The sequence below is a fragment of the Haemaphysalis longicornis genome, unplaced genomic scaffold (assembly GCF_048455015.1).
Source record: "Haemaphysalis longicornis isolate Haplotype H1 unplaced genomic scaffold, Haemaphysalis longicornis Haplotype H1 scaffold_14, whole genome shotgun sequence".
Classification (NCBI taxonomy): Eukaryota; Metazoa; Arthropoda; class Arachnida; order Ixodida; family Ixodidae; genus Haemaphysalis; species Haemaphysalis longicornis.
This window is the reverse complement of record NW_027526245.1, coordinates 43,118,113-43,262,291: the sequence shown is the minus strand read 5'-3', so window position 1 is coordinate 43,262,291 and position 144,179 is coordinate 43,118,113.

Genomic DNA, 144,179 nt, shown 5'->3' with positions numbered 1-144,179 from the left:
CCCAAGGTTCTGACGTTGTCATTCTTGGCTTTTGGAACAATGCTAGCAGAAACACGCAGTTCCGGAAGTGTCTGCAACCATGAATACTCAGCCGTCGAATCCGCCAGATCGCAGAATTGCCGGCATTTCCTGCTATGTCGGGGCTGTGCAGACGGTCCGCGAAGACGCAGACACAAGCACTAACGGCAGAGCCGTGCTTGCCTATCCCACTCTGACTGAAAAATTTTTCAAATTCTTGCTCTGTGCCCTTGTGATGCGCAAAAGCCCCCAAAAAGCAGCATGACCTCACGAGGAAGCCACCTCGTCCTCAATTAGAAGGAAGTGGTACGTGCTCGGCACACAGCGATAGTGATGAGATTGATGAGAAGGTAGGGGCCCACAAGGAAACATTTAAAAGGGCAAATTGTACTACAAATAACGCTTGCAAGGGTTAAGGCTTGGGTGAGTTGGTGCATGATTACAATTTAGTGAAAAGCGCAACACAAACGAAACACGAGAAGAAGAACTTCACAATCACGAGCGCTGACTTACAACTGACTGCATTTTTCGGCTTGTCACATACATTAGCTGACAGTCAGAAATACAAGAAAAGCAGAAATAACACTAAAGTTGGAGATAACCAAATCAATCTGGCGGATTCGACGGCTGAGTGTCTGTGGTTGCAGAATCTTTCAGAACTGCGTCCTTCTGCGCGAGGGGTTCTAACAGCCAAGAAGGACAACTTTAGAACCTTGGAATGCGTGACCCTTCCGGACCGCACCAACCGTGTCTGGCTAGAGGACCCAAATTTGCCATGGAATCTGAAAATACAGCGCCTGAGCTGCTGAGCTTGGTGAGCCAAGTGTCTGGGCTGGCTCTCGATGCTGATGCGGACAGGGGCGTGTATAAAGGAGGGGACGTTTTTTTCAAGTGCAGACACAATACGTGCGATGTACCAGTTATGCAGACGGAGTCATTTTTGAGAACCAACGCGCTAGCCTTGCTACCCTTAGACAAAGAATGGGGCTTTATTGTTTTAATGGAAAGCCTGTTTAAAGCAAAAGCTGAGCAATCAATTTTATCAGCATTCACATTCCGAGATAATATTTGCCTGAAAAAGTAAGAGCAGAGGCCAAAAAGTTCTGTAAAAATGTAAAGCTGTACCGTCTGGAAAAATCCATTCAATAAACCAGTCGTATGAGCACGCATACAATTTTCAGGGCGAAAACACATAAAGTAGATATACATCTAAGGGTAATTGTATCCGAGAAAGGTACTTGGCATAAGTGTATTGCGTTGTTTTTGTAGAAACATTTGAACCTCTTCAGAGTCTAAGACCCGTTCATTTTGTGGAAATCAGATGAAGTCATTGAGTCGTTAGAGGAGTGTGGAGTGAAGTTAAGGTTATTTTCTTTTCACAGAAATGAGGGCACCGAGGCAAAAGGTGGTTAAGCCTGACGAGGCATCGGTACCCTAAGTCTGTGCGCAGTACAGATACAACGACAAAAACTATATGGCATGCTCTTTTGACGTAAAAGATTTATATTACTCTTTAACACTTCGTGAACTGTTGCTCTGTGTTGAGGACTGCATCGACAAGTACAGTTCTGTTGCGTTTGAAAATATTACAGGCGTGTGAGTAGAAGGACTTTAAGAGCTGTGGTCGGTGTACCTCCTCAACTTTCCAAACTTTGGATGATAAGCTTTATATTCAGAGTAAAAGAATCTGTATCGAATCTTGCATTGCACCAATTTTAAGCGATCTCTTTTTAGCGCACCTTGACCGAGCCGTCATGACCAGACGAAGATCCCACAAGTAACCAAAATTTTCCGTTACGTCGACGACTTTTTAGTAGTTTTTAACACCAACGAAACCATTATTGAATCAATAATGTTTCAGGTTTTATGTCATTTTCGTCAACGTTTTAAACCTTTGGTTATACCTTTTGAAATTCCCGTATACAGAACTATCCAGTTTTCAGATCTGAAGCTTCATTTTTCCAAAATCACATCTGCTGGCCGTATAAACTACAAGCCAGCAAACCGCTTCTCCCTTTTCACTCATCCTATTCTAAACTCGTGAAAAGGTATATTATAATAATGTGCTTTTAGAATGTCCTTAACAAGTCTTGCCTTCGCTCGATACAAGAAGGATTTCGTAAACAGATTGATCGGCTTGTGATAGCGGGTTACCCAAAGAAGCTGTTAGCGTCGGTAGCAGAATCAATAATGCGCGACTGAATAGAGAGGAGAGGAACGGGACCGCCAAATAGCTGTAGAAGGCAACAAAGGTGATAAACGTGCTGTTATTCCTTACATGCACCGGATAGAGCACAAGTTGAAATGGATAGGAAAAAGAGCAAGAGTAAAAGTTGTATTTTCTCCTCCCAAGAAGCTTTACTCCATGTGTTCGAGAGTAAACAAAATCAAAAGAACAATGCAGTCTTGCTCTTGAAAACACGATGACCGGTTTGTACGATGCGTTAAAGGCGTTGTCTATTCAGTTCCGCTGTCCTGTGGAAAAACATGCGTGGGCCTAACGGGACGACGCCTCAATGAAAGATTTAAGAAACTTAACAATAACGTAGACAAGCTGATTAGTGGCGACTTGGGTGACCATTGTCGGGATTGTGGCGTGTGCGTCTTAATCTTTCAAAAAACACAGGTCATTGCAAAACACAAAGATAAAATAACTAGAGATATATTTGAAGCAAAAGAAATAGAGCGCCAAAAATAAAAATGTGTTAGCGTACCCTTCTTGTTCCTTTCGTGGAGGCATTAATTTCCTTTCCCAGATTAGTTAAGTACGGGTTTGTGGGGCATAGCGTCGGTGAAGAGTGATGACCGGTTTGGTTATCTGGAACTTTCGTGCTATTTCTGCTGTTCTTGTATATTTTACAGTGAGCGTATATATGTGACAAGCCGAAAAATAAAGTCTGTTGTAAGTCAGCGCTCGTGGTTGTCGCTTTGTTCTTGTGTTTGGTCTGTGTTGCGCTGTTCCACTAAATGGGAATTAAATGGGACAAAGAAAAACTGCTTCCTGGTTATGATCATGAAATGTTTATGGTGGATCATTTCAAATTGGGCTGGTAGGGCGAGCGGAGTATCAGATTGAAGGCGTCAATAATGGGAATAATGTCGGATGAATAACCAATGGTTCCTGGTATTAATCAATGCGAAGCCATGGTCAGTCATATTTTGGGCTACAGTTAACATTGATGCTGCTAGGGCGTGTGGCGTATCAAATTTAAGGTCGCCAAGAGAGGAATCAGTTGGGGCAAATAAAAAAATGGTCCTTGGGTATAACGACGACGTATCCATAATAACCCATAGGTTAGCTGAAAGCAGCCATTTATAGAAAATACAACTTATTTAATTTCAAAGAACTAGGATGCAGCATTTCACTCAGCTCCATTACAGCCACAAAATATGTTTTTTAAGGAAGAAAAGCAAGGCGTACTTAAAAACTTTAATATTTTGCGCCACAGTGACGGGTTATGAGCAAGAATGATGTTATACGGGGCGATACTAAAACATTTTGTCGGTGCGTTATCTGCCCGTTAGGGTTCAAGTGATGCGGTCAAATGGAACTAGAGGCCCTATTACAGACGTCGAGTCATGTGTCGTCATGACAGGTCAGTTAGGCGGCCACCAATCGCACAAACAAGGTTCCGTGACGTCATAGAAAAATTGCGGGAAATTGGCTAGGGGGTCGCGACTGCTTCACACGCCTTCTGTAATATCTCCGTTATTTGTTCGAAGATTTCGATGAAATTGGTTATCATTATTATCGGGACTAAGCAGTTTTTCTAACCAACGCAACTTGTATTTTGTCTTCATGGCTCCTTTATTATTCAAATTGTTGCTGATAGTTCATGGGGGTGTCAAATTGACAGTCTGGATGAAGGGAATCACGTAAAAAAATCATCCCTGTTTTATTCACGTACTAGTCATGGTTAGTTATCGATTGGGATATAATTGAAAATGATGGCGCTAGGAAGTGAGGGTATCAAATTGAAGGTCTCATTGAGGGGAATCCCGTTACATTCGTCCTCGTTTTAGCCCCGTCATGGTCCTGGTGAGTCATAGATTGTCTTATTTATTTTATTTATTTATTTATTTAGAAATACTGCAGGCAGCATCGCTGCCCAAGCAGGAGAGGGTTACAAAATGTGATTATACAATGCATGTTCAAATGCACCAACACTTGTACATTCCACAATCGAGAGGGGCAAACAGTTCCATTGTTCTATGTTGTTAGGAAAAAAAGACTTCTGAAATATTTTAGTGCGGGCGAAGTACGGGCGTATGGTCTTGCTGTGATTGATCCTCGATGACCTTTGTAGTGCGGGAAGCAAATAATCTTCGCGTAACAGGCCGGTTTTATTGTCGTACAGTAGATAAAGAAATTTGAGGCGCGCGACCTGGCGGCGGAGTTGAAGTGACGGCAAGGCGAGTTTCTTTATCATATTTGTTACTGATGACGATGTTCTGTAGTCGGACAAAATGAACCGTGCAGCAAGACGCTGGATACGTTCAATCTTTGTAATATTCTTGGCATGAAACGGATCCCAAACTATTGATGAGTACTCGAGGACTGGGCGAACCAAGGTGCGATAAGCTTCTAATTTAATATTAGAAGGACATCCTTTCAGTTTTCTTCTCAAGAAGCATAGCTTCTGAAAGGCTTTGTTGCAAATATTATCAACATGCGCATTCCATTTCAGATTATTAGTAATTGTTAAGCCCAAGTATTTCACAGACGTTACAACTTCGAGATCACGGTTTTTAATAACATAAGTGTGAATAAACGGATTCTTTTTTGTTGTAAATACCATCGAAACTGATTTTGAAAAATTAATTTCTATTCCCCTCTTATCGCACCAGGTTTTAATGATGACAAAGTTATGATGAGCCATAGATTAGGCTAAACTTCTAATTGATGCCGCAAGGGCGTGAGGGTATCAAATCTAAGGCCTTGATGAGGGGAATCACGTAAAATGTTGCCCTCGTTTGAAAAGTGTCATAGTTGTAATGCGTCATTGGTTGGGTTAAAAGTCATATCGCTAGACTGTGTCGAGTGTCAAATAATGAACGCGATGAAGGGAATCGCATGGGTTCAATAAAGAGAGCTGTCCGGTCAGAATTATAACGGTGTCATGGTGAATCATAAATGGGATTAAAGCTCAATATGATGCCGCTGGGGCATTTGGGGGGAAGACATTACAGGTCTCGAGGAGAGGAATGAGGGGGACAAATAACATGGGTATCGTGCTGATCATTTCTAATTAGGTGTCAGGAAACTGCGAAGTCACTGCAGGTTATATGGTCACACAAAAAAAATTTTGGTGTGAAACAAAATGTTCAAAGGGCGCTCTTTATCCAGCAAATGACCGAATCGCAAATCATTGTGTACTGCCATTTCATTAGCAAAAATCCCGAGTGTCTCGAAAGCTCGTCGTGGCTGCAAATAGATAGGTTTTTGTGTAGGGAGCCGAGCGTAGCTCAAGTAACGGCCTGCCATGCTGAAGCGAAGGCATGCCATGCTGAACCGAAGGTATGCCATGTCAAAGGCATGCTTTAAGGATCAGCAATATCGAAAAACACTCATGCGGTGCTTCGCGGGTGATCAATCGCGCCGGTCGCTTTTAGGCAGGACATGTTTAAAACGTGGTTGGTTCGACACATTTCCGCTCGCAATGTGTAAAAAATTGGATGCTTAGCCACCAGGAACAACGCTGGTGCACAGGCACAGGGGAAAGATGAGATATAGATTACTTAAAATTTTACTTAAGGGTCACAAAGGGTTAACACGCTCAGCCACACAACGCTCTTTCTACTGCGCTTGCAGAATTTTTATACATATATTATTTCTTGTGACAAACAGTTGTATATATCGTTGTTGACTGCACTATATATTACCGTTTTCTGAACAAAATTCCCATTTGGCAATAGCGCATCTTTGAGTGTTTTTGTATGCGGAGTCTGGTTTTTTCTCCCCATTTTCAAAAGATACGCAACTGGAGAGCTTCACGGTACGAGGTGTTTTTCACAGCCCCCAATGTCGGTAGGGCAAATAAATAAGTGGTTGGAATATTGAGGGTGCCCACTTACTCACAGACAATGTCCATGCAGTCGCATATTCTGTCGTTGATGTGGGACTTTTAGGGATTAGTAATTAGGGACTTTAGGTGGATCTGCTATCTGTTAGTACTTTCTGCAAGCGGTATGGCTTGTGCACCGAATATGCACAAGCTGAGGCATAAAAAACACAACGCTTCAAGGAAAGGAAGCCCGTAGCTTTCAAACGGCAAACGATGTTGGGTTTGTTTATTATCGCTACAGGTATCTCCCCAAAGAGGAATATTCAAAAATCAAGAACTATACTGCAACGGGAGAACCATTAGCTTCCCCAGAACTCTTCATTAATGCGGCCCATGCTGAGCCCAGAAGCAAAAAGGTACGACTGGCTAAAGCCGATTTCTCTTCTTTGTTTCTGCCCTCTTCCCACGTCTCGCCCTTCGGTCATTTTTCCTTTTCATTCGTTTAAGCAATACCCTATCCTTGAGTTGGGTACGTGGCTCATAGCTGGTTCCTTCTAGGAATTTCCCAGCGGAAGTGGTGGTGAAGCTCAATTGAGCCATGGGTAGTGCCATTGCCCCCCTCCTAGACGGCATTGGCCGGATGCCGCTGGGTTTGAAAATATCAATTGCGATGCAGCAAAGATGTAGCCGCGGCGGCAGCAAGTTGTGAGCAGGGAGAATGAGAGCGCACAACCACACTCAGTGGTGCATCACCGGGCATGACATGGTTTGAGCCGTACACGTGTATGACTGCTCAATGAAGTTGTCTCCGAGAGCTGGACACGTTGGTGTCTTGTACGACGACGTAGCTAACATCAGACAGACGAGAGAGAATCTTGTAGAGTCCGAAGTAAGGTTGAGTCAATTTTTTGAGAGCCCAGTGCTACGAACACGTTCCCAGACCCGAACGAGAAAGCCAGGCTGGTATTTTATGTTCCACCGTCCAATGTTGCACCGAGCACGTCGGTTGCTTGCTATCTACGAATTGTAGAGCTTGCGTGCTGGCGAGCTTGTTTTGCCGTCTTAGTCAGGTCTTGAATGTCGTTGTTGTTTATTGCGCCGTTCACGACAGTTGGTATTGTTACCCGTGGTGTCGTGACCTGGCGGCCGTAACCAAGTTCAAATGGAATTAATCGAATTGTTTCCTGCATAGCTGTATTGTGAAAAAAGGTCGGGTGCAGGAGTGTTTCGTCTTAATTCTTGTGGTTGAGGTCGATGTACACTGTCAAACATTTTTAAGCCATACCTAACCCTTCCGCAATACAAGGAATTGAAAGAATATACTTATCCTATAAATTGGACGGAATTTTTTTAAAATAGGGAGAAAGAAAGGTGTTGTCTTTGGCTCCCAGCATAAACCGTTTTACCGTCGCTCGAGACATAAGCTTGTACACTGAACTTTGAGCAGCCTGCGCACTTTTGTGTTGGCGTAGAAACTAAAAGAAATCGAATTTCGCTTGATTAGCGTTTATGGTGGTGTGCGCATGGATGGACGCGGACGGAAAAAACACAAGTACTTATGCCAGGGTTTATTTTAAACCGTTAAGGTCCTCCCAGCCAGCAAGCTTTTTAACACCGAGGTGTACTTTACGTTCGCAAATTTACAGTTTACAGGATTCAAAAGCTATCTGTACATTGTCTGCATAGATGGAACAGGAAATGGATGGTGGCAGTGCCATTCGGAGGGAGTTCACTTTAACTTTAAACAATGTGCAGCTTATAACTCCGCCTTGCAGCACACCATTTTCCTGCCCATGTATCCCTGACAGGGATCGCCCAACCTTAACACGAAATGTCCTCGTAGACATGTAACTAGAAATTGTGTTTAACATGTTACCTGGTACTGCAAAGGACTTGAGGTCGCAAAGGATGCCGTATCGCTAGACTGTATCGTAAGCCCTTTTAAGATTAAAAAATACCGTAAGGCCGAACTGGTTATGTACAAATGGATCATTTATGAAAGATTCCAACGCAAAAAGTTGATCCTTGGTAGATCGCCCTACCTTGATGCCTACCTGGCAGCTCTCGAGAAGACCATTGTACTCCAGAAAGTACACGAGCCTCTGGTGTATCAACTTCTCGAGACGCCTGCGCAGGCAGCTGGTCTGGGCAATGGGTCGATAGCTAGCGGGAGAGGAAGGGTCCTTCTCCTTTTTCAAAAAAAGCTACAACTATAGCCTCCCTCCAAAAGTATTGAATATGCCCCCAAAGCCATATCTTGTTATATAGGTGCAGGACTGTTAGAATAGTGTCGGAGTGTAGTTGCTGTATTATTATATAGGTGATACGGTCTGGGCCTGGAGCTGAGGGTTTACAAGAGTTCAGAGCGACCCTCAGCTCACGAAGTGAAACTAGTTTTAAGAGGACGCTGACTTGTATTTATAACGTAAAGACCTCTTTTCGGCCGATTGTTTGTGTTTCATGAAAGTGTTAGTGTAGTGTGCTAACTGGACACATATTGGAACTGTTGTGTGAGCGTGTTAGCCTGTGCGAGCGTGTTACCTGGGGCAGGCTGTGTGTTGGTTGCCCTTTTTGTTAGCGTATTTGTGTCCAGACATTGTGAGTGTCGGGACATTAGTTTATGGATGTTATGAATAGGCGCAATCTGTCTCGTTTTGGATCACGCCACGTACGTTTCCCATCGCCCTGGCCCTTTTGAACAATGAAAGTTTACCCGAAGTGGGTACAGACGAAGGATACCCCCCGCCTTGTTCTGGGCCTTTCGCGCCCACCTTCACTCCTCATTCCAGCGCGGCCTCCTCTGGTTTGGCGGGGGACCAGAGGCGTGGGGAATGGGCTTTTCGGAAGCGTCGAAGATGCACGCCGTGAGGAGCTGCGGAGCTTTTTCAACGTGTCGGTGTCCTATGAATTTGTGTGTATTTTGGATGTCTCTGTAAATATATTTCACTTACCCCTTGCTTCATTAAACCTGTTTTGGAAAGATGGACTGCATGGGCATTTACCTATATATGTTAGTGAGGTGGGGAAATGGTCACTACCGTATGGGCCTGTGCCCAATTTTCACTCAAGACAAGGAAAGAGAACTGTGGAGCTAATTCCCAAGTGAAGATATGAGTATGTGTTGTGTCCTATATTATGGTATGTATTCTGTTTCTTGTGGAAAAGCCATGCTCCCTAGTATGTTAAAATCTTCTCGATCAGGTGACCTCGGGAAACCTGCGAGAAAACCCCCAAAGAGAATTGTGAGCTATAAGGTTGCCTGTTAGGATTTATAGTTCTTCCCGCTGGCCGACCAGCGCCTCGAAGTCGGGAATGTAAATCAGGACGAAATCAGGACGAATGTAAATGGAGCATACCGTTATCAACCTATTAAATATTATTGTGCGGATTGCTACAGTCTCAAGGACAGTGTTCAAAGTGATAGGGTGGCATTCTAAGGATTTCCAGGCTGTTATGGCCACACCGCCAGAAGAGTGAGTGCAGCCGTCCCTGTCCTTTCTGTATACCAGGTAATTAATTAAGAAATTTGTGTGTTTGGAATTAACATGCGTTTCTTTGACACACATTACACTCGTCCGATAAGCATGCAGAATCTCGTACACGTCGTCAAGATTATTCAGAAGGCCTCTGCATTTCCACTGAACAATATGCTCTCTTCCCATTATTATGTGTTCAGAGCTACTGGAGTGTGAATGTATATGTAAGGTCTTTCCGGGCTTGTACACTTAGAAGGGGTTTTGTACCTTCTCTGGTGGTTTGGATGAAGGGACCCGCTCCTTCCGCTGCAAAGCAGACAGTAAAAGTCCCACATCCATCTCGTCATCAAATTTGTGGGGAGTAGCCGGCGGACCGGACCCCTTGGACATGGCACCCTTCCAGGTGCCCTTCGTTGGAGCCGCTACCGCCGAGGGTGTCAGGAGCGCCCCGGGTGGCACAGGCGGTGCTGCGGGGGAAGGAACTGCCGCTAATGCCACCGTCTCCATATCCTCCGTGCCCTTGCATGTGCTTCGGGCTGGTAGGGAGGAAGGAGTGGATGCAGCGGCATCCGTAACAGACGTGGTTGCGACTACAGCTGCTGCTGGCTGAGCAAGCGGTGCAGAGGGGGGTCGGGCTGCCCGGGGCAACCCGTGGGGGGGGGGAGGGGTGAGTTAGGGGGCGAGCACAGGTGACGGCGGCGGGACTAAGTTTGACTCGCGCTGCTTGGTCCCTATGAAAACCAGACGCCACTTCGCCCCCCGGCGAGCCCCGTCGGCGTACCTCCCCAAGGGAAAAGAGGCGAACCTCTTTCGCGGCTCTGGGAAGGTGATGTTCTCGTTGACTTTTAGGGCAATGATTTGTTTTTCCTGCTTTCTCAACTCATCGAATATGCAGCTTGCAGTCTCTGGCAGTTCGCACATATGAAGCTGTCGGATGCACAATAGTCGGTTAGGTGATAACGAAATGCACATTCTTCGCACGTGAGTTTACCATGGCAGGAGGTTGTGCCGTGCCCAAATCGCTGACACTTGAAGCAGCGGCGTGGGTTCGGCACGTAGGGTCGGGTCGGACATAAAACCTGCGTTGACCTACTCAGGAAGTGTTGAGTTGTCAAACGCTAGGATAATGTGCTTTGTTGGTATTATTTGATCATTTCGGAGTATGGGTATTCGCCTAACTGCTGTCACGCACTGATCTCGCAGACCCTCGAACAGATCTGCTTCAGTCTCATAATTACATCCTGAGCAAATATCACGCCCTGACAGCTATTGAGCCCGCAATGGGGCGTGATCTTGATGTCAACATCGACCATGCGCATTTGTTTGATGAGGTTAGAGGACTGTTCTTTGCTTTCTACTTGAATAAAAACTTCTCCTGTTGTGAGTTTCTTCGCCTTGTACGACTTTTCGACAAGGCATTTGAGAAACGTGGAAATCGGAAAGCCAGACTGGTAGCCGGTGAGTTTTGACTCTTCCACGGATTCTATTATCAAAAGGGTGAGAAATTATCAGGATGTGGAAAAGCGATTGAAGGCGGCAAATAAAAAAAAGAACTTCAGTGCGGCTCCTTGTCAGGGACCGATCACATTTGGGGGGGGGGGCAGGGTTGAAAATGCCATATGCTCTAGTATACAAGCAGGGGACGGGGGTACTTCCTTCGCTCGGGTTATCCTCATACCGAGAGAGATCCCGGAGGTTCCTGCCTGATAAACAGATAGGGAGCCGATCCGCCGGATTTTGGCCTGGGCTCCGACGGCCACCGTACGTGGTTTTTCACACCCCCCTCCCTATGAACGCATTGCCACGGTTGGACACAGCCAGCTTATGTTTTTGGGGCTCGGGATACGCGGTGTCGTCCATGCCATGACCAAGATTACTCAAGGTGACCCGTGCGGGGCAGAAAGGACAGGAATGACTGCACGCAATCTTCGGCCGGTGTGGCAATAATCGCCCGGAAATCCTCACCATGCCTCCCTAGCACTTTGAACACTTTCATTCAGGCTTCATCAATTCACACAATATTGTTTTATTGGTTGATAACGGTGTGCACCCTTTACATTCCTTCCAACCTTGTACTTTCGAGCTCTGATTTTGAGGAGCTGGTTTACCAGCTGCCCGAACCATACATCCTCACAGGCAACCTTAACGCGCCTAGTTCTGCTTGCGGCTCTTTTCGCAGAGACGCCCGAGGTTGCCGGATAGCGAAGTTCCTACATCCTCGGGATCACGCCTTATCAACAAAAAACAGCCTAGATACTATAACTTAAGACACAATACATACTCATATCTTGACTTTGGTATTGCTTCTGCAGTTTTCTTTCCATGTCTGAAGTGCGGAGTGGGCACGAACCCATATGGTAGTGACCACTTCCCCACCTCACTAACAAATATAGGTAAAACCCCTTGCAGTCCATCACCCCAGAACTGGTGCAATGAAGCAAGGGAAAACTGGAATACTAATACACAAACATCAAAACTAAACTACACCATGTGAAGACACCTACACATTGAAAGTTACCCAACTCCCTAAGCCCACATCATCGATGCCACTGAGAAGTCTTTTCCCCACGCCTATGGTGCCCAGCGCAACCAGAGGAGTCCGTGGTGAAATGAGGAATCTAGCCGGGCACGAGAGGCCCAGAACAAGGCGGGGGGTATCCTTCGTCGGTACCCCACGTCGGGTAACCTCCTCTTGTTTAAACGGGAAAAGGCGTGTGGAAAACGGTTGTTCCGTGACGCAAAACGAGATAGCGCTCATTCAAACCATCAATGAACTCATACCCAGACACACGCAAGGGTACGGGCACGAATACGACAACTCAAAGGACAACAAAACACAGCCTGCTTCTGGTCAGCACCACAGGGGACACACTCGAAGACCAGGCTGACACGCTTTCACAACACTTCGCGCACGTGTCCAGTTGAGCACACTACGCAAACCTTTTCGTGAAACACCAACTCTCGGCTGAAAGGAAGCCTTTCCACCACAATGACAGATGAGCCACGTCCTATGACTCCGAGGTTTCGCTTCAGGAGCTGAGGGGTGCTCTGCGTACCTCTAAACCCAAAGCTCCTGGCCCATGCAACATCACATATATAATTATAGACCACTCACACGCAGACACTCTTGTAACACTCATCACCTTTAGAACAAGATATGGCTTTCGGGGCACATTTCAAAGTCTTGGAGGGAGGCCATAGTTGCAGCATTCTTGAAAAAGGGAAGGACCTTCCTCTCCCGCAAGCTATTCACCCATCACCCTCACAAGCTGCCTGTGCGAGCTCCTCGAGAACATGATCAACAGTACACTCGTGTAATTTGTTAAGTACCACGGTCTTTTCGAGAGCTGACAGGCAGGCTTCCGGGTTGGGCGATCGCAAATGACCAACTTTTTGTCGCTCTTGAATCACATATGAAGGATGCCTTCGTGCATAAACCGTTTTGCCTTAGTGTTTTTCGACATCGAGGAAGCCTATGACACCACTTAGCGTTACGGCATTCGTAGTGACCTGAATTGAATCGGTGTTTTGGGTAACTTGTAGAACATTCTTTGTACTTATATGTCGGAGAGAGCCTTTCGTGTGAAAGTTGGTAATGCACTCTCCAAGGTTCATGTTCAAGAAAATGGCGTGCGTCAATTTTGCATTTCGTGTTGCACACTCTTTGTACTCCAGATGAACTCCCTTGGGAAGACACTGCCACCTACAATCACTTATTCTGTGTATATAAAAGACGTCCAAATATATTTTATATCTTGTAATATGTCAATCTACCTATGTCAAGTTCAGCCTGGTTTCAAAAAGCTTTACAGCTCGGCAGACAAGAATGGTCTTAAACTGAGTCCTGGAAAAAGTTCTTGTGTTGTGTTGTACAGGAAGCACGGAGTCCACCCAAACTCGGACATTCCTCTTGTTGGGTACCACGGGGTTGCAGCGCAGCGCAGGAGAGAAAGTACCAGCGTGGCAGGCTTTCGGAATCGAACTCACCATGCCGTGCTGGCGCACCAAGCACGCGCCGCTCGTTTCTTTATTCTCGTCTTCCATAGCCGGAGCCAAGGCACCGGCTAAGAGCGCCAACCAGAGGGTGGTACAGGGCGGTCCAATGAGACGAATTTTTCGCGGCCATTCAAGAGGATGGTGGCGGACTTCTGGATCTTGTCTACGTCATACCCCTTCGGCTTCCTGGCGATTTGTTCGTCCCTACGGCCTCCTCGCCCCAGCCGCTTGAGTACCTCCATGCCTGCAGGACTGCATGCAGGACCGGGGACCGGTCCCACCTCGGTCTTCTGACCACCGCAGCTTTGTGCATCCCGACCTGGCGTCTTCGACACACGTTTGCCTCAGGCGGGACGCTGTAAAGGCGCCTCTTACCCCCTCCTACGATGGGCCGTACCGTGTCCTTAACAAGACCCAGAGGTCCGCCACCATCCTCTTGAATGGCCGCGAAGTTGTCTCGCTTGACCGCCTCAAACCAGCCCCCTACCTCGAGACGCCACCCAACGAACTCTGCACAGACATCGCAGGACTAAACACTCTACTGCTCGCCACCAAAAGCAACGCCCACCTGCCTCGCCGTCACGTCACGTTCGACATTCCGTCTGGGCGGGGGGCCCTGTAGCGCCCTCTGGTTAGCGCTCTTAGCCGGCGCCAAGGCGCCGGCTATGAAAGACGACAATAAAGAAACGAGCGGCGCGTGCTTGGTGCGCCAGCCTGACACGGGCAGCTTGATTCCGAAAGCCTGCCACGCTGGTACTTTCTCGCTGTGCTGCGCAAGAGGTGGAGGCTTTGTGGTGCTGAAGTTTGATCGCTATCGCGTGGTTGCTTTACAGACGAAAGGAAAAACCGCACGCCGTGCATATTTATCCATAGCCTTAAAGAGCGCCTGATCGCCCAGTGCCAGCTTCGGCGCGTTGAAACCTTAAATCTCAATTTTATATGGTTTTGTGCCTTATATACAAGTGTTAACTTTGATATGCGAGCGCTACTAAACAAAAAAAACAGGTCATGTCGCTGAGGAATAACGGACTCTATATGAAAAGTGAGCCCAGATACACACACAAACAATCTCCGGGTGGCGAAAGGTTGCGGCTAGGGATTATGACATTGTTCTGCGCAGACATCTGTTTAACACTCTGAAAAACCCTCGGACTGGTGCATTGTGACGCCCCATAAACATCGATTGCAAAATGGCTTCGGCAATTTCGCGCCGGAGCTCGTTGTTCTTTTTATCGATCACGGCAGTGTCACGCACGGTACCTTCGCACGTGCAATCACGACAATGACGACGGGGTGCAGGTAGGTGGTCCTGGGGAATAGGGGATCGGAGAGACTCCGCGGGGTCACGACCTCTGTCGTTAGTCATCTGGCGGTTTCGCCAATATAAACGCACCCACAATTGAAAAGAATTAATTAAACAGCATTCCTGTAGGAATCAGAGCGCCTTGTGCGGGGTTTCTTGCCTCAAATTAGAAATTCAGCACGATTGTTAAATTGTCGGCGCAGGCCGCTTTGGGCGCTGAAACACAGCCGTGAGGCCATGTTTGCCCTTCGCCCCTCCTTTTTGTTAAAGGGTGGGACAACCAAGGCACGGACGGCCACACTGCGAAGCGCTTTCTTCTCCCTTCGGGATGTTCGCATGGTTTTTTTCGCCCTTTTCTTTGGATTGTCTGCAGTAGTGTTACGCAAACAGCCCTAAGCAGCATATTTGCGTACCCAGTACGCCTTGGTAGTCCAGCTTCGAAAAGCAGGCGGACTTCGAAATCGCCATATTTAAAAGCAGGCGTACCACCAAAGGAATTCTGAGTTTCCGCCGAGCGTACTGAGGCCTCTGTGCATAACACTGCTGCACAAAATCAAAGGAAAGGGGCAAAGAGAACCGCGTGAACATCCCGAACAAAGGAGAGAGCCGTTAGCAGGGTCGCCGTACGTGCATGGGTTTTCCCACCCTTGGAAATAAATGGGGAAAAAACACGGTGTCGCGTTCGTGTTTTCCGCGCGCAACAAGGCCTAAGCCATGTGCCGACGAGTTAAAAATCGTGCTTAAGTTCCCATTTGCTGCAACAAACACCGCACAGGGTACGCTAATTGCGGCAGAAATCTCATTTATCGAATTCCTTTGAAAAGTGAGGGCGTTTACATATCCACCAAATCAGCCGATGCATAAACGACCGAGCTCGTGCGCACGCTGCGTCTCTTCAGGCCATGGCCACCTCCCTACACACCGTCGTGATTCTCGCAATTGTATTTGCGGAGCTACCATGCAATGCATTACCGTGATCGACAAAACGAACAGCAAACTTCGTGATCGGCGTTGCTGCGGAGTCATGCATCAGCGGTCAGTCTGTGATTTTTCTTAATGTAAAAATCAGTATCCGCGCAGAACGATGCCTCAATTTTTATCAGTAGCCTTACACTACTGGAACATCGTTTACCTATATAGCTGTGTATTTTTCTCGTAAAAGTTCAGGTGTTATCGGCGTGTCTAGTGCTTTCTTGTAGTTTGTTTTGTTTCAAGTTCAAGCTGCTTTTGCCCAAGAATATGCAAATTAAAACTCATCAGAGCCATGCTACTAAACAAACCTCGCAATCCTGGCACACATCATCCACATCCGCATGGATTTCCATTTATCTATATGCTGGCGCTTCTTTGCGTAGATAGTGTGTGTTGTGCGCTTTTCAACAGCTATCTCAAACCAGATGGGGCTTGAAAACTTGGTTAGCATTTCTAGTAATCACACGAGTGCACCATCTTGATTATAAAAAAATAGCCGAATTAAAAATAAGAATAAATATCACAACGTCTTTCCCGTGGTACTTACCTTCCTTTTTTTCTTTTCCACCTAATATCGTTTTATTACACAGCACATGCATACCTATAAAAGTGGGATCAGCTCGATCAAGTTTACGTAACGCACCAGACAATCACAGATCAGTATCGAATATACCGTGAAACTTAGTGGTACAACTGGCGCCGACACAGGACGCTGAGCCACATTTGAACGCAAAGCTTCATAAGGAAGTCACTCAAAGGCGTAACCGACGCCTTATGAACTGCAAAATATATCACCCCTTTAGTTCCTACGCTGTTTCATGAAAACGCACGATTGTTGGCGGAATTTGAGAGCCGCACTTTGTCGATCAAACCAAGATTGCGTGACAACAATCCAAGAGCCCAAGGCACCGGATGAGTGTGTTTTGCTCGACTGCTCACTGTTCAATGTGACGCTTCGAATGGTTGCATTCGATCCACCTCAGTTCACTGAGACCTCTATCTTAACATCCCCAATTTTACCCCAACGTAAGACTAGCCATGAACGAATTTTTATTTGTCCGCTTAGACTGGCCTTATGGAAACCTTCTATTTGATACCTCACACGCGTTAGCTGCCGCACTTTGAATTTTACCACACTCTGTGGCTCGCCATTACTATGTCATGAATATTACGAGACAGATTTTTATTCGTTCCTTATAATTCCCCTCATCGGGTTCTTGAATTTATTACACCGCACATCCTGCTGACATGATTTTGAGTTTTAACTCAATCAATCACTCCCCATAACCATGTGATTAAAACCAGGAAGCAATATTTATTTGTCAGAAATGAATCTCCTGATTGAGACCTTTAATTTGGTGTCACACACATTCTGGCAGCGTCATTTTGAATTTGAGCGCGATATATGACAATGAATGTGCCAGGATTAAAACCAGGAAGCATTTTTATTTGTCCCACGCGATTCCCCTTATTACGCCCAGTAATTTGATGCCCACACGCCCTTGCGAGAATAATTTAAATGTCTCAGTCTAATATTAATCACCATTACTCTCTCATGGTGCAATGTAGCTGGTGCAGGTGCGGCCATTACTCGGGCTAAACAGGCGCTACCGTTAAAATTTGTTGACTCCTCATTTGCCTGTCTATGACCATTATGTGCGTAGTGAGTTCGCGAAGTTTAACTTGTCTTACTAGTGTGACTAATTTGTCCTATGTGATTCCGCTTGCACAGGCCTATAACTTGATACCCAACTCAACCTAACGACCTTACTTGAAGGTTTCACTCAAACTATGACTAACCTAACCAATTTGTCAGAGGGTCATCTGCTGAGCTGCTGAGCTGCAGTGCATTTGCACTGCCCGTAAGAATGTTGGAATAGTGGTTACCGGGTATGTGGTCGCTTTAAATACTGTTAGTGGTAGGAGCCGGTTTGCCGCGGAAGTTCAGTGTTGGGGGTAGAACAAAGCATAAGCTATGGCATAGAAATTCACTTTGATTTGGCCTACACTGACCCGGAAAGGCGTTCTTCTTTTTAATAAAACGTTTGTTTTAGCCGCTATTGCGAACAATATTCTTCTTGCATGTTTCAATTTCAAAGCTTTAAGCACCTATTGCTCTTTACAAATTGTTGTTGCGTGGCCGCCCGCCCAACAAAGTTTGATTCCCTTAAAAATATTTATTTACAGTTACTCACTTTGGATGTCTTAATAAGAGAAATTCAGCATCTTAAATTGTTGTCGTTGCTATGTCACCCGTGACACATGTGAGGATAACGATGCTGATCAACGGCTGTGTGTTACGCATCATAGAAAGTTAAGACGGCTACAAATGAATCGAAAAGAAGCTTCACTACTAATGACAAAAAGTAAAGAGCAACCACCATCAACCTTAAAGAAACCTTACACCAATTATGCTCATATAAACTAGTGTGGCTATGGTCAACAAGCCTGCAAATAAGTTACAATATTTTTGGGAGTGATAGCTGGTCACTTAAGTACTGTTCTAGCGTGGGGGGTTGAATATAAAGGGCTATTCCAGCATAAAAATAGGATTCTAAATATTTCTGCTCCGCTAGGTGTGCGTGCAAGTAGTGGCGTGTGACAGAAAATCAAAGAGGTTCCTTGAGGCGGCTGTAGTATATTGTGCCTTCAGTTTAGTATGTGCGGAACACTTAAGGCGTCCAGATGGTCGTCGTAGATTGTATCGGGTGAAGGCATCACGAACTCAAAGAGAAAAATTGAAAAGAAAACCTGTGTGCTTCAATAATGGTCAGGATCAAACAGAGTCCCTCGTGTTACAAAGCTGATGTTTATTCTGATTGCGCCACAGAGGCACACGTTACTCATAAGCAAACTCTTAGGGGATATATTTGCTTTGCGCCGTTGCCACGGTGGCTGGTGTTGTAAGTCAGAAGTAAGTACTCATGATTACAAAATGAGTAAAACATAATTTCTTAGCTCCTTATTTACACAAAAACATATAAAACTCCATCCAGTATCTCTCCAGAGGCCTTTTGAAGCCTCTGAAAAGACACGGCGTCACTCCTACACTCCTAATATTGTTGTCAGAGTAGGAACAACCCCGCCTATATCAGGCAATGTTGTACAGGCGGCGTTGCACAAAACAACACAAGCGCAAGGCATTCACAACACACTAGGAAAACACTAGAGAAAAGTCACACTTCTAATCGCTGAGTGGAACTGTTTGATGTCTTTTGTAATATAGCGTGTACGAGAGCCATGAGTAGCCAATACCACGTAGCAGTTTGTGTTTGTGGAGCGAAAGAAACTCTTCAGGCATGTGACTAATTTTTCACAGAATGGAGAAGTACGTGAGCGAGTGCTGCGGTTTTGTATGGCTTCTGAGTAAGTGGTAAAGGCAGTTTGCAAGAAATTACAGCTTGACGAAGCGCATCCGAGCCTTTCTCCAAAAAGAAGTTTAGTAAAGATATGTACATTATTTCTATGTCCTCGAACTTCAGCTTGTGCCATAAGTATCCATGACCCATGATTTTTTATACAAAATAGTCTAGACCCCCAACACCGACGACAATATCGTAAGGGTATAAACAATACTACTACTAGAAACGTTTACTAGAAACTACTACTACTACTAGTCTGCAGAGAACGTGTACTACTAGAAACAACGTAGAAACACCAGTGAACTTGTGTCCACAAGCGATCTGCAACATCTAGTCTTGGCCAAATTCTTCAGCTCTTCGACCTTCTCTTCTTCTTGGGCTCACTTTCTTTGTCTTCCTATGTTATTAGCTACTATACCCCCATGAGAATGTTGAAAAACAAGAGCACCGGGCCCACACATGGCCAGAGGCATGGCGTTAAAGTGTAGGTACATTACGAGCCATGGCATTGCTTCCCTCACCCCTCCTGGGTGGCTTCGACGCAACGCCACTCGTTGGAAAATAGGAAGCTACCTCATAACTAAGACGTCTCTGCGACGTCAGCATGCACATGGCGCGTATAACCCTAGCTCACAAATCGTCAGTGCCGTGTCACCTGGCGAGATCCCGATTAGGCGTGCCATATGAACAACTTTTGGGAGAGGTTGTAGCCTCTGAGAGCAAACACAATTCCCCGCGGGAACACGACGCAGCCAACTCCGATAGACGAGACAGAGCATTACAGATCCCGAAGTAACTACGTAGTAGCTTCTCTAAAAGTTCGCTGCGTTGGACAGAAGTCCATACCCAACAGAGATCGCTGGGTCTTTACTCCGAATCGCGATGCGCGAGATTATATCTTCGGGCATCGACTTATTTCGGCAGGTTCATTTTAAAGGGTCACAGCTGGCTAGCTTCTTCGCTATCTGAGTCAGATTTCGAATTCTTTCGTCCGTGATCGCACCGTTGTCAACAGGTAGCATTGACCTGGCATTGACCTGACAGGTAGTGACCTGGCATCGTACATAGGTTCAATTGGAGTAAAGTGGGTAGTTTCCTGCCAAGCCATATTGTAAGGGTAGGTGGCGTAGGGAAGTTTTTTTGGGTCCTACAGTTAAGGTCAATGTACCTACACCGCACACCTGCTATTGTTAATTCAGGCGTCTGGTCAAACCGTTTATACGGTGGTAAGAGGATATTTTTCGATAAGTGGTGTTCGTCAACCGGAGGACGTCTTCAAAAAACGGCGGTTGGGCCATCGCGGAGTACGATGTTGTAGAGAAAACATTTGGCCACGTCTGCAGATGTTGCTCGGGGAAGCGCCGCCGTTTCAGTCTACCGGGTCAAGTAATCGGTAGCCACAACAATGCACTTGTTTTCTGATGACGACGTGGGGAAGTGGCTAGGTAGGTAATCCCAATAGGGCGATATGGTGCGTCCGGTGGATCCAGCGGGTTTACGAGCCCTGCGGATTTCACGGGTGGTGTCTTGTGTCGCAGCGATTCATGGCAGGTCCTTACGTACTGCTTGCTGTGCGCGTATTTTAGTAATTTCGGCCAGTAGTGTTTATTACGGATTGTGGCAAACGTGCGACTGACTCCTACGTGCCCAGTGTTTGGCTCATCAATACAGGTCTGTGCAATTTCAGTTCCTAATGCTGACGGAATGACGAGAAGAAATTTGTTATTGTTATGGTCGTCATTCCTTTTGTAAAGGACGTCGTTGCCTAGACAGTACGAATTTAGCCCCCAAGAAAGAAGGCTGGAGCCGCGGCATCGTTTCCACATAGACACGATGTGTGGTAGCAGTTCCGCGTCGAAGAATTGATGTGCTGCCAAATCCACACTATGAATGACTCCGATAAACGGATAAGTTCTCGTCGACGTCGCACCAACCGTCCCACCAATACAAGCCTGATGTACTCTTTCAGCCCCAAGCTACATCGAGCAAATCTCCCGGAAAGGTTATTGCGCTTTGCGAGCCAGCTGTGTGGATTGGGGTAGCGAAATTCACGGAACGGCCTACCCTACAAGCACAGCAGAAATTTGGTGATAGCCCATACGACTCCTAACCATTCTTTCTCAGTCGCTAAATACTTACTTTCAGCTCTCGAAAGAGTGCGAATAGCGTAGGCAATTACTTTCTCTACATCGTTCTACCACTGGCCATGGTTAGCACCAATGATTAGGTTGGTGGTGTCAGTACGAATTTCGTTGTCAGAGGCGTTGTCGATGTAGACCAGTACTAGTGCAGTTTGCAAACTCACATGCACTACGCCAAACGCTTTTTGCTGTTCCTTTCTTCATTCGAAGGCTACGCTATCTTTCGTACATCGCGAGAGAGGTGTCGCTATCTTAGAAAAGCCTGCCACAAAGCGCGTTTAACATTGCTGCGGAGAAAGCTTTCCCACAAGGCGCCTCCCACTTCACTGGGAGCACGCTCTCCTGGCGCCGTTCCACGAAGTCACGTGGAATGGGGGTCGTGCAGCTGGGCCAGTTTTGGTAGAGACGCTCGTGGGGGGACGTTTGAAACGGTGGGTGGTTTACGTTGTGGCCACAAGTTTGCCTCAATAAACTATTTGTAATCCAGCCGTGCAACGTCTTTTGTTTTGTAGGCAGCCGTTGTTCAAAAGTTGTTTTGGAAACCTACGTTATCTGGTCCGCTTGTGAATCTGCACGCTCCTGTCGCTACAAAACTGGTGAAGCTGCTGGGTACAATCAATCGAGTTATACATTCTCTTCGGTGTATGCCTGGCAACAAACTCAGCCACGGAGATGATACCCGTCGAGGAGCAAACAAGCCAGCGACTGCGAGGTTTGCCTATAGAATTCCAGCCCCTGACCAGCAGACCCACCGAGATAACCACGCGGGGCGCCAGCACTCTGACCTCCGGTGCCGGTACGGCACCTTCCTTCTTCGTGGTACACCAGCCCTGCACACAAAAACCTTTCTATAGGGACTCTTGCGAGGACATGAAAGATTGGCTTGACCAATTCGAATGCGTTGCGAACATTATTAGATGCAACGAGCAACACAAGCCGCACAACGTGTTCTACGCCTTAGACGAGTCAGCCCGGACGTGGTTTCAAAACCATGAGGCCACGTTGACGCCGTGGAACGAGTTTTGCTGGCAGGTTTTGGTCACGTACGCCTGCATGGATCATCAAGATTGAGCTGAGTCGGCACTTCGAGCTAGAAACCAACGGCTAAATTAAAGCATCACCATGTACGTAGAAGATATGGCTCACCTCTTAAGGCGTGCAGACCCGGCTATGTCTTACGAAAAGAAGTTGGGACACCTTATGCGAGGTGTAAAGCAGGATATATTTGGTGGGTTGGTGCGCACTTCTCCGCAGTCTGTCAGCTCATTTTTGTCGGAGGCCACAGCAAATGAAAGAGCACTACTCCAAAGAGCAAGACAGTACAGCCAGGACATAACGTTTATGCCGAGCGACGCCCCTTCAGTGGAGCAAGTAAACTGCGGCCTCCGGGAATCGGCCAGGTTGATCGTTCGAGAGGAACTCCAAAAACTTGCACGGAGTTTAGCAGCTTCAAGCCTCTATGCCCCTCGGGAATGCTCTACGACGCGAAGTCAGGCAAGCTGTTGGAGCGCCCGAGCCGTATTAAACACCACAGGGGCAGTGTAGTGTGCCGCAGGAGCCGTACGGGGTTCCCCAACAACAGACCCTGGTTGCGTGATATGCGGCTGCCCTGAGGCAGTCGCACATCATTCGCTACGTTGCCGCCGCTGCTGAGGCAGTCGCTACGTGCCCGCCGCAACGCCGCAGGCGGCATTAGGCACCAGACCTGTTGATGAGGCCTGTTGATGAGGCAAGGCGGCCGCGCAAGAGCTACGAGTGGCGCACGCCGGATCACCCACCCCTATGCTTTCATTGTGGGGAGGCAAGCCACATGTACAAAGTTGTTCCTACCGACGGCTTGGTCTTCGTGGTTTTCCTCCCGACGCCCCACGTCTAAGGTACGGTGAGCCCCCGCCGAATTCGAAAGCTACCTTGCCGAACGTCGAAATGGGTTTCCTCAGTGGCGGCGCGACTACTGATCACCGTAACCGATGCGACACCGCTCTTAGAGCCCAAGCCAATCACAATCTTCGCGGCGCCGATCTCCGCGCCTTTCGTACGGAAAAACTAAGAGCAGCGACCTCGTATGGCGAGGCCGCTGATCAAGAAAGTGCTAAAGACCCTCCCAAATAACAACGAAGACAAACCATCGACGCAGTGGTTTGTTTCGATATTCCTATGCAGGTTGACAACAAGCAAGAAATAGACGCATTGATGAACCCCAGAGCAGATAGTTCAGTTATGAGCAAGTCATTGGCTACTACCCTGAAAAACGTACTAACGAAGTAGACAGGACGGCCATTTCGCACCTCTGGTGGTCACTTGATTAGTCCGTGCGGAAAGTGCAGAGCACGCGTTAAAATTAGGAGCTTCATATACGTCAGACCTGTTATCGTGCTTCCCGTATGCTCGAAGGACTTAATCATCGGCATAAACTTTCTACAGTAGAATGGTGCTGTCATCCATTTACAGAAAGCCAGTGTAAGCTTCTCGACGAAGAGAGCCGTTACTAAGGATATCGTTGACCGTTGGGCCAACCCTTTGCTTGCCATCGACGACAACATAACGCTGCCTCTCCGAACCACTGTGCTTATTCCTGTCCAAAATAACGCCCTTGTGGACTACGAAGGAATTGCGGAAGAAAGCGTCGGAGTCTTGCTTGACAGGGGCATTTCCATTGCAAGGGGACTCTTCAAGCTACAAAAGGAATGCACAACCGTGCTGCTGACAAACTTCGGCAGAGTATGAACATGTCGCAAAAGGCACGACCATAGCTTTCATGAAGGATTTTGCTGACATGACCAACATTTGTATGTTTAAAGAAGCAGAGGGAGAGCACCTGGCAGGAGGTTCGCTGCTTCCAGCAGTAGAAATCAGCCCCAACTTAAACTACGCGCAGAACGAGTTGCTACTGGAACTGGTGAAAGAGTTTTCTCAATGTTTCCATCATCATCCCGGGTGTGCCGCACATCCGTGGCGAAGGACCGCATCATTGCGGGCAAGGTTGCGAGACCAGCCCGCCAGCACCCATAAAAAGTATCACTAAAAGAAAGGGAAACAATCAACCAACAGGTACGGGAAATGCTCACGGATGACGACATCTAGCCATCGAAAAGCCCGTGGGCTTCACCGTAGTCCTGGTGAGAATGAAGGATAACACATTGAATTTCTGTGTGGACTATCGGAAACTGAATACTGTGACAAAACGAGACATTTACTCGTTACCTCGAATTGATGACACACTAGACCATTTGCGGAATGGAAAATTCTTCCCATCATTGGACCTCAAACCAGGAGATTGGCAGATAGAAAACCCATGAGCGGGACAGGGAGAAAACGGCCTTCGTCACACCTGATGGCTTGTATGGATTCAAACTTCTCCCCTTCGGCTTGTGTTCTGCCCTTGCAACGTTCCAGCGGATGATGGACACTGTCCTTGCCGGATTTAAGTGACAAATGTGCTTAGTTTACCTAGATGACTTGGTGGTGTTCTCGGCCCGTTTGAAGAACATCTCGCACGACTAAAAGGTGTATTGCAAGCAATTCGGTCCTCAGATCTCACTATAGGGCCCGAAAATTGTGATCTTTGTTTCGAAGAGCCTAAATTTCTCGCCCACATAGTCAGCCAACAAGGTATTTCCGCAAACTCTGACAAAATATCCGCGGTATCTTCGCTCGCCAGGCCTACCGATAAGAAGGCTGTACGACGCTTCCTAGGCCTGTGCTCGTGTTACAGGCACTTCGTCGAAGGTTTCTCGGAGATCGCTAAACCTGTCACAGATTACAAGGGAGGACGGGCCATTTTTATTGGCATGTGGGCAAGAGCTCTCCTTTGAGGAACTACGGAGAAGGCTGCAGGAAGCTCCATTGCTCGCACATTTCGACGAAACCAATTACACGGAGATTTACACTGAAGCCAGCAACGTTAGCCTCGGAGCTGTATTTTTCGGTCGCAACAGGTCCCCGTACGAGTCGTAGCCTAATCGAGCCGCACCCTTTCAAAAGCCGAGGCAAACTATTGAACTACGGAGAAGAAAAGCTTGGCCGTGTTCGGGGCAATCACCAAATTTCTGCCTATTTTTATGGCAGGTCTTTTACAGCACTCAGCAATATCACTCCCTTTGCTGGCTCGCCAACGTCAAAGACTCGTCAGGTAGATTGGCTCGGTGGAGCTGTCGAATTCAGGAATACTGCATAACTATAGTATATAAATCTCGAAGGCAGCACAGCGACGCTGACTCCGTATCGCGAGCACCGATATCTACAGGATACTACGACCCCGACGAAGAATTAACACTTTTTGGGGAAATAAACATATCCCAAATGACGGACTAACAATGTGAGGACCCGGAAGTAGGCCTTCAAATACCTTCAAGGAAACGCACTGACGAGCTGGGCGCCTTTGTTCGAGGATTGTCATCCTACTGTTTCCGCTAACACGTGCTATGCAGAAGGGATCATTACCGCAGCAAAGACGCCTTCCTTCTTGTCTAAGCCTCAGTGCTTCGCGACAAAATCTTACAGGTCTACCATGATGAGCCAACAGCGGGTCACTTAGGTGTTAGATGGACGTACGCGACAATTCGCCAAAAATGGTACTGGCCGAAGCTTCTTCCTACAGTGCAACACTACTCGAAGAAATCTCACGATTTCCAGCGCGCAAAACACGGCCATTGAAGCCCGCCGGACTTTTGTTCTCATCACTGTACCTCAAATCAGGATATTGGCACATAGAAGTCAATGAGAGGGACAGGGAGAAATCCCCTAGATCCACCACTATCCACCGTAACCATCCACTGGAACCACCAAAAACGCTGTTCTACCAGGTTGGCATGGACGTGCTCGGGCCATTCCCAATGACTTTCTCTGTAAACAAGTGGATAGTAGTAGCGACGGACTATTCGTCACGGTACGCCGAGACGAAAGCTCCTCCTCGAGGAACACCAGCACAAGTGGCAAAGTTTTCTGTGCGTGAGATTGTTTTAAGCCAAGGGGCACCCGGTGGTAATATTACAGACAGGTAAACAGCTTTCACCGCCGATTTGATACAGGTCGTCCTCAGGCTGACCGGGAACCACCATTGGAAGGCCACCGACTGTCACCCAAAAACCAACCGGCTTACGGAACGCCTGAACAGAACATTGGCTGACATGTTATATATGTACGTCGACGTTGAGCACAAATGATGGGAGGAAATTCAGCCGTATATAACATTCGCAAACAATACGGGTGTGCAAGAGGTGACCAGGAGAACACCCTTCCAACTGGTCTACGGACGTCACGCACCGACAACACTTGATGCCATGCTTCCCCTCTATGATAGCGACTAATGTTACAGCGAAGCTGAAGAGTTTACTCAACAGGCAGAGGAGGCATGACAGCTGGCCAGGCATCGCATTCTGTGCCATTAGGATAGCGAGGCTTGACACTATCCCCTCCGCCACCAAGCTACAAAGTAAATGCCAGGAGACCTCGTGTGGGTGTGGACGTCAATACGCGGCGGTGGACTCTCAGAAAATCTCCTCCGGCGGTATTTCGACCCTTATGAAGTGACCCGCGAATCAATGACGTTACCTATGAACTTGTATCTCGCGGTTATCGCTCCAGACCTGGCCGATGATCACCGGCAAAGAAGTAGAACATGTTGTGCGCATGAAACCATACTATGCGCGGTAGATCCATTCAATACTTCAGTGCACAGGACACTGATGTGCTATTTTGTTAGGCTAGCTTTATTTTAGATGCGAAGCATCTCATGGTCGCGGCCATATCCCTCTCTTGTTGTTGCGCCGTCCACACCCCAACTGCGCATGCTCGGCTTGCTGAACGCCCGGTGGTGTCTTACCCTTTATTGGCTCCTAGAGCGACAGTGTTGTCAGTGTATTCCTGGGCCGGCACGATACGAGCACGCTTGCCCTTTAAGCGCTCCTGGAGCGACACTGCTGCCGTTGTCTTCCCGCAAGGGTCGGTATTGTCGCCGCTGCTTTTAAACCTGGCCCTCCTGCCCCTGCCTGGGTTTCTCCAAGAGATCGATGGCGTGGACCACGCCTTCTACGCCGATGACATTACGGTGTGGACGTCCCCAACGGGTTCCGAAGCCTGGGTGGAAAAAACCTTGCAGAGGGCGGCAACCACCGTCCATGAGTACGCCATGACCTGCGGGCTGAGCTGTGCCCCGCAGAAGTCGGAGCTGTTGATGGTGCAACCAGGTAGACCCAAGAAGGAACCGCCACCGAACGTGATCGTCATGATCGACGGCACGAAGATCGAGCCCAAACAGCAAGTCCGCATCCTGGGCCTGTTGCTGCGTGACGACGGCAAGGCCACCGCGGCAACACACAAGATCAAGACCATCTCTGAGCAGATCTCGAGCATGATCAGAAGAGTCACCAACAGGAACCGAGGAATCAAGAAAGACGACTCCCTGAAATTGGTGCTGGCATTCATCGTGTCCCGCATCACTTACTCTGCCCCGTACCTCCAGCTGACGAGGGCGGACCGTGAGGCCCTGGACACGGGAGTCAGAAAGGCAAGCTTGGTCGCCTTTCTGTGCCCGTTCATTTGTCCACGCAGGAACTTCTGGGCATGGGTAGGCAAAACAGGGTGGACGAAATGGTGGACGCCCACCTCTCTAACCAAAGGATCAGACTAAGTAAGAGCCAACACGAACGGGCCGTCCTGCGCAAGGTGGGATGGAGCATCGACCAACAACCAGACACCGATACATTAACTACTGAGTGGAGGGACGTCGTAAAGACCAAGCCCCTTCCCAGGAACATGCAGCCCGGGAAAAACGAAGGGAGGGGATCCGCAAGGGCCAGGGCGCCGTCCCACCAGCTCGAAGAGGACCCCGACGTCCTCTACGCGGACGCGGCGCTTCCCAAGTACGGAACCAAGGCTACGGCGGCGGTCACCACCATAGACACCCTGGTGACGTGCGCATCGGTCCGCACGACCGAATCGATCGAAGCAGAGGAAGTTGCCGTGGCCCTCGCGCTAACACATCCGACGGCCGGCACTATAGTAACGGACTCTGAGAAGGCGTACGCCAGCTTCAGAAAAGGTAGGGTGTCCCCCGCGGCACATGCGATATTCTCCAAGCGAAGGCCCCGAGGCGAGCCTTAGAGCTCGTGTGGGTGCCGGCTCACTCGAAGGTGGAAGGAAACGAACTCGCTCACCTTTACGCCCAAGAGTTATCCGTCCGGGCCGAGGGCGATCCGGCGCAGCTGCGCCCCGTCCCGAGCTATAGAGAGATTACTGAAATGTACAGAGAGCGTAGATGCAGATTTCCCAGGCCTCACCCGCAAGTGAGCCGAAAACAGCAGACCGTAATCCGAAGAATACAGGCGAGGTCGCTAGCGCATCCGACACTTCTAAACAAGATGTACCCGGACAGGTACGAGAGTACTTGCCCGTTCTGCAAGAAGAGACAAGGCACTCTGGCACACGTCCTAGCCGAGTGCGAGTCTCTTGAGATCCGCCCCCCTCCACCCCTATTCCCACACCCGACCTCCGAGAGCGATGGAAGACCTTGTTGTCTAGCCCCGACCTGACGATCCAGCTCGCGCTGGCAGCCAGGGGCCAGGAGCTGTTAAACGCATATGGGACCCGAGAAGAGGGTTCCACTCCATCCGGTGGCTGCGTGCACTAGCCAATACCTCATTGGGCTCAATAAAATTGATTCTCTCCGTCTCTCTTCTTAGGCCAGCACGAGACGAGCACGCGTAACGCGCCTTCGAGGTTTCATCGTTGTCGGCAGCGGAGTGCGCCGGCGAGTCTCGGCGGGCGGGGATGTCAAGCAGCCCACAACCATCCCGGGAACGTGCATCGACCTCTTCTTCAGCAACTTTAGGATTCATCCACTACAACAGCACTTGAGCTTAAATTTCACAGACCATAAGGCGGTCATGATCAAAGCGGAACGCAAACCACAGCTCGACGTCATCTACGTTGAACATGATGAGGATAATGCTTAAATAAAGACAAACTCATACCACGTAATACGTCTTACTTTTTTTCTCTCTTTATTGCCTCTCTAGCTTAGCACCCCGGCCCCCCTCCAATAAAATTACACAATCTTCCATAAGGGAACCCTGAGTAGTGTGCGAAACCGCCATGAGGTCAACAAAATTTCCCATTTCGTAGTTGCGGTAAGTGAAAAGTGTGGTAGTTACCATTGAAACCAAACGGTAAATATAACGGTGGCTTCGTACCTCAACCTAACGGAAACGACGAACTGAAAACTAATAGGCACTTGAATCGACCCCATGGCTGATTCTCATACTACTCAGGGTTCCGCTACGGGAAGATGGTGTAATTTTTTTCCTCTTTGGGTTTACCTTTCTTTGTTTGGTTCTATTATTTCTTTTTGCCTTGATTTGTTTCTGGCCTAATTGTTGCACGTTGTGTCACAGCATCGGGCAACGCTGCTAACGAGGGGAGCAATACGCAAAGAAAGCTTTCCCACAAGGCGGCTCTCACGTCACTGGGAGCGCGCTCTCGCGACGCCGTTCCATGAAGCAACGTAGAATGTTCACTCGTGCGGCGGGGCCAGTTTTGGGAGAGACGCTCGTGGGGAGACGTTCGAAACGGTCGGTGTTTTACGTTGTGGGAACAAGGCCGCCAGAATAAGCTTATTTTATTTCACTCGTGCAACGTCTTGTCGCGGCAAATTGCTCAAAGTCACAGAAAATGCCCTATAGTCTCCTTATTACTGGGTCGAAAAAACAAGGCTACAGCGGTCGTTTTTTTTCCGGGTCTCACCGGAAGCTTTGAACACCCAAAACATTTCCCAGAAAGAGTGGTTCTTTAAACAAAGGTGGCATTGCTTGGGTTTGATTGTCAACTGTGCTGCACAAATGGCTTCGAGGACGCATCTGAGGCGGGACAGATGTTCTGGGATTGTACTGGAGAACACAGCCACTTCAACCAAATATACCAGCATGCCTGCCCTTTTAGTCTACGAAGAACAGGGTCCACAGTGCACTGGAAAATAGCTTCGCGGAGTATACGCCGAAGTGAAAGCAATGTTGGCGTCTTATTAACGCTGACACATTTATAAGACGTGAAAGAGCGTAAGAAATTGTAATTTCTTAAGGGTAATTAACAATAAAGTGGTCAAACAAAACGAGTTCACACGGAACGGTGTCAATATATTCCGGTACGTGGTGTTATTGTTGGGACTTTAGGTGCCAGTATTCTCATTCCCAATGCAAGGGAAAAGTATGTTTACTTTCTATCGTCTCATGAAGGGTACTTTTTATATTCGATATTTATTATTTCATTAATATTAACATCTTTTTTTACTGGTTGTTACCTGATTTGTAAGCCTAAGCAGAAGGTTTTGCTATATGTGCGTTTAGAAAGAACTGGGCTTTCGTGGCACATGCCACTTTAGCACGCTCATCACCAGCCATTGGTTCCCTGAACAAACATGAATGGTGTGCAGTTGTGCTGGCATATGTAGAATGAACGGTTCTTGGTGGTTAGACTCATACTTTGTGAAACTGGACTGCTGTAGTGAATTGGCGCGGTACTTTTGGGTCGGGAAGTGTATGTTTCTTTTTCACATAAATAACACTTCAGTGAGGCAAGTAGTATAACTTTGGAGACCCAACACATTTAGTTTGAATATATAGTTTGAACGTTTGGTTATATTGGTTGATGTTAGTTTCAAAAGTGATATTGACACTGTGGTACTTATTGCTCATGGCAAGCTGTATAAAAGTTCTCATTCAATTTAGTCTACGTGAACTTAGTGCAATGGAAGCAGGTTTTATAAATAGGTTCACGGCGATATAATGCTTTTTAGATGCTGGGAACATGGAGTCTGCATAAAATATTGTAATTCATAAAAACTTGTAGGCCGCTTGCAGAGCCACTTAGCTAAGTTTTGGACGAATACTTTTTTTGAAATCTTTTTGTTTGGAAAAGTACAATTCCTTTTAGTGTTATTTACTAGCACAGAACGATTTATGTCATCGAATGAACTGAATGGGTTCAGAGCGAAGGGAAAGGTGGGCGCTCTACTGGCTCGCGATTACCTGACTGGCCAACAGAAGTTATTCTCGCATTCTTGCATACGAATGTTCTCGAATGCGATCTGAGCGAAGGTATCGATCAAAGAACTGAAAGTCGTCTTGGAGCGAGGGTGGTGCAAAAGGAGCATTATTTTGTCGATTCCTGCAGATCATGTCATCGAGTGCACACAGAATTTCATCTAGTTTAAAGAATAAATTGAATGTAGGGTGGTGTAAATAAGGGGAAAATGACTGCGTAGTGAAGAGTGCCTGAATAGCGGGTTAAGAATGTCAAGGAGCGCTCCAGAAATGGGGCCAATCTATTGGTGGTTGTCTCTCGACCGTTGTGACTTGCAGGCCAAAAGCGCCTACATGTACTGGGACAGTTTTTTGACAGGAACATTTGGTTTGATCCATAGCATTTTATTTTGGCATCTACGACTTCTTCAAGGTGTGTAGTCTCCCATAGGTGACAAAAAATTCAAACCATTTCTTCTTTTTATATTTCTCCATGTCGCAAATCACCTTTTCTCTTTAAAGGTAATGTATGCGTAACTATTTGTGCAGTACTGTGTACGTTGGTTTGGAAGCGATATAAATTTCACGTCTAAGAAATCACTTTTTTGAACCTATTTGCTGGCTTGATATGCCTTATTAAGGATGACATTAGTGTAGACGGAACAAAAAACTAGGTCGGTTGTTCATGACGCCTCTATTAAGCTTTTCTGTAGTCTCGGTGAAGAATTCATTATTGCAGTATTTGTTCCCAAATCGCAGGCTGTACTGCGGATATACCAAAATGTACGGTGTTTGAGGTTCTCAAAATTTTTAATTATTTATTTATAAAATCGCCGTAAAACAACCGTGCACATCTTCTAACGACGACAATAGCTGAATCGGAAGATTTGTCACGACGGATTTCTTGGTTGTCATCCTAAATGGGTCTTTTACTCGCAGACGGTTCAAGCTTTACTTGTCGAGCTTTGACTTTGACGGGCACGCAGTTCGGACTTTTCCGTTCATCGCCAGTGATTTATTTAGACCCATCGCCATTGAATTACGAACAAAAAACGGTTTCTCTTTAACAATCGTCGTTATTACGCGGAGTGGAGAAATTTTGCCCGACGCTCTCAAAATGGAAACTGCTCAGTCCATTCCTGAATAGCAGAATCTGATAAACGCCGACTTCATAACTCGAGGGACCAAGGTTAGATTTCTATGACGGGAATACTTTTTTTGTAATTTACCCATCATCGTCATCGGCATTGGTCGGGCCACACCGCCGTCAATTACTTGAGCTCGCAAGTAAATGTATTTCTTCTCTTTCTCCTTCACCGTAAGAAAAAGTTGGCTTTCCGACACTGCGTTTTTCTCGCAAAATACGCCATCAGTGAGACTTAGAAAGCTTCGCTTTATATTAAGGTAGCTACGTTTGCCAGACAGTGATTATTGACAGGCAGAGGGCTCTGCTAGCTCGAGCAGGGCATGAGTTTACCGTTTGTGAATGTTAAAATCCAAAGGGCGGTCGGCAACTCAGTTCGCCTAATCAAACCGGTTGTATTTGGTGCCAGAAGCACCGTCCAGTTTATCTATGCAAGTTAGAATCTCCGAATTTAAAAAAATACGAGTTTCGACAATGGTTTTAATAAAGAAGTACATGTCAGTACAGAAAAATTTGTGGCTGCCTGGTGACCAATTGTAAACCATGAAAGTCGCTTTGACACCAAATATTTATACCAGGGCGTGTATTATCTTGGGGCTGTAGTTGAGGATAGTGAGTGAGGATGTACGCATGCTTGTCATAGCGGTGAGGAAGCTATCTTTTGTGCCAGCGATAAGATGGGAACATCTGGGGAGATTTTGTCGTTACTGGAATGAAATTTTTCTTACTGGAGTGAATGGTATTCAGTAGGCCGTTAGAAATTGTATTTCGGCGTCAGGAACCTCCGCGGTACTGTTTGATTTACCGCGCCTTTGGAATTCACTTGTGATATTGGTGGACACTAGGTTAACCTAAAATATATATATTCTCCTCCTTTGGTTAGGGTCATCCACCGCTCGGTATAACGACTAGGATGGTTGGGCGCGAAGCCTTTTTGTGAGGCCCTCAATGGTTGTCGTCCGCGTTGGGACATCGATTAGGAGATAGTTTGGTCTTCGTCTCGTTGTGATTTGAGTTTGTTTCGCTCGCATTTCAGCAGCTTAGACCAAAAGTAAGCACTGCTAAAATGGGGCTGTGGCTTGACCATGCGACATTCAATTTCGCCCGAAGAACTCATTGCGTGCAACCATAGTGGTCGTTATACGAGAGGTGCATAATTTTTCCGTCAAATATTTCACATCCATGCATGATGCACCCCTATCCAAATACAAATTGTTTCAACTATTTCGGTATGGTGATTGAATTTACGTCGGTTCCATAACCCGAAAAACGCATGTTCATTACATACCCGCCGCGGTGGCTCAGTGGCTAAGGCGTTGCGCTGCTGAGCACGAGGTCGCGGGTTCGATTCCCGGCAGCGGCGGCCACTTTTCTGATGGAGGCGAAAAGCAAAAACGCCCGTGTGTACGAGATTTCGGCGCACGATAAAGATCCCCAGGTGGTCAAAATTTATCCGGAGCCCTCCACTACGGCGCGCCTCATCGCCTGCGTTGCGTCGGCGCGTTAAACCCCACAATCAATCAAATCGCATGTTCATTACCGACAATGTAAAGCGTTCTTTTTATTTCACATCAACCACGACCTTCATAATCGTAAATAAACTTGACTCTCCTCTAGTGCGTTTTTTGTTGCGCACGTACGTCATCAGTGAGACAGAAAGCTTTGGTCATAGAGTTGCATACCAATGAAAGCAGTGCTGTTGTCGCTGGCTGTAACGTGAGGGGCGTAACGCATTTCAAGTATCAAGGAAAGGGCGAGCGATCGTGACCCCTGCCACGCGGTGACATCCGCTCATCCCCAACACGCACACTGGCTTTCGCCGAAAAAAAAAAACGAGCAGTGGCTTAGCTCGGCTATGCCAGGATATACGTAGCGAGAGTTAAAGTTCAGGTGGTTATTCCTACTTTCCTGGTTGTCCATAATTAGCTTCATTATCATGCTTCCTGCTACTTCAATGACACACACACGGTATACGCATTATGTGACACATGTATATTTATCAAGCCGCTTAGGCGCAGCGTCACCAATCGCCCCAGATCAAAGCTGGTTTCACAGGCGTACGCTGGTGTTGCTGCGACGCACGAGCCACAATTTCCACACCAGGCTTCCCTTCGGATGATCATCAAGTGGACGGGGCCGCCAGGTGTAGTTTATTTATTTATTATTTATTTATTTTATCCTCAGGGCCTCCAGCATTACAGCATTACCCTCCAGCATTACAGAGGGGAGTGGTTACAAGTCAAAGAAATACAGAATACAAATACAGTGTAATTGTTCACAAGAAAGATACATGACGTTGCTCCTAAATATACAATGTTTGCAACGCATGCGCGAAACAAATGGTTATCGGCAATGGTAACAATATCTTCGGGAAGGTGGTTCCATTCACGAGATTTAGGCGGCAAAAAAGACTGATATAACGATTTCGTGTGCTTGGCTGAAAACCCACTTTGTGACGATGATCGATGAGAGAAGAAAGGTACAGAGGCCGGTGGATTAGTTCAACGCGAAGACAACATGATGATAAAGCTTATGGAACAAGGTTAAGGGAGAAATCTTTTGGCGAGATGATAAGGATGGAAGCCCAATGTTTGACTTCATGGCACTTATACTTGCACGTCGGTTATAATTAGATAGTATAAAACGAACACAGTTGTTCTGTACCAATTCAAGTGCGTTAATTAGATTAGCGTGGTTAGGGTCCCAAACACTCGTAGCGCATTCCAAATTTGCCCGAACTACTGTTTTGAATAGTAGTAATTTAAGCTCTAGCGGTGCGTTATAGAAGTTTCGTCGTAAGTAACCTAACATGCGGTTAGCGTTGTAATTATATTTTTAATATGAAGGGACCAGGTTCGGTTACTTGTTATGTGGACACTTAAATACTTATACGACTGTACAGCTTCTAACGGAGTGTCGTTTAGATAGTAAGAAAATGTAGTGGTATTAGAAGGGGATATTCGCATAGCTTTGCATTTGTTATTATTTAGTTCCATACGCCATGAATTACACCAGCTAGCGACAACATTGAGGTCAGATTGAAAAGTGGTAGTGTCATAATCAGAGAGTACTTCACGAAATATTACGCAGTCATCGGCCAAAAGGTGTACGATAGAATTTGCAAGAGGAGGAAGGTCAATAATGTATATTAGAAATAAGAGGGGACCAACAACCGATCCCTGTGGTACACCTGAATGAACCGGTCCGGGTAGAGAGTTATGACCGTTGGCTGAAACAAACTGCAATCGGTTAGTTAGAAAGCATTCAATCCACTTCAATAAATTTGAGTCAATATTTAGTTGCTGAAGCTTATGAAGTAATAATTTGTGAGGCACTTTGTCGAAGGCTTTCGAAAAATTTAAAAAAATACAATCAACACACGAATAACGATGTAAAATGCAATGTAGTTTGTGGGTGAATGACATGAGCTGGGTCTCACAGGAATATGATTTCCGAAAACCATGTTGAACTGGCGTGAAGAAACAGAAACTTTCAAGAAAATTTACTAGGTTTGTAAAAATGACGTGTCCTAGTAATTTACAACACACTAGTTAAGAATTTCTTTTTTCCATACTTGAGTGCCGAAACGTAGGTTTCTGAGGCCAACTTATAAGCTGTCCAGCGTGCTTCACTAGGGGCATGTTTCGCACGACGATACATACGTTTCTTTTTATTAGATAGGCGTTTAATATGAGCGTTATACCATGGCGCATGAACGTTAGAGATGATGGTGCGGCTTGGGATGAACTTGTCAAATTTCTTAGCTCGCGCAGCGGCTTTAGCAAAAAAACATTGATGCAAACCCAAGGAGCACCTCACGTTGCCTAACTACGAATAATGTCACACCTGGCGCCCCACCTGCTCCACGGAATCTCAACGCGACAATAGTAATACTGCTTCCGCGCCACAGCTCTCATTAGGAACTAATGAGGACATATGCTTGGCATGAGGAACACGAAGATATTGCTACGTATGGCGATGACTACTATAAGCACAGTGCGAAGCGACGACGGCACCTGTTAATCATCACCATCATCATCACCACCATCCTACCTATGCCCACTGCAAGGCAAAGGCCTGTACCATTATTCTCCAATTATCCCTGTCCTGTGCTAACTCCGACCAATTTACCGCCGGAAACTTCTTGATCTCATCTGCCCATCTAACTTTCTGCCGTCCCCTGCAACACTTGCCTTCTCTAGGGATCCACTCGGTTACCCTAATGACCAACGGTTACCTTGCCTTCGCATTACATGCCCTGCCCACGTCCATTTTCTCTTCTTATTTTCTACTAATATATCCTTAACACGCGTTTGTTCCCTGACCCACTCCGCTCTCTTCTTGGCTCTTAATATTACACTTATCATCTTCCGCTCCATTGACCGCTCAGTTGTTCTCAATTTAAGTTGAACCCTCTTAGTGAGCCGCCACATTTTCCCCGTTGATGAGTATCGGTAAGATGTAGCAGTCATACACTTTCTTCTTAAGGGAACATGGTAGGCTGCAGTTCATTATCTGAGAATGCCGGCCGTATGCACTCTACCCCAATCTTATCCTTCTAATTATCTCTGCTTCATTGTTGGCTCCCTGGGTCACAACTTTTCTTAGTAGATATATTTGCTTACCACTTCCACTGCCTCCCCACCCATCTCAAACCGCTGTGCTGTCTCGAGGTTATTGATAATTACTTTGGTTTTCTGCACAGTATTTTTATACACACGGTTCAACTATGTTTCTCCAGTGCGGAAAGCATGCTTTGTAATTCGTTCCCCGAGTTACTTAACAACGCAACGTCATCGGGAAATCTGAGGTTACTGAGGTATTCTCCATTAACCCTTAGCCCCCTCCTGTTCCCAATCCATAGCTCTCAATACTTCCTGCAAATATGTTGTGAATAACATTGGAGAGATTGTGTCTGCTTCTCTGACGACTTTTATTATAGGTATTTTACTGCTCTCCTTATAAAGGAATGTTGTTAGCTGTGGACCCATTGTAGATATCTTGTAGTATTCTTACATAATGCTTATCTACACCCTCTTTCTGTGATGCCTGAATGACTGCTGGGGTTTCGACTGCGTCAAACACTTTGTCATAATCTCTGAAGGCTATATATGGGGATTCCGTATACTCAGCTCACTTCTGTATCACCTTATTTATCGTGTGAATATGATACTTTGTTGAATAGCCTTTACAGAACCCTGCTTGTTCTTTAGGTTGACGGAAATTTAAGGTTGCAGTGATTCTGTTAGCAATTACCTTGGTAAGTACTATGTAGACGACTGACAGTAGGCTGATAGGCCGGTAATTTTTCCCGTCCTTCATGCCACCTTTCTTATGCATAAGTATGATGCTCGCATTCTTTCAAGATTCCGGTACACTTGCGGTCATTAGGCAATGTCTATACAGGTTTGGCAGTTTTTCAAGTACAATTTCTACGCCATCCTTCAAGAGGTCTGATGTTATCTGAACCTCACCAGGTACTTTGCCCCCTTTTGTGAATATTTGATCCGCATTTGTGACGACACTGCCTTGCTGTCTTTAAGTGCATGCATCTGTATTTTCCCCACGCCAAGACGCCTCTTCACTGCTTTCAGGCTACCACCGATTTTTACAGTGTATTTGATCCTCTCCATATTATACTTCCGTATGTCAGCTGTCTTACGCTCATTGATTAACTTATAAAGCTGGTTCTATTAAGTCAGCTGGGGTGGAGATTGTCATGGTTTGCCATTTCCTAAAAAATCTTTCGTCTCCTGGGAAAGTTTACCACTAATCTGTCCGCCCATCGTGCCCCCGACTTCTACTCCACACTCCGTGATAATGCCTGTAAAGTTTATCGCTGGCTTCCTGGGTCGTGTGCTCTGGTTCTTCGGAAAGAGTTTAATATCGGTTCTGCAGCGCGATCCGGTATTCTTATACTTCACGTCTTACGTCCTTACGTCTTTAGCTCATTAGACGGCTTTTTTAGTACTAGCTTGTTGCTGTCCCCCTTCAAATCTAGCCTAATTCGAGATCTATCTATGCGGTGGTCCCTACACCTCACCCTTCTGAGCAGTTCCACATCCTTCACGACGCCAGGGTTATGGCATATCTTGAGGTTTATTTCATTTTTATGTTCCCCATTCGGGCTCCTCCACGTCCACTTCCGGGTCTACTGTTTGCAGATGAAGGTATTCATTATGCGTAGGTGATTCCTTTCTGCGAACCAGGCTACTAGGTCCCCCCTTGTATTTCTACAGCACAGACCATAGTTACCAACTGCCTTGCCTCCAGCGTGATTCTTGCCTAATTTAGCATTGAAGTCCCACATAACTACAGTATACTGTGTTTTTGGTTTACCCATTGCCGATTCCACATCTTCATAGAGGCGTTTTACTACCTGATTGTCGTGGCTTGTGCGGGCGCGTAGCCCTGTACTACCTTGAGTTTGTACCTCTTACTGAGCCTAATTAAAAGGCGTGCTACCCTTTTGTAATTCTTAAGTCTTCTTGTATGTTGTCAGCTACACTTTTATTGACTATAATTCCCGCTCGCAGTTCTCTTCCTGTTCACTAGACCGCGGGAACATAAAACGTGTCCATTTCTAAGCACCGCAAAGGCTTCACCTAGCCTCCTAACATCATTAAGCCCTATGACAACCCCGTTATTGCCCTTTGATTCCTTGAACAACACCTCTAGGCTCCCTTCACTAGATAAGGTTCTCGTGTTAAACAATCAGGTATTTTGAGCCCCCTCTAGCTGCGTCACAGGTCTGACCGCCACCGCGGTAAGTTGCTTCGCAGCCACTGGAGACTGGGGGCCGTGGGTTATTGGTGTATTCATGGGAGGTTGTGGCCGTTACTACACGAGGGTGGCTAATCCTGCTCGGGTGAGGGAGTGCGTTACCGGCAATGGTCGCCGTTGTCAGGCCGCACCCCAAGCCGCACTGAGCAATTTCATGAATACGCGGACTTTTTTTTGTAATACAGCGGGCATTTCCCTGCATCGGGTTTTCAACCACGGTCCTTCTGCAAGTGAGGCGGATGCTCTACCTCTACGCCACCGCTGCACCCACGCTGAACCTGTTAATACACGATTTCAAACATGTAAAAATGCGTGGTGATCTGTCCTTTTGTGGTCACGTAGAAAGAAATCCTGCAGCTTCGCTATAGTGAAAGCCACGTGCGACTTAGTACAAGCTTCGCTAGCTTTTTTATTGCCTACGGACGGTTATTACTCTCTGCAGACCTGGGTGAAGCGTGTCTTCATTGGCTACTCATATCGGCAAGAAGGTTTATGGTTGACACAAAATGTTAGCTTATTCCTGCAGGTTTCCCTAAATCTTGCATCTTTACATGCATGCTAGATGGGTAGGCTTCGGACAGTTATTTGGATGAAATAGGTCGGCTAATGCAGAGGAGCACATTTCAGCACATAAACATAGCCGTCTGCTTAACTCTGCTGCTCGTATTCGCCGAACGCCTCAAGCTGTGATCCTGCCTACTGCAAACAAACAGGAACCCGTATATAGCGACGTGCTCTAGTGCTTCACTGTGCTAAGGCTGACATCTTCTAAACCTACCTCTGAGACAAAAACGTTTACGTCGTTTAAAAACACCTTATCTGTACCTACGACAAGTTTGCATTAAGGTGAAGAATAGGCGGATATCCACAGGGCTGTCATTGTGATAATATACTTGCACATGTAAACAACGCAACACCGTCAAATATCTTCGCTGCACCTTCACGGTGCAGCAAGTAGAATTGCAACAGTTGCGATTGCACAGTGTGGATTGTACAATTCAAAACAACTAATTTTTATGCTAGGACATGGAGGTTTTATCAAAAGTAGCCCTGTTTTTGTCGCATCTGACATAATCAAAGTTGTTAAAATCGGTTCCCTGTGTGTTGCCAGCGAAGAAAAGCCAGTTACCGAGAAGTGTGGGTATAAAACGAACACGAAAAACGAGTTTTTTTCCTAAAAACATGAATGGTAAAGCTTACCAACAAGCGACGCTGAAAAGCGCTGGCGTCCAGCATTGGTATAGACTTTCCGGCATTTGGCTGGTTTTTTTCTTGCTCTTTAGCGAAACTGAGAAATATAGCCAGGCAAACTATTCGGCTCGTCAATACCAAAATTTAGTCCAAAAGGTTGACGGGTGTAATGTGAGGACGGCGAAACGTCTGAAAAAAAAAATATGATTGCTTCCCACGTGCCCTTCATAATTTCAGAGACATGGGTTGGCTTTGGAGTGGTAGCGCCCCTTACGAAAGATTCTGTTCTTTACGTCCCTCATGCAAACATGCCCTAGTGTCTCGGCAGGTCTGAGGCCATGAAATGAATAATTGGGAAGGTCCTGAAAATTCTATCTCAAAGGTTTCCACTCATACTTCTGATACATCCATGTGTGTATAGTTATAATAGTTCAATATTGAACGAGTTGAATCGCAAGTGTGTGTCTCCGGTCCATGCCATTCCTTTTTTTTTTTGCACTGCGCATTTCTTGCGAAGTATATAGTGAGAACTCGATTTTAGGTGTATGGCTTTAGTAAGCACAGTTCCGATTTCCCAGAAAGTATATCTTCGGCAAAGCGAAAAGGCGTATGGGTAAACATTCATAATGTTCTTTTGGTAGTGATCATGAGTTTGATAAGCAAGGCGATGAGTTTGATGAGGAAGGCGACGAGGAAGGTTATGCTAGCACCAATTGGACTATTGACAACTCGGGCACAGAAAACCCCTGATAGCAAGTCTGTTTCAAGCTCATTGAGATAACAGCAGAAATTTTAGACCAGAATATTGTTTCATAAAATATCGCTTTGTATATACCAAGGCATTGAAGACCAGTCCATTTTTGCAAATTTTTGAAAGACACAGCTACCGATGAAACATAGTTTGCCGGGAAAGAAACAGAGCGCTTAAAATTGAAGAGTAAAGGTGGGCACTACTACAGTAAAGCTTCGTAGATGTAGAGAGGTAACTATAATAAGCAGGGTTTGATGTAATACATGTTCGCAAAAGTAAGTACATAGGCCGAAAATACGAAAGAATATGTTTATAAGTCCCAACGAATTTTAAAGTGGGCACCTAAAATGTTGAATAATTGTACCAAAAGCACTGACGATGCAGCGGAAAGTACCCTATCAAGATGCGAAAACATGGACACAGTAGCACAAAAAATTAGGTACCCGAAGTTGTTTCCAGTTCTGAAAAAGAAATCAAGATATTCACGTGCTGGTGGAGGCAGGAAACGTGGCAGAAGTTTACTCGCTGACAAGAATCGCCGCTGTCAGAGCAGTTTTTTGGAACTTAATCCGGTTGAAGCTTTGGTACACTTTTTGCACAAGACAAAAAGCGAGATGCTGTTTCTGACGAAGCCAAAAATTCATAACTGATATACAGCAAAAGTTGGCAAGTATCGTGCACTGGCCAACTTCAGGCATAGCGGTGTAACATTTTCCGCATTCTAAACCAGAAGCTTGGGTTTGTGCTACGTTGAACAAAGACGGAGAAACACTTTTCGCCGTTGGTTGAGAGTGCCCGGAATGCTTAAATCAGAATTGTGCTACAGGAGGCGTAGAAGAGAATACCTGAGGTTAGCATAAGCTGCTCTAATATTACCGCAGTTCAATCAGTTAGAGACGCAAGGGAATATTGTGTTTCAAAATAAACAAACATGTGTTGTGCTGCATACGGAACCGAGCGCCCAGAATGCGGCATCTCGTGTAACACTATAATTGTTCCATATTTATCATGTTAGAAAATATCCAATGAGCCATCAGAGATTTATTGTGACGGCGCATATACATTCCCATTGCTAAATGTTTAGTAAGTTCGCACACCGGTTGAGTAAGATGTGTAATATCGTACAGACAGTTTTTGAAGCGCAAAGCAAGTTATCAAAGAGCACGGATTGTCCCGCATTCCTTTGGAACATGTAGCGTTCATGAATATAAGGCCTTCTGATGGTGGTAGAGTATCCTCTGCAACTCAATTTTTTCTTGTCTAAGGACTGGTACAATTACCATAATTCATAAATGGCCGATAATTTTAAGGTAATCGAACTGAATGCATAAAAGTTTTCTGTACTGTTTTCAAAGGAAATGTGGAGTTTTTTAATGCAAAACAAGAAGAGCCATGTGCAGTTTCTTTAGCACAGACTAATATTGGGCTTGTTTCTAATTTTATTTCTAGTGCACGGTTGGCTCCAGCAGCACTTCCTGCCCGTCCGGGTGTATGTGTCTGGAAAACCTCACTGATTCAAGGAATGACCGTAACAGCGACGCCGAGAAAATTGGGTGGTGTTCTTACATTCCCGGTTGAAAGATTGCTGGCGGACAGTTCATTATTACTTTTAAAAAACACACACTCTTTGTTCTACCTTCCATCAAAGATTAATTTTCTGGGCAGCCGTTGTTGCATGAATGTACCAGTAGTGATGTTCCTGGCATGTCGCGGTGTAGTTCATTGCCCTTTTGGTGCTTTTATGCCGCTCTTAAGCGCGTACCTTTGCACCGATACTAAGTAACAATGCATGCACAATACCAATTTTCAGCTTGCCTTACACACAAACGCACACATTTCTAAAAATACATATATAAATATATATTGCCGCGAACCATGTATGGGTTTTTTATTTATTGTTTTTTTTACTGCCGGGCCACGCCCGGTTGTGTTATCTGCGTTCAAAACGAAGCGCGTCTTACATTCTTTAATTTTATGCCACACGGGCTATCACATTCAGATAAGCAGACTGTGTCGCCTTAACGTCGCTAGCCGAGAATAATCTTCTGTGATCTACAATGTTCTGGATGCGAATCGACGTTTCCGGAAACACTTGCTCAGAAAGCTAAAAGCCTGCAGAGCATACGCCGCCGAATTCAGTCTACGACACTCGCCTGTGCTAGTCATTTTGTTGACCGCTGCATCGCCGCCTCTGCGTTCTTTTGAGTTGTTAGGGGAGCACATTTTCGCTCCAATAAACTTGTTTCTCCTTCAAGACAACCGCGTCGTCCTTGGCTTCGTGAAATCTGGTAGAGGTGCTGGGTACTAAGCCTTCATGCTCTCCACGACATGTGGAAGCCGCCAAGCTAGTACAACCAGAGAAAGCCGCCGACTGCAAGGATTGCTACCCTAGTTCGGTTTTGTGCCAGAAAGGCCCAAGAGAAGGAACGCTGCAGTCAACACCATGGTGCAAGAAACAACGTCGCCAATCATCCTGCAGCAGCCCCGAGACCCGCCATCGTTCCGGGGAGCCTCCGCTGAAGACCCCGAAGAATAGTTGGAGAAGCTGGAGCGCGTCCGCATCTTCAACAGGTGGGATGAAGAAGAAACTTTCTGGCATGTCTTCTTTTACTTAGAAGATGCTACTAGGACTTGGTTCGAGAACCATGAGAGCTCTTTGACCGACTGAACTGAATTCAAAAGGGAGTTCCTTAGGACCTTCACTACCGCAGTGAGAAAAGAATGAGCTGCGTTTTTGCTTGAAACTCGAACGCAGCACCTCAACGAAGGTGTCGTGATTTTCGTTGAGGAGATGAAGTGACTTTATCGCCATGCGGACCCTGAAATGACCGCAGAAATAAAGCTCAGGTTTCTAATGCGAGGAGTGAATCAAGAGCTTTCTGCTTGTCTAGTCCGTAACCCTCCGAATAGAGTAGCGGAATTCGCGTCTGAGGCGGCCGCGATGGATGAGACGCTTGAAATTCGAACGAGGCAGTACGACCGCCCTGTCAACGCACTGTTCTCGGAGACCATAGGTGCCGCAACTGTGGGCTCCGATACATTGCGCGATACCATCCGAGCAGTGGTCAAGGAGGAGCTTCAGAAGCTTTTTCCAACGACGCCGCAACCTTAAGTTGCTTCCCTAACTGACGTCATCCGAGGAGAGGTTCAACAGGCGCTGGGGAATTCTACGCCTTCAGAAGCACTCCGTCAGCCCCAAGCGATGACCTACTCCGAAGTTCCTCGTCAACCCCGCCCTGCTCCAACCCGTCGTCAAGAGGCCGAGCCATACCGCCGTACAATGCTGCCCGCCCGACGCCCTGCAGACCAATACCAGACGCCAAGGAAGACCAACGTGTGGCGACCGCCCGATAATCGCCCGCTCTGCTACCACTTCGGAGAGGCCGACCACATCTACCTACAAGAAGCTCGGTTTTCGAGGGTTCTCCGTCGACGCCCCACGCCCCCGATATGGGCAGCGCCCTGCTGATATCGAAGAATATCTCTCCAACACCAACCGAGAACCAGTTTGCTTCAACCGTTCACCGTCAGCCTACCCGTATCAGTCACCGAACCGCCGCAGCACTGCTGACTTCTCATGTGCAAGGTCCCGCAGCCCACGCGAGGGAAACTAAAACAGCAACTTCTGGAGGTAAAGTTGCACAACGGCGGAAAAATGAAAACCTTCCAACGACGCAGCGACTCGGTGAAGACCATGATTCAAGACATGCCCCGACCCCGACGACCCAGTCCAACCCTGACGTGACTCCCGACCACGACGACAGAAAAACGGCGCGACGTGCACCCGACATGACCCAACCTGCCGATGGGAATACAACGAAGATCACGACGCACAGTGCCCGACCGTCAACACGCAGAAGCCGAGATACGACGCCACGACGCAACCGGAACTCGAAGAATGCAGCGTCCGACGTTCAGCTGTCCATCGACGGCTTTGAAGTAGTCACCCTCATAGACACGGACGCCTACTACTCGGTCATGAGCGGACCTTTTGCGTCTAAGCTGAAGAAAGTTATGACCAGATGGGACGGTCCGCACATTCGCGCAGCAGGAGGCCACCTCGTGACGCCAACTGGAACGTGCACAACGCGCGTCACCGTAGACGGCACGACGTACCCTGCGACGTTCGTCATTTTGCCTAACTGCTCCCGCCACGTAATTCTTGGAATAAACTTTTTGACGGACAACTGTGCAATAATTGATCTACAGACCAAGTCCATAACTTTTTCTCCGATCACTCCGTTACGCCAGAACCGAACCCCGAACACCGTGCTGCTTTAAGGATCATGTTACACTGCCACCCCGCGCAAGATTGATGATCACCGTCTACTGTGAAGATGGTGTTCCTGGCGTGAACGCTATCAAGTAGAGTGACCAAAGGTTGCTCCTCGACCGCGGTGTCTCCGTTGCAAGAGGCATTGCGCGCTTTACGCAACGCCAATCCCAAGTTTTGGTCACTAATTTCAGCGAGGAATACCAGCATTTAAACAGGGGCGCTGCAATTGCGTACCTCGAAGCAACGCAAGAAGTAAGTGACGGGATCGCGGTTGCCGGCTTTGAAAGCGCACCCGAAGAGACCTTCGAGCTTCTGAATTCCTTCGACGTGAATCCGGTGTTACCGCAAGAAGAACGAAAGAAATAATTTGATTTGCTGCATCGTTACAGAGAGTGTTTTTCGTCAAACTCAAAGCTACGTCAGACACCTCTGGGGAAGCACCGAATAATAACCGAAGATGGAGCCCGACCTACCCGAAAGTCACCATACCGCGTCTCTTCGCACGAGCGGGAAGCCATCCGGACCCAAGTCGACGACAAGCTCAGCGACAACATTATACAGCCGTTGAAAAGTCCCGGGGCTGGCCCGGTCGTACTCGTGAAGAAAAAAGACGGCGCATTAAGGTTTTGCGTTGACTACCGGCGACTGAACAAAACCACCATAAGGGACGTGTATCCCCTCCCCCGAATCGACGACGCCCTCGACCACCTCTGCCACGCGAAGTACTTCTCATCGATGGATCTGAAGACCGGCTACTGGCAAACTGAAGTGAACGAAATCGCCGCCGCTATCGACGACATTTTGGTTTCACCCCCCACACAAGGGGAATACGACACCCTCAAAAAGACGCAGCTGTACCACTTCGAGGCGCCTGAAGAAAACAAACTCCAGCAGCTCTTATGTCGGGAAGAGCTGGGTGACCAACGACCTTCACAACTGCTGCACCGGATGCGGCAACCACTCGGTGTGGAAGCGCGTCAGGACAACCAGCTCCCACTTCTTAGTGAACTTTTTCGGCAGCGGCTGTCCAAGTCGGTGCGCGTAGTTCTCGCGGGTTCTCGCGCAGTGCCCTACTCCAAACTTCGCGCCCATAGCTGCTGCAAGAACACACGAACAACCAGATTTATTATAGCGCCTTGAGGAGAAAGTGCAACAACTTACCGAGACCATGCAGCACTTTTGCTGCTTGACGCTCCACAACAGTGCGAGCAACGATGCAACCGATCCTCTTTAAGACAGCCAAGCTCTTCCTAGAGAAGCCAGTCACGAGATAAACAGGACGGTTTTTGCTGGTACCACCGCCGTTTCGGCACGGGCGCTAGCCGCTGCCCTCAACCTTGCTCGTTTCCGGGAAGCGCTCCGGCCAGTCGTTCACAGCGGCATACGACATCGGCCCTCCACCCGGCCGCCTGTTCTTCGTAGTCGACCACGTAAGCAACTCGCGCCTCCTAGTCGACACAGGAGCCGAAATCTCTATTGTTCTGGCAACCTCCGAGGATCGCCGACGTAGCAGGAACATATCGTCGCTGCATGCGGCGAAAAACACTCCCATCGCTACGCACGGCTTCCGCTCGCTGACAAGTGACTTCGAACTCAGCCGCCTCTTTCGCTGGGTCTTCGTGGTAGCGACGTTAATTTCGCCATACTCGGAGCAGACTTTCTGAGCCACATCGACCTGGATGTGAGCGTACGTGACCCTTGCCTCAAGGATAACAACACATCCTTCGAAGTACACCGTTTGGAGTCAAGCATCTGCTCGTCTGGTATCTGCGCCTTCCAGCCAGTATCTGCCTACCACGTACTGGCCGAATTCCTTTCGCTCACAAAGCCCCGCAACACGGAGCAGCCGGTGAAACTTAACATGACTCACCACATCGTAAACACCGGGCCGACAGTCACCACCCGGCCACGACGGCTGTCAAGCAACAGGCTTCAGGCTGCACGTAGTGATTTCGAGCTTACGCTGCAGCTAGGAATTATTCGCCCTTCGTCTAGCAACCCTTCATCCCCGCTGCACATTGTGCCTAAAGACGACGGGGAAGACTGGCGCCCCTGCGGTAAATACAGAGCCTTGAACGCATCGACAATGCCGGACCAGTATCCGCTGCCACACATTCACAATTTTAGGGCGCAGCTGGCAGCTACACAAATATACAGGAAGATCGACCTCGTAGCGGCATGCCACCAAATCCCCGTCGAACCGGATGACATACCAAAAACAGCCATAACAACTCATTCGGCCTGTTTGAGTTTGTCCGTGTGCGCTACGGCTTGAAAAATGCCGCACAGACCTTTAAAAGGTTCTTGAATGAGGTGACACGTGATCTTCCTTTCGTATTTGTCTACCTGGATGACATTTTGGTGGCAAGCAGAACTCGTAGTGATCATGAACTGCACTTTCACCAGCTATTTCACCGTCTGAATGAGCACGGTCTGGTGTTGAAACCTCAAAAGTGTGTGTTTCGTGTCGAGGCTCTCAACTTCCTCGGCCACCACATCTCTGCTGAAAGCATTATGCCCTTGGAATCGATGGTGGAATCCGTCAAGCCGTTTTCTGCTCCAACATCTTTCCGCAAGCTGAGAGAGTTCCTCGGGCTCATAAACTTGCACCGGCGGTTCATTTCGTCTTGTGCTCGAGTACTACAGCGGTTGACCGACCTGCTGCGGCGGGACGACCAGAAGTGACCAGAATTCTGTTGGGCTGACGAACACCAGAACGCTTTCCAGAAAGCTAAGGACCAACTGGCTGCACCTGCCCTTCTCATTCATCCACTGCCTGATGCTCCTACACGCCTCATGGTGGACGCCTCCTTTACATCGGTCGGAGCAGTGCTGCAGCCACTGGAGGGTGCCCAGTGAAAGCCGCTGGGCTTCTTTTCGAAACGCCTGAAGCCTGCCGAAGTACGGTAAAGCACGTTTGAAAGGGAGATGCTCACAATCTATTGTTCCATTAGGCATTTCCGCTATTTCCTCCAAGTTCGTGAGTTCTACATGTCGACAGACCACAATCCCCTCACCTACGTATTCAACAACAGTTCCTCCTACGCAGAACATAAAATTCGTCAGCTTTTATTCATCTCTGACTTTTCTACAGACATTCGCCACGTTCCCGGGGTCAAAAACAAAACATTCGACGCCTTGTCTCGGGTCAATGCTTCCGGAACAAAAGTCGTAGACTTGGAGGCGATGCCCGCAGCTCAGCAGGAAGACACTGAGTTGACGACACTGAAAGGTGGGGGATCTTCACTCGCGCTTTCCGAGGTTGCACTTCCTATGTTCGGGGAACAACAACCTGCGATACCTCCTAGGCAACCCCAAGACTTTTCGCCCCACTAAATTTTCGCCGAGTGGTATTCCACACTTTTACCTCCAGCAGCCACCCACGTGTTCGCGCCACGCAGCGACTGATAACAGAACTCTTCGTTTGGGCCTGGTGTCAACGCGGACGTGCGACGTTGGGCTCGGACATGTGAAATGTGTCCGCAAGTGAAGGTGACTCGCACACTCGGGCTGCTCTACAGGAATTTCGGACTGCGGAGTTGCGGTTTGACCACGTTCACCTCGACCTGGTGCGACCGCTACCACCCTGCCACGTGCATCGACAAATGCAGCCGATGGCCCTAAGCTATACAAATTGCGGTCATATCAGCTGAGACTGTCGCGCAGGCCTTTATTCAGACATGGGTGTCCCGCTTTGGTTGCCCCGCCTGCAGAACAACTGACCGGGGACGGCAGTTGCAGTGCTACCTCTTTTCCGCGCTTTCGGCCCTCCTCGGCACGAGGCTGCAGGATGAAACTGCCTACCACCCCACCAGCAACGGAATGGCAGAGCGCTTGCACAGGCAACTCAAAACTGCCCTTAAAGACAAACTCGACCGCCAGCACTGGATGTAAAAGCTCCCGCTTGTTCTTCTTGGCCTACGCTCAACGGTGAAGAAAGACCTCGGCTTCAGCACAGCGGAAATGGTGTACGGCTTAACAGTGCGCCTCCCACGAGAATTCTTCTCCGACAAGACAATTTTCGCCCCAGCAGCCTCCGACCACACCAGCAAACTGCGCGCGTGGCTTGCGCAACCAAGGCCAACAGCCCCTCGCATCGCCCGCAACAAAAAGGTCTTCACTTTTCCCGACATGCACTCAGCTACACATGTGTTCGTGCGACACGACGCAACGAAGCTGCCCCTCACTCCGCCGTACGACGACCCTTTCAACGTTTTGGGACGTAATAAAATGACCATCACAATCGACGTGTGGGGCAAACGAGAAGTGGTCGCCGTCTACCACGCAAAAGCCTGCTCATATTGAGGTTTCAGTGCATACAGCCTCTGACGTGCGTTTTGAGTGATAACCAGTGGACCCTGACGTTTCGCCATTCAGCCGGTAAGTGCTGCGTTTCTTTAACAGCTCCATAATCTAGTGGGGAGCCTCAGCAGCGGAAGCCTCTCGGCACCCCAGCGCAGGCGGCCCCGCCAGACAGGCCTTTTCTTTTCTCTCCGGCTTGGCGACAGTGCGCCTTTGTAGAAGACGCGTATTGGCGACGTCGCCGCCGGCTTAGGAAGGGGTAATTCCCCTGCCCTCTTCAATGGTCGTCGTAGGGGGGGGTGGAGGGATTCTCGTCTCTGTTTTGAAGGACGCGGGGGTTCCCCTTCTTTCCCACGTCGGGGGACGCTCTCGGCATTCGCATCTTTCGAAAATAAAAAGTGTTGTCTTGAAACTGCATACCAGCTCCACGTCTGCTTTCTCGCCTCCTTCAGCAGCCGACATTCCGGGCTGCTACAAGGGCTTACAAGTGGCAAGACCAACCTTCAGCTCATGAAGTGTGAATTTAGTGTTTTCAGCAGCATCTGACATACTCCTGTCAGGTAAGTGCTTCTTTTCTCCAGATGTTTTGTACTCCATGAAGGTGTTTGTGTAGTGTGCAGAACTGGACACTTGTTCTAGGTGTTGTGCGAGTCTGTTAGCCTGGTTTTTCAGTGTGTTCACGGTTGTACTAACCAGTTGCAGGCTGTTGTTTATTGTCCTTGAAGTTTTCGTATACGTTTCCCGACTTTGTGTGCATCGGTGTACGAGTTTATGGGTGTGACAAAGACGCGCCAACTTTCCAGTTTTGCCTTACTGCGAACGCGTTCCCCAAGTGCTCCTGGCCGTTTGAATGATACAAGGTTATCAGACGTGGGGTACCGGCGAGGGACACCCCACACCTTGTCCTGGGCCACTTGCGCTCCCCTTCAGTCCTCGTTCTGACAGGGCCTCCTTGGCTTCTGCGGGGCAGCGGAGGCCTGGGAAATAGACTTGTCAGTGGAGTCGAGGATGTGCGTCGTGAGCAGTTGGGTCGCCTCTTTTACGTTTAGATGTTTTATGGATATGTAGTGTTCTTTAGATGTTTTTGTTGTACTCCAGTTTGCTCTTCCCTCACTGGAACTTTTATGAGAGGGAGACGTGTTTGTCTTTTTGCCTGTGTATGTCAATTTGGTAGGGAAGTAGCCACTACTGTATACGTTTGTGTCCAAGGGACCTATTCTCGACTGCACAAATTGCCGGCATTTCGCCCATGTTTTTTTTGCGTAAGCACGACGTAAGCAATCAGTGACGTGCTGCACCTATAGCTATGACGACATGCAGTGTAATTTGACGAGTCACTCATAAAGATCGCTATCAAGGTATCAAATATTGTGCAAGAAAGATATAAAAACACTTGGCATGTACTATAAAAATTAAGACGGAAGCTGAGGCTGACAAGAAAAACACATTTCTGGAGGTGAAATTTGGCGTCAACACCACAAGGCGATCGAGTAACGTTGATCCAAAAGCGAGCGAAAGGCGGATGTCGAGCCAAAGAACATCACACAATTTTTTTACCGTATCTATTTATGTCTTTCAATCGCTTTTAGTAACATAGCTGGGCTCTCTGCTTCAATGCAAGCTTTGTTGCGTTATCACCTTCCCTGCCGCCACCGCCGCCAGGCCATCGCCTGTTGCTATGTTGCACGTTTATGGCGTGATCACAGAAAAAGACGGCCGCGACTATCGCTTCTATGACACATAAGAGCAGCGAAGCGCTACGCCTGATAACCGCGGAGCGCACCGATGTCGCCGATTCACTCATTCGTCAAGCTCGACTGCAATCAGCGCTGATTTAAAATAAATAGTCACTTTTCATTGTTATTTTTCTCTTGAGTTCGATCATGTGACTTAACAGCTTACTAGGACAAGTATGGACAAATGCCATGCATTGGGTTCTCTTTGTCATGGAGAGGCTTGTACTGCCCTCTTATGTTGCGGTTACGCCAAACAAATAATTTTTATTTAATTGCCAAACATAAAAGCAAAATACTGCATGTTATTTGTATGTTCCATGATCGCTGACTTGAAAGCAGTTGAAACTATAATTTGTTTCTGTAGGAAACAGGCTTTAAACAGCGCGCATGCGAAACTGCGCCTGCTGCAAATTGCCGCACATTTCGCGGCGCCGTAAGCCTGGGCAATAGTTTGCCCTATTTTGCTTGTATTTTGCGACAAAAACAGCCGCCATTTTCAAACTGTTACGTAGCATTACGTCACTTTTACGCAGCCTGAAGTTGCCAATGCATGTCGTAATCGTTCCCGCCAAGTGTTTAAATTACATCACGCCTGCTCAGCCAATCACAGCGGGGGTGTGTATTACAAGCAGTATTGTTGTTAAATAGCAAAGACAGGCTTACGTTGTCATGTCCGCTGTATTTACTGTGGTTTTTCATTGGCGGCCAAGAATCATGCACCTTTAGTAACGAGAAATAAGGGAAACTTTAGAACTGGTGTCCGTAAACGACATGAAACGTCAAAATGACGACAGCACACACAACCGTTTTGTCAAGCGGAAGCACGTGACCCAAATGGAAAGCCAATCAGAAAAGACTTCCGGAAAATTGCCTGAATTGCCGGCAAGTTGTGCAGTCGAGAATAGGGCCCCAAATCCCACTCAAGAAATGGGAAAAACATTGCAGAGCCAAGAGCCAAGTCAAGATGTCAATAACTGTTTTGTTCTATGTTATATTATGCAGCTTATTTTTGTTAAAACGGCGTGCTCTCGGTGGTGGTAGGAACATTTCAATTAGGCGGCCCCGGGTATCTATGCGGGAAGAGCCCTAGAGTGAATTATGTGCATTCAGATCGCCTAAGACTAAGTAAGGTTCTTCTAGTTGATATATCAGCGTCCCAGAATCAGTGTTCGCTAGATGGTAATCCGGATGGATGTAGTGAGAGCATACCATTATTAACCCATTATACGTTATTGTTCGAATCGCAACAGCTTCCAGCATGCAGTGTTATACGGAACGGCGTTACTAGGAACGGCGTTCCTGTAAATAGTTCCTTTTTGGAGGAACGGAGGAACGCCACCGTTCCAATAAGGGTCGAGGGAACTGTAATGGGAACTCTTTAGGTTTCTGAAGGAACAGCAGGAACGGCGTTCCTGCCATTACATCGCTAGGATATGGCTTGTTTTGATGCCAAGGTTCGAGTGCAAAAATCTACAAGTCGCTACTGCGTTTCTACAAGCTGGTCAATTTACCCGCCCTTCAGTCGTACGTGTTTCCTTTGAAGGTGAAAGGCAGAAGAATAACCACGCAACAGGCAGCAGCTTGTGCTTGTTTTCATACTGGTTGAACGTACGCGGCGTTCGACGGGTGAAGAGCGTAGCCGCGAGAATGCTTTTCGTCTTTCATCGTTTCTCTGGGGTGGCCAGGATGCGTGTCTCGCCGATATAATTGTTCCCTGGCGGGGAAAGATAGTCCTAAACGGGTTGTCAACATTTCGGTGCGTACATTTCTGCGCACGGACATTTCGGTGCACGACATCTTGGCCCAGGCATTTTGAATCACGGGATGTCCAAGGCCTTCTTTGATCATTTTTGCTTTAAAAGTGTAATTTTGTGACTTGATATGATTTTACGCTCGAGACGTGTGCTTGCGCCACGGTGCGTGGAAACGAAAGCTATACCCTGGCGGAGAATTGCCACGTAAAACCCAAATTCTGTAGTAGATGGTAAAAATTTCCGTGGTTAATTTGCATCCGTCCAACCTGTTTTTTTTTATTTTAACATTCATATTAACAACCCTACTACTTTAAGTGTTACCAAAGCGCTTTGCTTTCACTTCACCCAATGGTGCGAGACGCTGCTGCGTTTAGTCCATTGCGTCCCCCCCCCCTCTTTCAGGAAAACTTCCGCGAAAAAAAAACAGCAGAAAATCGAGGTAGATTAGGAGCGTGTGCGTTCCGTTTTATTATTTTCTTAGTCTATCTCGCCTTCGTTGCATTCGGTGTCGGTTCTACTTAAAACTAATCAACGAGCGATCCCACATACGGCGGCGTTACCTATGGGAGGGGATGGGTAAGCCCCGCCGGCTACCAGCCCCCTTGGTAGAGAGAGAACGGTTCCACTTGTGCTTCACCATTGCGCCAACTGGACTTCGAAATCTTGAGCACGACTGTTGCCGCTCTCGTCACACTGGACTTTTCAATTTTTTTGCTCCTTATAATGGGAGAAAGCGATGTATGCCTGGGGTGTCCATGGCTTGAATAGTTATGCTTTGCTTGGTAACAGCGCAAATAAAACAGGGCACAAAAGGAAGAAGGAACGGACATGTGTCCTGTTTTATTTGCGCTGTTACCAAGCAAGACAATGTACCAACTCGCCCAGTCGTCTGTTTTGGCTTTGAATAGTTAATTCCCAATGTGGCGACTGAAGTCGAAGAAAGAGTGATTATTGGAGTGGGGGCGCCGTCGGTATGACCGCGAAGCATTGAAGGGCGTAGCCAGCAAACGTTAGTGCCCATTGTGTGATATTCCACTAAACTGAACGTAGTAAGATGAATTCAATACAAAACTATACAGTTCTAATAGTACACGCATGGGAGCAGCTAATGTTAGCTCTCAACGGCTTTATCAATATGTGACATTTCCTATGCATGCAACACCAATCAAATGCATTCGGTATGCGTTATGTTTGTATAAAGCCAACCCACGTCTACGGTAACGAGGATGCCGCGTTCGAGGACCTGACAAAACGATATCAGACAACAAATGATTGATGTGCTTAGCATACATGGCAAAACTAAAGGGAGCTTGATGAATTGTGGCAACGGCAAAACTTGCAGCACCTGTACCAAAAGCCATTGCAGGGCCAGGATTACATTCGGAATGTGAGATAAAAGGGCTACAAGACGGGTTAGAGTAATAAAAGACTAAAATAATGGCAACTTGAACTTTTTGTCAGATGATAGCTCGGTTAGTGTACTTGCAGTTGTATTTGTTCAGTTCTTCAACTAAAGTTTTATGTACTGCTTTTCTTTCGTATTTGGGGTAGAAGGGTAAAGAATATACGCGATCAGTTTTAAAGTTACAGCAAGGCTTTAAGACATATATTTTGAGCGACGCATCTGTTGTTGACTTTTTGGAACCGGTGTTGGAACCACTAAAGGCAATATTCGCAACGCTTTCCTCACCTATTTTCTGTGAGAACATTCAGAGCTTCGGAAAAAAAACTGTACAGTTCTTGGCAGCCAAATGTAAGCCTTAAAGATTGCTAGAAACAAATATCGAAACAATAGGAAGTTTAAAATTTCGTTTCTACAAGAGATCCCCAGTTGCTTCTCGGCTTTGAAGAAACGCAAAATTCTATAGAATACAGCATGCATATGGGAAGAATGAAAGGCTGTATAATGCTTCTTTGCAGTTTACAGGACCATAATGAGGTGGTGCAATACTCTGTGATGTAGGTAGGGGAAGCTGTTTTGTGGTGCGAATTTTATCACTCCCTCAGAAAACCAAAGCGGAGAAGGGCAAGAATTGGCAAGCCCCGGAATTGTGGCTCATCCCCTGGAACAATGATTTGCCTGGACTGAGATGTGTTATCTTAATTATCCTCGCCAATGTTCACTATACCGGCGTTATTTCACGGTTTTGTATTGTACCCAAAACTCTCCACACTGCTGGCACAACGCTTCCGTTTCTTCGATTTCTTAGTGTGCCACAATCACCGGTAACCAGGCAGTAGTCCATGAATGATTACCCCCAGCAGGTAAGCTCAGTCGTGAAGGAACGGAAAGTCCCAACATTAGTGCAGCCGTCGGCCGCTAGGAAGAATGTGCATTTCTCGCATCCGGATGCGGGGTGGGGCGTGTGCTTCTGAATTGGCAGACTTTTCAAACTCCCCAAACTGCTAATTCGTAACATTCACTTTCTTCATGAATACGCCACTGTCATCTATAGTGGATTGAACATCCTGACGTATCAGAGCCGTCCCTCATTCAAGTGCGGTCCCGAAATACGCCTTTCACAGCAAACGTCATAGCTAAGAATGTGAAGCAGCCTGCACGAGAAACCATTTTTTCCGCGGAGATGTTCTCGGTGAAGGCTGAACTAGGCTCTTTTTAATGAATGACTGAATTTCACGAGAGGGAAAAAGCGACAATAGAAGATGGTCATGCCGATGTACTTGCCACGAAGGGAATGGAAGGGAATGCCACGAAAGGGAACAGGACGAGGAGATTCCTGAGTTACCCAGCAGTACACAAAAATGTGTGTACGGAAGGACAACCTACAGGCACACATTGCCAGTCATGCCTCTATGCAGAGCGAAAGGACGAGTGTTTCAGCTAGATAAGTTTTCCGCTAGTTGCGCGGCGTTTTCTGTTGTGCACAAAGGACACTGTGCACCAAACCCTGAAGCGCAATATCGTTCGTTGCCAAAAGAGCCATAGGGTATCGGGGTAACTCTTGCAGAGGGACGACCTTGTTTCTCTTGCACAACCATGTGGCTGCGCTGGTGGTTCACGTTTGAAAGAAAGAGCGGAACGATGAAATATTGCGCCGTCTTAAGGCGCTCAAACAATATAAACACAATAAACTCTTAGTGTTACGCCGTACTAACGCAACTTTGATCGCAATTCAAAGATCCACATCTCGTGAATAGACCTGATGGTATAATACTGGCACTGTAATATCGGTGGATGATTTTGTTCAGTTGCCAGTAGTCAGCGCAGAAACCTTTTCACGAGTACGACCAGCGCAGCCCACGGACTTTTCGGAGGCTGTATAATGTCGTCGGTGAGCATGTCGTCGACTTGAGTCCGGATGACTTCACTCTCTTCTGAAGAGACGCGGTATGGTGCCTGTCGGGTAAGTTAGGCTCCATATTCGGTTATTATCCGGTGCTTCGCCAGAGGTGCCTGATGTAATTTTGAGTTCGACGTAAAACACTCTCTGTTGCGACGCAGCAAAGCCAATAATGTGTTCTTTTCTTCTTGCGGTAGCGAGCGCCGGATGCACGTGGAAGAGATGCCGAAGCTTAAAGGTATCTTTGGGTGCGCGTTCAAAGTCGGCGACTGCGATCACGTCACTTGCTTCTTGCCTTTCTTCGAGGAATGCGATTGCAGCACTCGTGTTTAAATTCTGGTACTGCTAGGCAAAATTGGTGACCAAAACGGGGGATTTGCGTTGCTTAAACCACGCAATGCCTCTTGTGACAGACACACCGCGGTCGAGAAGCAACCTTTGATCCCTCTCAACGATAGCGTTGACTTCAGGAGCAGCATCTTCACAGTACACGGTGATCACCAAGGTTGCGTGGGGTGGCAGGTTGACGTTGTCGTCGGCGATCCTTACAGCAGCACGGTGTTCGGGGTTCTGCTGCGGCGTAGTGGAGTGATCGAAGGCAAAAACTATCGCCTTGGTCTGTAGACAATTATTGCGCCGTTGTCCGTCAAAAAATTCATTGAGATAATTACGTCGCAGGAGCAGTTAGGCAAAATGACGAACGCCGCTGAGTATGTTGTGCCGTCTATGACGACGCGCAATGTGCACGTTCCAATTGGCGTCACGAGGTGGCCTTCTGCTGTGTGGATGTGCGGACCGTCCCATCTAGTCATAACTTTCTTCAGCTTAGACGGAAATGGTCCGCTCATTACTGAGTAGTCGTCCCCGGTGTATATGAGGGTGACTAAATCAAAGCCGTCGATGGACCGCTGAACGTCGGACGCCACTTTCTTCGAGTTTCGAGTGTGTCGGGGCCTCGTATCCCGGCTTGTACGTGTTCACGGTCGGGCACTATGCGTCGTAGTCTTCGTCATATTCTCAGCGGCAGGATCGGTCATGTCGGGTACGCGTTACGCCGTTTTGCTGTCGTCGTGTTGTGGAGTCACGTTAGGGTTAGATTGGGTGGCCGGGGTTGGGGCATGTCTTGAATCATGGTCTTCAGCGAGCCGCGGCGTTGTTGGAGGGTTTTCATTTTTCGGCCGTTGTGCAACTCTACCTCCCGACGTTGCTCCTTTTAGTTTTCCCCGCGTGGGCTGGTGGATCTTCCACGTGAGAAGTCAGCAGTGCTGCGGCGGTTCGGTGACTGATACGGGTAGGGCGACGGCGAACGGTTGAAGCGGGCTGGTCCTGGGTTGGTGTTGGAGAGGTATTCTTCGATCTCAGCAGGGCGCCGGCCGTATCGGGAGTGTGGGGCGTCGACACGAGAACCCTCGCAAAAAAAGCCTGTTGTAGGGACAGCGACGGTAGATGTGGTTGGGCTCTCCGCAATGGTAGCACAGCGGGCGATTATCGGGCGTACGCCACCCGTCGGTCTTCCTTGGCGTCTGGTATTGGTCTAAAGGGCGTCGGGCGGGCGGCATTGGACGGCGGCATGGCTCAACCTCTTGACGAGTTGGAGCAGGGCGAGGTTGACGAAGAACTGCGAAATAGGCCATCGCTTGGGGCTGACTAGGTGCTTTTGAAGGCGTAGACGTCCCCAGCGCCTGTTCAACCTCTTCGCGAATGACGTCAGTCAGGGAAGCCACTTGAGATTGCAGCGTCGTTGGAAAAAACCTTCTGAAGCTGCTCCTTGACCACTGCTGGAATGATCTCGCACAATGTATCGGAGCTAACAGTTGTGGCACCGATGGTCTCCGAGAACAGCGCGTTAACAGAGCGGTCATACTGCCTCATTCGAATTTATAGCGTCTACTCCATCGCGGCCGCCTCAGACACGAATTCAGCCACAGTCTTCGGCGGGTTACGGACTGGACAAGCAAAAAGCTCTTGCTTCACTCCTCGCATTAGAAAGCTAAGTTCCTTTCCTTCGGTCATTTCGGGGTCCGCACGGCGAAAAAGTCGCTTCATCTCCTCAACAAAGATCACGGCACCTTCGTTTGGGTGCTGCGTTCGAGTCTTAAGCAAAAGCGCAATTCGCTGTTTCCTCACCACTGTAGTGAAGGTCTTAAGGAACTCCCTTTGGAATTGAGTCCAGTCGGTCAAAGAGCTCTCATGGTTCTGAAACCAAGTTCGAGCAGCATCTTCTAAGTAAAAGAAGACATGCCAGAATGTTTCTTCGTCATTCCACTTGCTGAAGATGCGGACGCGCTCCAGCTTCTCCAACTATTCATCGGGGTCTTCAGCAGAGGCTCCCCGGAATGATGGCGGGTCTCGGGGCTGCTGCAGGATGATTGGCGACGTTGTTTATTGCACCATGGTGTTGGTTGCAGCGTTCCTTCTCTTGAGACTTTCTGGCAGAAGACCGAACTCGGGTAGCAATCCTTGCAGTCGGCGGCTTTCTCTGGTTGGACTGGCTTGGCGGCTTCCAGATGTCGTAGAGAGCATAAAGGCTTAGATAACACTGCCGGGCGTGGGCCGGCAGTTATAACAAACAATAAATAATAAAACCATACATGGTTCGCGGAAATATTTTTGTCCCGTTTGTTATTTCTAGAAATATTTGGCGCAGATTCCTAAGGCTATTCCGTCCGTAAAACCGGCCATGTTCTACTTTTATTATCTTTGCAGTGGCATTCCAGAGGCTTTGCAGGGAGAGCAACCGGAAAAAAATCTAACGCGCATTGGGTATGCGCATGCGGTTCAAATAACCACGGTTTCTCTTGAACTCATTCTGATGCAGTAGAAGGGGTGTGCCCCTTAGAGTTTCATAGTAAGTGTACAAGAGTGGAAACGGCACCTGGTAAATAATTAATGGCAATTAACAAGACCCCCACTTTTGGCTTGGGCTTGACATCAGAATTATATTCTTAGGCGGGTTTTGAGATTTGCTTTGTTCAATATGCATTACCACGCCTACGAGCTACGAGGAAGCAGAAATGCTCTCTGTTCTGCCGTGGGCGTGTTCGTTGAAAAGCAGGCAGTTCGTGATCGTTCCTGACGTTGGTCATGCCGCAATCGAAGCACGCAGGACTGAGGGATTGATATGCCGCTGCAAAGTTGTAGCTGAGGAAAAAAAAAACAAAACGTTCTTTGAGGAAGGAAAAAGACCACCTATACCGGCGCCTAAGCCTGTCCCGTCTTCTTTTCGTACGCGACTGTTTAATGGCCACGTTTCCTTTTTTCTTCAATTATGAGCCACCTCGATCAGCAACAAGTTTTGTTAAACTGTAGCTGGTGGTCGGTGCACCGGTTCACAATGAAGATGAAGTTTTTATAGGCACGTTCAAAAAGTTTTGCAAACTCATCAAACAACCTATATTATCCCAAATAATTGTAAACAAATAAAATAAGACTTTGTAATGAAGTAGTTCCCACCCTCTTGACATTGTTGTTAGCTAACAGCTTTGCCTGGCGATAGTAGGCAAATACCATTTACTTTCGTTTTTCTTAGCTTTAAAAGAGCCTGTGTTTTTTCACTTATATAATAACATAACGTTATTTGTGTTTTGGGGGGTGATATGTTCGAATATACGGCCACTAAAGAGTTTCAATCCAAGGCAATGATGGCACTAAGGCGCACGCATGACGTAAAGGCGGTCCATGAGTACACAGGCGGCCTTAATCTGAGCAGCATAGACGCTAGCGCCAGATTCATTTCTAGTGTATATTGTAAAAAACTCTATGGTGTTCCACTCTGAAAGAAGCAGCGCAGACGACGACACTCACACAGAATATGGCCCTATGCGGGTGCACGTACTCTCGCCTATTTCGCTGCTGAACAGCGGGACAAGGCGCTCACATGCCGAATGGTCGTCCCTCCCGCTATTTTATTGAAAACTTCGGAGGCTCTACGGTACCTCATGACTAGAGATCCGAAATTTACGCACCAATATTCACAGTGAAAACTGTCATTCAGGCGTATGTGGCAGTCAAAAAATCACAATTAAACCCATGTAGCCTGAACTCGTATTTACTTCATGGTTGTGTTTCCGTACAAGTTGTTCCGTAGCGATGAACACAGTGGGCAAAACGTGCGCTATCATAAAGTAATTCCAAGATTAGAGACAACCAGCTGAACCTTAAAACAAAGGACTAACAGGTAAAGTAACAGGTAAACTGCTGAACTTGCAACTGAACGTTCATTACTAGGGTCAAACCGCCCAGCGGTGTCCCTGTCACTTTTTTCTTATTACTTATTCCTTTGTTTCAATGTTCAGCTGGTTTCCTCTAAGCCTAATTTGCACCAACTATCTAGCAAAACATTTTTTGTGACAAAAGTTCTATTGACCTAGTGCAAATGCGTAATGCCAGAGTCATTATTTTAACAGATATTCGTGAAATTTGTATATAATTCCGCAATAAAAGAACGGCTAAAATCAGGACCAATGAGCAATTACAATGACTTACGGCATGACGTTCTTCCTGTTTTTAGTAGCTAGTCGATTCTACAGAAAGGGCACTCAACGTACACAGATGGGGGCGTAGGGCACAAGTACTTTGGGATGCTCCATGATCTACTTTCATTTGGAATGCCAATGCTTGCCACTAAAAAAATTTGGAAGTTGTTTTTTTTTGGCATAAAACATCCCGGAGTTTTATGTGATACTTTTGAGGCAAATTTACGATCCGGATTGGCTCAGTCAGCCCCTGGTACTTCGGGGATGGCGATGTACGTGTCCAGTACCTTGTAAATCAGCAAAGAATTCTAAGTTAGAGTGCTACTTAAGTTGTCCGCAGCCTAATGCTTTTGTTTGTCAGAACGTAAAATACGCACACGAATGTGCCAGGTTGAGCTCAAGTGCAGGGTGGTATAGAATAGTATGGGCTGTCGCGCTCTTGTAGTCTGCAAAGCTGTAAATAAGGCATAAGTGTTTGTTGTACAAGTCTTGCAATCTTAGCCGTGTTTCCTGGGGTAAACAACCGGCTCTGGTGTAAGAGGCGCAATCGGTACGTTGTTGACGACAGAACTGATGGAGCCGAAGTATATAATACTACATCACTACTGAATCCCACAGTAAAGTCCAATAATTCCGGATAAAAAAATTGGGTCATCCGGTCCTCCAGAACCATATTACCGACAGGGCCGATGTAGGTTGCTGCGACCAGACTGAAGAACTGAAGAGATGCCCGTTGTATGATCTATTTGCGTACCTCGCGCTGCGGCTTGGTGGGCGGCAATGTCCTGCGTGCGGCTGCTGCTGCTGCACGTGTTCGTGTCCTCACCTTGAAACTGTCATGTGTCTGATGTTCATACGGTGCTCTTTTAGTCGGCATCCTTGACGTTCGACGAAAAATGCGTGGTGTTGTCGAGTTCAAACACCTCTCTTATTTTTAATTATTAGGCTGGCAATGAACAAGACATGTTGGCAGAACTTTCGCCATTGATACTCGAACACAGTGCGACACAATAACATAGAAAAAAAGGTTATGCTCACACCCGGCGGTGACGTTGTGGGTGGTGTCCCTGGGTTGTGGCAGCTATTGACCTATTTTAGCAGTTCGGTGTAATCTCAGGAGAGGTGGCGGCGGCATGCCCACGGGAGTTTGCGCCGAACCGTGTTTGGCAGGGTGGAGAATTGTCCTCGCAAACAGCGTGAGACAAACAGAGAGTAGTGAGTTTGTGAGGACACAACAGTTTCATCGGAGCATGGACGCCAAACATTCCAGAAATAGGTATATAACCGAACAATGGCATTTTGAGGCACAAGAAGGCCATAGAGGCAAGAACTTCAAACTAGTCACTTATAGGTACACTGCGGTATTGCCTTAAGTGTTCTATTTTTATCAGGGCTAAAGAAACAAATAGCAAAGTTGCCTTGCATACTTGTCTTTAGGGATCAGAATCAATTTTTCGAGTCCACAAATACTGTGGTGTATATCGTGTTGATGCCATGCGTTGACGTTTGCGTCGTTCAAACGGGAAGGTGTAGTAATACAAGTTTAAGAGGACACTTGTCTATCCTAAAGGGGCCACCGTACACACATTGGGCCACACGCCAGGGAAGTGTGGGATCACTCCCTTATTTTATAAGTATATGATCCTGTTAGAAAATTGTAATAAAACATCGACAGAACTGAAGAAGCTTTGCAAATTGTCCATGGCAACATTCTTTTGTAAGCCACTTATAATTAGCATAGTTCGATAAGGTGATATCCTTGCAGTCCTGAAGCATATGAATTAACTCAGCGTACACGTTTTCATGTGAGCGTCATCAAATGCGTGTTGCATCGTTGTCCGCAGCTATGTGCGGTGCTTCAAGAAATGTGTTTTAAAAATAAATTATCAGTCATAAGCAATTGCCGCTGGTTACTTTCTTGTCCCCGTGTGTATGCGCTTTGCTAGAAATGAGTCAATTTCAACAAGGGCGAATAGAAATTATGTTTCGCTGCAGATATGTTCCAAGTGCGATTGCAGTTTGAAGTTTTAAACTTGGAGAACTGTCCTAAACTTTATCGAGGGATGTAATTAAGTTGAAGTGACAGGTATCTACAGAAGAAGCATATTCTAATGTACCTCGTAATAACGTTTTGCAGATGGACAATATCAATCAAGATTGAGCTATAGAAAAGTTACGGCGTAGGTACCTAGCCTGGGATTAGAAATACTCATTATCTTTTTCAAGTTTTCAAGTTTTCAAGTTTTATTATTTCCAAAAATCTCTTTTATGTGCTGTGCCCAAATGAGAGTTGATGTTATGTGGACACCCAAGCACTTGTACGGTGTAGTAAGTGCAACGCATAAGTCGTTTATATAGTAAGTAAATTGACTCCAATAACGTAAAGACACACGCATAACTTTACATTTCTTTATCCTTAATTCCATTAGCCATATACGGCACTGTATAAACTGTGTTGACGTGTGAGTGAATAACACAGAAATGACGAATCATGTGCAGCTTTCCCGCTCATGGCAGTCCTTTCAACAATGATTACTCTGCAATTTTTCAGTGAAAGGAAAAGTTCTTTTGTACAGCTAATACTTGGGGTGAATACTTGCTTTGTGCACAGTTTCAAGTCGCGCACGTAGCTTGACTGGGTTCCTGAGCCATGGGAGCTATCCCTTAGAAATGCATGGGGAGTTAGATTTGATAGCGAATTACACAAAAAATAGCCAGAAACCTGAAATATTCTTTTAGCGTTTTAATCTTCACGTTGGCTTCTAGCTTTATGCCAAATAATATTTCCCTAAAGTGGTTTTGCTAGGTTCCCGAGATGTTGTAATTTTGAGCGAGAAAGCTGGGTATGAATAACGAAATGTATAGTAAAGGTAATGTTACAGGGGAGGTCATTAGATTAAATTACTAATTTCAGATGCCGAAATACAATCCCCAAGCAACTCACAAAACTAAGCTTACTGCGTACAGAATTGTAGTGTGACGTAATCATAATACGCCCGTGAAGTTTAGGATCTGCATTTAAAAATAGTATTTAAACTGCAGAGTGTTCAGAGATGTGCACCCCGCTTTCGTTACTCTCTGTATAACAAACACGGTTTCGTTTTATCTCTGTATGACAACGGTAACCTACACCGTCATCAACTCCGTAGAATCCTTAAGAGGCAGGATCTATTGTACCGTGTCAATAAAACCAGGCTCTTGTCTAGAAGCACCAATGGTATATAACGGAACACTTCGGTTACAATAAAGAATAAGCATTCAACACACACAACAAATATGCGGCCCAAGAAAGATTGTTCTCAATATTCCTACGTTGTGCAAATTGTGTGTGAACAAAATTAATTGATTCAAAACGCTGTGAGGTAAGCGAAACATGAATATTTCTGGCTTATCCTTGAATTGATGTAGCAACTCTTTTACTACTGAGCGTTAATTTGCTGAATTGCTGTGTGCATGTTTTCGCGTAAATAGACTTCCCGGGGCTTGAAAAAGCTATTTACATGGGCTCGCTTTGCATGTACGTCAAGGTAATTGAGATTGATCTATATTGTATGCACTTCGGTTGTCGACATCGTTTTCGGAAACCTCTTCGCCAATCTTGGCCGTGTACATTACTGATTTTGCGGGCAAAAACATGAACACATCAACAAATTAAAAATCGCAGGTGCCATCTACGCATAGGTCTTAAGGTGTAAGACGTGATAGCATTACTTCGACTCCCAGGGAGCGTTTTCAAACGCACTTGCTGTATACAAGATCTATGCTTCACAATCACTGAAGGTGAGTGAAGAAAGAAATACCAGCAGCAATCATGTTTACTCGCCGTGGCCTAGCATAGACAAAGTCCCACTGCGGTTGAGTGGCTTAACATGTATGCGCAAAATGCTGCGGCTACAGATCGGTTGTTTATCGTTTTGAGAGAAGGTGTTAGTGTGAGCGTTTCAAAGTCTGGTGCACTTTCAAGAGACCCCCAGGTTTTTTTTCTGCAATTCAATAAACGTGAAAAAAAGTGTTCATTCCTTCTGACACTTACGCCGGAATGAATATTTTTTCTTTTTGAAAAGTGGGAGATTTGGAGAGAGAATGTGTATGTATGTGTGTGTGAGTGTTCGTGGGCGTGTGCATGTGCACGTGCTTCGCAGATTCGTGCGTCACAGATTCGCAAGCTGCCTGTCGCCATTACGCCACCGGTCACATAGCTCCCTTAGCCCCCCACATCCTACAGTCCATCCCTAACCCTCCTTACCTCTACATTATCTGGACCCCGGGACAATAGTCTCTGGAGGGGAATGAGGCGGCTCAAGCTGCCGCCCGCGCGCATATATACCGGGGGTTCCCCTCCAACACTCCAGCATAACCATCGGAAGTCCACCATTCTGTACCTTAAAAATTCAAAGACATCCTCGAACATTACCGCCTCGAACGCCGCATCTTGCCCCCATCCCATGACAAGTGGACTAAAGAAGCCGCCACGCACCGCAGCCTTCAAACCAACACCTACCCGAAGGGCACCCTCCTCCACGCCATTCATCCCACCTCCTACTCGGCCCCAACCCTGTCCAGCGGTATGAACACTCCATGGATGAGAAATCGGTATACCTGATTGGTTCTTACTCTTTACCGTGCGGCTCCGCTTCGCAGCCCACAGACTTCTGTGACCAAGGTAGATCGGCAGTGGACGACGTTTTTCACGCCAGTGAGGGTCCGACCGAGGATTGAGACCGTCTCCCAGAGACGCTAGCGCCCAGGGAGTAAGCAGGGACCCACGCCATGGGAAGCGTGCCCGACCAAGGGTCGGGTACGCGTTCCTTGGCGGTGTTTGGCGTTTTTTTTTGTCGCGTAACCGCTCCATGCATTCCTGCCTTTAGGCGTGAATGGAATTCTCGCTCCAGTGCGATGAATAAAATTTTGCGCACCCATTACTTCCAGTTGCAATTGCAGTTTCAGTTTATTTCGTTTCATCACATCGATGAGCGTAGGCCTGGGAAAAAAGCGACTCGATGTCACTTGAGGAGACCCGAGCCCCCCTTATACATGTCAGATCGCGAGATTTTGAACCCAAACATTGGTGCATCGCATGCGGTATTCAAGACACACCCACACACAAAACAACACGGTGGAAAAAATTGTACAATATTTTATACCGAAAGCCTTAATTCAAACATGATAGAATCAGAGGTGCAGCACACGAACGTACATTGAGCAAGGAAAGGACACATGTCCGACCTAGGAGAAAAGTAAAAAGTAAAAAAATACAATAAAAATAATAATAATAATTTCATTGCAGACAGCACTACCGCATTAACTTTGCAAGCTTGGCTCGAAGAAATTGAGGTATAAAGAAAAAGGAAAGAAAGAAACAATTGCAACCTGGAACAGCGCTTGCCGAATCGCAATGATACTACTGCGTCCTACGCTACTTTTGTTCTCAAGTAGAATATTAAGCGCATCTCTGACAGCATAACCAAGCATTTTCCTACCAAAATCTGCTCTACAGAAGGGAGTGTACCAGTAATCTTGGTTGCGAGTTTACAAACCGAAACAGTTTTTGCAAGATGGAATAGAATACAAACGCTTTTATTGTTAATATAAGCTGCTCGTTTGTAACGGCCTCACCTGAACAAACAACCTCACCTGAAAACCTTAAACGACTATCGTTCATCCCACGCTATAGAAGCTGTCTTCTCCCTCTCCCGCTCGTACAAATATTTTTGCCAGTACTCTGTTTTCTGGTAATAAGCAGCGAAGTAAATTGCATTGCAGAGTTGACCAGGCCATCATCGTTACGTGCAAATGGGTAAACGTCTTTTTTGAGTGATGTTGGTACAATCGCACTTATTCAAAGCAGAACCTCAGACTGCCGTCGGTTTGCCTTCGAGCATAACTTGGGCACCAAGGCCGTTTCAAGAGTTGCGTGATGTGGTGGGTGAGCATTTCTACATCTTTGACCCTCATAGAGTCGCTCTTGTATAGATATACCAGGTACTGGGACTATCGTGTAGCGAGGCCGCCTTGTTAGGTGATAATTCTGTGCTTTGCAAGGAGCAGTCTGGCGTATCTTCGAAGTCGATGACAGAGCCTTTGTATTCCCGTGGCAAAGTTATTTAGCTGCTTTTCTTGCAATAGCACTGGATATAAGCACGTTTGAAAGTGTCACCGAATCGGGATTGTAAGTCACGGATGGTGACAAGTCATTTCTTATAGTAAGACAATTGAAGCGCCCTTGTTGAAATGGTCATAATATACGGTGAAGTTGGGGACACAACGCGTGTTTTTATTTTCTTCGAGGTAAAATATTTCCTAGAACTACCATACCATGGTCGAGCACAAAGCTGCGGTGCTATCCGCAACACAGTCAGCTTGAGGAGGAGCATATCGACTGTACACGCTGATGTGTTTTTCGCGTGGAGGCAGGGTGACATGGTTTGTTTTGGAATCCTGACTGCGCTGTGATGATCAAGGCTCTCTTCTCCCACGACGGCGTGATGGGAGAAAGAAGTTATTGACTTAGCCTGCAGGTCAAATACAATCGCGGTGTCCGTTAAAAATTATACTCCGAGGATTCGGGGGCTGGGTACGAGAGGTAGTTTTCCGAACGCAGTAGGGTATGCGGTGCCGTCTGAGGTTACATGCGTTGTATACTCTACACTTGCAGTTAGAAGATGGCAGCCTGCAGTGCGTCTGTGGGGACAATCGCAAGTTGTTCTAATGTTTTTCAGCTTTGGCGGGAACGATAAGAGCGTAACGGTGTACAGTAGAGCCCAGCTGTTACGTTCCTCACTGTTGCGTTTTCCTGCTGTTACGCGTTAGGTCATCGGTCCCGGCATAGCTCCCGTAGTGTATAATGTATTGCGAACTCCGCTGTGACGTCGCAACTGTGGGCCCGTTCCCGTGTAATGGGTCGAACCAGACATTCTGAAGTGATTTGGGCACCACCGTTTTGGCCTTTGATGCGTCTTGGCCAGGCTTTGTTACTGAACTGGCTACAAGAAGCCGTACCGTAAGCGAGTTGTAGAGGCCGTCACTAGATGGCCATTCGTCCAAAGTGCTATCACGATCATCACTGACCTCAGAAAACAAGTTTATCTTCGGAAAGCCAGAAGTGCGTAATGCTAGCGCAACCGCAGTGCTGTGATGGTGCCGTGCAGCGCATTTAGATTAGGTGAGTTGGCAAAGATCGCGGCATTCCGGTACCGCGGCAGGGTCCGGTGCTGCCGCCGACCAGGCGGTGTCGCTGCGGTAACGTTGCGATCGGTCTCAGCGCTTCGTCTGCTGGTCCTTCCTTGCTACTCTAGGCGCTTTCTACACCATCAATACTGTCACTTGCGCCAGTCTTTCAACACCGCCCTTGTACACACTGGGATTTCTACAGCACCCATGCAGACGATCAAAATGGCCAGTAAGTAGTACGGGGATTTGACGACGCCCGATTTTGTTCTCGACCTTCACGAGTAGGGTGACGGCGAGTGAGTAGTACAGTGATTTTACGACGACTGATATGGTTTGACGCCCGTTGTAATCGCTCTTGGGAACACTAATTGTGCATATAAAAATGCAAAAAAGACCGCTACATTTGGAAGAACGGGCAGAACCCGAGCTGGCAACAATGGAGCTCTAGATAGGGTGAGATTTACCGACCCCAATTATTCGACGTCCGATTTTCGTGGCTATCACCACTTTTACGTTTTCCCGGCTTCTACGTTTTCTTTTCCCCGTCCGGCGCTAAACATTAACGGGGTTCCGCTGTAGTTGGACTCTAATAGAATACCAATGCCGTCATCTGTACTTGCATAATGTGAGTGTTTGCATTTATGGTTTCTGCCTAAATAGGCCTGTAATCGTCAATTTTGTTCCTATATGTGCTTTTCGCTTTACGTGGCACGCAGGTTTGAAACTACGGCTTGAATACATACTTCACTCGTTCCCCATGTTTAAGTATTAATCGCAGTTGTAACTATGCGCTTTGTCTCCGTCCCCTTGTTGTACACTTTGGCGTAGCAAACCAAGTGCCATTGAAGGTGAAGGAGTACCAACTAGCCTTAATTTCATTCTACATCCTTTTGACTAGGTTTCAGTGAACCACGAACAGGCCAGAGAAGAGTCTCTATTTAAATTCGACCTCCAGAAACTGCTGTTTATTTTCTTCACCTATTCATGGATCAGCGCGGCGAAATAACCTGTATCTTGTCAACAAAAATGACTACCCCTTCATTGAAATGGTGCGTCAGTATGTCCAGCAAATGTTTGGCTGGTTATTTTACCACTACGGCAGTGGAAATTGTCGAAAGCTCTGTTTTGAATAGGGCCCAAGTCATAGGGATGCACCCGTGGTTTTCAATCATATTACAGCGGGATGTTCAAGGTGAATAAACACACGCCGGAGCGTTTATTCTTTCTTCAACTGTCCAAAGTCTGGACGCGAGCTAGGTGCTCAGGCCCACCTTTCGGGTTTTAAGCAGAGCATCTCCGGAACTCCTGCGTCTACCGCAGAACAAGGGATAGACTTCGTCTTTACCCATGGTGCGGGTAGCGGCTATTCCTTTTTCAATTTCATCAACACATCTGCAAACGCTGGTTGCGGTCCTACTGTCGGCAGCTGGGAGTAGTTGAGCTCGGTCGGGGACTGAAGAGAGTATACGGTGAATGTACCCCGCACCTCCACATGATGTCTCTTCTGGTCACTAGATAAGGTAACAGGGCACAGCCACTGAGGCACGCCTGTCAGGTACGGAGGCCATTTTGGCGCTTATCAGTGTTGCAAGATTTGCGCTTCTATAGCATCGCCGCTAACATCAACAGAGTTGGTTGTTAACAACACTGCCGAAGATGCACCAAAACGGAATCTTCGGAAATATTTCTACTGGTGTCACGGTGCAAACGAACTATCTTTGATCCGCGTTCAGAACGATGACAGTCGCGCGCAGCCGCAGAGCAGGAAGGACAAGCAAAGTCCACCAAAGTTCACCGACTACAATGCACAAACAACAAAATGGCAGCGCCTATGAAGCGTCGCAGTTTAAATAACTGTCACTTCATGAGAACTAACGAATGATCATGGCGCCGGCACGGAACAATTTCCCAAAAGTGTGCTGTTACTCTATAAGAATATCTATTGACTATAATGTCAATTATCCTAAACATGATGCAGTCTCTTATCAATCTGCAAGGTTTATGGAAGCGAACGTGCCCTCTGCAAAGAACCTAAGAAAACATAAGCGTACAACAAATATTCAAATGAATCCATACATGGATTATAGTCGGCAAAACAAATGCCACGGTGTTGGCCCTGTGGGCGTTTTTCTTACCGCGTTTTTTCTTTCTGTAACCATAGAATTAGATCAAGAAAAGAGCGAGTCAAAACAATTCTTGTTGAGCGAAAAGCGGGCGATATGTTCTCGCTATTAATATAAAATAGCCGGCGTGACATGCAAAAGGAAGGAAAGAAAAACAAATGCTGCTGTTTTGCTTTAGTTAACCCCAGTTGATAGCTAAAGCTTCCCTGCCGCTGTACGAGAGCGTAAAGCTGGAGGTTCATCTTCCTCCATAGTCACGGCTCAGCGCCGCACATGGCCTCCATGCCTTCTTTCGTGGCGCGCTTATCGCAGCGCCGGCAGATTCCTCGCCTTCCTTCTTCTTGTGCGGGCACGTGTCTCGTGCACGTCTCCGTTCCCTCCTCGCCTATTTCTCGCCTGCAGCCCATCTCTCCCTGCAATCGGGCCGCTGCTCTATGCCGTGTAGGTGTTTGCGGAAGGAGGTGTGGTTTGCGCTCATCGCTGCGGCGACATCTTTCTAGCCAACTTCCCCCCGCCATCGGGCCGCTGTTCCGTGGCGGGCGCTTGAGGAAGGTGATGTGGTTTGACCTCTGGCTCGCAAGGACAAAACTGGTAACCCCGTGAAGGCTCCCCGAGATAGCGTAGTGTGTCTGTTACTACAAAACAGGCGCTTCGCTTCATCCACAGATAGCAGAGACGCTGAAAGCAAGGCACGTACGTAAAAAAACTACAGGCATGGTTTGGGGCAATATTACTGAATCCTTTGGCATAAAAACGTTTCTTGGGTGATCATCATTAAAATCACCAACCTCTTTACGCCCACTGCAGGGCAAATGCCTCTCCAATTTATCTCCTGTAGACCAGGTCTGGTGCTGGCTGCGTCCAATTTATTCCCGCAAACTTCTTCATCTCATCTTCCCATGTCTCTTTCTCCCGTCCCCCGCTACGCTTGCCGCTATATATTGCTGAGTCACTACTCACTAGGTACTTTCACTACTATAGAGCGGAGTGAATTTTGCCCTGCACCCTATGCAATCTGTCTATGTGAAACATAAGCCAGGATATTTCATACAAACGACCATAGACCTAGGGTGGTGTTATGAATTTACGTGGCTCAGTTGACAGTAGGAAAAGAGAATTATTAGATTTGATCAATGCACTTGTTTCAAATTTTAGGGACAAGGTTCTACTATGCTACATATTTATGACCTTCATACACCGACGCGTAAGCTAGGTATGATGGGTTTACTTGCTCGTAACTTTGATTGATCTGATTGATTGTAAGTTTTAACGCGCCGACGCAACGCAGGAAACCTTGGATATTTAACCACCTGGGGATATTTAACGTGCGCCGAAATCTTGTCCACACGGGCGTTTTTGCTTTTCGCCTCCATCAGAAAAGCGGTCGCCGCAGCCGGGAATCGAACCCGCGAACTCGTGCTCATCAGCGCAACGCCTTAGCCCCTGAGCCACCTCGGCGGGTGCTCGTAACTTTGGCACTGCGGTACTACGTTGCCAGGTGATGGTATGACACATTCCTGGGAAGCGAATCCCAGTCATCAACACTTCATATAGCAGAAAATAATTTTTAGTGAGGGCGGGAAGCCGGGAATGAAGGCTAAGAGCATAAGTAAATATAGAAATTATTATTATGAGAATAAATCAGGAGGTGTAAATGCAATGAGTAATGCGGTGTCGGAAAACATTTGGTTGTCAGGAGCACTTGGCATCATATGCGTGATGACGTTATTTTAACCTTACCATTTGTTCCTCCATGTCGGATTTTGCTGCTTGTAGTTTATTTTGTTTCTCTTCGCAGGTATTTATCTTGTTTTACTTGTCGAATGACCGCCGTTGAAATCCTCTGCCAGGATGAAGTAAGTGCGCTAAGATATGCTCCACCTCCAAATAACTTCGTGTACCTGTTTCTTTTTGTGGATTTATTTAGGCCGATCTCAACATTGTTTATGCATTTTTCAAACAACATGCTCTGTGATACGAGTCATCGCATAAAAGCGTTGTTGGAAGAACATAACCGTATAAAGCACATAAACACAAGAAATATAACAAACAAAGCAATACTTAGACCAGTAAGGACTAACACCGATACAGTCCGTTGAAATAAAACAAACTGCCGTTCGGACATTGAGATATGACATGCTGTGAGTATGTAAAAATGAATATGAAGTATATATACCTAGAGAAGCGGGGAAAATAGAGTTGAAATATACAGTCTGTGGGGACTTGGATGCGCCAGCTGATTGCAAATTTTCAATGTCAATGCGATATGTGTATGCGTTTAAAATGTCCGCCGTTAAATAAAGATGAGCCTAGTTCTGTTTTGTTGCTGCTTGACCTCACTCATTTTTATTCGGCGCCTCCAGAACTTAAAATGTGTCTTTTTTTTGCAGATGGGGTCATTGTAGGGGTTTTATATATTTGTGGCTAATGGGAGAATGTATTTGTAGCGGAATGTAGCGGAAGAAATGCGGTAACATTATAGCGGCAAAAAAAGAATGAAAGACAGAGCAGGGGGACAAGAATGAAGATCTAGTAACGAACACAACATGACACCGGAAAATATAAGTGACTGCGTTAGTAGAAAGAAATATTTCGATTACATTTTCGCTTAGTATCACAGTGATTGTTTCCAAAGTGTCCTTTCAAATTACTTATTGAAACCTGAACATAATTTTTCTGCAAAGGACATAAACTTCAAAGCCAACTGGGGCGGGACGCCGCGCTGGTTTTTCCGGCTGTAGATTGCTTCGCCGACAAACGTAGGCACTCCTTTAAGGCGCAGCCCTTTGGCAGCCGTCACTGGGTATAGCCACGTTGTCGGCGTAACCGAGTATGCAAGACCGACAAGGGAAGGAAAAAGCGAATGATCAAAGAAAGGAGAAAAGTAGAGTGTCGCGAAGTTGGGAGGGGAGTGCGGTGCGCCGTTGTGGCGTTAGCCAGGACTCTCCGAAAGTTTGCGGTGGGGTAGGAGAGAAGACAGATCGCTGTACCTGCAAGAGGCGCTCTGTAGCGGGGCGCTTGGCGAAAACGTGAGGGTGCGTGCGCGTGACTATGACGTGCGTTCGCTTAAGACGCAGTTCACGGTCTCTTACTGAGACCCACGAGGGAGTGCTGCCTCAGCGCATGGCTGCTGCGTCCAAATGTCGCATTAGGGATTATTGTAATTGCCAGCGAATGTTTTATAGCCCTGTAATAAGTGGAAAAAAGCAGTATTCGTGTGTGATAAAGTAATTTCTAAAGAATAAACAATTTTGAACCATTCAACGATAACTTGGCTAAGAAAGTAACTGAGTCACTGCTACATGCAGGAGTAGATTAACACAGAAATAACTTTTGTAAACCCTCTCATGAAAGCTGCCATTTTATTCAGAAACCTCCGTATTAGCGGAATAAAATTAACATAAATTTTGCTACCTCTATCCGTTAACTTGCGCTCTAGTAAAAAAACTCCATTAACACGGTTAGGCGGGCCAGTTGGTATTCTGAGTTCATGGGTGTAACTTTTGCGCAACTTTAGACGGAGACTGATACAAAAATGGGGACGAAGACCAGCGCAGCCCTTCGTGTCCCTTTTTGTATCAGTCTCCGTCTAAAGTAGCGCAAAAGTTACAGTCATGAAATAAAAGAAAACTCGTCGGCCTTAAAAAAAACTCTCTGAAGGTGTCTGAACAGGCAAGTTGGTTTGGAAACACGCCGGTACTACAGCACAGCATATTTACATCACATTTCAACTTTTTGCGTGGGCAGCATTGTTTCCGCCTCGGGGGCGACCCTTGTGCTAGGCGTCGAGTTCCTCGTTTCGACGCCGCTGGCGTATAGCAATTTCGCCTCCAGCCGCGTTCGTATTTCCGGGCTGCAGAATCGGCTCCAAAGCTAGGCTTCAATTCCCAGTCACGGCTGCATTCCAACCGTGGCTCGTCACGGCGTTTCTTGTACAAAGAAGCAATCTAGAATCAGATTATTCTCGTTAGAAACGACTATGGCCATGGCTCAATGCGCATTTGGTACACGGCCGTTAGGTTAGCATTCATGACTCGGGGCTCATCGCGACCAGCACTTTTTTGCGACGACAATTCAAGGTTCATAGAGTTTTCGCAAAGGACATGTTCCAGCTTTTAGTTCTGTCGTCAACGTTTAACAGAAAAAAAATAACCATAAAAATACCGAGCGCACCCAGCGTGCGCCTTGTGGGTAGCGCCCGCCTGGGCCTGGACTCCGCGAGTGCTCGAACGACGTGAGGAGCTCGGAAAAAATAGCAATAAAGCTGCAGAAATTTAAAGAATTCCCTACTAATTTGTAGCACTGTTACGCCTCTTTTCTAGGGTGGGATCTTGTTACAACCTAAGATAATCAATCAATCAATCAATCAATCAATCAATCAATCAATCAATCAATCAATCAATCAATCAATCAATCAATCTTTCAATCAATCAATCTTTCAATCAATCAATCAATCAGTTAATCAATTATTCAATCAATCAATCAACCAATAAATCAATCAACACGTCGTTTTTGTCGGCCGATTTTCTTGCTTACTGATGCGAAAACCACCCGAACAGACGTCTTAACTAAATGGACGCGGGGGCTGCCCGTTATATGCACAGATTTCGCTCAAATGTACCTGTAGTTTTTTTTTTGTTAGGCCTAAACAACGGGGGTATGTATGACAAGCGCAAGCGGTTCAGGAGTTTCCACTGGCTATGACTGTATAAATTGTTTGGTTTTCGAAGCCACTGTCGGACGCAGTTCCGGTACGCCGTCGGGCTGTACTTGGGTCGGTTATCTCGCTACGCGGCATGATTCCGGCAGCGGCTTGACATTGAACAGTGTTACAGCGAGTGAGCTATGACAACCAGCCGAGCCCCTGACGTGTTCAGCACTTAAAAGTAATCACAGCTACGACAGACCGAACAAACGCGTATACAGTGGAGTAATAGGTATTATTAAAAGTGCACTCCACTGCAGTGGCGTCTTAAATAATAAGAAAAGCAAAAAAAAGGTCACATCTGTAAAGCCAGTCATGTGAAAACAAAACTCAGTTTTTTTTAAGTGAAGAGGTGATGCTGCCGTCTTCTTGGTATTTGTCTTTATGGTGTTACTTTTGTGTACTTTCCGCACCAGAGATCGCTAATTTATACCGCATAGATTTTACAGTAGAAAGAAATCCCCAATTGAGCTGTCCAAAAAGGTACCCTTCGTCTTCAAACTGCCACAAGGCAACGTTATAGAAAGCATCATTAAGCGGCAAGAGCATTTTACGATAAAAAGTTTTCTGTTGGTAATAATTATTTCTTACGTTTTGGTATATGTACAAAATAGTTCCTCATAATTGTAAAGAAGCGCTTTTTTGCATAGTGTTTAAAGAGTTTTCATTCCCTTTGCAGTGCATCCAAATCAAACCGAATTTAACTGCTCGAGAAAGTGTCTTAATTGCAAGTATTTTCGAAACTAACATTTATATCTGCACGTAATAATGAAATGGCCTGTCTACTCTATAGTGGACACTTGGAGGCGCTCAAATAACTATCCTCGTCATTGGTACTCTAAAAAGTTTCTCCAGAACGAAACCCTTATCGCAACATAAAGCCAATTTTATCATAATACCATCTCTTATCGTCTGAATTCATTCCAATTTGTTCGAAACCCCATTTGGTGTAAACACATTTGGTAGCCAAAAACATTGGTGGCTTGAAACATTTTTTGGTGTTATGTTGAGTGATGTTGATATGTTGCAACTAGCGGAAATACTCTGACTGGACAAAGAACCACCGCAGTTAGAAAAACCTAATGATTACCTTCGGTGCAAAGTGGATAGTCACTGACTAACTTGAGGAAGGTACTATCGGCGTAAAACGAAACGCGAACACGAAAATATGAACCAGAACGTGCAGAATTAAAACATTACTGTTCATCGAGTTCATATAATCGCTTGTTATTCGAATGTTTGGAAATCCACTTTTCCCAACTTTGTTTTTATAAGTGATCAACGCGTCCTTTTGGATTGCATGGAAAGAAATCACGCTTTTTGTGTGTTCAGGTTCATATTTTCGTGTTCACGTTTCATTTGGCACCGATAGTACATTTTAAATATTGCCTCTTACTGCAACCGCACCCGTACTTAGCGTCCTCCTTTAGAAAAAACTGAAACATTGCTACGAGAGGAAACCGAGCCCGACAGAAAAACTTTAGTCATATGCAGAATATTTCAGAAAGAACAGTTTTTAATGCCTTAACCGGTACCTAACTTCATAATGAGTTCGTTTTGATGTACCAGATTTAGATCCAACTTAAATGTACAACAGTAGCTCCTCATACGTCACAAGGCACTTTTGACAACGCTGAAATGCTTTAAACTGAAAAGCGACACACCCTGGATGTGTCCCTTGAAAACATGATTCCGTATAATAAAATACTGGGTATTTTGTTGATGAAACAAAATTTTCGCCTTCTAGCCAGCTCAGCCTGTTTGTGAATAGCCTTCGACAACAACCCCTGGTTGAAATTTTACCAGATTTTAACAGCACTGAAGTAGGGGTGCTATAACATATACTTTTCTGCGCGAACCATACTCTAAAACATAGCTTGTAAGATGACCTTTTGTTTGCCTATAGAGATCCTTTCTGTCACGAGGGTAGTGATTTGGTTACCTGTATAAATATATAATGGAGGGGATGACTTGATTATATGAAATATTATTCAAGCAAAATACGTTTTAAAGAAGTGAAACATTATTTTCTTCATATCAGGCGCACCGCGTTTACAGCGCGTTTAATGTAGTGCTCACTGGGCTTTACACGGATATTCTAATCAAACCTGTCCCAATTAAATGGATAAAATATCACGAGACACCAAAGGCCAGGACGTCCGGGTGATTCAGTGTGGTTATATTTACAATATAGCTATGAGTGGAAGACAACGCAGCTGGTGCTATAACTGCTCACGCGACTACGGGCACGGATGAAGGTGATCTCATCGGTGTAGCAAAAATGACAGGCATAAATTTGCAACATCTTCCCCAAACGCAAATCTTTCCCAAACACACGCGTTCAGCAGATTCAGAAAGTTCATCCTCTTCAATCCGGCAGGCAGATAGGCGGAGAAACTGCCGCAGCCGCCGTCTTTGGAACGCTTGCTGGGAATGGCGGCGCAGTCGACGCAGTCAGGTCGAAATTCGTAGACCGCCTGCGACCTTTTGCTCTTGCATCTTATTTCTTCAAATTCATATTTGGTGATCCGAAAACAATTTCCCAGAACCTTTTCCTTCCTTCTGTAGCTCTGTACATTGGCACTTCAGATGCAGATTACATATTTTTCTTGTTTTTTTAAGCGTACTCTCCTCGAACTCTTTTCTGGCACTGGGTTGTTTTGTAGGTTCAGCAGGAGGCCCCTCGAGGTATCTCTCCAAAAAGGTCAGCATTCCACCCCTCAGTGTCATGTAGCGCTTTTCCTTTTTGTACCTTGTTTTGCCCTTGAAGTTCTCCAGGTAATACATTCGAGTTCTCCTGCTCGGTACATTAGCCGTGCGTAGCCTGTATTAGCGGTATAGTACTTATTGACTGGACTGTCTCGCTCGGGGTTGTGTCGACGGATTGTTGAAATACACACGAGAGTAAGGCATCTTCAGTTGGAAGATAAAGGGCAGCGAGCGAGGGAGTCGCAACGTTTCCCCCGGCCTGCGTTAAGATATCTGATTAATGTAGCGTTTCTATAAAGACGTCTTCTTCATCCGAAGTTTTTAAATCCCGTGGGTCGTAGCATTGCTCGGTAGCCGTGAAAAACTCGGTAGGTGTCCTATTTTTGGGATTTCAATCGATAGTCTATTTGGAGAGAACAATTTCGTCTTCATATTCCACACTGCCGGCAAATTCATGGTCTAAGTATCCGATGTCAATAAACTGTTCGATTTCCTCATTCAGCAATCTCGACTCATCTTCAGTTCTCCGTAGCTCGCCCAGACAACGCACCCACCCGCACTCATTACGGACAGTTCTAATGCCGTTTGTGCGTCTCTGCATAGTATTCGAGCAAACAACCGCGTTTTTTCTTGTTTGTCTTTAGTCCAATACAACGTGTCATAGACACAGGAATACTCTCTTCGTGCTGTAAAGGTAGTCCGCCTTTTATTTGGTGATAAGCCCTTACCTTTCTGGTATCATTGCCAAGAAGTATCGAAGAATTTCGTTGGAGGTGAGGGTGCCTCGTGGCCTCGTCTGCCAATCGCCTCGGTAGACTTTGGGTAGCACCACCGTCATTCTGATGGTCACAACAGTCCGTCGCTGGATTTGAGGGTCCTCCGTCAAAAGCCCGAAGTTCGGGAGACGCCGAATCGCCGGAGGGGATTCATGCCATGTTTATCGGCACCAAAACTGTAAAATAAGAGGACCAAGGGCCGAGACTTTCCGTTTTCGGTGGTTCTTCTATTTACAAAGATGGCGATGAGAGGATGACAAAGCAGCTCGTGCTATAACTGCTCATGCGACTACGGGCCCCGATGAAGGTTATCTCAACGGAGCAGCAATGACGACACCTATAGAGGTTCTACATGATGTTCTCTGAACGCAATGTGTGATGTGTTTATCACGTATTGTAAAATCAACAAGCGATACAAACTTTCGTACCTGTCACATATTAGAGACGAAGCTGTGTACGTCCGTCATAAAGAAATTCAAAGTATGTTGTTCACAGTGATTTGTTTGAAACAAAAAATGTAACATTTGAGTTTTCATTGCTTTCTAGGGCTGGTGAAATTCTAAACCGGTATCTAGCACATTAGTACACGGTTGCAGTCCAGTAAGCTGAGTGGATCTTGCCGCTTAAGAGCTGTAAAAAGTGCATTTAGTGAAAAGAAGCCATCGTTCATAGAAGAAGTAAAGTCTTTTTCCCCACTTTTTATGAGATATTGTTCAGTATAGCAGTACCGGTGCGTCAACATAGGCAGACCCAACCTTTCACCACTTTTCGCGATATGTAGTCAATGTTGTAGCCAAGGTCCCAGGAGAAAAAGTAAATTGGGCTGGGTGGACCGATCAGAAACATTCACAAGCACAGCAACTAGAGTTTGTTTGGCACAGGTATTTGAAATTACCTGACAATAAACCCGCCGACGTTTAAATTATACACTTCACCGAGAAAGTTTTCGGTTAAAATGAATGGCGGAAAAAAAAGAATTTTTCAGAAACGCTCTGTGACATAATTTTTAATCACAAGAGAGGAGATGAGAAGACAACTGGTGAACCACTAGGGTCACAGATTGGCTACCGAGAGGCGCGTGTAGAAAAAGAGGGAGCAAATAACTCTAGGAAGCGAACAAGCAAAACTGAGTCACCAGTATTAGACTCGGCCGGCGCAGGATAGGAGCGATCGGAAGGCAGTAATACAGGCCGTTTTCATGCACTGAACGTAACTAGGCTGATGATGATGGTGATGGTGATGTTGATGCTCTTTTACGTCCGCCGTTTTTTTATAAGATGAAAATTGAAAACGACTGAGATATTATGTGACAGTAAATTGTTCTACATAAATTTGTTTCAAGAGACAGAAGAGCGACACTACGCTGAATAAATGGGGACTAAGTTGTTGAATTTCCAAAGTAATACGTTTCCCCCCTCAGGGTCTCAATTAAAACAATAACTAATTTTCTGCCGTGCAGAATAATCTTTAGCATACGTAAGCTCACACACAACACCGCACATTGCGAAAAGAACATGTATATTTTATTTTGTACCCAAAGTTGATCAGTGTCCCAAAAGAAAAAAATATTTTTACACAGAATTACACAACATTACGGGAATGTTTTGCTTTGTGGCATCACATTATTTGTGATGAGTATGCAGTAATCTCCGCAAAACAATACATTTCTGCAATCTTTTCTTTTCAAAACCATACCCCAAGTCGTCACTTTCATTTACACCGATAACAAGTGCTCCTTTGAGTGGTTTAATTTGAAAACTTCCTAAATGTGCTCCTATATTTTAAATAACAGGACACATTTTAACACGATTGCAGTCCATCAAAAAGAGAGGCTGATAATGTTTAGGTGGTGCAAAAATTTATTTCAGGTAAATGAAGTCGTCGTTCAAAATTGAAACACTGTTTTCAAAAACGCTCCTGAATTATTTAGAAGTGTAATGTAGGTAGATATCTTATTATAGGAAGGATACTGAAGATAGTGCTGCTAGGCTAAAGAGTAACATTCTACCGCCAGAAAGGTATTGCGATTTTTACACAAAACATAAAATACCGTCACAAGATAATGCGATTGGCAGGTTTCTCAGTATATAAAATGCGGCTAACCACCATTTAAAAATAGCACTAGCCTGTATTTTTTTCGTTGTGTATACGAAAAGTGTCCACCAACTGCAACTGCATCCTGTTCTGGATTCCAGGTAATAATGTGTGTAGTCTTTTGTGGTAGAATAAAATTAAGGTAGTTATACTTGCAGCGAAGAAATTAGGTTATTTCTGATCGTTCACGAGCGGTTATATTCGATTGTTTAAATGCAGTAATTAGCACTCAAGATATGCCATACAAAATGCATTGCCTTACTCTACTCATTGCTAAGAATACTCACGGGCCATTTTTAAATGTTGCAAAATGTATTTCAAGTTATCACAGTCAAATCTGAACAAAACAACCCAGCCTCATGAACAAAAACGCACTTCCAACAACTTAGTTCGTTGCAACTTGATGTCCTACCAAGATGTAATGTACGGACTGCTTCATGAATTGAAAGCGTGAGCAAAAGACATTTTCAGCGCTGCCATGCTACTGAGGTCCGACTTTACTTATAGATTAAAAGACAAGGTGTCCTGGCACCCTTTTTTTACACCGGTAAAAAATGGTGATTTAACTATCACCAATAAAATAATAGGGAGTTTGTGTGAAGATTCGAACCTTTGATCTTCAAACAGTAGCCCAATACAGAACCACACGGAAAAAGGCAGGAACTTAGTGCATAACTTCGTATACAAGCGACGTTGCCAACGAGCCTTGTAAGGTTGTTGTTTTTTTGGGGGAGTGGGGGGGGGCAGGGTCATTGCCGTTAAATCTAAACAAAATAAGGTAGGATGATGAAGGAAGCCGCAATTAGCACAACTTTACTTGCTACTTGATTTAACCTCGATGTTATGTACCGACTGCAGCTTCATGAATTCAAAGTGTGCGCAAAGCGTATTTCGGGGCTGCCTTGATACTGCTTTAACCGTCGAACGTCACTCGTAGGTTAACCGGCAAGGTACTCTACCTTTTTTTGCCTTGAAAAAAAGTTGATGACACCCTCATTGCAATTAAAAATAAGAAAACAGTTAGTTTTCTCCAAGATTTGAACCATGGACTTTCAAAACATAACGCCATCACCTAAGCTCCAAACTACTCGACCACGCCGGAAAACAATGCGTGGGCCCAAGAATTTGTTACCCTAACAGGGGCTTCCAACGAATATTGTCAAATCGCTCATTTTGGTCGTATGTGTAAATTTCGGCAATGATAACGCTTGTTCTTTCCGCACCAATCTTGGAGGTGAGGTTGATTATGGTAATACTGCAAGTGATGTAACCAAACCTGTTTTATTTAAGCCAAGAAAAGCTATCGCGCTTCATCGTTCTCTCTATCTAAGCTACGGTAGCCGCGAATAAAATTTAATGCGCCGCTAGATTTCTGGCGTTGATAAACTTTGTTCGTTATGTACTGACCTTGCAGACAAGCCCATCATGCTAACTCTACAAGCAATTTAGCTAGAGCTCCCGTATTTAACTCACAATAAGCTATCCCAAACCCCGGATCTCCCAGATGAAAGCGAAGCTAGCCACGAAGCAATGCGCACTTTCGAACAGAAATAGCTTGTAATTTGCCTCAAGGGACCCGATTACTGCAGGTTAAAAAGAAATTGATGGTTTTCTCCGAAAGCAGTGAGCCCAAACCAGGAGTGAACATGGAATCCGGACGATGTCGCTTGCTTTCGGATGCTTTCTGGCTCTGCGTCGACGCTGATATCTGGCGAGCATAGACATCGGCGTAGCTCCCTCGTCAGCTCACGTCGCCGTGCATTTTGCCGACGCCACCAACACAGGGCGGTTCGACGCGCGAAAGAGCGGAAAATACGCTGCAAGTAGTTGCGGCTTTAGAACAAACCGTAAAATTACGGCCCCCGCAACCCCACGCCAGCTGTATTTCTACCGTAGACCCTGAAATTACCTTTTAAATGCCGTAATCCAGATTGTCGGTACAATTACTGTTTTTTTTAAAACCACGCTCAAGCACTTCTTGTAATTGGCAACTAATATCTGTATTTACCAATAACTTGGGCATCTATTTCCAAACGTGTTTTTATCAAGGTGGGTGTCTTTGAGTAACTGGTTTTTCCCTCGGATGAACATGAAACAGGGATATCCCTGCGTGGCGAGTTCGACCGTCCGACAGTTGTATTAACCGCACTCCGTATCGATGCGCGTGCTACTGGCCGGTGATGGCACGGGTGTGCACGCCTTCAAGTTTCGGTATTTCTGTGATTTGACAACCATGAACCTATATACCGGACGAAGAAATACTGCCAAGTAGTGAAGGTAGGTGAGTACCGGTGTACCTTGTTTTCTTGTCATATGAATTTAACGAGCAGACTTGCTCTGGAACTTCGCTCCGCGTAAGCGGTTAGCCCTAACATTTTGAGCGACTCGCTTTGTGCGTTGCGCAGATTTGTCGGTAGACCTTTGTACCTGGCAGCTGCGTTTGTAAATAGAATCAATTCTCGCGCAATTTCTAGCCTTGTGTTTGGTGAAGTGTTTGTGTCCTGTCCTGTTTTGCTAGCCGAATGTTTGGATATGAAATGAAATAATGGAAGCTGGTGAGTGCGAATGTAAGTGCGTGTGCGAATATAAGTGCGTGTATGCGTTACACGCACATCGTGTACTTTTAGAGTGATATTATGCACTCTTGGTTTTTGTTTCGTTTCTGATGATGCCATTTTTTCCTGTCATAATAGTTTTCGGTTAAAAAACGTGCACAATAAATTTAATGATTGCCGTGCGTGCAGCATTAGAATAAAATAATAAATCGAGTGATTTCCGAGCGTACAGCATTAGAATAAAATGTCATCTGGATACTTTTTTCGCGTTTCGATTCACTCGTTTCGCGTTCACTCTTTTTGAACGCTCAATTTGGTCGTGGAATGTTGGAATGAACAACGCGTATGCAACCCGAATTCATTTGTAACGTCAGAACTACACGCATGTCGTAACTAGTTCAGTAGTATGAGCAGCGCTGTTGGCGCTTCGTACTCTTACTGCAGCATCGAAAACGTAAATTAACCATTCGGATCCTAGTAAAAATATTCAAAAATGGCTGTTAAATTTCTGTCACTCTAGGGATTTCCAGCTTAATGAATTTAGTAAGTAATACACCGTGGTGGTCATGAGTAGCACAGCATTTGGGATTTCGCAACTGAAAGCAGAATTTAATTCTGGTGTCTGGCATGACGTTTGCTAATAACTTACATAGTGCAGGCTGCTGGTTGGGGCAACTTAGACTATGATTGAATGTGATTGTGCAGTAAAAATTCCTTGCACTCCTTTGATGCTTCCTGCGGTACAACCTATACTTCAACTGAAAATGTAGGGCTAACAGGACAAGCGAACAGGACAACAGGCAGAGTTTTTCAGCGATGTGCTTTTTGGAGGTTTATGCATATATACGAACGAGCCCACCACATCATTCTGCTGCAGGACGTATGCGTCCATGGCAGTGACGCTGTCCGGGTTTGCGCACGTTGCCTTTTGCCGCATTTTGTGGACGTGGCTTCATCGTTGTATATATAGTGTACTTCAATCAACCAAGCGGTTAGGATAGACACAGAAAAATATTTTTTATGTTCAGATTGGACCTGCAGCTGGGCTAAAATATCCTCAGAGTCCCCATTCACGAAATATAGTTCTTATAAATAGTGGTACCTCACATTAGCAGCCATAGTTTTAAGGTTGCCTTAGCAGTGCCAATGCTGACATTAAATTATATCCACTCCGCTCTCTTCCTGAACCTTAATGTTACACCGATCATCTAGTGTTCTATTGCCTGCTAAGTCGTCCTAAATTTAAGTTAGAACCGTTTAGTGAGCCTCGAAGTTTCTGCCCCGTAGGTGACTACCGGTAAAAGGCAGCTGTCATACACTGTCTTTTTCAGGGACAATTGTAGGCGACCATTTTGTGCTATCGCAGTCTCTAAAAGCGCTATTAACAACACAGATTTTCCTGTACCCATGCCTAGATTGAAGAACTGGCTCGCAAGGGAGGTGCTACTGCAACAGTCTGCACAAGGCGCCTGCTCAAGCGACTGTTGACGGTCAACTTGGCGCAGGAGTTCTCCTGGTTGGGCAAAAAGAGAAGCACGGTTTTTTCCACCTGCGAGTGGCATCGTGAATTGTGTGTAACTAGATATCTTCGTGTTGTTTACAGACATCAAATTCTTTCACCAGAAAATGTATAGCGCCCAAATTTTTATTGTAAGTCACATCCTCCGCAAATATCAGCTTTTTCGACAACCTGCGGCTTAGTTTTTTATTGCTACAAGAATTTACTTCAGCCTTTCGAACATGACATTTTTACTGACTTTCCAACCAATCCAGTCTGCAAATAGTTTGGCAGTTTGTGGCACCACAACGAACAACGCAAACTGTTCAAGAATCCCTACCATAACAGATGATGGAGGCATGCCATTGAACCACCATTGAATCATTTCCGTGCTTCCATGCGTTTTTATTTTGTGTTATTGTTCTTTGAGCGTATCACTTGGTGTGAATCATGCAGTCGTGTAAATCTGTCTTGTTGTAACTAATATTCAAATATTTCCGTGGTCCCCGTTCTTTCGTTTGTTCCCAAATCAAATCACTTTGTGTGGAACATTGAAATAGTGTAACTTTGTATTGTTTTCCTAACCAGAATTCAATAGGTTGTTTCTAAAGATTTTTCGTGGTTTTATTGTTGTCCTGCCACTTCACTAAGTGGGAATCAATTCATCACGTATATTTCTACTGCTCTTGTAACCTTAGTACAGTCATTTCTGTATACACACTTTTTCTATAGTTCGTAACCATTTTCCTAGATGTTGGTTTGTTTAAAGTAGCTTAAATTTGTATGGCACTCGCAACTACCACTCAACGCCACTTCTGTGTTTCCAAAGTGCTCCTGTTTTATTGTTCCCAAACTTTTCACTAGATGTGAACGATTTAGTTTTGTAAATTTGCTTCGTTTTTTTAACCACCACTCAATCACTTCTTTGGTTTCACACTTTTGTTGCGTTGTTGTGCACCCACTTCACTTATTGTGAGATATTTCAAGTTGCATAACTATTTTGTGCTTGCACCCAGGGATTACATGTTTGCTTTTTTTGCTATTTTTGTCACCCTTTCTGCTGTGTGTGACTTATGTAGTCATGATTATTTGTACTATTATTGTAATTATCAATGCGTACCTACCTTGTAGGCCAGGGCAGATAGGAATCAAAATTAAAGTGGTTGTGATGCGAAAGCATATTACATAATTTGGAAGTCCATATAAACTGATTTACCTGAACTCTTTTGTGTTTTATGTGTACTTTGAAAGCTTTCTTACTACCAAGCTGCACTTACTTACAGCTAGGTTGGCAAGACTGTCATTATAATTAGTTTATTTTTGAATTGTTTGTCTGGTAGTTTATTTGCAGACGGCCTTTACAGCAGTGCTGTGTGGTAGAATTTGATGACGCTACTGTGGTTGCCCTACTGCCAAGGGCGCTTGTGCTGATCAGGACTGGTTGCTGTTACTTACTGCCATTTGTTTCCTATGCGACATTTCTTGTTTAGAGCTGTGCTTTGTGTGCTTCTGCAAGAGTGTGTGGTCAGCTTGGCACTTCACACATGAGACTTCATGCAGTATGCATCACTTCAAAAATGGAAACACATTATTCTAGAAACCAGGTGCCACGTTAGAGCAAACAGTGCTGAATAGCTAGCAAGACATGTATTTGAAGTATAAATGCCCACAACACGTAGGCAACCTTGGAAAGGGGGCTGGCCAAAATCCAAAATGTATAAACAATGTAAATTTTAAGCATACAAGTTCATCTCAACAATATCATACTAACGTACACTTTTGATATGGTTGCAGTTTAAATTGAACTGTACGCAATTATGCGGGCATTTCGAAAACCTATTACGCAGCGCTATGCCCCAAACATATGTATAAAGGCTGCAGCTAAAATCCCCTAAGTGCACATGGAATAAGTATTTTAGTTGAACTTTAAATAAATGAAGACCTATCGCACATTTATAAAACCGTACGCTGAAATTAAGCAGTATGTGTTCTGAAATCTGCATCCCACATTAGTACAAATGTATTTTAGCAAACGACAGTTAGACCAAACTAATAAAGTTCCCAAAAACGTAAACACATTGACGAATATGCGGCTCTCGCTACACTATACTCACATAATTGTAATAATAAGTCAGAACACATTTACTTTCATGAAAGCCTTATTGAAGTAAAGTAAATGTTACCCTTACTTCAATTAAAAATATATTACAAGCATAGATAATTAGTACCGTGATATTTCATTAGTTGCACATACAAGGTCTAATTTTTATAATGCAATCGGGGCAGCAATACCTCCGTTTATCTAGTACGTTAATTAGGTATCAAAATTCGCGTCAAGTGCAGCAAATGCTCAAAATCCAATGTCAAAACTAGCAACTTGCAGCTCAAGTTACAGAAATTCTGTTTAAGCGCAGCCGGGGGCGTCCTGCCAAATTAGCTGTACGAATATTTTTTCTCGTCTAAGAACATTACTCCTCCACAGCTTTCAGAACACCGCAGCGCACACCGTTAGTGTTTGCAAACGCCCCACCAATTCCATATTACCAATATCCTCACAACAGGTATTTCGTGTGACGAGTTCAAAACCGCTTCAAACCAGACAGGTATGCCAAGCTAGATACTAGTCACTGATTCGGTCCCGTCAATACAACTCTCGGGCGCCGTTCTGACTGCTGAAGTTTGGAACGGCTCTCACACTGATCACCGGCATCTTGGTTTATTGAATCACTCACGGCTTCCTTTTGTGGCAGATCCCGTGAAAACCAATAAACCAGTTATGTGCCAGAATAACAAAAAAAAACGTCTGAAGCTGCTTTTATCAACCCAATAAATCAAGATTGTCGTTGTTCAATTTGTTTGTATCTGTGTCTCTTTATTGGTGAAAGCAATTGACAGAAGATTTCTTGCTACGAACAACGACAAAATGGTTCCATGTCATTATGTCGGCCGGTCATTAACGCCCGGCGGGTTACCGCTAGCTGAACCTTGTCTCCTCACCTCTGTGAGAAACGTGTTGCATAATCGGTGATATGGGATATTTTTTGGACTACAGAGAGCATTCGACAGAGAGCTTAGGTTTGTTTAGAGAACTTCGAAGAAGAGCCACTCCGCGTGACTTTTTGGATGATACAATTTTTCCTATGGAACATTGGATAGCGATGAGAGACATTTTGCCCTGATCCCCGGGTATTTAGGTGACACGCCTCAGTGGATTCATGGTGATTTCCCGAGCAAAGCGGCAAAAAGGTGTTGATCCGGGGAGCAATTGCCTGCATAAACCTAAAGGCTTGATCCACCCCTTAATAAATATCCTGACAACCACCCCCACCCGCCTATTATTGCAAGCTTACTGTTTTTCAAATGCTAGACATTGAACCTTCAGTCATGAAACTGCAGTATACCACTCATGTCTCCCCATATCATGCTCACGTATGGCGCGAACCAGACACAAAGCACAAAGAGGGTGCATTCACCCTTGCTGTTATGCCTAGTATCTACAATAGAAGCGGGACGCCTTCGGCAGATATAGGCGAACCTTGCAGTTGGTAAAATATTGATCGGAAATTAGTGACGCAGGCAGATCGGGCAGCATTTTAAACACGATGCAATCAAGTAACAAGCATATTGGTGATTCTAAAGCAACTTGAAAGCAAAAAAATTCCCCCGCATTTCCCCGAAGGGGAGTATGAGGAAGTGCGAAGCACGGGGTGATGCTATGAGGGGGAGTTTGTTGAAGTTTGGTGGCATTTTGCCCGTTAGTTACATTAACACCCCCTCGTGATCACGTTCGGCTTAACACGCCTCGTTTGTCCCTCTGCGGAAATCTTGGTGAATTAACGTGTATGTTAGAGAGGAGGAGCGCACCGCACCGCAGCGCACCGCAGCTGCGAAGCGCCGACCGGAGTGAAGGGAGAGGAGGCGCAGTCACGTGAGAGAATGCATAACTAGCGGGTTTGTAGTATCACGTTTACACCACGCAGTTATCAAGCCGCTATAACGCCGCTGAGTCGCCAACGCACGCCGCTGACGACGTAGTTTGAATGCGTTAAAGATATAAGGCGCGTTACTAAACCTGGCGTATCGACGGTGCACCACGCGGTTGATTGTAAACAATTCACTGGGAGCGCCCATTAGCGTGCGACGTTCGGTGCGTCAGGGTTGCCCCCTCAGCCCTCTGCTTTTTTGTATTTACATAGAAACGTTGTGTTTAACCATCATACAAAACAACCACGTTCGAGGATTTCGTGTACACTCTTCTGAAGTCAAGCTTCTCGCTTATGCTGATGACGTTGCAGTTTTCTGTTCAGACAAGGAAAGCGTCACTCTTGTCGTAGAAATCGTGAAACGGTTCGGTGTTGCAACAGGTAGCTTTGTAAACTGGGGAAAGTGTGTGGGATTCTGGCATGGTGATTGGCTGACAACCCCAGACATTTTCGCCAATGTCACTTGGGTCACCCATCCAGTGAAATACTTGGGTATTCCACTGGAGTTTTACAGAGACAGCGAGCCCTACTGGCGTGCGCAAGCTCAAGAGCTGCGTGAGAAAGCGAATAAATGGAGAGCCAATGGTTTGTCTATGTTTGCTAGGGCAACTGTGTGCAACATTTTTCTGGCTAGCAAATTATGGTATGTTATGCAAGCGCTGCATTGTTCTCGGGTGAATATACAACGACTTCACCACGTGTTCGCTGTATTTGTGTGGGCTTCTACTTGGGAGAGGACCAGTCGAATGAATTTGTTTCGACGAACCCGCGATGGTGGCTTAGGGCTGACGCACCTTTTTGTAAGACAGCTTGTGAATCGATTTATGTTTTTGCGGGACGTTCAAGACCCTTTTCTGCGCACAGTACTTCAAGTGCGGCTAATGCGGGCTTTGCCCGAATTCGTAGTTTCTACGAGTAGTATGACAGGGGGCATCTATGGATACTTTAAAGAGATTGTTGTGTCATCCCGGTTTTTGTTTGCTCGATTTTCGATGCACTAGTTGGCTAATGTCACGCGGAAAAAATTATATAAGGATGTATGCGATGTGGTCATACCTGTACCAATGTATAGAGTTTTATACTGTGCAGGCCCAGGACAAGATGTTCTAAGAAGGGTTAAGGGAATGGAAGTATCACCAGGAGCGAAGTCTTTCTTCTCTAAACTACACACGGGTACGCTTTCAGTTGCAACATGGATGGAGGGTAAGGGGATTTCTATGCCATGGGGAACTGACTGCTCTATTTGCAAACAACCGGAAACGGTGGAGCATGTCTTTCTCCATTGTTGGGCAGCAGTGTTTCTATGGGATGTCCTCCAAAGGACACTGCGAAAGGACTTACCACTGACCCCACATGGAATACGGTTTTTATGTATCGAGAGAGAGGATGGGGTGCCGTACGATCTCGTCATGTTGTTGGGCCTGCACAGTATTTGGCGGTCGCGCATGGCATGGCTCAACTGTGATGTAGACGCGCGGCCGACGCGACAATACTTCCGCGAAACTGTTTCCAAGTTCATTGAAATTCAGAGAGCGAAGTTTTCGGTTCCTGAGTGGTTGCCAAGGGTGGAACCCCTCGCCATGCTTAGGGAATTTTAAATGACAACGCCAGTCCATCATGGCATGGCGGCCTTTTTGTAGATTGTGTGTTTTCTGTAGTACCTTTATGTTGTGTTGCACTGTCGAAGACCGGCAATAAAGAAAAAAAAATCGCGTCCGTGGCTTAGTCGGTAGAGCGTCGCGCTGCGGCCGCAAAGTCCGCAGATCGAAACCTGGCGCCGGATGCTGTTTTGTTTTTTATATAGTGTAGTGGTCTGGCTGGCGCGCCGAGAGAGGGTGTTGCGAGCTGGAGAGTAGTAAAGGGGCTTTAGGAGAGTAGGCGAGGGGGGAGAGAGGCGCTATGCGAGCGCGACGATTCAGGCTCGCTTAAGAAGTGCATTCGCACTTATTCCTGGCCAATCTCCCACGTGGGTATGTGCCATGTCAGCGGCCAGGCAGCGCGAGCCCATCTCCCCCCGTTGCTAAGGAAGACGAAAAGCGCGCGCACCCGCAGCTGTTGCTGTGCGGACGGCGGAAGGTTCGGGGTCGCTTATAAAGTGCATTCGCACTTAAAATCATCTTCTTACCAGAGAAAGCGCGGAAGACAAATTGCAAAGGTCGCGCTTCTTACCAGAGAAAGCGCGGAAGACAAATTGCAAAGGTCGCGCTATTATGGTTATATCATGAAGATTGACTTAGAACTTGAGAAATGTAATTCATTGAGTGGACCCATCCCCATCATGGCCCGAGCAACCTTGGACCGACTCGACATCGCCGCTATTTTATTGGACGCACGAAGCATGTGGGGCAGCCGCAAGCTCTCCACAGCCACAGGTAGACTATGCCCCATTACCCCTGTCCCCCCCCCGCCCGCCCGAGATACAGAGATACCTGCCGATACCAGACCGGCCCAGACGAGCCGACTTGGCGCCCCTTGCCTGGTAGTCTTCCATGACTCCCGATTCAATAATTACTGGCGGTACTGATAATGTGGATTTGTAGATGGGGCCACGGACTATGACTGCCGATATTTTCTTCAGTGTAGGCAAATGACTGAACATTTTGTTTGCATAGCAATGGCTCGTCTCATCGCCGCAGCCTCGGTAGGTAAGGCGTAGAGTACACTAAGCAGCTGACAACCAGTAATTGCACCGACTTGATGACATCAGCCTCCTTCATACCCTGGTGCCGGTTTGTTACCCGATTCACCATACGCATGGTTTGCGAGGTAGTGTGGTTGAGGCGCTGAATGTTTAGCGTTCCTCTTCCGTCTTGCTGGATGTAAAGTCCCAGTATGCGGTTGGTTGGGTCGTCGGGATGTGTTTACCTTCGAACTTTATGTGTATTGTCGTGGGTTCCAGTGGCTTGCGCCTCATAATGATGAGCTCGGAATTATCCGGGAAGCACTGAAGGCCGCGCACACTGGCGTACTGTTGGACTGCGTCAGCGGCTTTCCGGAGCGCACCCTGCATGTCGCCTTCTGACCCACCAGTAGTCCAAATCGTGATGTCATCGGCCTAGAGCGCATGTTTAATCCCCGGGATGGTGTTAAGTGGTTGTGGGAGCTTCATCCTAGCTATGTTAAATAATGTTTGAGAAAGCACCTCTCCTTGTTGCGTTCCGTTGTTGGGAATGGTTTGAAGGTCCGTTCGCAGTGGTCCGATGCTAACAGTCGCCGTGCGATCGGTGAGGAATGTCTGGACCACGGTGTAAGATATATTATTAGGTGAGGACACCGCTTACAAAACGAACGTGTGCTCTTGGTTTTGATAAAGTCGCCAAATTGGCACCGCTGAGACCGTTGATTGCAGCGCCCTCCAGCGGCAGAGAAAAGAAGCTTCCCGAGCGCCGCCCTCTCGGAGGTGTTCTGATCTCTTCGGCTCCTTGTCGGGCCTTCTCGGCAGCTTCCGTAACCGGTCGTCTGCTCCATTTCTGCTCGCCGCAGCTTGTCTGGTGCCGCCGGCCGGGGGTGCAGACGATAATTTGAAGAAAGCCGTGCGAAAGCCTTTGCGCTCGCCCCAGTGTTTCAACGTGTTCTAAGCATGTGTTTTTAGTCGGTAACAATCAAAAGAATGTATAAAACACTAAACCGAAAGGAATGTGTGCCGTGGTAGCCGTTGAGGGCTCAGACAAATGAGATTTTATGCTGCGCTTTTTATGCTTGCGCAAAGAAAAAACGGGGTGCAAATGTTTTATTGAGTACGTACTGCAACGGATGACAAGAAAACGTGACAGTAATTAACGTTACCTGCGATCCTAAACGAATGAATGCGTGCTCTGCAGCCATCCCCAGCAGAAAATGATGGTTTGCGGTCAGCATTTTTCTGACCGTGCGGTTGCGCGAAAGGGTTGTAATGGGTGCTATGAGGGGATATACTACTGAATGTCAAAGAGGTGCGCGCTCGCAAACGATGCAGTGCCGTCGACTTGACTGTTGGCTACAGCCCCCCCCCCCCCCCCCCCCCCAGGCTACTCCGTACAAGCAGCGGCAAAAGAAAGCGTCCGCTGCCAGAACAATGCCCCGACATACAAGGAAAGTAGGCAGTTTGTGAAATGGATTAAACTGGCGGCGAGTGCGCTGATGTTTCTTCGTCGTAAATGACGTTCCATAAGTGGGGTAAGTCCATGCACGAAGCAGCGGAGTCGCATCGATGTTGTCAAACTCACTGCCGGTGTCCAATGTTCTGAGAAGCTGCGCACGCGTCTTAACGAACTTAGGACGCCCGAAATCACGCAGCTGTTTAAACAATGCAATAAATTACGCGTTCAGATCGCGTTGTGTAAGCTCACACGGTGAGCAAAAACAATGTTGTCTTACACGCATGCCGCTGGCGCCTGCTAACCACCTGGCTTCGGACAGTCGTTGTTGAAGTCACTTGAAGCCTCGATCGCTTCGAAGCTTAGTTAAGAGTTCCGCCACCAGATGTCCTTTCAATCAAAGGTCCACGAGCGGCGCCACGGCGCCACCAACTCTATTTGACAGATTTTTGGGCTGCTGTGTCCAAACCTAAAAGTATATCTTACACCGTGGCCCGGACATACTGGAACATTCGTTTTCCACAGTTCATGTCAATTGGGTTTTCGAAGATTGCGTGTTGCCTCAGATTGTCGGATACTCCTTTCAAATAAAGAGCGAGGATAGCCCTGCTGGAGTGAGGAGAAATGTGCGCCAAGAGATCTTCGTTAGTTGAAGAAGGATGTCATAGGGTGACAGGTGGGGCCGGAAGCCGAATATTGTTTGCGGATAAATGTCTTGGGCTTCTATGTATGGTTGAAGGCAGGTGAGGATCACACGCTCAAAAAGCTTCCCTACGTCCAACGTTAGCGATATGGGGCCCAATGTGTCCAACTTCGTAGGTTTGCCTGGCTTCGGAAGAAGCACCATTTCGGCGTGTTTCCATTCAGCCAGTATTGTGCCCCGTTCCCACTGCTCATTGAAGTACCCAGTTAAGGCTTGGAGTTTTCTGTCGTCGAGGTTCATGAGAAGCTTTTTAGTGACCTTGTCTTTACCCAGAGTGGTGTTGTAAGTCAGGGCTTGAAGTGCCTTCCAGACCTCCTGTATCGTTATTGCCTTGTCGAGCTCAGCGTTCGGAAGGCCAGCATACGTGCGATGAGTCATGGGATGTAACGTTGTGCAAATGTATTGTTCTTTAAGCTTATACAGTACCTCGTCGTCACTGCCAGAATGAGAGTGTAGCAAGTTTACTCTGTGGGGGCCAGCAAATGTCTGTGGAGCTTCCATGTCTTTGTTCGGGCTCATCAGTCAAAAACAACCAAAATGCAAGTGCAGCCCTTCTGCAGTCTCAATAGGCAAAAGGCGTATCCTAGGCCCGCGCTTCATCTGAAGAATTCACCTACTATTTAAGTGGGTGAGGGTGAGTGCTGGGCCGAGGCGCTATAAAGGACGGCCGAACACTGGGCATCGCCAGTGGGCATGGCAGCAGCGAAACCGGCATCATGCTCAGCAACCCCTTTTGCTTCGTGCTGCAGGTACTTTTTACGGCGCGGCTGATGTTACCCGCTATCCATCCTTGGGGTGGCATGCGCGAACAGCATCGGCGTGCCTGATGGGAGCTTGTCTGCGATAGCGAGGACTTTGCACGTTGCATCATCGCTGAATCATCGCTTCACTACAGAGTTGCCCTTGCGCCGACAAGGATGACCACGTCGGTGACATGCCATCACGTGACGGACCGAGGTGCTATAAAGGACGGACGAACACCGGGCATCGCCAGTGGGCATGGCAGCAGCGAAGCCGGCACCATGTTTAGCAACCCCTTTTGCTTCGTGCTGCAGGTTAGTTATTATCGGTACACGAAATGTTACCGGAGTGATGACCGTTTTTTTATTCTACTGCCATTCCCACTTTGTGTTACGTGCATTTTTCGTTGCGTTCTTGGTTTCCCTGATGACTTATTGTGTTGTGGAGACATAGAGGCTAATCCAGGACCTTCGAAAACAGATAGGGATATTCTGTTAGAACTGGTAGAGGGACAGAGTAAAATTACTGCCCCAATTGAAGCCGTACTCACCGCGCAAAATAAGATTGAAGATAAGCTCTTAACCTTAACGGACCACCTGGATGGAATTGAAAAACAGTTGACTGACCTAAATGCTGTAAATAATGAAGTGAAAGTTCCTGAAACCTGAGTGTCTAAGTTTGATGAACAGATTTCAGAGCTGATGCTTAAGGTTGATAATCTGGAAAATAGGGGACGTCGGAACAACCTAATCATAGAAGAGCCTAACAAAGAGACGTACGAGGAACTGGAGGCAACAGTCAAAAATAACATGTTTCATGAAATACTGGGTGTAACCGTGAACGGTATTGAGAGGTGTCACAGGCTTGGACGAAAAACGTCTGAGAAACCTCGACCCGTTACCTTAAAGTTCGTCGACTACCGTGAAAAAGTAGCGGTACTAAAAGCTTCTCCTCAACTAAAGGACACCGATTTTTCCCTCTGTGATGACTTTTCGAAGAGAATTCGGGAAATCCGCAAACAGTAATGGAGGAGTGCAGCTCAAGAAACAGAAAAAGGCGCTAAGGTCAAACTACTCTTCGACAAGTTAAGCGTAGACGGTGTACTCTTTGGTTGGAACGAGGAAAAGGCGACACGGTTTAGGCTGAATAAGAAAACTGCATGACAACAGAACACTAAAAATCAGTCATTAAACTAATAAACATGAACTGCAGGAGCGTAATCAATAAAGCTACGGAACTCGAAAGTATATTACTAGTGCACGATGCCGACATCGCAGTTCTCCCTGAGACTTGGCTACATGAATCAATATACGACAGCGAATTCGTCCCTGCCGGATATACTGTAATTCGAAGAGACCGAGGCAGTAAAGGAGGCGGTGTATGCATCCTTTTTAAAAAACGTTTGCGTATAGTGAGAATGCCTGATTTGACTGACGTTGAGTGCATATTCTGCAAAGCGTACCACGATCAGGTTAAATATGTAATAGCAGTCATGTAGAGACCCCCTAACTTGTCTATTGACATGTTGGAATCGTTAAAGGAGTATCTACATTCGAATATAAAACCTGGTGACAAAGTTATTTTGGCTGGAGATTTTAACTTGCCGAATATATACTGGCCGAATTTCTCGCTCAATAATCAGAATGATCACTTGGGAGAAGCAATGCTAAACATTGCGTTCACTTTTGACTTATTTCAAAATGTAACAGACTTCACTAGAATTCAAAGAAATCGCAAATCAGTACTAGATATCTTTCTAGTGAGTCAATCCATTAGTGGAAAACGTTACTGCGAAGTAGGTCCGCGAATTTCAGACCACAAGGTCGTGTTGCTTACCCTAGCTAGTACCTATATAAATAATAATCGTACAATTTTGTCATTTCCGAACTTCTGTCTTGCTGATGATGTGTGTATAATTGACTTTCTTTTATTTAATTTTGATGATTTCCGCAATAGCACTTGTGGTGTACACCACCTTTGGGACAGATTTAAACAGATTGTGAAAAAAACGTATCGAGTGTTTTGTACCCAAGATTACAAAAAAAAAAGTAAAATTAAGAGCCCATGGATTTCGAGGGAGACATTGCAATCGAAAAGGCGACTAAAGCGTTTAAAGCAAAGGATAACAAACAACAGAACATAATTAATAAAGCAGGAAATATCGAATCTTTCTTTACAAACTAGAGACCAAGTAGCTCCTGATAAAAAGCGCTATTACGGTGAATCATTACCAAGCTTCATAATCACGTCTCCCGAGAAAATTTTGCGTTCAATTTCTCCACACTCCACTGAATGTGATATATTTGAAGTTGATGGCTGCCTTACTCACGATAGTTCAAAAATTGCCCATGCCTTTAACAACCATTTTAAATCAGTGTTCACCCAAGATAATGGTATATCACCTGTGTTTCATGCATCCCTACCACCGATGTCTAATGTCATTTTTACTGAAGGTGGTATAGTTATTCTTCTCCTAAGGCTTGATGTCAAAAAATCATCAGGGCCTGATCACATTCCGAATAGCTCCGTGAAAAGGTACGCTGAGTGGGTGTCAAAATATCTTTGTGTCATTTTTCCAAGTCCTTACAAGACGGAGAAATACCAAAAGACTGGGGAACTGCTACAGGTAAACCAGTTCCTAAGACCGAAAATAAGAAGTTCATTAAAAACTATCGTCCAATTTCATTAACATGTACCGTATGCAAGATTCTGGAACATATTTACAATCACATCTGTGAATTTCTGGACAACTATAACGTTCTAACAAAATGCCAGCATGGTTTGAGACAAGGTTACTCGACCAGCACTCAGTTAGTTGAAACAATACATGACTTTGCCAAATCAATAAATAATACGACACAGACCAACGTTATTTTTGTGGACTTTTCGGAAGCCTTTGACAAGGTATTCCACACTAAATTCATATATAAGATAGGTAAAATAATCTATAATTCTCAAGTAGTTAGCTGGATTTCTGCATGTCTAAAAAAACATAAACAATTTGTTGTCTTTGCTGATTGCTGCTCAAATAGACAGCTTGTTGACTGTGGCGTTCCCCAGGGCTTCGTGCTAGGACCACTCCTTTTTCTCATTTTGAGTAATGATATTGTTGATGGCATCCCTGTTAAAATCAAACTCTACGCTGATGACTGTGTACTTTATAACGTAATATGCTGTCCCTCAGACCAACAGGTGTTAAAAAAAACAAAAAGTGTCCTCCTGGTGAGGAATGGCAAATGGCTATTAACTTCGAAAAAAAAGTGTTTATGCAAATAACTCATAAAAAAATTCATTAAAGTACGAGTACTGTACTACCCATACTAAATTTCCGAAGTCCCATATTGCAAGTATCTTGGGTTATGGATCACAAATGACCTGAATTGGACTAAACACATTAATACGGTAAATAACAGTACAATGCGTTAGCTTTTCTTCCTCAGAAGAGCATTGAAACTTTCTACCTCCTCCGTCCGCCTTCTGGCTTATAAAACAATAGTTATACCGACTTTGGATTATGCTTCCATTATATGGGACCCTTTCACCAAAAGTAATATCAAAAAGCTAGCAAGAGTGCAAAGAAGGCCATTCGTTTTATTTATAACAGCTTCGGACGCACTTCGATTACGGAACTTTCAACTCGAGCTAATCTACCAACACTAACAGAAAGAAACCGGTTATCTAGGCTAATATTTCTATATCAACGAGTAAAGGGTTATTGCAAGACAGACACTTCTGAAGTTGTTTCATTTTCGTCCAGATAGGAAACTCGACAAAGGCATGAGCGCACAATAACACCCTATGCAACCCGTAACAACTGCTTTAAATATTCCTTCTTTCCACGAACTATGAACGACTGGAACAAACTAACCAACACCGGTTTTACAGCCATCCTTAACATTGTTTTCTTCTAGCATCAACAACAGTGTTTAAACTAGCATGCCAATTAATCTCTGTCCCCACAAAAGTTGAAATTTTTTGTATATTTTGAGTTGATTTGTGCGTAGTTTTGTTTCTGTGTGTTTTTTTATCTGCCTGCTTTGAAAATTTGTTTGTTTGCATATTGAGCATTCATGCAATTCATGTAACCCACTCTGCGAAAATCCCTAGTAGGGATTGCAGTATTCATAAATAAATCATTAAACAGCAAATAAGGTTTAGTGACGTCACGCCAATGCGAATCGCCTTCATGAGAGTACAGTTACATGATGTAGCTTCCACAAACATGTTTCTGCCCGAATACCTGACGTTGAAGGAAAGTAAACATAACTGGCAATATTTGCGTAGTTGTTGACGATCAGATTTTGTAAGTCGGGTAGATGCAGTCTGTTGGCGACGCGTCCGTTTTTGCGGCCGTAGTGCAGTGGTTCCCATCTCGCTCTTTGTTGCAATAATTGGAGGTTCGATCCTTTTTCGGCCGCTATTTTTGCTCGGACAGTATGATATAGTCTTCGTTTAACCGGAAAATGTGGCTGCTCGTGGGTTTTTGCAACCACAAGTGATTTCCCAAAGTGATATAATAGGTCTATTTCCACAACTTGCTCATGCACAGGATAGCACAACAAACTCAACTTTTTGCTGTGTACTGTACCTGATCTTTCTATTTACAATGGCCTGCGTAAAATATCACGGACGCCGCTACGTTGACCTCCGAAAAATTGTAACGGCAGTTTTCATAATAGCTGGTCAGCCTAAAATTCGCAGAATAATATAACCTCCAAACGTATCCCAACATTTCTTACCTCACCTAACCTAAACTAACGTAACCTCACCTAACATAACACATCATCAACTACCCTAATCTAGCCCAAATGCAACAAACCTAACCTAACCCATCCCAACAACACTGAATAAAATCTGTAAGAAACCTAATCCAAGCCAGTCTAGAAACGTTGTGCGGGGTGTCTTTATATATAAATAACCAGAATAAAAAACAAGAGTTACCAAAATCACCAGCGAAAACAACTTCTACAATTCCAAAAGCAAAATTAAAGAACTTCCCCTTTGCTGGACTCGAACGTGAGCCTTTTGGTTGAAAAGCGAGTGCGAAGCCACAGCGCCATGAGACCATGTGTTAAACGAGTTCCTAGGAAATATTGTTCCCCAGAGAATCTCTGGGCGGCGTGCTTAGCCAAATTAAGGCGACTGCCGTGACAAATTTCGGGGGGCAATTCTCCCGGTTGCCGTGATAATATACACTATCTCTACAATGTCTTGGGCGTCTATGTTCAAGCAAGAGTTTTTTTCGATGTATTTTGTCTAGTTGTATTAATTACGTAACAAAAACACAGAGGCAGAGCCGAAATCGAAGCTCCGGCACCATGTAGACTCCACTGGGTTTTTCTGCACTATCGCTATCGTCCCCACTTCCTGTTGGCCGACGAGCGGCGGGAGCAGTATAAACGTGTTGGCTTGCTTTGTTTCGCTTGCTTTTCAGGCTCTGAATTATTGTTTCGACGAAGATATACCGCCAGTGATGTAAGGTAAGTGACGAGCCAACTCTGCGTACTTGACGCGTAATAAACAGCGCTAGACTGCACCGTTCTGTGGCAGAGGATTACGTCACCGGTTAGCCCTAATGTTTTGTGGCAGTGTTATATTATCTCTATGGTGGCAGGGATGCTTTGACCGTTATGCAGATATCTTAGAGCTCCCTTCGACTCTAGATATTGCCTTTTGGAGCAGCATCAGTATTTTGGCGGTTTCTAGTTCTTGTGTTTAGCGAAATGGGATCATACTGCTACGTTGGCTAAACAGGTTCTTCCTAGCAAGCGATCGTGAATACGGGCGGACGACGAATGGGGCACTGATACGCCGTTCAAGGTTGAATTCGCCGCAGTTCCGTGAACTTGTTTTTTTCCGTAGGTAGTTCTTTTTATCAATTGCGAAATTGTACTTCTTCACATCCTTTTTGGGACTTGCAGCAGGGCGGTACGCTTTAGGTAGCTTTTCTCGATGCACATTGCAATCTACTCAACAAAGCAGAGGCTCGCATATTTAAAGCGATCACTTAGTTGATTGCGCTGCCACAAACAGAGCTCTCCGCTTTCTGTTTGACGGTTCAGTGGCTGAATTTCACGTCAAACTCGCACGCCCCGCAGTCTCAGGAAATGTTTGAGCGTTCTGTTCCTTCGATAATGAGCATATTAGCTTGTGCATGTGTTTCAGACGCACCAAAAACTCCCATTCAACTACAGTTTCCTGCCACGTCGTAACTACATACGTATCGGGAGTATGGCGCTTAGGCATAAGCAACGCTTACAACTAATTGTGAGTGTTCAAGCATTGCAAATGTTCATCAAGGTGCCCGTATAATGCGCGGCCAGGCATGCAGCTCAATCGTACATTGCGTCGGGCTCTCATTCTGCGGATGAGTGTACCCTGCACCAGAGCAAGTTCTTCAAAAAAATATGGGTCTCCTGTGCATTGATACTGCGTAAACTTCATCTGTTGTCATGCACAGTTTAAGTCCGAGGGTCTCTTTCTAGTAGCATCTGGAGAGCATTGCACATCAAAGAATGCCGACTTTGTCAAAACACACCACTTGAAATAAACAAATCGGTAGAGTAAACCGCTAAGCAACAGATGGGAGAACAGCCTTTCCCAAGTGTGCAACTGTTATGCCGCAATTGAAGTTAATTTTATCTGAACCTTGTGTCCTCCTTCTCGTTACAAAAAATTATAAGCACTGGCTATGCTCTCCAGCACTGTGGTTTTATTTCACTTCTTGGGGCCGATAACCATGTGTCTAATTTGGGAAGACCGTTTGAATGGGCTTGATACATGTGCTTGTGAGTACAGCCTTGCGATCGGTTCCAGTGCTTCCTTCAGTCATCGCGGCCATTACTGTGGCCTGCTTTGATGCTCGTCTTCAAGGAGTATCACCGGTACCACTAGAAAATATGGGCTGATGCAGTATATTGGATTCATGCACTATACGTGAAGATGAATTGGCATGTTTTAGCCTGCAATCACCTCAAAAGGGCTTCAGATACAAAAGATTGTTTCAATTGTATATTTTCAGAAGTTCATCACATATTCTTGCAACCTGCTTCAACATAATCGAGAAGGCAACGTTATCACCATTTAGGTCAGTTGTTTGTCACAGAGTAGGTGAGGCAAAAATTCGCCGTACTAATAATCACGGAGCTCCTCTGGGCACCTTCCGAGCAAATCCTAACGTCCGAGCAAATTCTAAGCATGATCCGCAGGGTCAACAACATGAACCGAGGCACAAAAGAAGGCGACGCCCTGCGCCTGGTCCAGGCGTTCGTCGAGTCGCGCATCACGTTCTCCGCCCCGTATCTCAAGCTAACGAAGGTGGACCGAAAAATGCTGAACACGATGAACAAGAAAACGGTAAAGCTCACCATGGGCTTGCCCATCCACTCGTCCACGCAGAACTTGCTGGGCATGGGCAAGCATAACACGGTGGAAGAACTGGTGGAAGCCCAACTTTCCAACCAAAGAAGGCTCAGCCGATCCGAGCACGGCCGGGCCGTTTGCGCAAGGTAAGATGGAAGATCCAACCGCAACCGACGACGGAAACGCTACCCCAGGAACGGAGGGATGCAATAAAGACTAAACTGCTCGCCAGGAACATGTAGCCCGGAAGAAACGACGAGGGACGCTGCGCGAGTGCCAGAACACTAGCCCGGCAGGTGGATGACGACCCGGAGATTTTATACGCGGATACCTCGCTGCCCAAACATGGAACCAGAGCGACGGTGGTCGTCACCACCATAGACAGACTGGTCACTAGCGTGTAAATCCGAACGACGAACCCGTCCGAAGCCGAAGAACTGGCCGTGGCCCGCGCCATCACACCGCCGGGAGCGAAGACAGTGGTCACGTACTCCAAGATGGCCTACGCAAGCTACCGCAAGGGAAGGGTCTCTCCGGCCGCACTAGCGCTTCTGTTCAGTCGCAGGCCATAGGACCTGCCATAAAGCTTGTTGGTGTCGGCTCACTCGCAGGTGGAAGGTAACAAACTCGCCGACCACTAGGCCCGAAAACTGACCAACCGGGCCGAGGACAACCCGGGACTACCGCGCCCCGTCACGAGCTACAGAGACATTACCAAGCTATACAGGGAAGACAGGTGTAGATTCCCCTGACCTCAACAGGAACGAACAGAAGATAGTACGCAGAGTACAGGTGGGGTTGCTGGCGCATCCCGTCCTCTTACACACAATGTACCCGGAGGAGCACGATATGGAGTTCCCGTTCTGCAAAAGCAAGGAAGGCACCCTGGCACACGTCATAGCCGAGTGCCCTCACCTCAAGAACCCCCCACCACCATTTCCCCCAACTTCCCCAACCCCAATCCCTGTGACGGATGGGAGACCTTGTTGTCCAGATCCTACCTAAAGACCCAATTCGCGCTGGCAGTCAGGGGCCAGGAGCTGCTAGATGCATACGGGACCCGCGAAGAAGGTTCCACCCCATCTGGTGCCTGCGTGCACTAACCACTTAATGCGCTATATTAAAGTTGATTCTCTGTTTCTTTATCAGTGCTAGGACCTGTATTGTTTCTAGCCTATATTACTGATATCGGATCTAACATCAACTCTTCACTGCGTGTCTCTGCCGACGATTGCGTAATAAACAATAAGATCACTGAACCAGGCGACGTAACCATCTTGCAGTCCGGCCTGACAAAAGTATTTGAATTGTGCCGTTTATGACAAATGGAAATAAATGTAAACAAAACCAAGCACATATGTTCTTCATCTGTTACACATCCTTCGCCCAACGAGTATGTCAGAAGCAACTTAGTAATTCAAACAGTTCCAACTAATAAATATCAAAGCATTTTAGTACACGTTGGTCTACCCTGGGCAGGCCACGTAAGATACATTACCGTGAAAGAATTACGGAAACTTGGTCTTCTGGAGTGGTGGTTGAGACTTGCGAACAAAGACACCAAACTTCGCGCATACGATACTGGAATCCGAAAAACCCTAGACTATGGTTCTATAGTGTGGCACCCTCACACAGCAATCCTTACTGATACGCTTGAATCTGTTCATAACAAAGCTGCACGATTTATTTTGTCATGTTATTCCCGTTATGAAAGTGTGTCATTCATCAAGAAAAGTTAACTCTCTCGCCTCTTGCCATGCGCAGAAAATATTTTCGCTTATCTTTCTTCCACAAATTATATCACCGCGATTCGCCGTTCCGCCATACGTTCATTCACCCTACTTAGTACATTTCCACACGCGCGTACCATTGGTCATAACATTGAACTTATATTATCTAGCACAAAAAAAACACCAATACTATCCATTTGTTTTCTCGATAAGCGAGAGAATGCTCTGCCTACAAGCATTGTAACGCATACACGGCAATCATTTTTCCAGTCTGCATTTTTTGTGTTCCTTGAATGTGATAGACAATCTTAGCCATTGCCACTTTTTTTATACTTTATAACGTGATGGGCAGCTCTTCAATGTGCTCAATTGTAAAAACCTGGCTGTGTTCTTTCTTTAGTATTTTGGTTGACCGACTGTGTATCCTGCGCATGTTTTCTTGTCTTCTTTTGTTGTTAAAAAAATTACTGTTGTCATAGGTCACTGTGTGAATCCCACCTTATGTAATGCCGTCAAGGCATTCAAGGTATATAAATGAATAAACGAATAAAAATCACGGTTGTAACGTTTCCCTCTATAACCTGCACAGTAAAATTCAGTTACCAGAGCTTGCCTGATTTCACTGGCAGAGAGCATTACCGGTTTTCTGGTCTTCCAATAGCACTGTATACACATGCAGATCCCCATCGTTTGAGGAATTAATGCCTCTTTGAGTTTCGACTTAGAGAATTTGGATGCTTAATATTTAAAGTCTGCATTCAACGTTTAAAATGAAGCTTTGCTTCCACTGCGCATTATACTGCTTAAACAAAAGCACAAACGCGTAAGTTCTGAGTAAAAAAGAACTAGAGTGAGCAACATGCGACATTAAACGAGAAGTGACATCTATATTTTCTCCACGTGATATGAGCACCCGAAACTGACGTAACAGGAAACCGATTCCAAACTATTTATGCACCACCGTAAAGTTCAATACAAAGAACAAAGGATATGTGGTGTGCACTTGCACCCTTCCAGCCCTGCAGCACAGCTGGGTGGCAGCAGAATAGACCTTATGCGAAATTCCTTGGTGATCTAGCAACACTGATGTAAACGAGACCATCGGCCATATTGGTACGGGCGCCGATCGGGAAGTCTCGTATTGTTTACTGTGGAAGAGTAGGGGACGGTAACGCGGTATGGCTCAAACTGGACGGCGTTTTCTGGCTCCCGACCGCAGATTGTCGACGAAGGACTTGTCTGCGCTGCCGACTGTGTCTGAAGACTCATACCACTCGGGGTGCCGCGCCAAAGACCCATCCGAGCGGCAGCGGAGCAGGGCATGCCGCCTAGCCACCGAGGCGCATTGCTCGCCTTCATCGGTGCGGACAAACACGTGCGACTCTCAGTAAGTAAATCATTTGTTTTTTACTTGACGCGAGTTAACCGGTATGAGCATTTGTATAGCACTTTGTGCACCGTTGTTTACCATGCAAATGCGTAGCGGCGACCCTGTTGCAGTAACCCTGAAAGAGGAAAGCTACAATCGCCATACCGTACCGCTAGTGGGTGGATTAGGTATTTTCAAATGTTGTACATCGGATTTTCGGGATGATTTTTGGCGAAGATGTTTACGGAAAGGTTGCGGCCCTTTTCCGTGACGGTCGTCCGCCCGCGCGTTTGCCGCAAAGCAATCGCGCTTTGCGGCAAAGTCCACTACAAAAGCGCAAATACGCCTTGAATTTTCTTTTTTGTGTGTGTTTTCATTATTTATTGCGCATGTTCTGCCAGAAACATCTGTTTGTGTGTCTTTATTCTCTTTCTCTGGCGGTGGGGCGGTTGTGTTTGTTTCTAAAGCGCATGTTTTTGGTGTGCACGAATTGATAAAACCTTGTTAGCTCGAACTCACTGAACTAGAAGATTTTTTTTTAATTCGATGGGTCATCGGTATAGCCGGAATGTTTACCTATTTATCTCGAAAGGTTCTTGAAGTGAGTTCCAGATAATCATATTATTGCTTGCTTAAGTTATGACTAAAACGATTATGCGGGTACTGGTATCATTACCCACGGTGAGGTTTATAAATGTTAAACTTCCTTCTCTTGAAAATGCATTAACAAAGCATGCAGAGATACTTGCACGCTCGAACTTGACAAACAATTTTGACATCATTGCTGTTTGAGGTGTAGATTATTGCCCTTGCAACAGTGTTAAGCAAGACACAAAATCTGGTCATTTTGAGTCTGTTCCTTGCGGCCACTTCTTTCTGCTCTGTCCCTTTATCATAAACTGTAGCGGACTAGTCCTGTTCTTCCCTGAGTGCTATTTACTGTTACTCTCTCTGTTCTTGCAGGTTGGGCCTCATCCATGTGCTCAGCAGCTGCTTTCGCTCCCAGAAGAAAAGTGGCCGGCCCTATGTTGTGTGCCTCACGTTTGAGACGGACAGTGGGGCGATGGTGAGGCAGCGTGCGATGGCCCGGCGGGTTGTAGTGGAGCATGGAGTCACATCCTGGCTGCTGTGCACCTACTCGCCCTCTTGCAAGCCGAAGGTTTTAAGAGGTGCCACCGGAGCTTGCGTGCACTGAGCTGCCACAACAGTGGGGACGTCCGAAACAGCAGTGCATCAAGCCAGCGAGTGTCCAAGACATTGACTGGAGAAGCCCGCGAGAAAATGGCCCCTCTCTTCCCTTGCCAATGCGTCTGTTCGATGCACGTCGAGTACAGGAGCAATGCGAGCAGCAACAAAGTGCCGTGCAGGCGCTTGGGAGAAAACTTGGTCGCCTTGGCAATGGCTTCTTTGCCCCAGTTGTGCTGGCCTCACCCCCCACAGTGACAGAAACAAGGACTGGCATGGCACCTGAAGGGTCTCCTATGAGCTACCAGCAAGCATTCATGCCACATTTCGCCGTGGTCATCTCGCGAGCACGCAGAGACTGGGCAACGTCGTGTTTACTAGACCGCGGCACGCAGGGGTGCGCGAATGCTTCCCTTTGTTCCATTTATATCCACAGTTTGCTATAGTGCACGCGCTATAGATCAGCGAAGTAGTTTAATTTACTGGGATTTTCACTGTGGATACAAAAAATGCAAAAGCACTCAAGCTGATGCGTGGCGGCCTGATGCAACTCTGGCCGTTTTTTTTTTTTGAATAAAACTTGAAAATTGTCTCAGCTACCTACATCAATGGCTACTATCATTACGTCGGAGGTATGCATGCAGCATGTGACAAACTAGAGGAGTGAGTTTGTATTTTAGTCGCAAAATATTCGACAGCAAATACATCGTGGCTGAAATGACAATAGGCACCAAGTTAACTTATGTACGTAACAACAAACCTTTCGGCCCGGCAAATCGGGAACCAAGTGCAAAAGCACAAATTTTCCACCGTTAGATCATCATAAAACAGTGTACGCCACTTCTGCAACGACACGCGGCTAAATGCAACGTAAAAGAAAACCAACAACACACTCCCATACCATGCGCGCCCGCCACAGAGGAAATTTTCAACCGCGCAGTGACGGCGTAGTGCGGCAAGAAAAGTTTGTTTACAGCCCTAGGTAAGATAAAGGCTTGTGTAGGGGCGAAGCGGTATCATTTAACAACGAAATGAAGCGGGTGAAGAGCCACAGGAACGAGCAAAGAAACAGCCTAATTTTGGCAACGGGTGGTACTGTTTTCCCGGTCGAGCACCGCTGTCAGTCGCGTGATTAGGTGGCGCACGCTCAGGCTTCATTTAGAATACAAAGGCTGGACCACAGAACTCCAACGCAGCTGTATTTTTTATCCGGACAGCAACTGCGGAATGCCGCGCTTAGCGAACCAACCACAAATATTCGCTCCCGGCGCACCGCGCCCAGCGTGTCACAAAGGTTGCTCGCGCCGGCATAGTTCGCGTCAGAAAGTTCGTTCAAAAGCGTGGAACTTCACTTACCTTTCCTCCATTTGGACCGGTATATCCGCATTGCGTGCACTGCGGCACGAAGCAATGCTCCGGCATTGTAGTCCATCACCAAGAGCGGTCAATGCCCGCCTTCTATGTATTGGCAATCGGTTTCGGTTTCAAACGACCGTACCAAAATGGCGGACCTAGTTACCGGAGTCGACGTGAGATGGCGGGGCGCATTTTGCATAGGGTCTATTGCACTGACCGGTCACCCTCAAGGGGGCATGAAGTGGTTAAAAATGAGAATTCTACCCTTGTTCATGCAATCACAGAGACGTGTTTCAGAAGTCTGAACAGCACCCATAAGGAGACTATCGCGCCACCTCTGCTTTTTGTGCCTAGTAGCCTCTGTGTGGAGTTGTGAGGTGGTTGGACTGAATTGTGATCCGTACGTTTTGAATTGCAGTTGTTTTTCCTGCTGCAAAAACCCTATCATATTCTAGATGTGTTAACTAATAACAGCTCTGAAAGCTACAGATACACAAGAAGTTTTCCAACTAATGCCCCTGGTGCCAAAATTCCTGCACATCAAGATCGCTTAGAGCACAGGTCCCCTTGGAAAAATATTGCGGCAAACCACAAGCAGATCAGCGAAAATTCCACCATTTTTTTATTTAAAACCCGCATCAAACCTTCTGTCCAAAAGGGTACACTCCAAATAGTTTATTCTCACCTCGAAAGTTTGTTGAACACCAAGAAAAAACTGGGCTACATAACAGTGACAAAGCTATTACCTTATATCAGTTAAAACTGAAACTTAAGATTATAGTGAAAGTAAAAGAAAACAGTGGGACTAAGTGTTGAATACTTGCCGTGTGATGTGACTATGATTTTTCTGCTTGTGTGACCGATTTATTAGATCATAATATTTCACTGCACATACTCTTGCCTTCTCCTCCCTGCTAGGTTTGAAGGTTGGAGTGATGCTTTGCTTGCGGAAAACACACAGATACCGATGGAACAATAGGTTGGTGAAATATCTCGCAGTGCGGATTGCAGTAAAACTAATATCTGAGAAGTAGGTGCAACACTATGCCGGCCGATTCTTGCACAACAAATAGACATTACCCACTCAAATCTATAATATAGATGTGGAGATAGATCTCCGCACCAAAAACCTTGCTTTAATTACGAATGGCCATTCACAGGATGCCTGCTGGCTCAGTCTGTAAAGTGACTTTCCTAGATCATCAATATTGCTTTGTTGAAGTTCCGAAGCGGGGAAAATTTGCTGAACTTTACGCTGCTGGTAAAACTTGCTTTCGCTGTGAGATATCGGGCTACGTTTGAATTGAAGGAAAGTTATTAGTTCTTTGGCCTACCCACAGTTGTTTTTTTATATATACGTATGCTCGCGGCTAGCGTATAAGTCTGCGCGTTGCCCCTCAGTCTGTTTTTTACCCTTGCACAACTGTGTATCTCTACTTTTTCACTACCCCGCGCATGGATTTTAAATTTTATTCCGCACAGACTGTCATTCATGTACCCCATATTCTTAATTATTCTTGCCTCTGATTTGACGGGAGCAAACATTCTTACTTCACAAGATAAACGACTCAAGTGAAAAAATAGAATTTTCTGCTTTCACAGGTTAAACCAACGAATTTTTGAGTCCTCGGAAACCAAAATCAACGCAGCTTTTACTCGCGAAGCGTGATATTAAGAAAAAAAAATCGAATACACCAAGTTCTATTACTTCGATTCAATATATAATGCTATGATGCTTAGTCAGCTGGATATGCGCCGCCTAAGGCTTATTGCAGAAGCAGTAAGCCTTAGCAGTAAGCAGAAGCAGTAAGCAGTAAGTTGTTTGTTGAAGTTGTGAGGCTTCTAGAAATTAAAAAAAATCAAGACTGAAGTACCGGGCTACAACTACAAATGGGCTATTATGCAGTATTTTTCGCTGTCGTACGCTTTTCTTGGTTGTAGTGGAGTCGCTAAAATATTTAGGCCTTCCCTGCGGCCACAGGCTCTGTTGTGATCATTTTTGTTTTGCTTGCGTGCCTTTGTGACATCTAAGATATTGGAAAAAATATATTCAGAACAGAATTCTAAGAGCAGAAACAGAAGTAGGAAAAATGTCCAAACAGCCAATATGTTGGTATAGGGCTTCAAGACAACTGGAGTGTTTGCATCACTGGCCTTATGGGTAGGAATGTTTCTGTAGAGATGAACATCACGTCGCGCCAGTTAGAGTATATGTCGACTTAGAGTATACGGTGGTCAGTTGAGTTTCTCCTATAAAAAACAACTTGAAATGCGTGTCCTTCATTTTATAAGTAAGGAATTGTGGAAGTATTTTGCATTTATGTTCTTAAAAGGTGGTTCAAGCAAAAACCATAGGCGAAGGACTATTTTCTAAAGGCGCGTTTGATCAGAGGAGTGAAATGTAGAATACAAGCTACTCAACTGGTTCATTTCTTGGCAATCTCTTCACTAATGTGTGGTTCGGGGGAGGCATTGACCCTATGCAATGCCTCCAAGAGCAGTCCAGCCCAAGAGAACCATTCCATAGCCTACACACGCGCCATAACCTGAAGGGAGTCCCAGCGTGATAGTTTCCTCTTAAATGGGGGAAAATGTTTTTTTTTTTCAGATAATCTATTTTATCGCTAAGAAGAATGGCACCACGTCAGTATATTTCAGAATGCGTGCGCATTGTGAGTATACATTAGTATTGAGTTGATCGGTATTGTTTGGGCTTTGGTGTGCATCTAAATTATTTTTTTTGTTTAGGGCTGCATACCTGTTCGGAGAGTCATGAGTTACTATCATTAACTCACGGCAATATATTCAAAGTAAAAACAAATTTGTTGTGTTTCTTATTTTTAAGCACGTGAGCACACTCCTCTAAACAACTCCCATAAAATAGATGCTGGATATATTTTCTTAGTGCTGCGGCACATTGGAGGAAGCCTAATCATGACACGAATGGACTGAGCAAAATTCAATTCCGGACCATGAGATTACGTCTTTGCTGCAAGTCGTGTTTCATAATTTTTTTCGCACGAACTGAAATCAGTTTAAAGGTAATATTCTGTAGCACTTTTTTAGTATCATCAATATTGTGCAATTTCTCGTAAACGTGCCGTCATACCATCACACATCCTGCCACCATCGACGCTAGCGTTATCACCATGCCGTCTTCTACCTACATGCCGTGATCTACAAGCATGCCGACAACCATCACCTTGGTATCCCGCCAGCATGCCGTCAACTGCCGTCGTGTCATTGTAAATTCCGTTAACATAATCCACTATGATGAATTTTGATGGCTTCTGCCAAGCCCCCCTTTCCGAAAGGGATAGGAAAGCTGAAGAATGAATGCAGCGGCATTACTCTGCAGAAAGTCTTGGTCGATTTGTTGTAGGTATGGCTGTTGTAGGATTAGTTGTAGGTAGAAGTTGGAGCTCGGGCGCAGTAGCTCAACAAATGGCTTGTGCATGCTGTACGCGATTTCTTGCATGAGGTTTATATGATGGTCTGGAAGTTATTGAAGAACAGGCGTCAATTGCGAGCTAAGCGACAGCGTTGGTGGCTCATCACTCGTAAATCTCCTAGTAGCGAGAAGAGAAGGAAAGCTGCTGCTGTAGGCCCCGTGACTGCTTTGTAGAATGGAAGAGTGGAAGTATCCGGTGGGTTGCCAGGCCCGGCGAGTGGTGCTGCATCCCGGCGTTGCTAGCGTCCACTGTTTCCTTCTTCTCCGACCCTCTTCTCATTTTAGCTTTCTCCTCCCTGCGTCGCCGCGTGCCCTTAACTCTGCAAGCGCGCCGCCTCCTGCGATGGCCCCGTCAGAGCAGAAGCCTGGCATCGCTATATGGATCCACACTGCGGACAGTTGCTTTTGGGGGGTTTCCTTTCGTTTTTAAACGCGGAGCGTTTCTTAGTCGCACAATGTCCCTCGACCGTCGACGGCGGCGTCCACACGCTCACTGCGCATGCGCGTCGCGGCAAGGCGCAGGTGCGCGTCTCTCCACCGTACCCTCGTCGCTTTCAACAACAGGTGCAGCGTTGGTGTCCGTCCGCACCCCTCCCCCTACACTATATAAAAAATAATAATAGTAATCGGCGCCTGGTTTTGATCCCACGACCCTGTGGGCGGAACGCGAGGTACATGGTGCTCTGCCCACTGCGCCACAAAACCGACATAGAATAAAGGCTACGAACGCGCCTTAAATCCTTGACTCATTCAAACTACGTCAAGAAGCTGCTGATACACGGCAGCAGTTGAATCGATCTCATCTTCACCAGTTGCTGCAACGCACGACCACTGCTTAAAGACCCCTTAACAGCACACTTTAGCGACCACAAAGCCGTCGTTCTCAGCGTCCAATACAATGACAACACCAACGAATAGATAAATAACGACTTACAACAACCTACTCCTTGCCTTCACTTCTTGCCTGACAAAAAAAAGAAAAATTGGGCCCATCTCTCCACGAGGGGGGACTCGAGTCGCAAAATCACGAAAGTAATATTTATTATATGAAAGAAATATTAATAATAATTATTACTAAGCAATAATAGTTAACATTTTCATTACCACCCCACCACCACCCCCTAAACACTAACGTTAACGCACTACACCCACCCCCTACGCGACGCAATTACTCGAGTCCCCCCTAGTGGGAAGACGGGCCGAATTTTTTTTCCCAATTTCTGGTTGGTGGCATTTAGAGGATGTCTAGAGCACTTTACCAATTCACCCCAAGTGAGCTTCTTGTAATGTTTTTATGTGTGCAAGAAAATATTTGTGCGGGGTGGATGCCCCTCACGCCTACGCTCTGTACGGTGTTACTTTACGCGTGCGGCAATAAGCTGCATGATTCAACATCTCAATGTAGTCCGTCAACATGAAAGGAAATAACGTGAGCATTGCCAACTACTATGTTATGTGATTCCGTTTTTGCATTCGCTTGATTGAGTTCGAGTCATGCTATTCTGAAACTGCAAATAGGGATTACGCATGGTTTGCGGCACTATCGAACAGTCCATTCACAAAATGTCGCAGATCGAGTGCTTCCCATCGCTTTCTTGCCTTCGGGATTCCTGACTTGCTTGAAAATCACTAGATGCCCCGCATTTACTGGTGCCGTACATCCAACCTTAAGTTCTTTTTGTTTCCAGTGCTTTGGGATTCTTTTAGAACACGTGTATTTTACCTTCGTGTGGTTATAGGCAGTACACCCAAGGAATATAAAAAGGAACAGGTTCAATATCTCGCGTCTCATCACTGGCTTCAACCATGACGGCTGTACTTTTGGCAGTACACCCGTGGCGTGGCGGTGTACGTGCAAAACGCACCGCCTGACTACGCGACTTACTACATTGAGCAGCCACCCAAGCAGCAGAAATTACCATGCCCAAGCATGGCAAATCTGCAGTGGCCGATGAGTCCGAGCTTGGCAATACCTCGGCCGCCATTATTGCCTGGTGCTTGGGAAAGGTGACAAGCCAACAAATGGCCAACCTCTGTACGGCCAATATTGGGCTACGCTTCACAACGAATGTTGCCCTGATAGTGCCTATGGGTCGACTTGCCTGTGATAATGCCTAAGGACTTACCTAAGGCTGGCACGTCCTCGTCGCCAATGTAAATTTTATGACTTGCCTCCTGGCCCGATTTCCGCTTTATACGAGCCAGTATACAGGAAATTATTTACGCAATGCTCGTTAATAATTTAATGCGAACTCTAAAAGTAATCGCGTCTCTAAATCGCCTCTTGAAAACGTAATCGCCTCTCATTGGCATGTATAAAAGAGAAACCGGACCACGAGGCCCAATAAAGTGCATCAGCTTTGCAAACCAATACGTGACTGGCCAAAAACAATTGAGCAACACAACACATCACGTCTCTTTGCATACTTTTGTATTATGCACACCAAATTTAGAAAGATAAACCTGGCTTAACAGGGTAAAGAATACGAAATAAGCTTCCTCAAAACATAAACAAAAGCATACACAAATACAATTGTAACAAAAATAAAAAAGCGCTGCTCAAAAATCGCGAACCGACCTCTGCTTCGTTTAACTGTTTAAGATACCTACAAAACAGCAGCATTCAGGCAAAAAAACAAGACCCTCCTCGCCGGTGATTCGCCAACCTGCAAAGATTGCAGTATGTAGTTCAACACCACTATTGTAGAATAGTCCAGCTTGGAAACCTTGCTCTCTTTGCTGCAATCGCCACTTGTCCACAGGATACACCTTTACGGTGTAGCGCCTGTAATACGTAAAAAAAAAAACGTTCACTACAAAGGTAAACACATGCTGTTTACTAAATACAGCACATAGCCCCATCCTTAACGCATACACGTGCGAACATATTCAGCCTAAAATTTTAGCTTGTTAGCACTCACTATGAAACATCAAACGTATTGCACTATTTCTTTTTCGAAACTGCGTTTTACTGTAGCACTTACTTAATTCGTCCTTGAGAAAACACTCCGGAATTTAGTAGAAAATTGGCTTCACACTCATTGCATTCGCGAAAGATAACTGGAAAAAAGTTTAATAGACAAAGCAACTCGCCAGGGGTTTATTGAAATTTTTGTTGTGGCTATTGTAGTCACATTAATAAATAATCGCGACTGAAATGCCGTGCCGTCAACGTTTTATTAGCGTAAATATTGTTTTCTCACAATGCGGGATCAGACTACAAGGCAACGCCCAACACAACGGTATGGGAACACGCAAACGTTCACGTTTTTTTTTGCAAGACACAAACTTGGAGGTAGGTGAGAAGTCTTGTGACCTTTTAATGCGCAATTTTTTAAGGAGTAACCAGAAAAAGCGACCATTAAAGCGACGCTACAAACCTAACTTATTCGGTGTTAAACTAGCTACGGCATTGCTGTCACTTTCGCTCACTTCTCCCTCGTCGGACGCACCAGGTGCGAGCGGAACCAACGGATTAGCCCAGCAGCAGTGTAATTACTACCTCACTCGACAATATCTTTAGGTCCTGAAAAAAATAATGAAACCAAAGCTTCATTGATAAATAGAGTTTTAAGAGACCAGCTTCATACATCCGCAACTGCACGCAAGTCTTGCTTCAACGCATGTTGAACATCGTGAACTTGCATTGGGTGCACGGCCACGTGCTCGGAAACGACAAAGCCGGAAAGAGGATAGCTAGAACTGGCGTCCCAAAAATGAATGCGCATAAATGTGAACACTTAATTCTTCGTAAGTACCAAAACTACGCAGCACTTACGCGAGCCAATTGTTATAAATGACAGCTGACGTTTTGGCGATCTCTTAAGTACCGCGCAAGGAAAAATGAAATGGTGACTCATGTTTTTAGCGGCCGGCCGCAGCAGGCAAGGAATGTTATACCACCAGTCTGGTACACTTAAAACATATAATCCCATATAATCGCGAGGCACTCTTTCTCAGAGGCTGAGCAGTTTTTCTTCCTTGGGCAGACCACGGCTGGCATAGGCGATTACTTTCTCGCACCCGCTTTGCTTTTGTACGAGAACAGCACCCAAGCCTATATCACTGGTGTCTGTGTGCATTTCCCTTTCGGCGTTTTCGTAGAAACGCGCGACATAGGCGGGCTTTGCAGGCATTGTTGCAGCTGGCGGAATGTTTTTCTTGGGCATTTTCCCAGTTGAAAGGGGTGCTATCTTTCGTCAAGCGCGTGAGTGGCTCTGGAATGCGGGCGAAGTTTGCGACGAAACGCCGGTAGTATGCGCATAGTCCGAGAAATCTCCGCACGCAATTCTTATCTTTCGTTCTTGGGAAGTTGTCTATGGGGGACGTTTTCGCCTCGTTAGGCCGGACTCCCGCGGCGTTGAAAACATGCCCCAAAATCTTGAGTACCTAGTACGCGAAGCGGCACTTTTCAGGCTTCAGCGTTAATCCCGACGAGCGATTAGCTTGGAGTACAGACTGCAACCTTGCAGGGTGTTCGTCGAAAGTTCGGGAGAATACCACAACGTCGTCGAGGCATACGAGGCAGGTGTGCCACTTCAGGCCAGCTAGCACAGTGTCCTTGACTCTCTGAAACGTTGCTAGCGCCGTGCATAGCCCAAAAGGCATAACCTTGAACTCGTATAGGCCGTTAGGGGTTATGAATGGAGTCTTCTCTCGATCTCTCTCGTCCACTTCAATTTGCCAGTTGCCTGTCTTGAGATCCATCACTGAGAAGTATTTCGCGTAGCAGACGCGATCCAGAGCGTCGTCGATTTGTGGCATTGGGTACACATCTTTTTGGTGATTTCGTTAGGTCGCCGGTTGCCAATGCACAACCTAATGTGCCGTCTTTTTGTTCCACGAGTGCGACCGGCGCAGCCCAGGTGCTTTTCGATGGCTGTATAATATCTCCGATGTGGTTGACTTGAGTCCGGATGGCTCCCCGATCATGTGAATACACGTGGTACAGTGACTGTCGGGTAGGTCGGGCTCCATCTTCGGTTATTAGTCGGTAGTTCGCTAGTGGTGTCAGACGTAATTTCGAGTTCGACGAAAAACACTCGCTGTAGCGACGCAGCAAAGCCAACCATTTGTTTGTGTCGTTCTTGCGGTAGTGCCGGATTCACGTCGAAGGGATACGGAAGCTTGAAGGTATCTTCGGATGCACGTTGAAATTCGACGCACGGATGCACGTTGCGTTTCTTCAAGGGAAGCAATAGCAGCGCCTTTGTTTAAATGCTGGTACTCCTTCGTGAAATTAGTGTCCAACACTTGCGATTGGCGTTGCTTACAGCGCGCAATGCCTCTCGCAACGGAGACAACTCGGTCGAAGAGCAACTTTGGTCACGTTCCACGATAGCTTCGACGTCAAGAGCAGCACCTTTACAGCACTTGGTGATCGTCAAGCTTGCGCGGGGTGGCAGTGTGACATGATCATCGGCGATCATTACAGCGGCACGGTGTTCGGGGCTCCGTATCAGCGTCATGGAGTGATCGGGAGAAAAGTTAGCGACTGGGTCTGTATATCAATTATTGCACCGTTGTCCGTCAGAAAGTACATTTCAAGGATTACTTCAGGGGAGCAGTTAGGCAAAATGACGAACGTGTCAGGGTACCTGGTGTCTTCAATGGTGACGCGTATGTGCACGTTCACTTGGAGATGCGAGATGGCCTGCTGCTGTGCGTATGTGCGGACGGTCCTACCTGGTCGTACCTTTCTTCAGCTTACACGCAAATGATCCGCTCATCACTGAGAAGGCGCCTCCGGTGTCTATGAGGGCGACTACATCAAAGCCCTCGATAGACAACTCGACGTCGGACGCCGCCTTTCTTGAATTCCGGGTGCGTCGGGGCGTCGTATCGCGGCTTGTGCGTATTGGTTGGTTGGTTCCTTTAGTCATGACGCGTACCCACGCCGAGAATTGGCCAAGAAGCTGCCTACAATAATTAGGCTGTGACCCGGTTTATTTTAGAGAGACAAAAAACTGAAGTACGAGAAATTTATTGATAGTAGAAAAGAAAATCTTTGGATGAAACAGGATTATCAGAAAAAAAATTGCGAATGAAGACATAGCTATCTAGTAGGGCATCCAGCCTGTCGCCGCAATAAAGGAATGAAAGTAATCGCAACATCTCTGTGGGAATATCACTTTTTGCTGATGATTGTGCAATTTATCGAGAAATAACTAATACATCTGATATTAACACTTTACAGTCCGATATTAACCAAGTGATGGAATGGTGTAAGTTGTGGAAAATGAATCTTAACATTAATGAATGCAAATGCATGCGCGTTTCTCGAACTAACTCTGCTGCACCGAACTACTTTCTTAGCGACGTCCCTGTCGAAACTGTCCAGTGTTACAAATACCTTAGTGTACACTTAACATCTAACCTGTCGTAGAAACTTCACATTGATTATGTAGTAAGTAATGCTAACCGTATGTTAGGCTACCTCCGGCGAAATTTTTATATGGCTCCTAGTTCCCTAAAATTACTTCTTTACAAATGTCTCGTTCGTTCAAAATTAGAGTATGCGGCTTCTGTGTGGGACCCCGGTCAAGAATCGCTCATCGCAGAAATAGAGAAAGTTCAAAATCGTGCGTCACGCTTCATTCTTTCTAATTATCACCACACATCAAGCGTTACGGTTATGAAATATTAAGCCTTTCTTTACCACTGCTCGACCATCGGAGGAAATTATTTCGGTTGTCTTTTTTATTAAAATATATAACAAAAATCTCATTCTAAAACAACAGCTACTATCTTCTTCATCTTACACTTCGGCACGCATTGATCATCTGTACAAAGTTAACGTTCCATCCTGCCATACGAAGCATTTTCATAATTCCTTTAGCCCTAGCACTTGCGTTAGTTGGAACCGCCTCCCTTCGTTTGTTGCTGCGATAACAGATGAGACTGCGTTCCGATCTGCTGTAAGCAACCTGTTGTGGTGATTTCTTATCTTTACGTTGCTCGTTTCAGCTTGTGTTTGTGATGCTGCTTTTGTTTCTATTATGTTACACAAGATGTAACCAGCTCCCCTCTGTAATGTTCTTTGCGCCGTGAGGGTAACCAAATAAATAAATAAATATCATACGACGGAAGCACCCAGGGGAAGAATAACGGGTAAAGGAAACGGGTAATACAGCCTATTAAACGTGTATTCAAGGTGCGTGCGACGCATCGAGGTAAAGCTGCGGCAATTTAAAAGAAAGTGTTGTATATTTTCAGGGGCCTTGCGGAAAGGGCATTCAGGAGAAAAGGCCTGACCAGCTTTATGTAGATAAAAATTTAAAGGGGGGATTCTGCAACAAAATGTTATGGTTGCGACCTCACATTACGAGAGCCGCAAAGACGCCTGCTAAAGGAATCTCTGCAGCAACCCCACGATACGTGGTGCGAATTGAAATCCCCACAAAGAACAACTCGATTTTCACACGCCTACACGACAGCATCAAAAGAAGAGGTCGAAGTTACTTTACCCGGACAGTACGCATTCACTATAGGAAATGCAACGCAACCGGGAAGGTTGAACGCCTCTGCCAGAATTTCCGATTCCACAGACATTAATTGAAATGAAAGATGGGCGTCATGGCAAAATTAAGGGGATACTAAAGTTAGCAATCCTCCTCCTTTAGTTGGACGGTCTAAACTGAACGTTCGGTAATTGTGGACTCTAAATGGCCTATCAGGAGCCAGCCAAGTTACCTCCAGTACAATAACATCTGGTCGGGTTTTAGAGACAATAGCTGGAGGTCTGTTAGCGCTGAAAAGCATGAATGACCATTCCATGTAAGTATCCGAAGAGACATTATGGGGAAGTGATGACCACCACAGCCGCCTCCAAAATGTCACCTGTATTGTGACTCGCCTGACCTTTCTTTGTCTTTTGTTTCGGGCATGATTCAGGTAAATCCAAAATCGGCGATCCTGTTCCTTTATACACAACCCATTCACACTAAATATCTTCTGGGTGGTTCTCAGACGACGTTATTCTCCTTAGCAGGACGAATGGTAGATGCCATGCGAGAAACAGGCAGGCCAGTTGCGGCTTTGGATGCATGACGAACCATCGAGGACGGACGACCGGGGGGCAGGCCAGCTACCATATTGGAGGGCAGAAAAGTACCTCCGCATTGGGACAGAGACGAAGGGTTTGCAGAAGCAAAAGTGGATGGTGACGGTTGGATGAAACGGCTTGAAGAGTGAGCGGGATCACTCTCATCCAAAGGTTGTTGATTGAGTGACCCAAACTACCTTAGTATTGAAACCACAAGCAAGCGAAATCTGTTTGCACAGCTACGCCACACAAAGCGGACACAGACTCTGTGATGTGTGCCATATGAGCTGTTATTTTCCATAGCATGCAAGTAGCGATCCATCACTTTTACTGACTTTTTCTATTGCTGACGCGATCACATCAACAAGAGATGCGTCTACAGTAGCGTAGCCAAGTGCCACAACTGAGGAAAAGCCTGACGATCTGTCCTTGACTACAGCAATCACCTCACTCCACGAGCACCGGCGCTTTTCAATGACCTCTAGGATCTTCACCTGTTGGGCTCGAATAGGACAGTTGGAGTAGTCCGCACGGTGTGAGTTTGGACATAGGCAGCACGTTTCCTCATCTGTCTGGCATGGAGCAGGAGGGTGATCGCCTCCACAAGTACAACAATAACCGGACGACTTACAGCCCCCACACTGTGGCCGAATCACCAACCCTTTCGGCACTGTAGTGGACGAGGGGAAATCTGCTCAACCTTGCAGATTACGGGCCACGCTTTTAACTCCCCAGGGACAGACACACGAGCGAAGGTGGCGAGGACTTACTCGGTGGGATGGCGGACATTGTTCTCCGCACGGCTACAGCGATGCACAGCAATGACACCAGCCGAAGCGAACTCCTGCAGCATATCTGACACTGACATTTATGGGTCAACTCCGCGAATGATGCTCTTTAGTATGCAAGATGAGCAGGCACAATTGGGCTCATCGCGAAACAGAGGACACAAGAGGACACAATGCACAAACAGGACACAACAGGACACAATGCCGTAAAAGAGGACACAAAGCTTACTCTCACCTGGACCTGGCTATTGGCTCTGCAGTACTCTTTTTATCTTTTGACTGGGACGTTCGCACTTATCCATATGGTGCGTGTGGTTGTGGGCAAGTAGTTTTCTGTTAATTGTGTCTGGTGGCTGAGCTAAAAGCTGCAATAGCAGCTTGGCGAGGCCCAGCAAACCGTTACAAGGCAGTAACGACAATGACAACATCAAAGCTCTACGTGTTTTTGTGACACAACAGAAGATAAAATGCGTACATCAATATACAGAAATAGCAAACAACAAAACCGTAAATTTGAATAAACCTTTTTTCAGTTCAATGGCAGGTTAGATAAATTGGCAGGAAGGCATTGCTTTGGGGTGTAAATTATATAAAATTTATCTCAAACACCAGAAGATTACCCAGAAGAAAATAAAACCAAGCAGCAAAAACATATACAATTTGCCGAGATCAAAAAGCAAATTTATACAACTTTAATAAACGCTAGAAATTTATCTACGAGGTCAAAAAATATTCTACAACAAAGTTCTATCACAAGGTTCTATTCAATCTACAAGGTAAAAAAAATGACGCCAGGAATTTTTTGTTGAGACGCTAAGTCAACTTTCCTACCTGCATACACAAGCGAGTGTTGAAATTTGATTGTTTTTTCCCTCTGAAAATTATTCCTGTTCTTTTTGCTCTATTATTTTTCATTCTAGTTATTTGCGGCCATAATTGAACTTCTCTAGCTCGTTGGCACATTTAGCAATTAAATTATGTTCGTCTTTGTCAGAAAGTATTATGGTGCTGTCATTCGCATTTTTGACAAATTTAGGTGTTGTATCTATCTGAGCAATATCAATAATATAGGCATTCAAGAGCAGTGGTCCTTCTCGGGAGAATAATGTTTTCTACCGTGGCTTAGCACAAATTAACATTTCAAGGAGCGCATGGTGCATCTGAGTGATATCAATAAACTGTTCGTAACGGCAGCTAATGTTTGCTCTCCTCAGGTCGGCGTTCAGACTGTTTCTTAGTTTTTTTAAATTCATTTAGCATGGTGGGCTCACGCGTGTGCAGAAAGTTATTTTTTCTTTCTTGTCATGCGAAAATGCGTAGTTCTGACCCAAGGCTTTGTGATTTTACAGCAAAGCGGTCTATGGCCAGGATCCAGACGATATAGACAAGACAAGCTATCGAGCGTAGCGCCAGGTAGCCGAGCCTGCTCAAATCTCCGGAATTGTAAAACTGTGCGCCACACCCCTGGCACATGGAAAAAATCATATAAAAATGAAAAGGTCCTAGGGCCTTTATATTTTAACACAAGACCGTTCACATTGCCTTAAAAAATTGGCTGCTAATTACGAGACTCCCTAATGCGATATTTGGGCGAAGCTGTTCGGGCAGCTCGTTCAGCAGCCTCGGCAGACAACGAAGTTCCACCAGTTGCATCGCTCATCGCTCACTAAGGATTGGCTGAGAGCGCATGTGCGCGTTCCACAACAGCCGCTGCTGATTCGCACGAGCGGATGTGTCACTCGCAGTTAAGCACTCACTCCTCATGTCTGCAGAGCGCTGGGACAGCACTCACTCGTGGGTTCTCTGGACGGGGAGCCTCTGCGGCGGTGGCGCGCAGTGCGTCTCATGAAAAGACCGCAAACGGCGCCTTAGGCCTGGTTCAGTCTATTGTCGCAACTGTCGTAATATCTTTAAGTAATGACGTCATTTGACGTCTCAGCCAACCGATCTGTGGGAAACGCCGTTTTTTTACGATCATAGCGCCCGCTAGGGCTGATACAATGGTAGTCTGAGCATAGCATTAGGCGAATGCATATCATTGTAACGCGAACGCCCCCCTCACGTTTTCACCAAGCGTCGAGCGCCTCGTGCGGGCTCAGCATACTGCCCCTTCCTCCCATCCTTTTCCCCACCACACACTTTCGAAGAGCGCTGGCTCCCGCCGCCGCGGCAAACCGCCCTCCCCTAAAAATTTCGCGACATTCTCCTCCTTTGCTTTCTTTAACTCGTCGGTCTTCCCATAATTCGCTCGGTCACGATGACGCAGACGCGGCTGAGTCCAAAAACGGACACCCAAGGGCTGCGCCCTAAATTTCTTCCCAGCGAATCATTGGTGTTAGGAGGTGAAGCGTACTTTAAGCGATCTTTGTAAGCTTCATCTTTGTAAGATGGCTTTCCCACATCGACTGCTGTAGACGAATGCTTTGACTTTGACTGTTGGGGCGCCTCCCTTCTGAATAAAAAAACGTAAAAGCAGGGCAGTGGTCGCCTATGTCTGACGTGATCGTACCGGCACCCGAAATAATGGCTTCAGAATTAGTAACGAATAACTCAATAAGAGACAAAACCAAAAGCGTAACGCTATTTGCAGTTGTTATTACATTTCTAAACCACGGGGATTCAAGCACCGTAATGAAATTTCTAACTGTGAAGTTACTTTCACGTATTTTAGTGTTGTAGCCTCCTCCGCAAACAAGTTGAAGCTAGTTTGAAGAAGCCTATTCTAGAATTTGTTCCAAAAAAGTGACGAAGTTAACAACATTGCTTTTAGGGGGCCTAAATACAGCTGCATCTACATCATGCTTATTCAGGATTGGTAAAATTTCGTAATCCCATGTAATTTTCCAAAATTTATGGAATATTCCATACCCGCCGCGGTGGCTCAGTGGCTAAGGCGTTGCCCTGCTGAGCACGAGGTCGCGGGTTCGATTCCCGGCCGCGGCGGCCGCTTTTCTGATGGAGGCGAAAAGCAAAAACGCCCGTGTGTTCGAGATTTCGGCGCACGATAAAGATCCCCAGGTGGTCAAAATTAATCCCGAGCCCTCCACTACGGCGCGCCTCATCGCCTGCGTTGCGTCGGCGCGTTAAACCCTCCAATCATTCATCAATATTCCATAGCTTCGGCCTAGCGTAACGTAAATAGCTACACCACATCCTCTTTGTTCAGGGCGATTGATATAAAAGCTATTGTAGCCTTTATTGTGGGGAATATCGTAATCATCCCTGTACCACTTTTCAGTCATCATTATTATGTTGAATGTAAAAGAAAATTAATCAAGAAAGTTACTAATAGACCTTTCTTTGTTGCCCGCTGAGCGCGCATTGACGTGCAATGCTGTGTTTAGGAAATGCTATTTAGGGTGTATATTGTGCGCAAAATTGAATTCATGGTAGCAAGTTTTGGACTAATTCATTGAGTCTAAGCGGCTATGACCGCCTTTAGCAGATTCGGTAGAGATCACTTTGATGACGTAATGGTGCGGCGTCCGTGCCCACTGCCTGTTTCGCATATCTTTTGCCATTGTTGGACCACACTGACTTCCACTCGTGTTCTTTTTTTTTTTTGTTTCCCGAGAAGTCACTTCAGTGTGGGATAAATGCGCTCATTCCCATATTTAAGGTCTGTGCCATCAATTCCTGCGTCTTTGTTGGTGAGCAGTAACTTCTTTGCCTTGTATAGCGCCGCGTCTCCTTTTGCACGGGAGTTGAATTGTACAATGATCTTTGTTTTACCATAACGTCGGGTAGACACGCAGTGGCATTTCTTAATGTCGGTTTCGGTAATTGGCTCTTCAATAGCACTTCTGATTCGGCCATTGATGCCCCAAACCTTCTCCTTCTCCTCCTGTGCAATGACCTGGATCTCCAAGATCATGTTGCACGAGTACTGCTCCATTTTTACCACACGCTTCTCGAGTTCTAGCGATGTAGGCTCCGAGGCTGCGCACATGGTACGGAGCAAATCATTTTCTTGCGACAGCTCAGTTCCCTTAGCAGTTTCATTGTCTAGCCGAAATTTCAACTCCTCGATTGCCTTATTTGCAGACTCCAGTTATTGGAGCATCTGTGTTGGCTCGTTTCGAACTTCACGGATTTCATTTCTCAGATTTCGCTCAATTGACTCTTTCGGTGACTTAATTTCATTACTCAGTTCGTCTTTGAACTTCAGAAGGTCAGCACGTATTTCCTCTTAATTGTTTCCGAGGCCTTTATCCATTTTTCTACAGAAACAACCCCAAGGGAAATTTGCAATGTAACAGCAAACAAATCACAGCTTGGTGGCGGAGGCGATGTGGTGCAACGTGCAAGGCAACCAAAAAAATTGTCCGTGCTCTAACTTGTGCAAAAAAGGAGAGTGCTTAGTCATTGCAGTTGAGTGTCATCGCCACCGCCAAGTGATCCCAATATCTAGCGATGGCATTACTTTGACGGCTTTTCTGAGCGCCGCCCGCACAGATGCGGAGATGATGCACGGAGCCTCCGGTGTCTTTCGTTATCACCACTTGCGTCTTGTCAGGCCTGTGCAGTACCCAACTGTCCAAGCTGATCCATGGACTTCAGCATGGGGTCAGCACGAGGCAGTCTGTGCAAAAAAGAAGCGTGCATAGGCGTTGCAGTGGCGCGTCGTCACCACAGCCAAGGTATATTTACCACTTCCTTACTGCATTAACACACGGTGATGAGGGTTAGCTCCCTCACACATTCTGTCGGGTGTTCTGCGGCGATTGGTACCTCCCACAGTGCCAAACATTGAGGAGGGCGTTTAACAAAGCCACAAAAACATATATTCTTGGACCTACACAAACACGGCAAGCAATAGCAACTCAAAGTTAAACAACACTTACAAAAAACTAGGACATAGAAACTGTAGAGAAAATATAAAGCACAGTCCCCACCAAATGTTCAGGGCGTCGTGGCTGCGGTGGCGCTGCGGGGTGTGACGTGTCGGGGCTATGACGACAGCGGCGCACACGCCGGAGCGTCGACGAGGAAGACGCACCGCGGTCCTCGTATGCAATCATAGAATGGTCTGCTTTGCAGCCGCTCACGATGCTACGCCCTGTAGCGGCGGGCAGGATGCAACCCTGCACTGCCGGTCGCCGACGGGCAGCACACGGCGGGTCGCCAGATGGGTGGAGCATGCCAACGTTCCTCGCCTCTACGAACCAGAAGCCGCGCCTCAGGTCGAACATGCCAAGGTGCCAGGTAGACCCCTCTCGACCTCGGCTTCCAAAAACCCGACGAGCTTTGATTCTTCAACCTGAGCGTCGCGCTCCTTCAACATGCTCGGTCCACTCCTGCCGGCGTTCTTCTCTGTTCTCGCCAGGTCTCCCTAGCTATTCGCTTGTGGCCACATACCATTGTACCTCGACAGCCGCTCGAGTGGCTTGCCACTTCTTTCTTTTTCACGCAATCACACTAAGGGCAATCCCCTCACGAGTACTACGTGGGTATGGTCCTGCGAGGCTCTCCTCGTTGTTGTTGTCACAACGGGAACGTCACCTCAAACAAGCATCCCCCCCCCCTTTGAGAAGTTGTTTTTGTAAAAACCTGCAGACGGAGGTGACGAAAACCTACTCGTGGACAATTGTGAAGGCGTATCCAGTTCATTGTGGCGTCAAACACACACATGGGGAACATCTCACACAGCCCCTGCACCTAAAACGCTCCCACGATAACATGAGTTCGCCGAAACGTATAGCAGTACATTAATTAGCCAACACATCAACTTACTGACTATTTATACAGGAAACGCACGAGTATACACAAGCCAAAAGTGAACAAAAAGACAATCTGGCAGGTACTTGGTTCCTTTTCCTCCAGTGGCTGCCATGTTGTGTATTGTAGACACGCCTATCAGAGTAAGGGCTAGCCCTAACGCTTACACTACAACCGATGCTATCCGTTGGGAGCGCACCGGAATTCGTCCGGCACCGTCCGCCAGAGTTTACATTTGTATTCGGGGATCCTTTCTGTGAAAAGCCAGTGGGCTTTAAACTTCCACTCTTGGCGGTGACCCCAATATGTTCTCTGCTTTTTGGTATCCCGACCTTTATAACCCTTCTCCGCCTGGAGACCCGCCTTGTTAGCTCCCGCAGCGGGTTTTTACTCCTTACTCCACGATACTATTCGTGTCAAAACCTGTGGTCGCGCAACCTCCTGCCGCGCCGGACACTTTTCTGGAACCCCAAGGAGCTTCGGACGGCGAATGTCCTGCAGACTAATTTTAGATTCATGTTCGATCTCGGGTTCAACAGGCGAGCAAACAGTAAAGTTTAACGTCGCCTGTACTTGTGCAGAGGTTTCAGTATCAAGGACCAATTGAAGCATCCGTCTTTGCTTGGCCTGTATTTCCGCAAGCCGCCCTGGAAGCAGCGAATTTTCAATTTCAATTTCTGACACCTCTTCAGCTCTAGGGCTCTTTCCTTGCACGCGCTGAATTGCTAATTGAGCAACCACTCAGACAGCTCTTCACCGCTTAACCCTTACCGCATTCCAAGTTCTGCAAGCCTGAGTCAGAGCTCTAACTACTACACATCTATTTTCCTCGTTTCATCTAACTGGAGTCGAACCAGTGCAGCCACGCGCTCTGGAGCTCTCTCTTCTCGCGCTTGCGCGAGATCATCGTCACCACACGCCCGCAACTCTGCATCGCGCAACCCATGACACTCTCCAGCGGCAAGTAAATCCTGCACGTTCATTGTATCCTGAATCCTGAGCCGTTGCCTTTCAGTGTATATATGCCTTCGTAGTGCCATGGACGCAGGGGACACTCCCTCGTGGTTGTTTCAGGTATTCCCTCACGATTTAAACCTGCTTCAGTGCAAATAATTAAACAACAGCGTTTAACAAAGGCACCAAAAATTTATTGTCACGTACCCACAAGCATCTGAACGAACTGTTATTTGGTGACATCCCAGCCAAGGCGACGACAACGACGAACGAGTGCTACCCGGAACGCAACATCATCAGTGCTTTCCTCTGTCAGGTCAAGTGCTTCTCGGTCAAGAGCGTTCTTCTCCGCCGTTTCTTCTATTAGCTTCTTCTAGTAAAACTCACCAACACCCCCAAACGCGCATTTGCTGTACCCGACAATATTCTTCAACCAACACAAACACGGAAAGCAATTGCAACCTAAAGTTAAATGATACTTACACAAAACTAGGACATACGAACCCTAGAGAAAATATAAAGCACAGTCCCCACAAGATGTTCAGTGCGATGTAGCGTTGTCTGCAGGGTGTCGTGGGTGCTGGTGGCGATGCGGGGTGTGGCGTGTCTGGGCTATGACGACAGCGTCACACACACCGGAGCGTCGACAAGGAACACGCACCGTTGCACTCGTGTACAACGAACTTCTTGGTAGCCGCTCAAGATGCGGCGTTCTGCAGAAGCGGGCAGGATGCCACCGTGCACTGCGGTCACCGACGGGCAGCGGGCGGCTGATCGTCCCAGGGGTGGAGCACGCCAACGTTGCCAGCGTCCATCACTCAGGAGTCGTGCCTCGTCTCTAGGATGCCAGGGCACCAGGTAGACCCCTCTCGAGCTCGCGTCCCCCAAAACCCCGCGAGCTTCGAATCTTCAACCTGGACTTTGCGCTCCCTCAACTTTCTCTTCCCACTACTCCCGGCGTTCTTCTCTGTTCTGGCCTGGCCTCTCTAGCTCTTTGCTTGTGGCTACATCCCATTGCTTCCCGTCAGCCCCTCCTGTGGCTTGCCACTTCTTTCTGCTCCGCACAAATACACTAAGCGTCATCCCCGCACGAGTACTGCGTCAGTATGTTCCCGCGAGGTTGTCGGTATTGTCGTTGTCACAACGGAAACCTTACCTTACACACACATAGGTAGTGGCCCGATCAGTTCCCCTTCCCATAAAAAGTTGAATGAAGCTCGAGCAAACTGGAGTGCATTTACAAAATCTCAAAACTACATCACACGTTCATTGCAGCCCTACATTTGGAAGAAGCTGCCCAACTGCTTACAGCACAGATTCTCGACGCTGCCGGAAAGTCCATTCCCCAGGTGCCTGGTGCACCGCGCCACCCAGGGGGCCTTGGTGGAAGGAGGACTGCAGGAAAACACGGGAGGCTCAGAACAAGGCATGGGGTGTCCGTCGTAGCCCATGTCGGATAACCTCATCTCCTTAAAACGGACAAAAGCACTTGGGAAGCGTGTGTGCCGCGACGCAAAAATGGAGATTCGCACTTCACTCACACCCATATATTCACACACCGCACTCACAAAATCTGTACACGTGTACTAAAACTCAAGAACAAATACACAGCCTGCCCATTGTTAGTTTAACAGGGGACAAACTGGAATACCCGGCTAGCCCAGTCAAACAATACTTCCAACATGTGTCCACTTCCGCACACTACACCAATACTTTCATGAAACAAAAACACTATGTGAGAAGAAGTCCGTGCGAGATAATAATACGTCCACCTCCTCTTACAACACCCCCTTTTCACTTCAAGAGCTCAAGAGCGCGCTCAGTACTTGTAATCCTTCAGCTTCAAGTGGTGACAATAATACATGCACTATGATACAACACTTACATGCAGACACACTTGAAACATTCTTTAACCTCGCAAAAAATATTTCTTTCGAGGTGCCTTTCAGGTTCTTCGATGGAGGAAATCCTAGTGGCTGCTTTGAAGAAGGGGAAGGACCCCTCCTCTCCCGTAAGCTATCGTCCTGCCCTGATATGCTGCCTGTGTAAGCACTTCGAGAAAATGATAAACTGGAAACGCGTGTACTTCCTAGAGTACAACGGTAGTCTTGAGCACTGCCAGGCGGTCTTTCGGACGCGACAATCTACCAACGATCAACAGCGATACGTAATTTATGTCGCGTTGCGCGTAGCACCAGCATGTCGGCAAGTAGTCAGGCAATCCTGGACACATACCCATGCCCTGTGCGTGTTTTGTAGGTTCGCCGGGACATGCTTCCTGCCCCCATACTGGCGTATCACGCCTGTTACCGTATGGACTTTCTACGGCCGCTATCACTTCTTTTGGTGTCCACCCTGAAAGAACATCTTGTGAAAAAGGAGAGACTCCGCTGCGCCACGCGTGCTTCACTTCCAAGGCGTGGAACTGATCTCTCCAGTGGGCTGGCTCACTGGGAGGAGGTCCTGCTGCGGAGGCTTTGAGTTGGGGTGGCCTTATCCCCAGCAGTGACCCACGCTTCGCCTGCCCGCTAACACAAACCGTTTGCGGACACCTGTCTCTTTTGTACGGCCCCTGCGTCCGAAGCCGACACAAGCCACCTTCTATGGACCTGCCCTGCCCTTCAAACCTCTCGCCTGCAACACCTTTGGGGCACAGGGCTCCATCCTGAGACACCCTCTGATCTACAGCGGTGCGGTGGATATGGGGCCCTCAGCACCGATCTCTGCTGATGTTTCTGCGTGAAACCAATGTGATGATGTATATATAACATGTATGCCGTAAGGAAAACTCTCGCAGAGAAAAAAAACTAGATGCATTGCAGTCGTATTTCAAAGATGCTTTCCACCACAAGCAGTGTTGTATGATGGTATTCTTTGATCTGGAAAATGCATACGATACCGCGTGGCGGTACGGCATCCTCAGCGACATGAGGTCAATTCGCATTTCGCTTAACGTAATAAACAAGGTGGCAGTTTCTTGTCCGAAAGACTCTTTGGTGTAATAGCTTGCAGCGTACTCTCTAGGGTTTGTGTGCAGAATAATGGCGGGCCGCAAGGCGAAGGTTTGTGTTGCACTTTGTAATTTTAGAAATGAATTCACTCAGATAGGCATTGCCACCATCAGGGTCCTTTTCAATCTTTGTACACAACATACAATTATTCTTTAAATTCTGTAACCTGTCTCTGAGCGCCAAGTCCGGCTTGGTGTTAACAAAATAGCCGGATGGGCAGATAGAAACGGTTTTGTAATTAATCCTGGCAATTGTACTTGGTTTTCTTTCCCAAGAGGCTTGGCATCCGGCCAAGCCTCTTCATCAAACTCACTGGTGTCTCGATTCCTGTCAAAAAGGAACACAAACATTTAGGTATAATCTTTTTAGATATTTAATTTTGAATATTTTCAAGTAATCAGGTATAACAATTCACATTCCTCCACCTGTGACGCAGCAGAGGCTGCTAAGAATCCCTGGATCCGGACAGGCCGCCAATGGAATCTGAACCTGGCAACGTTTAACGCGCGAACCTTATCTAACGAAGCAAGTCTCGAGGTATTGTTCGAGGAATTACAGGGCATTAAATCGGATGTAATAGGGCTTAGCGAGGTTAGGAGGGCAGGCGAAGCGTGTACGGTGCTGAAAAATGGACACGTCCTATGTTACCGTGGTCTAGAGGGCAGAAGAGAACTGGGAGTGGGATTTGTAGTCAATAAAACATAGCTGGCAGCATGGACGAATACTATAGCATTAACGAAACGGCAGCACGTCTTGTAATTAGGCTCAATAAGAGGTACAAGCTCAAGGTGGTGCAGGGCTACGCGCCCACATCCAGCCACGAGGACCAAGTAGTGGAACGCTTCTATGAAGATGTGGAATCGGCAATGGCTAAAGTAAAAACACAGTATATCGTAGTTATGGGGGACTTCAATGCTAAAGTAGGCAAGAATCTGGCTGGAGACAAGGCAATTGGGAACTATCGTCTGGGCTATTGAAATAGCAGGGGGGACCTACTAGTCGAGTTTGCAGAACGGAGTAACCTACGCATAATGAATACCTTCTTCTGTAAACGGGAGAGTCGGAAGTGGACCTGGAGGAGCCCGAATGGGCAGCACAAAAATGAAATACACTTCATATTATGCGATAACCCTGGCATCATGCAGGATGTGGAAGTTCTTGGAAGGGTAAGGTTTAGTGACCACCGTATGGTAAGATCTCGAATAGGCTAGATTTGAGGAGGGACCGCAACAAGCTAGTACGAAAGAAGCCGATTAATGAGCTAACAGTAAGACGTAAAGTAGAAGAATTCAGGATCGCGCTGCAGAACCGATATTCCGCCCTTAACGAGGAGGCCGAGCTTACGACAAAGGAAGCCAGCGACAACCTTACACGCATTATCACGGAGTGTGCAGCAGAAGTCGCGGGCACTATGGCTAGACAGGATACTGGTAAACTTTCACAGGAGACGAAAGATCAAATCAGGAAACGGCAAACCATGAGAATCTCTACCGCAGCTGACAAAATAGAACTAGCCGAGCTCTCAAAGTTTATCAATAAGCGCACGACAGCTAACATACGGAAGTATAATATGAAGAGGATCGAATACGCTTTAAAGAACGGAGGTAGCCTGAAAGCAATGAAGAGACGTCTTGGCCTGGGGAAAAATAAGATGTATACACTTAAGGATAAGCAAGGCAATGTCATCACAAATAGGGATAAAATAGTCACAGTGGCCGAGGAGTTCTATAGGGATCTGTACAGTAGCCGGGACATCCAGGATAATGCCGAACGAGATAGACATCCCACCAGTAACGACCGAAGAAGTAAGGAAGGCTTTGAAAGAAATATAAGGGGGCAAAGCACCTGGTGAGGATCAGATAACAGCAGACCTCTTGAAGGATGGCGGAGAAATTGTACTTTAAAAACCGGCAAACCCGTATACGCAATGCCTAATGACCGCAATGGTACCGGCATCCTGGAAGAACGCGAACATCATCCTTATCCATAAAAAAGGCGACATGAAGGACTTGAAAAATTACAGGCCGATCAGCTTACTGTCAGTCTTCTACAAGGTATTTACCAAGGTAATCGCTAACCGAATCTCTGCAACCTTAGATTTCAGTCAACCTAAAGAACAAGCAGGCTTCCGTAAAGGTTATTCAAAAATGGACCGTATTCACACGATCAATCAGGTGATAGAGAAGTGCGCTGAGTATACTGAACCCCTATATATAGCCTTCATAAATTATGAGAAAGCATTTGACTCGGTCGAAACCGTAGCAGTCATTCAGGCATTAAGGAACCAGGGGAAAGATGAGCATTATGTAAGAATACTAGAGGATATCTACAATGAGTCTACACCTACCATCCTCCACACATAAAACAATATAAATGCCTAAAAATAATGAGTATCCTGAAGGTGCTCTGGCATATTTGTTTTGGTGCTGACAAAAACTTTACTACGTTTTTTTACTAGTTAAATAGGTTCATGATTGGACTATGGCAGTGGTTTTTATAGGTCAGCAAGTCACACACCCCTCAAAATGCTGAATCCAGTGCTTCATCTGGGGCGCCGCCTCTCATGGGGCGCACTCCGCTCAAGCGCGGTCGAAAGCCTCTATTTCGAGTGTATTAAAAGGAACCTACAACTTCATGCAAGCATCAAGAAACCTGTTTTATGTTTTTAAAATATCATGAATGCCTCACCATCCTTCTCCGTCAAATTTTACGATACACTTATAACTCAACTCCTGCTAAATTAACCATCGTTCTCTGCCCCCTTCTCTTACAGAGTTAAAGAGGAAGCGTCTGAGCTTGCTGTCTCGTATTTAAATACCATCAAAACTTCTGTAACAGATTTTAAAGCACCATGGAATCTTCGCCCTGTAGCATGTGACTTGTTTTTTACACATAGAGTGAAAAACCAAGCGTTCAGATGTGCAATACTACAGCACGTCTTTTAGCTGCAGCTGAAATACCAGTGTGGTAAATCTTATACTGACTCCTAAACGGCCACCTCATTGTCCTGCGCTGCGCACTGCCCGGCCTTAGTGTCAGTGGAACTCTGAATACTAATATTAGTATCTTTACTGCAGAGGCCTATAGTGTACTTCTTGTTAATCATGTCCTTCAATGTCACGGTCAAGAATCCATTATATTGTCACGAAGTCAAGGACGACGCAGTTGTTTGGAAAAGAAACAAGTTTATTGGAGCGAACTTGTGCTCCCCTAACAACTGAAAAGAATACAGAGGCGGCAAAGCAGCGGTCATCAAAGTGACGTACGTGCGTCGGCGAGCGTCGCAGAATCGGATGCCCCGGCGTCCGCACTGCAGGCGTTTTATCTTTCGGCGCGCGTGGTTCTTGAAACGTCGATTCACATCGAGAACATAGTAGATTGAAGAAGATTATTCTGGGCTGTTCACGTTAGATCGGAATGCTCTCCCTATCACAAAAGATAACACATGCGGCACAGAAAGAAAGAATGGAACACGCGCTTCCCTTGGCGCAGAGATAACACAGACCGCCGCAGCCTGGCGGTAAAAGCAAAACACAAATAATCAAACCAAATGTATGGTTCGCGGCATTACCCCCCCCCCCCTCTAAGAGTGCATCGACCCGATGATAACATAAGCGACAGTCCGAACAAATGAAAATAAAAGTTGGCCATCGTCCGTCGAAAGGTTTTAAGCGAACCACGTGGACGACTTCGGGTCGCGTGCGTCGTCGTGATGTGACGGAATCACCACTGGGGATTACTTCGTAGGTTAATTGGCCAACACGTCTTAGGATCTGGTAGGGTCCGAAATACCGTCGCAGAAGCTTTTCACTGAGTCCGCGTCGCCGAATGGGAGTCCAAACCCACACACGATCCCCTGGTTGGTACTCGGCGTCTCGGCGTGGGAGGTTATAGTGGCCGGCATCCACCAACTGCTGGTTGGTAGACAAGCTCGAACGGTGTCATCTGCGTAGTTTCTTGGATAACCGTGTTGTACGCAAACGTGACATATTAGAGCACTTCGTCTCAGGTTTTATGTTCAACATCGACGTACATTGAGAGCATATCCGCAATAGTCTTGTTCAAACGTTCCGTTAGTCCGTTCATTTGGGAGTGGTACGCCGTCGTTCTTCGGTGATCCGTGTTGCTGTAGCGTAATACTCCTTGCATCAGCTCCGCAGTAAATGCCGTTCCGTGGTCTGTGATTAGGACTTCCGGGGCTCCATGTCGCAGCACAACTTGGCTTATAAAGAACTTCGCCACTTCTTGTGCAGTCCCCCTCGGAAGAGCGGCGGTCTCTGCTTAGCGCGTCATGTAGTCTGTCGCTACGACAATCCACTTGTTCTGTGATCGTGACGTAGGGAACGGGCCTAAAAGGTCCATTCCAATCTGTTGAAATGGTCTCGATGGGACGGCGATCGGTTGCAGAAGTCCGGTGGGTCTTGTCGGCGGCGTTTTTCGTCGCTGGCAGTCACGGCAGCTCCGGACGTAGTGGGTGACGTCAGAGGTAAGGCCGGGCCAGTAGTACCTCGCCTTAATTTTTCCAATAGTGCGGGCTGTGCCCAGATGTCCGGAAGACGGGTCGTCGTGGCACGCTACCAAAATTTCGTCACGAAGGTCCGCGGGGATGACGAGAAGGTAATTCGCTCTTGTTCCGGGGATGAAATTCTTCTTCGCGAGCACGGAGTTTCTCAGGCTGAATGCTGGTAAGCTGCGTTTGAAGGTCCTAGGAACGGCAACGTTGCATCCCTCGAGGTACTCGATTATGACGCGTAAGTCGGGGTCGGCGCGCTGCTGGGCGGCTAGGTCGCTCTCCGTCACGATTCCGAAGAACGCGCTGTCTTCATCACAGTCTTGTGGTGGTGGGTCGACGGGGGCGCGGGACCGGCAGTCGGCGTCGGAGCGTTTCCTGCCGGGTTTATAAACGACTGTAACGTCGAACTACTGCAGGCGCAAGCTCCAGCGCCCAAGACGGCCAGAGGGGTCCTTCAAATTGGCGAGCTAACACAGTGCATGGTGGTCTATTACAACCTTGAATGGCCTTCCATACACGTAAGGGCGAAATCTTGAAATCGCCCATATAATAGCCAGGCACTCTTTCTCAGAGGCAGAATAGTTTTTCTCCTCCTTCGACAGACCATGGCTGGCATAGGCGATTACCCTTTCGCTGCCGCTTTGCTTTTGAACAAGGACGGCACCCAAGCCTATATCAATGGCGTCCGTGTGCATTTCCGTTTTGGCATTTTTGTCGAAATGAGCGAGCACGGGCGGGCTTTGCAGGCGTTTTTGCAGCTCGCAGAATGCTTTTTCTTGGTCGTTTTCCCAGGCGACAGGGGTGCTATCTTGTCAGGCGCGTGAGTGGCTCTGCAATGCGTGCGAAGTTTGCGACGAAGCGCCGGTAGTATGCGCACAGCCCGAGAAATCTTCGCACGCCCTTCTTGTCTTTCCGCATTGGGAAGTTCGCAATGGCCTAAGTTTTTGCCGGGTCAGGTAGGACTCCCGCGGCGTTGACGACGTGGCCCAAGAACTTGAGTTCTCCGTATGCGAAACGGCACATTTCAGGCTTCAGCGTCAACCCTGACGTACGAATGGCCTCGAGCACAGACTCCAACCTTGCAAGGTGTTCGTCGAAAGTCCGGGCGAATACCACTACGTCGTCGAGGTATACGAGGCAGGTGTGCCACTTAAGGCCAGCTAGCACAGTGTCCATGACTCTTTGAAACGTCGCTGGTGCTGTGCACAGCCCAAACGGCATCACCTTGAACTCGCATAGGCCGTCTGGGGTTACAAATGCAGTCTTCTCTCGGTCTCTCTCGTCCACTTCAATTTGCCAATAGCCGGTCTTCAGGTCCATCGATGAGAAGTACTTCCCGTGGCAGAGGTGGTCGAGGGCGTCGTCGATTCGGGGGAGGGGTACACGTCCTACTTCGTGATTTTGTTCAGTCACCGGTAGTCAAAGCATAACCTTAATGTGCCGTCTTTTTTCTTCACGACTACGACCGGGGCCGCCCAGGGGCTTTTCGATGGCTGTATAATGTCGTCGCTGAGCATGTCGTCGACTTGAGTCCGGATGGCTTCCCGTTCGTGTGAAGAGACGCGGTACGGTGACTGTCGGGTAGGTCGGACTCCATCTTCGGTTATTATTCGGTGCTTCGCTAGAGGGGTCTGACGTAGTTTTGCGCTCGACGAAAAACATTCGCTATAGTGACACAGCAAAGTCACTAATTTGTTGAGTTGTTCTTGCGGTAGCGCCGGATTCACGTCGAAGGGCTGCGGGAGCTTGAAGGTTTCTACGGGTGTGCATTCAAAGTCGGCGACCGCGATCACGTCACTTGCTTCTTGCGTTTGTTCGAGGAATGCAATTGCCGCGCCCTTGTTTAAATGCTGGTACTCCTTGGTGAAATTAGTAACCAAAATGTGGGATTCGTGTTCCTTGAAGCGCGCAATGCCTCTTGCGACAGACACACCACGGTCGAGAAGCACCCTTTGATCAGTGTCTACGATAGCGTCGACGTCAGGAGCAGCATCTTCACAGTAGACTGCGACCATGAAGCTTGCGCGGGGTGGCAGGGTGACATGATCATCGGCAATCCTTACAGCAGCACGTCGTTCGGGGTTCGGTTCCGGCGACATGGAGTGATGGGGGGAAAAAGTTATTGACTTAGTCTGCAGATCGATTATTGAACCGTTGTCCATCAAAAAGTCCATTCCAAGAATTACGTCGCGGGAGCAGTTAGGCAGAACGACGAACGCCGCAGGGTACGTTATGCCGTCTATGGTGACGCTCGATGTGCACGTTCAACTTGGCCTCACGAGGTGGCCTCCTGCTGTGCGTATGTGCCGACCGTCCCATCTGGTCATAACGTTATTCAGTTTAGACGCAAATGGTCCGCTTATTACCGAATAGTCAGCTCCCGTGTCTACGAGGGCGACTACGTCAAAGCCGTCGATGGACACCTTGACGTCAGATGCAGTCTTCCTCGAGTTCCGGGTTCGTCGGGGCGTCGTATCTCTGCTTGTACGTGTTGACGGTCGGACACTGTGCATCGTCGTTGTCGTCGTCTTCTCAAAGGACGTCTCGGTCATGTCGGGTACGCGTCACGCCATGTAGCTGTCGTCGTGTTTGGGAGTCTCGTCAGGGTTAGGTCGGGTCGTCGGGATGAGGGCACATCGTGAATCACTGTCTTCAGCGCGTCCTTGCGTCGTTGGAGGGTTTCCAGTTTTTCGCCGTAGAGCAACTTCACCTCCAGAAGTTGCTGCTTTTAGTTTCCCCCGCGTGGGCTGGGGGACCTTCCACGGGCGAAGTCAGCGTTGCTGCGGCGGTTCGGCGATTGGTATGGGTAGGGCGACGGCGAACGGTTGAAACGCGCTGGGCCACGGCTGGTTTCAGATAGATACTCGTCGATCTCACGTGGCTGTTGGCCAGGGAGAGGGCGAGGTGCGTCGACGGAGAAACCACGCAGTCCGAGTCTCTTGTATGGGGAGCGACGGTAGATATGGTCGGCCTCTCCACAGTGGTAGCACAGAGGACGATTATCGGGAGTTCGCCATACGTCCGTCTTCCTCGGCGTCTGGTTTCGGGCTACCGGAGGTCGGGCGGGTGACAGTGGGCGGCGGTACGGCGGGGCCTCTTGACGGCGTGTTGGAGCAGGGCGGGGCCGACGAACAGCCGCGGAGTATGTCATAGCTTGTGGCTCTCGGGGTACTTCGGATGGGGTAGAAGTTCCCAACGCTTGTTGCACTTCTTCTCTAATCACGTCGGTAAGGGTAGCGACTTGGGGCTGTGGCGGCGTGGGGAGAAATTTCCGCAGCTCCTATCTCACTACTGCGCGGATGGTCTCGCGTAGGCTTTCAGCCGGAATCCGCATGTTGTCGATGTAGTTCGCATTAGCCGCGCCAACAAAGTTTCGCTCATACTGCTTAGCACGCATTTCGAGGGCCTTCTCAATTGCAGTGGCTTCGGCCACGAATTCGGCGACAGTTTTTGGCAGGTTTCGGACAAGTCCAGCAAACAGTTCCTCCTTTACACCGCGCATTAAGAAGCGTAGCTTCTTTTCTTCCGTCATATCGGGGTCCGCGCGGCGAAATAGTTGCTGCATCTCTTCAACGAAGATCACAACCCCTTCGTTGGGGTGTTGCGTGCGCGTTTCCATCAAGAGGGCGGCTCGTTCTTTTCGCACGACGGTAGCGCATGTTTTGAGCAATTCGCTCTTAAAAAGAGTCCAGTTGGTTAGTGAACTTTCATGGTTCTCAAACCACGTTCGGGCCGTATCTTCTAGATAGAAGAAAACATGGCGGAAGGTTTCTTCGCCATCCCACCTGGTTAAGATGCGGACGCGCTCCACTTTCTCCAACCAGTCCTCAGGATCTGCTCCGGGGGGGGGGGGGGGGGGGGATCAGAGGAACGATGGTGGTTCTCGGGGCTGCTGCAGGACGATTGGAGACGCTAGTTCTTCCACCATGGTGTTGGTTGCAGCGTTTATTCTCTTGGGCCCTTCTGGCAGAAGACCGAGCTCGGGTGGCAATCCTTGCAGTCGGAGGCTGGCTTCGGTTGGACTGGGCTGGCGGCTTGCAGAGGTCGTCATAAAGGGTGCGTACCCAGCACCTCCACCAGATGTCACGAAGTCAAGGACGACGCAGTTGTTTGGAAAAGAAACAAGTTTATTGGAGCGAACTTGTGCTCCCCTAACAACTGAAAAGAATACAGAGGTGGCAAAGCAGCGGTCAACAAAGTGACGTACGTGCGTCGGCGAGCGTCGCAGAATCGAATGCCCCGGCGTCCGCACTGCAGGCTTTTTATCTTTCGGCGCGCGTGGTTCTCGAAACGTCGATTCACATCGAGAACATAGTAGATTCAAGAAGATTATTCTGGGCTGTTCACGTTAGATCGGAATGCTCTCCCTATCACAACAGATAACACATGCGGCACAGAAAGAAAGAACGGAACACGCGCTTCCCTTGGCGCAGAGATAACACAGACAGGCGCAGCCAGGCGGTAAAAGCAAAACACAAATAAACAAACCAATTGTATGGTTCGCGGCAATATATACAGATTCGCTAAGTGTTGTGTGGGCATTGTCTTCGCCAAAGTCTTCCACAAACCACGTTGTCAGACAATGTTATGTCTTTATTTGCTCACGCCTTGTATTGGTCCTTGGCTGTGTTCCTGGCCAATGTGGTATAGCCGGGAACAAAGCCGCGGACCACATGGCCACTGCCGCTACACTGTTGAATGCAGTAGTCATAACAACATTACCTCATACCGACATGAAGCCACACATCAGACATTGACTTCGCAGAACGCGGCAAATACACTGGGTGAACATACATACAAGTTACAGGTAATAAAACTACACTTGCGACAATACACCACCGATACACGCAACAGATACACAGAAGTCGCCTTGGATAGATTACGGATAGGGCACACAGATGCAACACACGCCACCTGCTCACTGGATAGAGAGAGAGAGAGAGAAAGACTTTATTTATGGCCAGCAGGGAGTGGGAGGTCGGGATGCGCAGAGCCTCCACATCCCACCCACGTTCACTACGTCTTCGGGACTAGGCCCCGCCGGCGTCGGCGTGAGCGGTGCGCGAAAGGTACTCGGGAGTTCGTCCCTTTCCCCCCCGCCTGCGACTCGCTCCGCTTCTGCCTGGCGAGAGCAGCCTCGAGCTGCTGGACGGCTAGAGTTTGTGCGGCCAGGTCCGTCGAATATACGGCACTCGTTATGGTGTCCGGCAGCCGGCCGTAGAGGTCGGCAGCTTCCACGGGGTGCACTGCACAGTTCCACAGAATGTGGGCCAGAGTTGCGCGATGTTGCCCGCACACACTACACACGTCACTGGCGTACACGTCCGGGCACACGTGACGCGCGAGCGCCGGCGTGATCACTGACTGTGTTTGTAGTTGGCGTAGTAGCACTGCCTGCTGTCGTGTTAGTTCCGGGTGGGGCGCCGGAGCGGTGCGCCGGCCGAGCCGGTACCACTCCAGCACCTCCCCGTACGTGAGGAGGGGCTCCGGGTCCCACTCCACGTCGTCGTTGTCGTCTTCGTCGTGGTCTTCGCGTTGGCCTCCCTCTGTCGCGGAGCTCGGCAGTGGGGAAGAGACCGCCGCCGCGCGGTTGGTCAGTCCTCGCGCGGCTGCGTCCGCCGTCTCGTTGCGGTTGGGGAGACCGTCGCCCACGTTGCCTCTGATGTTGGTGTGCGCCGGGAACCACCGAAGGTGGGTGGCCGGCACCGCTCCACTGATCACCGCACTGCACTTCACCGCACGCACGGCACTTTCACATACGTTGTTCTTAGCGTAGTTCGCGATGGCCGACCGGGATTAAAGTCCTGTGTGTAGCAGGTGTGGAGGCGAAAACTCTTGATCCACATTCTGATACAATGCAAGGCCCTAGAAACAGCACGACACAAACACTTCGCACACCTATACAGCCAACACATTCCGCACACCCACCCTACTTTTTAGGTGACGAACTCATAACTACCCACAAGCCTACACTTAGGTTTCTCAGCGATGTCACCGCATTATTAAGTGCAATGCACTTCTTAAGCGACCCTGAACCTGCGTCCACCGGCGATGTCCGCGCACGTGGAGATGGGCGCGCGCATCCTGGCCGCTGACATGGCACATACCCACGTTGGGGATTGGCCAAGAATCGGGCGTGAGAAGGGCTAATGCACCTGCTTAAAGGAGTACTGACACGAAATTTCAAAGCTGAGATCCGCTCTAGCAATCAAGTACAACGACAACACAAATAGGTGTCTGTGAATGAATGCATCTTTCTTTCTTTGTAGTTGTGTGTGTGAGTGTGTGATCTCTCTTTCGCGAACATTACCGAACTGCGCAAATTCAACTCGTGTATTCGCACTTTCACATTGTTCCCCTCGGGGAAATGCGGGGAATTTTTTTTTACATGCAGGCAGGCTGACAATCTGGCCCTTTACACCAGTCATCATCATTGTGTTTTCCTTGGCCCTCTTTGCCATCAGTCGTAGTTGTAGTTCCATTCATTATGACTGATGGCAAAGAGGGCCAAGGAAAAACACAATGATGATGACTGGTGTAAAGGGCCAGATTGTCAGCCTGCCTGCATGTAAAAAAAATTCCCCGCATTTCCCCGAGGGGAAGAATGTGTGCCTACAAGGCAGCTCTCGGTTTTCCCATATACACCTCAAATGAGAAATTCGACAAGTTAGGAGTGTGCAACACCTTTCGGGAGGTCACAGAGACTCTCCTAGAAGCCCAGAAAGAATGACTACTGAATAGCAAGACTGGAAGAGAAATACTGAGAAGAGCCGGGTACTCAGTCCACTCAGAGTACATACAGAGGACAACAAAACTTTCTCCTCAACAAAGAGCAAGCCTCAAAATTGCACCGATTCCCCGAAAAATGAATCCCACATACAACAAAGGAAGAAGACTAGCACGAACAAGATACATAAGGAAGACATACGGCAAAGACCCGGACGCAGTCTACACCGACGCGGCAACTAACAGCGGTGGCAACGCCTCAGCGGTGGTAGTCAACTGCGACGGGAAAGCTCTAGACTTCCTAATGAGCAACAAACAGAACATACAAGAAGCCGAAACCACCGCCATCCTAATGGCCATAAGGTGGGGCGAGCACAAAAAGAAAAATCTCACCATAATTACTGAGTCTACGAGAGCAATTATAAACGTAATTTGCGAAATAATTCCTAAAACAGCAAAGAATATAATGCCTCTGACACCGAAAGGCAAACACAAAATAATATGGACCCCGGCCCATCAGGGACTGGAAGGAAATGAAAAAGCGGACTCCCTCGCGAGGCAAATCATGGACCGCGGGGAGTCTGAACATTCATACGCCCTTCCTCCATACAGTGCGGCTACCGACCGACTCCGGTTATGCCGACTAAGCAGAAAAACAATGCCGACACCTCATCTTCTACTAGACGCAGAGGAGGGCAGAAATCTTAGGAAAATTCAAACAAATACCTACCCACATAAATCTAGATTAGCGCTCATGTTTCCGGATAAATATAACGAAGAATGCCAGAAATGCCATCAGAAGGCAGACCTCTTCCACACTATATGGAACTGCCCGACCATATGGCAACAGAACAACTACAAGACATCAATAGAGTCCTGGGAAGCGGCACTGTCCAGCTCGGACCTCTCCAGTCAGCGAGAACTGCTGGAAAGAGCCAAGCTAGGGGCTTTCACCACTGGAATCCTGGAAATAGGATTCCACCCTTGACTCCACCCCCTCCTCTTCTACCTTTGTGAATAAAGTTTACCACCACCACCACCACCACCATCAGTCGTCCTCTAGCCATAAAAACCTAACCATCGTGGTCATCATAATCTTTAATCGAACACTAGTAGGCCGACTAGGGCTACAGTGTGTTGTGGAAAGGCTTGTTTACTGCGAGTACTCGTAGGTTGCACCACAATACCCCTCAGGACCAATGTCCACCCTCGCTCAGTTTTTGACCATGTTTGCACCTGGTTTATTTTTGTTACAGCCTAAAGTGATCGTTTCGTGAAACATTGGGTAGGCTCGACAAGCAGGGTCACGTAAGACAATGTTGCTTCGCTGTGCAGCTATAACAAGCAGAGCACATGAAGTACAGACTGGTGCTTTTATCTTTACGTGTATTAGAAGCACCAGAGCGTACTGCGGGAATTAAGCTTGTTACAGCTGCACACCGCAGTCCGGCGCTTTAGTGTTGTCTCACATGACAGTCACCAACTAGCGTAAACGGCAATGTCTTACGTGACCCTGTTTTTCGAGGATAGCCAACGTTTCAAGAAAGCATTACTGTCAAACGATACAAAAACAAACCAGGTGCAAAATTTACTCAAAAATAATGCGAGTGTGCACAGCTTAGTTTTGTAACTTTTGTGTTTAGCCGCGCCATTCTTACTGCTATAAAAATATTATGCATGTAATTTAACTGTAATAGGTCATTTTGCAAGCTTATAACCCTAGCCTAACCTGTGTTTGCTATTGCGGCCTCAGCCAATTGCATAGCTGCACATAATACGTCATAGGTCGTAGTGCGGGAAATGAGCTAGTGGGTCGGGTCCGCATTCTCTTTTTCCTACTTATGTAGCTTATGTGCGTGAAGTTTGCGTTAAAAGTCAGTGTTAGTCCAACGAGGCATTCAAATGAACCAAAACTTGCATTCTACCTTCACGCACCATGTAAAGTGAAATCATTATTATAAACCATGTGCGTAATTTGGCTCAGTTTCGACAAAAAAGCACCCTCTAAGGAACCAAGAACCTTTCAGTGGTCTCTTCGGCCTGTTTAAATACTTGGGAAGAGTGGTTACTGAATACTTTGTCTTTTAATTTAAATGAGTTGGAGTGTGCTGATTATGATGTGTACACATGTTCGAAACATTAACTACGTGAAATGCGTAGCAAAATGTGTGGTTATCTCTTTTTGCTCTCTTTTTTCCACTTTGTTGTTTGCTGAGTTTTGTGCAGGCATGAAAGATAACGGGAATTACACGTGCTGCAAAGAAATGTATTACTGGAACCTCTTTATTGTTTATTTTTCTGATTGTCTTTGCTATAACTGTGTTCGCTTTCTCACGACGCTGCTGTTGAGTAGAAAGGGGGCTGCGGCCTTGTGAAGCTGTCTACAACAGTATTTTTTTGTCACTCCTTCTTCTGTCTGTATTTATGGGGCAGAGAAAGTTGTAACAAAAATAAATTTTGTCAAATAACAATTTGAGTGTAGTGTCTAATTGCTCTTGTGTTTTTGCTTGTTGCTCTTTTTAAATGCAGAGCATTTCTTTACCTCACAATGTCACCCGTCCGTTGGCGATCGGCGTCCGCAGCCAGCACGTGCGCCCCTACCCCGCTCCTCCTCGCTCTCAACAACAAGTGCGGGCGCGCATGCGCGTGCTCCGGCGCTGAAAGAGGGGTTGCAGCAGCAGGTGCTACCTCCTCTCCCTCTACTGCGTGCGCTAAGAATATACTCGTTCCCCGAGCGAAGGATCCGCGGCCCGACGTCACGTTTCGCCGCGGCTTCTCGTGCACGAAGTTCGGCGTCGGCAGCGCGCTTCAGACGCTTGCGTTCAGCGTCGGCAGCACGCCGTCTCGCCGCCTTGTCTTCTGCCGCCGCCGATGAAGAGGATGGCACGATATCTTGAACTGGTACTGCAACGCTGACGTTGGCTCGCGGTGCGGTACTGGTTGAAGGTGTTGCTTCCATCGCTTATGAACTTGGACGATGGCGCACTGCCCTCCCGAGAGGGAAATAAGAAATAAAAGAAAAGAAAGAAAAGAATAATAATAAAGATCCAAGCGATTGCCCCGCAGAAAGGGTGGGGTGCGAACGATGGCAATAAATAACACGTTACGTACTTACGTCTCTCGCCTCTCTCTCTCTCTGTCTCTCTCTCTCTCTCTCGTCTCACAACCCAACTACCCAACCGCTACGACAACAACAACTACAGCTACTACCGCCAACTACCACAACATACGCCACGTGACCACACCCAATGATCTGCATTTACTCGTGTCCCTCGCGCGGGGGCATGCGACGGAGGTGTTTTTAGGTGATGCCAGCAGAACAAGGCAGAGGGTTCTGTTTGCAAAAAATAAATTTTATGTATTTGTGTTGAACCCAACACATGTGAGGAACTTTTTCAGACAGAACTTCAGAATTTGCCTGCGTAAGTAGGTATGGTTAACATGCATGATCAAATATACTGGGCTCGAATGCAACGCCTGTATGTTTTCAACACCTGGCCACTCAATCCGCTGCGAAACAACGAATAATACATACCAGTCATGGAACTGTTACCCGAGGACGGGCACCTTACATTGCAGTAACGAAATCCTTGTTTGGACAGAACGGTGATTTTCCGTAAAATTTCGAGTTACAGAATTTCTGGTAGCAGAAAACGTACACCTTATATTTTAGCTTGCACGCAAGTTTTGTAATAATGGTCAAAGAGCCCGTATTACAGATATTGGTAATCTTGATGCTGTCCTTTTTAATAATTACGGAAAGGGGTGGACAATACAGTATCCCCGGGTCGTTCCGTAAACATGATAAAATTTTTGCAGTGCAGGTATGTGTTCTT